Here is a 112710-nt window from a genome sequence, read left to right as displayed (position 1 = left end):
TGCTTTGCAACCATAGAGCATTATGTGTTAAGGGAAAACACATTGCATTTTATTAGGCAATAATGTAGGTTACTCCATGTGGGTAAGGTGGACCTCTAGTGGCTATGCGAAGGGATATGGTTTACTAATATCTCTAACCTATTAATACATAGGCTCAGCAGCACTGTGATTGATATGGCAATCATGCATTGACCAGTAGATCTGCATGAGCCCAGCATGCTACCCAGATCACTCTGGTCCTTTTCCTGGCAGCAAACAGAATGAGAAACAACACCATCCACATACACACACACACACACACACACACACACACACACACACACACACACACACACACACACACACACACACACACACACACACACACACACACACACACACACACACACACACACACACATACGCAAGCATGCATGCACGCACGCACAAACACACATGCACACACTACCATTCACTTATGTCCACTCGTGCACAGTGACACACTTCATTCATCCCGGTGGCAGAGAGATGGTGTGAATGCTTTGTTGTCACTCTGAGAATACACCCCAGTTTTATGTCCTCAGGAAGTGTGGCAGTATGTCAGGAAACATGCGAATGAGGCCCGGTCTCCAGGAACACTGGCCCCCTCTATTTGGACACCTATAGGAGATAACTGTTCATGTGAATCCTCCTTGAGACGGCCGTATAGTCATTCCAAACCCAGCCGGGCTGCTACAAGTCATAGCCACAATAACCACATTAGAATCATTAGTATACTGTATGTTTGGGTTTTGTGAGTTAGAAGAATTTCATTCAGCTGAGACCTGTTCATACCATCCAGGACCATGTAACTGGAAATGGATCACGCATCCTCAATGATAATACATGTTATCTGTGTGGACCTGACCTGTGCTGTGTGGTCAGTGCATGTAGGTGGGAGTGAGGCTCTCAGTATAGTCAGGGTACTGCTCATTGTTCATATTTGGGGTTTTCATAATGTAGAGACAGGGTTAGGTTTTATAGAACCCTTTTTGCTTCCAGGTATAACTCTTTTGGGTTCCATGTAGAAACCGCTGTGTAGGGTTCTTCAAAGGGTCCTCCAATGGGGACAGCCGAATAACCCTTTAAGATTCTAGATAGCACCTTTTTGTCTAAGAGTGTAGAGTCTCAGGTTAGCGTGCTGTAGTATGATGCAATATGTCATATTATTTTGGTAAATGTGTCTGCTCTTTCTGCCATTTTCTTCCCATTCTGCCTCCCCCTTTTCCTGCTCCTCCGCCCTCTTCTCCTCCACCGTTCCCCCCAAAATAAGAGCAGGGTCCCTGGAGTCCATTCTGGTTCCATGGCTACCACGTGTCAGTGGGCTTTGAAGAACTCTAATGTTTCTCTAGGCTGAGAATGCTCTGCTGTCTCTTTTCCTCTCTCTCGCCTGGTTCTTCAGTGAGAAACCCAGAGGTTAGATAAATATGAGGCTGGGCGTGAGGAGGTGCAGCTCGGGTTTCTGTCACGCTGGGCTGCTTTGAAACACATTTGTCCAGGGCTGCATCCGGCATGATGCTGGGGTTGGAGGAGCGTGGAGGGAATCACAACAGAGGTGCTGTAGTACGCTGCTACTGTAGGCTGGCTGGGAGGGTTGATGGATAGAGAGAGACACAGGGGGCCACTGACCCGCTAGGACACAAATAAGCGACAAGTAGATTCTGTGTTACTGCACCAGTGATTTTAGGTTAGATTACATCTTGATATGGAGTACATGTGTATAAAATTGCATTGTAGTTTTCAATCATCCATTTTATAGTATGATACTTACACAAAGGCAATAATATGTACTTTCAACAGATAATTAACAAAAACATCTTACTGAAATCCACTGCATATCACCTTCACCAGGCAGGAGACCTACAGGGAAGGAACTCCCGTGATATGTGTTACAGAGATTCCTGCCAAGACCAATAGGCAGTAATGACTGAGGTCTAAATGTAGTTTCTCTCATCCTGCAGGAGCTCCAATGTGGGTTCATTTACAATATGCTGACCCTAACAACAATGAGATTCATTCCCCTTTTAGCTTCAGCATTACTTTGACCACACTTGATCGATTGCTAGGACTTTGCATGACCTGGAAGTGGTAATCTTCTCAAGCCAATGCATATGAGCTATTTCTAAGCAATAGAAATACATCAAGTTTTGGACATTGCAAAGTAGATATATGTCAAATTAAATGAAAATGTGTTTATCCCGACAGTGCGGGCATTACCAGTGAAAGAATACTGCTTCATTTGTCAAGTAGAGGGCACTGTTGGCATAGTAATTCAAACAAATTTACAATGGATGTTTTGGCTGAATGAACAAAGGACAATTTAAAAACCACAATGTACATCTTTTGGCTTGACACATTACATTTTTTTATTGCTTCTATTCAAGTGATCAACCCATGATCAATTCATCTAATATAGTTTGTTGCTGCAATACTGTAAAAGGGCCTACACAAGACTGCACACATTTCATCTTTTTGTGTAAAAGGCAGCATACACCTTAAGTTAATGAAGTGAATCTGTTCTCAAACAACAGCCTTTCTATGTAACTTATTCTGATAACACTTTACATTGCAGGATAGTGGCTATTACATGGTAATAAACAGGAAACCAGTTGAAATTGGCCCAAGAATCAGAATGAAAAATGTACAAGATAAGGGGTGTGCCACAAACATTTCCACATATTTTCATTCTTTAGTATGGTGGTGGTGTGTGGGGTGGAATGTCTGCCCATGCTGCATAAAATATGAAAGATGACTGCTGCAAGCTGCGCTCTGAAATAATGCATGACAGACTCCAGCCTAGACAGGCAGCAGCTAGTGTGTAATGTCACGTCGATATTGGTAGATTATTTAGCTGTGAACTGCATGCAGTCAGAGACAATGGGTTTCTGGAGGTGGTAACACAACAAAACATGGGTTTGTCCGCTAGAACAACAGTTAGCTAATACAGATGTATTTATTTTTCATTTGCTCAATACCATTTTCAGATTAGTTGAAAATATAAGTGTGCTGACGGAAGTGTGAATGGTTTAGGTTGGATCCTGTTTGTTCCCATACAGCAGGGTTTGCTCTGCAGATTGCCTGGCTACCTAACATACAATACATACAGCCCCTCCAGTCATGAGTTAGAGGCAGGCTGGCGGTGGGTCTATAGTCTGATCCAGCTAGTGGATAGTGCTGATTGTGCTGGTTCCTGGCTGTGAGTGGGTGCTGCAGGGAGCCTGACAAGATATATGGAGGGAGTCTGCTCTGCACTCCTCCACTCCTGGGGAAAGGCCTCCACTATCTGATTAGCATTCAGCTAGTACCCAGACTGCATCAAGAAACTCTGCTGCTCCACACACCACACCATACTCCCTCCCTTACACCTCTCTCTCACTCTCTCTCTCTCAGCCCACTCTCTCTGTCTTGCTCCCTCTCTCTCTTGTTCTCTCTTGTTCTCTCTTGCACTTCCACTCTCTTGTGCTCTCTCTCTCTCTCTCTCTCTCTCTCTCTCTCTCTCTCTCTCTCTCTCTCTCTCTCTCTCTCTCTCTGCATCATTCTGCTGGACTGGGAGGACCCTCCAATACAAAGGGAATGCCGTGCAGGGGTCCTCCAGTCTCCAGGATGAAGGTAAACAAAATTCCATCTTCCTTGTTTTTACAACTTGGCTGAACTCAGAGATTATTGTAGGGGTTTTTAAAAAGCAAATCTATACTTGTTGGTCTCACTGGGTGTACACTAAGTTCTGCATGCTGATTTTACTGAGGATCCTCATCACTAACTGCTGTGGGAATATCAGTGTACTTATATGGGAAACATGCTACAGCATAATACAGTGTCTTTGAAGATTTCCCTCTTGTCCTGTTAGTCTATTAGCATTACTGAATGACTTAACACTGACTCCCCAGAAAGATAATGTGATAAATTGATAGGTGAACAGGTGTTTATATACATATGTTGATGTATTGTTGTTTTTTAACGAAAAGGAGACTTTATGATACATAAAGACAGTGCTGTTACAGTTGATCATGAGATGAGCAATGCCCTACTTAGATCGTCCTAAGGTGGGGCAGCACCTGTAGCTTATTGCAACTTTTGATTTGTTATTATTCTCTGTTGTATTCTAATTCTATTTTTGAACCGTCCTTTTTTTTCAGTCTTGCAAAGCTCTCCATCTAGTTGTGGTGTTGATTGTGCTCTGATGCAGTAGGGTTGGGGTTGCAGTATTTCAGCATTTCATGAATCTTGATTTATATTTTTTTATTTTTTTATTCACATTATAACATTACCATCTCATGATTGTGGAAATACTTAGATTAAAATAGTGTGAAGTTTCTTTGTCACTTTCTCTAAACATTTCCAGGTGTCTGAAAATAATATTTATTGAAAGAAGTGTTGTAGCCTTGAGATTATAATGACGTTTGTGATTAGAGCCTTCATTTCCTCAGCGCATCCACCTTTTCCCATTTATTCAAAGGAAAATTAATGAAGCATATCCATTTTTCAGAAGGAAATATTCCATCCACAGCCCACTATTCTGACAAAGGGTGTGAACATGGATTGATGATACCCACTTGGATATACAAAACTAATACAAATATACAATTAATTTGTTCCCAAGACAGTTGTTTTTCTAGAGTTAATTAGGAAAGCTGTCTATTGAGTTCCAGCCCGCCCTCCCTCCCTGTTCTCTGCAGACGTTGGCCCAGGTGTAACTATGATGCCATTACCCATGGTCTAGGTCAGTCAGTACAAGGTAATTCATCAGAGTAATGAGGGTTGAAGGCTAAGACGGGGACACAGAAGGCACTGACACTACAGGGGAGCTAACACGACTCATAGATACGCAGCACATCATTATCATAGCTTTCATTACTCACACACGCCCCATAACATCACCAGGGATATGGCCTTATATAATTATAGGGATTACCAATCAAAGACAGGGCAAGAGCTGCAGGCACTGGTGGTGCAGCCTTACATCCCATTAGTGATGAAGAGTTATGCTCTCAGGATGCCTAGCGCAGTGAATACGCCAAGTGTACAAAACATGCTCTTTCCATGACATGGACTGACCAGGTGAATCGAGGTAAAAAGCTATGATCCCTTATTGTTGTCACTTGTTAAATACACTTCAATCAATGTAGATGAAGGGGAGGAGACAAGTTATAGAAGGATTTTTAAGACTTCAGACAACTGAGACATGGATTGTGTATGTGTGCTATTCTGAGGGTGAATGGGCAAGACAAAATATGTAGGTGCCTTTGAACGGGGTATGTTAGTAGGTGCCTTTGAACGGAGTATGTTAGTAGGTGCCTTTGAACGGAGTATGTTAGTAGGTGCCTTTGAACGGGGTATGTTAGTAGGTGCCTTTGAACGGAGTATGTTAGTAGGTGCCTTTGAACGGAGTATGTTAGTAGGTGCCTTTGAACGGGGTATGTTAGTAGGTGCCTTTGAACGGAGTATGTTAGTAGGTGCCTTTGAACGGAGTATGTTAGTAGGTGCCTTTGAACGGGGTATGTTAGTAGGTGCCTTTGAACGGAGTATGTTAGTAGGTGCCTTTGAACGGAGTATGTTAGTAGGTGCCTTTGAACGGAGTATGTTAGTAGGTGCCTTTGAACGGAGTATGTTAGTAGGTGCCTTTGAACGGAGTATGTTAGTAGGTGCCTTTGAACGGAGTATGTTAGTAGGTGCCTTTGAACGGAGTATGTTAGTAGGTGCCTTTGAACGGAGTATGTTAGTAGGTGCCTTTGAACGGGGTATGTTAGTAGGTGCCTTTGAACGAACGGAGTATGTTAGTAGGTGCCTTTGAACGGAGTATGTTAGTAGGTGCCTTTGAACGGAGTATGTTAGTAGGTGCCTTTGAACGGAGTATGTTAGTAGGTGCCTTTGAACGGAGTATGTTAGTAGGTGCCTTTGAACGGAGTATGTTAGTAGGTGCCTTTGACCGGTGTATGTTAGTAGGTGCCTTTGAACGGAGTATGTTAGTAGGTGCCTTTGAACGGAGTATGTTAGTAGGTGCCTTTGAACGGAGTATGTTAGTAGGTGCCTTTGAACGGAGTATGTTAGTAGGTGCCTTTGAACGGGGTATGTTAGTAGGTGCCTTTGAACAGAGTATGTTAGTAGGTGCCTTTGAACGGAGTATGTTAGTAGGTGCCTTTGAACGGAGTATGTTAGTAGGTGCCTTTGAACGGGGTATGTTAGTAGGTGCCTTTGAACGGAGTATTTAGATATTTTTTTACATTGAACCTTTATTTAACTAGGCAAGTCAGTTCAGAACAAATTCTTATTTACAATGACGTCCTACCAGGGAAAAGTGGGTTAACTGCCTGCCTTGTTTAGCGGCAGAACGATAGATTTGAACTTGTCAGCTCGGGGATTCGATGCAGCAACCTTTCGGTTACTGGCCCAACACTCTAACCACTAGACACCCTGGGTTTGGTAGCAGGTGTCAAGAACTGGAGCACTGCTGGGTTTTTAACGCTAAACAGTTTCCCGTGTGTATCAAGAAGGGTCCACCATCCAAAGGACATCCAGCCAACTTGATACAACTTTGGGAAGCATTGGAGTCAACATGGGTCAGCATCCCTGTGGAACGCTTTCGATACCTTGTAGAGTCCATGTCCTGACGAATTGAGGCTGTTCTGAAGGCAAAAGGGCGTAGGGGAGTGCAATTCAATATTAGGAAGGGGTTCAAATGAAATCAAATGTTATTGGTCACGTACACATGGTTAGCAGAAGTTAATGTGAGTGTAGCGAAATGCTTGTGCTTCTAGTTCCGACAGTGCAGCAATATCTAACAAGTAATCTAACAATTGCACAACAACTACCTAATACACACAAATCTAAGTAAAGGAATGGAATAAGAATATATACATAAAAATATATGGATGAGCAATGACCGAGCAGCATGATGCAATAGATGGTATAAAATACAGTATATACATATGGGATGTGTAATGCAAGATATGTAAACGTTAATAAAGTGACTAGTGATCCATTTATTAAAGTGGCCAATGATTTCAGGTCTGTATGTAGGCAGCAGGTGCTCTGTGTTAGTGGTGGCTGTTTAACAGTCTGATGGCCTTGAGAGAGAAGCTGTTTTTCAGTCTCTCGGTCCCAGCTTTGATGCTTTGTTCCTAATGTTTGGTATGCTCAATGTATATCAGAGTAATGCTATAACTAGATCCTAGTGGCATGGGCACGATTCAAAATAGGTTTTTGACGTGGTTTTGATATGACATATGACATAATATGTATTAGGAAGAGCTGCCATTGTACTATATCAAAGATGACTTATACATTACTTAAACATGTAGTGGTTGAAGGAAAATGACTGCGGGTGTCCCTTACTGTGTAGCCATTGCAGTGAATGCAGTGGGTGATGTCATACATTTGCCTGCCACAGTGCCTTTCAACTGTGTAAAGAGCAGGAGAATAGACACTCCGCCCCCACACCTCGACACCTGGCTTCCATCATGGATGCCAGACAGGTAGCTGGGTTGTTCCACCAATTCGGTGCCTTTTGAGATGTGTAACTTGGTGGGGGTAAAACTTTTGGCTTCACCTAATTTTAACATTCAGTCACAAAGAGCACGTTTAACATAATAAAAAACAAGCTTTCCCATCTCAAGAGGTTAAATAAACAAGTGATTATAGTAAGTGCCTATTAAGTGCCAAATAAAGTAACAGGGTTGATCATAACAATCGTAAAAATATTTTTAAAGGAATATTTTCACCATATTAAAATGAGAGTTCAGTTATCGTAACAGGGTTGACCTTAAGGATCTGCCACTGTTTTGAAAATTTCACCTAAAATTATATACCCAAATCTAACTGCCTGTAGATCAGGACAAGGATATGCATATTCCTGATACCATTTGAAAGGAAACACTTTGAAGTTTGTGAAAATGTGAAATGAATGTAGGAGAATATAACACATTTGATCTGGTAGAAGATAATACAAAGAAAACAGCATGCATTTTTTGTACTTTGTACCACAAAGTATTATTCCAGCCTGGGTGCAATTTAGATGTTGACCAGTGTATGTGCAATGTTTTAGACTGATCCAATGAACCATTGCATATCTGTTCAAAATATTGTATCAAGACTGCCCAAATATGCCTAATTAGTTTATTTGAGTCATATATTATGTTAGCTTAACCGTCCCGTGGGTGGGGGACCGATCCTGTAGAGGTTAAAATTAGTTTTTATTTTAACCTTTTTTACCTTTACGTGAATGAGAGACAGTAAATTAATCACTAATCACATGAAATAAATAATAATCTTCAGAAATTACTTTGTCAAAGCTACAACATAAGTGGAGCTTTACAATGATGAGGAAAACTTTGAGAAATATTGGGGTTACATTTTCCAGGAAGTCACAATGGGTGCACGGGGGGAAATGTCAAAATGCTGAATCTTGGCTCTTTAGCAAGTCTTTATTCATCTAAAAAAATCTCCATGTGATTTATATTAAAGGGCACTTCATTGAATATAACAGGGTTTTAAAATGCATATTGGTGCACATTTTCAGCTTAAAATATTAAAGGGACGCAGAGGCACTCATTTCGTGGAATGACCCAGCTCTCTGTTATCCTTTGTTCTCCTTTAGGCTTTTTAAGCATCCCCCTCTATTCCCTGGGCTAGATCAAGGGGAGGCAGACACAAGCCCTGATAATTATTTTTGTGGTGTGCAGAGAGGGTTATGAACCAGGAAAATTATTCAAAGTTAGGTAAGGTAATTAATTGTGCTCTAACAGAGAAACACAGAAGCATAGTGTAGAATATGTAATCTAAATTGGCTGTACTGCGTTTGGTGGTCATCGTTTATTCGCGGATATTAATGAACTTGTGTTAATTAATGATAAATACTGTGGTGGGTGTTAATTATCCTGTGTTCAGGGGTTGATGCCAAATGAGCCTGTGTTGTCTGGTAACTGCCATCTGTTTGTAGGTAATTTTCATATGTTGGGAAGGAGGTACAGTGCCACTGTGTGAGTGTGTTCTACAGCCCACGGTAGTAAAGCATACATTATCCCTGTTTAGCGGCGGTTGATCCAGGAGAGATGACAGGCTCAGCAGAAAAATGGAGAGACACTCCTCTGGGTCCAGGCTGATTTATGAGAGAGAAAGGGAGGGAAAGAGAGAGCCAGAGGGCCCATCCATCCTATTCTTCCAGGGGGCTCCCTTACAGTGCACAACCAGTCACTGATAGAGGGAGCTGAGAGGTACCATCACTCAAGCAATGCAGCATTTTCTCATCTGCATATAAACACATGGGGAAATTCACTCCCTGTTCTATGGCAGAAAGTCCTGAGGTGGTGGGTAGAGCAATCCCTATAAGGTTTAAAGACCCTCTGAACTCCCCGATTCCACGTGTTTTTCTGCAGCTCATTAAGAAAAACAATATTTGCATCATGGTTCGATGTGGATGTGTTATGTTCAATATATCTTACACAGGCAGTTATTGTTGTTTGTCCCCCTTGAGCCACGGTAGCAACATCTCGCCCTCAAAATAGTCCGAACGAATCAAGTTCATTAATGAAGATACATCAAGAAATCTGTAATGGAGAGGTCTTAGTTGCGCAATTTTAGATTTAGGTAAGGTGTTTGTTTTTTCTCCAGTATTTCGCAAGTAAAACAATGTGCTGTGAAAACGAGTAATTCACTGCAGACAGTTGTGTGTCAGCTGCTGCCGCGCAGGACTGATTTCTGAGAACACGTCTACAACTTCATCAGCAAGCTGTCAAAATATGACGAATAAATCAGAAGCTATACACTGTTTTAACAGTAACAAAAAATACCTGGCTTGGTAAGCTCCATCTCTGTGTTTGACAACGTAGCTAGCAGGCAGGCCATGTGAGCTAAATCAGTTTTTTAAGTCACTGGCAAGTGCTAAAGTACTTCAGTGTTTTTACAACCATATTGTACTTGTGTGTGTCTGTCTGGCAGTATTTCATGTTAATCATATCACAAAGCAGGTTGTAGTGGGACACAAGATGCTCGCCAATGGGTTTTGAATTTTGGAATATTGACAAGTGGCAGTTGGGGTACAAGTGTGCATTGTCAAAAATTGTATTTTGCCCAAAACAGTGGCAGACTGGTGTGATCCCTATCAAACACATAATCAAGTGGCCACTCCATAAAGGGCTTAGGGGCCAAGTGTTCTTTCAACATAACATTGGCAACGTGTTGTCTTACGTAAACAAGTACGAGGCGCTGCGGAATGTGGGCTGGTCTGTCTCACTGTCTGTAGGTTCTGCCGTACGATTGGAATAGAACACAATCAGTGCAGCTGTTTCTCACATAGGTGTTAACATTCCATGTTAGTGGGCCTGATGGTAACCAAAACCCAACCCTCAAATGTCCAATACCTTTAGGAACAGCTTCCACAAATCCCGCAAATATCAATTTAGGAAGATACTGACTTTATGGCCCAAATTTGTCTATTTACACATTGTAGTCCATTTTTACACTAGAATAAATGTTTCTGACTATCGATGAAACATATGCCGTTTTCAACCAGAGAATTCGCTTTTTTAGTTCAGCTGCCCTTTAATGAAATGCAGCCGCACTGATATAATCAAAGTGGTTATGCATACAAAGGAGGTTGGATGGCCACTGGAGAAATATAAACCAGCCAGGGCTTATGATTTGAACTCAACAAAATCACATCACAGACAATAATAAAACGCAGCTTTATTCCACGAGCCTAGTGGAACCCCTAGCTCTATCTACTTCAGAGAGCCTCCTCCCTGAACCTCAAACACACACACGGGGTCAGTTGGAATCAAAGCTTATCGATCCTGTGTCGACGGTTACAACAACTGGACGCTTCAGTTATGCATGCCGATGTCACCAAACCTTCGCAGTGCAAGGATTCTAATGGTGTGTGTAGTTCATTTAAGTCTTAAACAGACAGATATGAATGGGATTGGTGAGTGGAGGAGGATAAGTGGTACCATGGTAATGGTCAGTGATGATGAAGACAGATAGTCTATGACCTATATTTAGTTGATGATGGTTCTTCTGCCTGACTGACTATCTGTGGGAGTAATCCTCTTTTGAGCAGAATTATATGGCACGGGGATTAGGTATCTCCCCCCCTGTTCTGTGTGGGTCATCTACTCTCCAAAATGTTCTAGCAGACAGCAGCAGGACAGACCAACTGGTCCTCTCCAGGGGTGGGCCCTCCTGCCTGGCCACAAGGAGGGGCTTAGGGGAAATCACCCACGTCACAGCTGTGCAGTTAGGGCAGAACTCCATTTTAGGACTATAGCAGAAATCCTACTACACCATTTGAGAAGCATATACATATTTCATCGTAAACAGTTATTATACAGGGGTTGTATGCTGATTGAAAAAGAGCGCCACCTACTGGCGGTGGACTCCAATAGAGGTGCCGGTTTAGATACAGTTGAAGTCGGAAGTTTACATACACTTAGGTTGAAGTCATTAAAACTAGTTTTTCAACCACTCCACAAATTTCTCGTTAACCAACTATAGTTTTGGCAAGTCCATTAAGACATCTACTTTGTGCATGACACAAGTAATTCTTCCAACAATTGTTTACAGAAAAATTATTTCACTTATAAATTCACTGTATCACAATTCCAGTGGGTCAGAAGTTTACATACACTAAGTTGACTGTGCCTTTAAACAACTTGGAAAATTCCAGAAAATGATGTCATGGCATTAGAATCTTCTGATAGGCTAATTGCCATCACTTGAGTCCGTTGGAGGTGTACCTGTGGATGTATTTCAAGGCCTACCTTCAAACTCAGTGCCTCTTTGCTTGACATCATGGGAAAATCAAAAGAAATCAACCAAGACCTCAGAAAACAAATTGTAGACATCCACGTGTCTGATTCATCCTAGGGAGAAATGTATAAACGCCTGAAGGTACCACATTCATCTGTACAAACAATAGTATGCAAGTATAAACACCATGGGTGTCAAGAACCTTGCCGAAGATGGTGCCTCTTCCTGTTCGGGCGGTGCTCAGCGGTCGTCGTCGCCGGCCTATTAGCTACCATCGATTCCCTTTCCGTTTGTTTTGGGTTATTGGGTAATTGGGTACACCTGTTTTGTATTAGGGTTTGTTTGTAGGGTATTTAAGGGCACTAGGCCCGCTGGGTATTTGTGCGGGCTTGTTTGTGTTACTCTGTGTTTGATGGTGTGAGTTATTCGTATATTTATTCTCCGGACTATTTTGTCCTGTTGTTTGGACTGGCAACTTATATATGCCCTGTGTGTTGGTGTGGCTGTTTTGTTGCGCTGGGGAATCAATTTGAAAGAAAGACTGAACCCTGCTCTCTGCGCCTGATTCCACCCACCACTCCTAGTTGATCGTATCAATGGGACCACGCAGCCGTCATACCGCTCAGGAAGGAGACGCGTTCTGTCTCCTAGAGATGAATGTACTTTGGTGCAAAAAGTGCAAATCAATCCCAGAACAACAGCAAAGGACCTTGTGAAGATGCTGGAGGAAACAGGTACTAAAGTATCTATATCCACAGTAAAACGAGTCCTATATCGACATAACCTGAAAGGCCACTCAGCAAGGAAGAAGCCACTGCTCCAAAACCACCATAAAAAAGCCAGTCTACTGCACATGGGGACAAAGATCGGACTTTTTGAATAAATGTCCTTTAGCGTAATGAAACAAAAATATAACTGTTTGGCCATAATGACCATTGTTATGTTTGGAGGGAAAAGGGGGAGGCTTGCAAGCCGAAGAACACCATCCCAACTGTGGAGCACGGGGTGCCAGCATCATGTTGTGGGGGTGCTTTGCTGCAGGACGGACTGGTGCACTTCACAAAATAGATGGGATAGAAGGAAATGTACGTGGATATATTGAAGCAACATCTCAAGACATCAGTCAGGAAGTTAAAACTTTGTCGTAAATGGGTCTTCCAAATGGACAATGACCCCAAGCATACTTCAAAAGTTGTGGCAAAATGGCTTAAGTACAACAAAGCCCTGACCTCAATCCTATAGAAAATTTGTGGGCAGAACTGAAAAAGCATGTGCGGGCAAGGAGGCCTACAAACCTGACTCAGTTACACCAGCTCTGTCAGGAGGAATGGGCCAAAATTCACCCAAATATTGTGGGAGCTTGTGGAAGGCTACCTGAAACGTTTGACCCAAGTTAAACAACTTAAAGGCAATGCTACCAAATACTAATTGAGTGTAAACTTCTGACACACTGGGAATGTGATGAAAGAAAAAAAAGCTGAAATTAATCCTTCTCTCTGCTTCTGACATTTCACATTCTTAAAATAAAGTGGTGATCCTAACTGACCTAAGACAGGAAACTTTTACTAGGATTAAATGTCAGGAATTGTGAAAATCTGAGTTTAAATGTATTTGGCTAAGGTGTATGTATGTAAAAATTCCAGCAATGGCATAGTAATGGGCTAGCAGACAATAGTAATGGCTATAATAGCGTTAGCGGTGCGAGTATGTTAATACTATTGGCTGGTAATAAATATACAGTAATACACAGAGCCTAGGAGGCTAAACTGCTAGAGTAGTAATGCAGGCCAACAAGCCACATAGCACAAATGATAGCATACTGTAGTAAGGGATAGAATAGCATAGGCAGTATAAACCAGGATGCAATTAGTGACTAGCACAGTATACAATACATACAGGGGGAGCTAGCATGCTATAAACTAGCAGGCCAAGAGCTAGTAGGCCAAAGGCTGTAGGTTAGCATCAGGGCAAGTTAGGATCAGTTTTGGCGGCTATAAAGGTTAGGATGCAAACATGCTAACAAGCGGCCATGATGGATGTGGCTATGACCATATCAGGAAGTGACCGGGCCATGATGATGTCACTGGTCGGCCATTTTAGGTGAGGATGTAGAATGACATGACTGGCAGCCATCATGGTTCATAGAAAGCAATGGGCTGAGATTTTCCCTAATGGCTGAAAATAAAGGTACACAGACCTATGCTAAAGGGAAAACTGTGAAGTATGTAACATGAGATTACAGAAGGAGGCAATCCTGTCATATACACATTTTAAGGAAGCATACAGTATATAAGTATATAAGCATACTAACAAAACAATAGAAGGAACAATGCCACCATTGTTCCTGTACCCAAAGCCGCAAAGGTTGACTATTGCCCCGTAGAACTTACTTCTGTCATCATGAAGTGCTTTGAGAGACAAGTCAAGGATCATATCACCTCCACCTTACCTGTCACCCTAGATCCACTTCAATTTTCTTACCGCCCCAATAGGTCCACAGACGATGTAATCACCATCACACTGCACACCTATGTAAGAATATCTATGTAAGAATGCTGTTCATTGACTACAGCTCAGCATTCAGTACCATAGTACCCTTCAAGCTCATCATTAAACTTGAGACCATGGGCCTCTATAACTATATCTATTGTTTTTATTTTTTGTTGTTGTTGTGTGATTTGGACTAATCCCCTCTACCACACAGAACCCCACTAATCTACTGACGGAACGCAAGAGGTGGCTAACAACAGACCTCCATCCTATGCTAGCTTGCTACCGATGTCCTGGCTAGCTGTCTAAATCGCCGTGACCCCCAAACCAACCACTCCACTAGTGTTTATTGGCTTATTTCACTGTAGAGCCTCTAGTCCTGCTCACTATACCTTATCCAATTTATTAGTTCCACCACCCACACATGCAATGACATCTCCTGGTTTCAATGATGTTTCTAGAGACAATATCTCTCTCTTCATCACTGAATACCTAGGTTTACCTCCACTGTATTCACATCCTACCATACCTTTGTCTGTACATTATACCTTGATGCTATTTTATTGCCCCCAGAAACCTCCTTTTCCTCTCTGTTCCAGACGTTCTAGACGACCAATTCTTATTGCTTTTAGCCGTACCCTTATTCTTCTCCTCCTATGTTCCTCTGGCGATGTAGAGGTGAATCCAGGCCCTGCAGTGCCTAGCTCCACTCCTATTCCCCAGGCGCTCTCTTTTGATGACTTCTGTAACCGTAATAGCCTTGGTTTCATGCATGTTAACATTAGAAGCCTCCTCCCTAAGTTTGTTCTATTCACTGCTTTAGCACACTCTGCCAACCCGGATGTTCTAGCTGTGTCTGAATCCTGGCTTAGGAAGACCACCAAAAATTCTGAAATTTTAATTCCAAATGACAACATTTTCAGACAAGATAGAACTGCCAAAGGGGGCGGTGTTGCAATCTACTGCAAAGATAGCCTGCAGAGTTCTGTCCTACTATCCAGGTCTGTACCCAAACAATTTGAACTTCTACTTTTAAAAATCCACCTCTCTAAAAACAAGTCTCTCACCGTTGCCGCCTGCTATAGACCACCCTCTGCCCCCAGCTGTGCTCTGGACACCATATGTGAACTGATTTCCCTCCATCTATCTTCAGAGCTCGTGCTGCTCGGCGACCTAAACTGGAACATGCTTAACACCCCAGCTATCCTACAATCAAAACTTGATGCCCTCAATCTCACACAAATGATCAATGAACCTACCAGGTATCATCCTAACCAACTTCCCCTCTAAATACACCTCTGCTGTCTTCAACCAAGATCTCAGCGATCACTACCTCATTGCCTGCATCCGTAATGGGTCAGCGGTCAAACGACCTCCACTCATCACTGTAAAACGCTCCCTGAAACACTTCAGCGAGCAGGCCTTTCTAATCGACCTGGCCGGGGTATCCTGGAAGGATATTGATCTCATCCCGTCAGTAGAGGATGCCTGAATATTTTTTTTAAATGCCTTCCTAACCATCTTAAATAAACATGCCCCATTCAAGAAATTTAGAACCAGGAACAGATATAGCCCTTGGTTCTCCCCAGACCTGACTGCCCTTAACCAACACAAAAACATCCTATGGCGTTATGCATTAGCATCGAACAGCCCCCGTGATATGCAGCTGTTCAGGGAAGCTAGAAACCGTTATACACAGGCAGTTAGAAAAGCCAAGGCTAGCTTTTTCAAGCAGAAATTTGCTTCCTGCAACACTAACTCAAAAAAGTTCTGGGACACTGTAAAGTACATGGAGAATAAGAACACCTCCTCCCAGCTGTCCACTGCACCGAAGATAGGAAACACTGTCACCACTGATAAATCCACCATAATTGAGAATTTCAATAAGCATTTTTCTACTGCTGGCCATGCTTTCCACCTGGCTACTCCTACCCCGGTCAACAGCACTGCACCCCCAACAGCAACTCGCCCAAGCCTTCCCCATTTCTCCTTCTCCCAAATCCATTCAGCTGATGTTCTGAAAGAGCTGAAAAATCTGGACCCCTACAAATCAGCCGGGCTAGACAATCTGGACCCTTTCTTTCTAAAATGATCTGCCGAAATTGTTGTCACCCCTATTACTAGCCTGTTCAACCTCTCTTTCGTGTCGTCTGAGATTTCCAAAGATTGGAAAGCAGCTGCGGTCATCCCCCTCTTCAAAGGGGGGGACACTCTTGACCCAAACTGCTACAGACCTATATATCTATCCTACCATGCCTTTCTAAGGTCTTCGAAAGCCAAGTCAACAAACAGATTACCAACCATTTCGAATCTCACCATACCTTCTCTGCTATGCAATCTGGTTTCAGAGCTGGTCATGGGTGCACCTCAGCCACGCTCAAGGTCATAAACGATATCTTAACCGCCATCGATAAGAAACATTACTGTGCAGCCGTATTCATTGATCTGGCCAAGGCTTTCGACTCTGTCAACCACCACATCCTCATCGGCAGACTCGACAGCCTTGGTTTCTCAAATGATTGCCTCGCCTGGTTCACCAACTACTTCTCCGATAGAGTTCAGTGTGTCAAATCGGAGGGTCTGCTGTCCGGACCTCTGGCAGTCTCTATGGGGGTGCCACAGGGTTCAATTCTTGGACCGACTCTCTTCTCTGTATACATCAATGAGGTCGCTCTTGCTGCTGGTGAGTCCCTGATCCACCTCTACGCAGACGACACCATTCTGTATACTTCCGGCCCTTCTTTGGACACTGTGTTAACAACCCTCCAGGCCAGCTTCAATGCCATACAACTCTCCTTCCGTGGCCTTCAATTGCTCTTAAATACAAGTAAAACTAAATGCATGCTCTTCAACCGATCGCTACCTGCACCTACCCGCCTGTCCAACATCACTACTCTGGACGGCTCTGACTTAGAATACGTGGACAACTACAAATACTTAGGTGTCTGGTTAGACTGTAAACTCTCCTTCCAGACCCATATCAAACATCTCCAATCCAAAGTTAAATCTAGAATTGGCTTCCTATTTCGCAACAAAGCATCCTTCACTCATGCTGCCAAACATACCCTTGTAAAACTGACCATCCTACCAATCCTCGACTTTGGCGATGTCATTTACAAAATAGCCTCCAATACCCTACTCAACAAATTGGATGCAGTCTATCACAGTGCAATCCGTTTTTCACCAAAGCCCCATATACTACCCACCATTGCGACCTGTACGCTCTCGTTGGCTGGCCCTCGCTTCATACTCGTCGCCAAACCCACTGGCTCCATGTCATCTACAAGACCCTGCTAGGTAAAGTCCCCCCTTATCTCAGCTCGCTGGTCACCATAGCATCTCCCACCTGTAGCACACGTTCCAGCAGGTATATCTCTCTAGTCACCCCCAAAACCAATTCTTTCTTTGGCCGCCTCTCCTTCCAGTTCTCTGCTGCCAATGACTGGAACGAACTACAAAAATCTCTGAAACTGGAAACACTTATCTCCCTCACTAGCTTTAAGCACCAACTGTCAGAGCATCTTACAGATTACTGCACCTGTACATAGCCACCTATAATTTAGCCCAAACAACTACCTCTTTCCCAACTGTATTTAATTTATTTATTTATTTTGCTCCTTTGCACACCATTATTTTTATTTCTACTTTGCACATTCTTCCATTGCAAAACTACCATTCCAGTGTTTTACTTGCTATATTGTATTTACTTTGCCACCATGGCCTTTTTTGCCTTTACCTCCCTTCTCACCTAATTTGCTCACATTGTATATAGACTTGTTTATACTGTATTATTGACTATATGTTTGTTTTACTCCATGTGTAACTCTGTGTCGCTCTATCTGTCGAACTGCTTTGCTTTATCTTGGCCAGGTCGCAATTGTAAATGAGAACTTGTTCTCAACTTGCCTACCTGGTTAAATAAAGGTGAAATATTTTTTTCTTTTTTAAAACCCCACTCTGAGCAATTGGGTCCTGGACTTCCTGACAGGCCATCCCCAGGTGGGGAAGATAGGTAACGACCTCTCCACTTCACTGATCCTCAACACTGGGGCCCCACAAGGGTGCGTGCTCAGCCCCCTCCTGTTCTCCCTGTTCACCCATGACTGCGTGGCCATGCATGCCTCCAACTCAATCATCAAGTTTGCAGACGACACAACAGTAGTAGGCTTGATTACCAACAACGACGAGACAGCCTACAGGGAGGAGGTGAGTGTGGTGTCAGGAAAATAACCTCTCACTTAACGTCAACAAAACAAAGAAGATGATCGTGGACTTCAGGAAACAGCAGAGGGAGCACCCCCTTATCCACATCGACAGGACAGCAGTGGGGAACATGGAACTTTTTAAGTTCCTCTGTGTACACATCACGGACAAACTGAAATAGTCCACCCACACAGACAGTGTGGTGAAGAAGGCACAGCAGAGCCTCTTCAACCTCAGGAGGCTGAAGAAATGTGGCTTGTCACCTAAAACCGTCGCAAACTTTTACAGATGCACAATTGAGGGCATCCTGTCGGGCTGTATCGCCGCCTGGTATGGCAACTGCACCGCCCACAACCGCAAGGCTCTCCAGAGGGTGGTGCGGTCTGCACAACGCATCACCGGGGGAAAACTACCTGCCCTCCAGGAAACCTACAGCATCCGATGTCACAGGAAGGCCAAAAAGATCATCAAGAACGACAACCACCCAGGCCACTGCCTGTTCACCCCGCTACCATCCAGAAGGCGAGGTCAGCACAGGTGCATCGAAGCTGGGACCGAGAGACTGAAAAACAGATTATATCTCAAGGCCATCAGAATCTTAGCCTATGTCGCTCTGTCATCGCTCATCCATATATTTATATTTATATATTCTTATTCCATTCCTTTACTTAGATTTGTGTGTATTAGGTATCTGTTGTGCAATTGTTAGATATTACTTGTTCGATATTGCTGCACTGTCGGAACTAGAAGCACAAGCATTTCACTACACTCGCAATAACATCTGCTAACCATGTGTATATGACCACTAAAATTTGATTTGATAACATGTATACGGATCAAATGCACACTAACCCCTAAAACAGTCCACTTACATGTTCAGTGACGCACTAACACACAGTTGGGGAAGTCCGGGGAAGGCTGGTCTATTCAGGAAAAGTCCAGTAATGAGTTGTAATGAAGGACAGGACTTTACAGAATCTTCTCAACCTACCCTCTTGGAAACAACTAAAGGACAAGTAGGAATGGTGGTCCCCTAGCAGGTAGAGCCTGTGATTGGCTGGCCCTGGTCAGCTGACTGAGTTCCCTGGCAAAATAGTGCCTAACACATGGGGTGAAGTGCCCTATGCCACTAAACAATAGAGTCTGATGAGGCGGGGGATGGTAGCCAACCTCAGCAATAAAAGGCAACAAAGTTTGTGTCTTTCCAAATCAAATCAAATCAAAATGTATTGGTCACATATACATGGTTAGCAGAAGTTAATGCGAGCGTAGCGAAATGCTTCTGCTTCTAGTTCAGACAGTGCAGTAATAACAACAAGTAATCTAATCTAGGCTACGCTGGGGCGGCAGCGTAGCCTAGTGGTTAGAGCGTTGGACCGGAAGGTTGTGAGTTCAAACCCCCGAGCTGACAAGGTACAAATCTGTCGTTCTGCCCCTGAACAGGCAGTTAACCCACTGTTCCCAGGCTGTCATTGAAAATAAGAATATGTTCTTGCCAGGTAAAATTAAATTTAAAAAATACCACAACAACTGTCATGGGCCTGAGTGTTAAGGAGAGGGTTTTGTTGAATAAGAATATGTTCTTAACTGACTTGCCTGGTTAAATAAAGGTAAAATTAAATTTAAATTTAAAAAATACCACAACAACTACCTTTAAAGGGATGGAATAAGAATATGTACATATAAATATATGGGCCTGAGGCCAGAGAGAGGGTTAAGGAGAGAGGGTTTTGTTGAATTATTGATGCGCAATCTGAGGATAGTCTGAGGACAGGAAGTACCAGAAGTTTCTGCGCTGAGAGAGAATGTCATTCTATTAATTTGATAATTTCGGCAAATGTTCAGTTGAATGTTACTGGCAATAGGAAACAGATAGGTAGCACTGACATACTGGCCAGTTTATCTCAACACTACAGCCATTTCCTCCTAAAATTATTCATATTGAACAAGTAATCTAAATTTGCTGGACAACTTGGCATTCTGACTGACCATCTCATGAAAACCATATCATTAAGTCAACTTTTTTAACCTTGGAAGACAACCATCTTAGTTTTCAGTATAGTGCCTCTGGCAGAGGAAACAACAGCCACAGCATCTGTCTATGAAAGTCCAAGTCTATCTAATTCTGACAGCAAACTTTTATCCCGTTATAATAGCAGGTTATTTATCACTCAACAATTCCACCCAAGGAACTCTCATCAATTAAGATGAACGAGGATTATGACAGGGTTGCTTCAATTACCTGTCATTTTATCATACAAACAGCTAAAAGATTAGAGTGTTTTTAGGTGCTATTGTGAAACATTCAAGGTACAGTGGAGTGTGGAAGCCTACAGTTGTATTTGACAGTACACTGCCTGTTGCATCCTCCTGTGTGTAAAATCACTCCATCTTTGAGAGGAAACTGGAACAACACAGACAGTCTGCAGTAAATCACCTGTCCTGTGTGACACTACAGAGCCCCTGCTCCTGAAAACCCATCTCAAAGTGTCAAAAGACCTCTGAGATGCCTCTCCTCCCGCTGTCTATTGTAGAAGTACAGCAGCAACATCCACTTCCACTTTGACCTAAATCAACGCATCTGTCATAGAGGCGGGTTACCCACCCACCACCCACCACCCACCACCCACCCTTCTTCCCCACAAGTCCCCCATCTGCCAGCCTCTATCCTTCCTCCCCATCTCTGCTCTCGCCTCATTTTCACTCTCACTCCATCACGCACACACAAACACGCAGATCAGCGCAGCGGTGTGTCTCTTCCTCCTGCCGGGGGGGTGGAGCTTGTTGTTGCAGAGAGGCTGGGTGGACGCTACCATACTATTGTGAATGTGATGGGGTGGGCGTTATCAGGAATAGGGAGCTCCTCCTTTGATGAGTGGGGCGGATAACAGGCACAGACCCTAATCTGTTCCTGAGCCGTATACTGGAGCTAGAGGAAGGCATCCTCTGTGTTACTTAACTACCGTAGGCCCCGGTCCTGGGTTTGACCCCTTTCATGGGTTGCTTTGGTCTTTATCAAAAGGAGGAATAACTGTTTTGATGCCAACTCTGGTAAGATAACAGATTTCTACATTCTAATCTCTTGATTTTAAAATAGATTCTGACAAAAAAATAATTCATGGTGTTTTCATCCATTAAAAAGGCTGAAGATGCTATCTCAAAGAGCCCTGGGCGTTTCAGAAAACTTTTTATATCTCAAAGCAGAAATCATCACAGGGGTGTTTTTGAGAAACCTTAAAAGAGAAGCTAATGCAGTAAACAGTGTACATAAATGTAAAACCCGTCTTCAAAATGAATGAGGAGGACCATGCATTTTTAACACGCGAGCATGAAACTCCAATTTCATCAAGATAGATTACGGGTGACATTACACAATCAATAGATACAGTTCAGATGCACTTTGCCCTGAAATGTATTGATGCATCAATGTAGCATTGCCGATGAAAATGTATTTGATACCATTGTAAGGGTAGGAAATCATGACCAGAATAGCAAGGATGCGAAAACAAAGTCTAAAGGGAGATACATCCATTGACCTTTTCTTGTACTGTAATTTCACAAAGATACTCATGAAAGATGGATCGCCATAGATTCCAGCACGATTCATTTTCACGGTAGTGTGCATTGAAAATAGCTATGGATGAGAGCATTTCGAACCAGGAGTTTGTTAATGTGTTCTATGCTACTTGGATCACAGAAGTGATTTGATGCTGCGTCTAAATGGGTGTAGGTTTGGCTGCTCTACTTAGCTGGGCTGTACTGAGAGAGTGTGTGTGAGAGAGTGTGTGTGAGGGGGCAGGGTTCTTGCTGCACTGGAAAGGAACATGTGGTACTTATCCATAATAAATGTCTTGCCTACGCAAGCCAAAAGCCAAGCGTGGCGGTGTGTTACCATCTTTAGATCCCACAGCCAGAACCGGCCTGTTAGCACGTCATCCCCCTCCTAACGAGACAACAGCCAGAGATCCCACTTCCATTCTACCTTATCCTGCTGTCATGAGGAGAGTGTTGACAGATGGGAGTGGAATGGGACACCCATCATAAGGACTCTCCATGCCAGGTCACAGAGGCCAGTGGGCCCAGAGTGGTCCTTAGGTAATTCAGTCAGGTTTTTGTCTCTATTCCACATGAATCTTGATCACGATCAGACAGAAGAGGTTATGTGGGTAACAGCTACATGAAATCCTCCAGACCAACTTTTAGATGTTGACAGGGTCACTTAGATTATTATATTTTTAGGATGGTTGTGTGCTTTGAGATAGGGCTTATATGGTTTGTACCAATACAGTACATAGTCTGGCCAGGGAAATGTGTGTTTGATCAAAATAGACAGGTTGATTGGAGACTCCATATTGTGCAATAGGACAAATCATCAATGCTTTGCTGCTACAAGTTCTGTAGTTAACTTAGATGCCCAAGGGAAATCACACAATCCAAGGGCTACTTTCACTCGGACGATTTCTCCACTATTGGTCGATATAGGGACAATATGTAGATTCTAAAAAGTGAAAATACCAGGACTATGGTAAAACCAGGTATGAATACTTCATGCATAAAGTAAAAACCACAAACAAATAGAACTAAATAGATCAATATGAAATATTCATAGAGGTAATTTCAGGTCAATCTATTGTGTTCATAAACAAATAGCTGAATTAAAAGCCAAATACTTACACAATGCTTTTTGAATGTACCAGGGGCATTATGTGGTTAGTTCAATATACTTGGGGTTGAGAGCCAGGACCAGTAGTTTGTTTTTAAAGTGGGCCCTCCCACAGTAAGTGTCTGATAGAGGGAGTAAAGTGACTGATATGTTATGCTAATGCTTGTACACATACAAAATCACTTCCTGCAATCAACACAGAAGAGTCATATCCATTCATATCCATTCATATCCATTCATATCCATTCATATCCATTCATATCCATTTTCAATGAAAAGTGGACAACTAAAAAAAGCAACACTAATGATGCTATACATTAGAGCTCTATCCTCTAAATCATCAAAACATTTCAAAATGGTTGAAACTGTACTCGCATGCTAATTGCTTAAGAGTCTATTGATGCTATTTAGTTGTACAGCCGAGAGGTTTGGCGGCTGAAAATACTCTTGTACAGACTGTCCCTAAGTATGAATCTTTAATATGCTGCACTTTAAAGCATCTCTCTCTCTCTCTCTCTCTCTCTCTCTCTCTCTCTCTCTCTCTCTCTCTCTCTCTCTCTCTCTCTCTCTCTCTCTCTCTCTCTCTCTCTCTCTCTCTCTCCCCTGCTCTGGCACTCTCCCACGTTTTCTCTTCCTTTTCATGCCCCTTTCTCTCTCCGTAGTCTCATCGAACACCTCAAAGGTGTGTTTTGACACTTTGTAGTTACATTTTATCTGTTGACACCATTCCTAATGTTTCTCATAATTTAAATACATTTTCACAATTACAACAAAATGGTCTTCCAGAACAATACCGGCAATAAAAAAGAACATAAAAATGTGCTTCCCGAGACTCGTCTCAGAGAAAGTGGCTCTTGCTGTAGGATGGATGGTTACAGGAGGCAGTAAATAGAATGCCAGTGTTTTAATAGGTAACCATGAGTTACAGAAGCACAGCGGCACTTCTCCTAACGACACGGTAGATCTCCCACTTCATCGTAAACCCACGGCTCGGCTGGCATCACTGAACCTCTTCCAGCAGACCCTCTGCTCTCGCCTCCGCTCTCCCTCCCCGGGTCACAAAGGCTGTTCAGACCCATGCCATCATATTTCTCATAACATAATGTCTCGCAGCTCAGGCTTCCCAAATGATTAGTTGGATTTTAATCGTCGACAATTTGAATGTTAGCTGCCAAGGCATATTGGTCATAGGAGACATGTCCTCTGTGTGCCTGAACATGCACATAGTGATTTGTCTCTCCCTACAGCCGCTGCTGTGGGACAACATATTAATAATCATGACGACTTAGGCTATTATCTCAGATTGTAATAATACTATAGTAATAATAATTCTTATCATTTGACTTATTCCACATTTTGTTGTGTTACAGCCTGCATTCAAATTAGATATTTCTGTATTTCATTTGTAAAAAAAAAATGGGTTATTGTGTGGAGATGGGTGAGGGAAAAAACTATTTCATCTATTTTGAATTGAGGCTGTAACCCAACAAAATGTGCAATATCAAATAAAAGTACAAATAAAAACCACACAGGAACTATGAAGAAGAAACACGATAATGCAAGTATATACAGGTCAGTGCCACTACCTTGTTCAATGTGCAGGGGTACTGGAGTGGTTGTATATACAGGTCAGTGCCACTACCTTGTTCAATGTGCAGGAGTACTGGAGTGGTTGTATATACAGGTCAGTGCCACTACCTTGTTCAATGTGCAGGGGTACTGGAGTGGTTGTATATACAGGTCAGTGCCACTACCTTGTTCAATGTGCAGGGGTACTGGAGTGGTTGAGGTGGGTTTATACATAAAAGGTGACTGGTTGGCTACATTGTTTACATGTACTGTATGTCTTGTCTCCTGTGCTGAAGCATTGTTCACACAGCAATGTCATTGGGAGACTTGTTGAATGAGACTGATGAGACTGCCCGGAAATGAACAGTGGTTTCAATGAGCAACAGGATATGAGATCCATCCAGTAAATTCCAGTTTTTCCGTAAAACGGTGCTCATAGCAATTTCTCTTCCTTCTGGTACTGTGTTTTACGTCTTATAAGTGTTTTATAACTAGGGGCCAGAGAGGGAATCGATAACAAAACATTCTTGAAGCTAATGTGTGATCTGCTTTATGTGCCTTGAAGCAAAGCTGTACACACTGCAGGGCCAAGTGCTAGATGTTGGCCTCCCCCTCTCCGTTTAATGGACCTCTCATTTTTATTTATCCCTCTCCATTTGCCAGCAAACTGCCATCCCTCAGTCTGGCCCCTGACTGGCACGACAGGCCTTTAAAGAGATGCTATATTCTCCTACCTACAGATGTAGGATCTTAATTTGAACCAGTTTTCTACAGCAGGAAAATAATCCTGCAGCAATAAGGATAATGTGAATTATTTTGTAGATTATAGTTAATGGACGTTTTCATAGGGGTTGATACATTTTACATCAGGGAAAATCAAGTCTGACATTTTTTAAGTGAAACCTTGAATAGACTACAAGTTTCCATTTCCTGTTGTGCAGGAACATTTACATAACTAAACAAATGAAGAACCTAAATCTGTAGGGATGGCTTGGTTTATACACTATACAAAAATATGTGGACACCACCGCACTTTTGGTCGTGTAGCGTATCTTGGATATTTACTATACCACCTAAACAGTGACAGGGTAGCCTAGTGGTTAGAGTGTTGGGCTAGTAACCGGAAGGTTGCAAGTTCAAATCCCCGAGCTGACAAGGTACAAATCTGTCATTCTGCCCCTGAACAGGCAGTTAACCCACTGTTCCCAGGCCGTCATTGAAAATAAGAATTTGTTCTGAACTTACTTGCCTAGTTAAATAAAAGGTCAAATAAACATCTTTAAGGGGGATGTATAAGAATGTGTCTGTATCTCACTTGTATGTGAGATGTTGATGAAATACAAGTAACTGCTAAAATAAGGGAAACACCAACATAAAGGGTTTTAAAATGCACCACAAGCCAGAACAGCTTCAATGCACATTGGCAGAGAAGATTCTACAAGTGTCTGCAACTCTATTGGAGGGATGTGACACCATTCATACATGAGAAATTCCTTCATTTGGTGTTTTGTTGATGGTAGTGGAAAACACTGTTTTAGGATGCGCTCTAGAATCTCCCAGAAGTGTTCATTTGGGTTGAGATTTAGTGACTGAGACACAGACATTTTTTACATTTACATTTACATTTAAGTCATTTAGCAGACGCTCTTATCCAGAGCGACTTACCCGCTATGTTCCTTTCAGACGCCTCTTTCAAAGTCAGAGATCTCTTCTCTTTTTATTTAACTCGGCAAAATCATTTAAGAACAAATTCTGGGCCTCCCGGGTGGCGCAGTGGTCCAAGGCTGCTGTGCCACCAGAGACTCTGGGTTCGAGCCCAGGCTCTGTCGCAGCTGGCCGCGACCGGGAGGCCCATGGGGTGGCGTACAATTGTCCCAGCGTCGTCCGGATTCGTGAGGGTTTGGCCCGGCAGGGATTTCCTTGTCTCATTGTGCACTTGTGACTCCTGTGGTGGGCCGGGTGCAGTGCACGCTAACCAAGGTTCCCAGGTGCACGGTGTTTCCTCCAACACATTGGTGTGGCTGGCTTCGGGGTTGGAGGCTCGCTGTGTTAAGAAGCAGTGCGGCTTGGTTGGGTTGTTTTTCTGAGGACGCATGACTTTTGACCTTCGTCTCTCCCGAGCCCGTATGGGAGTTGTAGCGATGAGACAAGATAGTAGCTACTAATAATTGGATACTATGAAATTAGGGAGAAAAAGGGTGTAAAATTCCTGGGTGCGAACCCAGAGTCTCTGGTGGCACAGCTAGTGCTGCGATGCAGTGCCCTAGACCACTGCACCACCTGGGAGGCCCTTTGAATTCTGAGTATTAGTCATTGCCTATATTCGCAAAAAGTGCACAATGATGTAACTACACTGAAAAGCACGTATTCTGTCACGTTCATGAGGAGAGACAGACCAAGGCGCAGTGGATGTAGAGTTCCACATATTTATTATAAAGTGAAACAATAACTCAATAACCTAACAACGAAACGTGACTACGTGGTGCACATGCACAAAACACAAAATAATATCCCACAAACACAGGAGGGATAAATGCTACCTAAATATGATCCCAATTAGAGACAACGATTACCAGTTGCCTCTGATTGGGAATCATACAAATCACCAACATAGAAAAATAAACTAGAACACCACATAGAAATAATAAACTAGAATACCCCCAGTCACGCCCTGACCTACTACACCATAGCGAAAAAAAGGGCTCTCTATGGTTAGGGCATGACATAATCTTCCCTTTATAATTAGAATTACTTGAGCATCAGATCTCAATCTGATACACCAGATGTTTGATTCAGCCCTCATTAAGACCAAAATAAAGAGATACGTATCGCTAATGGAGAGCACAGTGAGACCCCAATTAGTGAGAAGAGGGGATGAGAAGAGATGACAAGACAGCCAGTTACACACTCTGGCGTGAAGAGAACTCTTTCAACTTGTGCAAAATTACAAGACATCATTAACTGTTGAGCGAGACATTTCAAATGAACTTCAGAAGCATTAAAGTACTGCATCTCTTCGAACCAAACAAACGTCATAGTCATAATAGTTGAGTATGTGTAGTGTCCTCAGTATTTTCTATGGTCTAGTAATAGATAGAGTCAAAGTCATAGATATAGATATATATGGCTTGAGAAAGAGTGCTTACCAAATGTGAGAAGCACAGGTTGGCGTTATGTAACACCCAGCTGGGAATGACATCATCAGAGAGAGAGAGAGTGAGAACCACGGCAGGACGGGCGGGGCAGTGACCTGAAACCCCCAGGATCATGGGAGAAGTGCTGCCCTCTGACCAGAGCAAGAGGGATGTTCATATGAGACATTGTTTCGATGAGATAAGTTACGAATGGCCTCTTATGTCACCTTTCAGGGAAAGATTTCACATTTCCCAGGTTACATTTCTACTGTGTTATCCTCCTTTCCAGACAACTAATGCCTAAATTAGATCCAGTCAAGAAGCAGAGATGTCAACATGGTCTCATAAAACCGGAGAAAGGAGAAAGGCAAACCAAGGAAATGGAGGAGGGTTTCTTCATTCAGCCAGACATTAATTTCCTTCTCAAACACATCAATAAAAGCCAGGTCTCCTCCTGCTATCCTTCCATCCTGACTTTATCAGTGCTGTGTCCTGCATGCCACAGCGAGGGTCGTACTATAACAGGGCAAGGGAGGATGGAGTACTGATTTTAAAAAAATATTTGGCCCTTTTTCTCTGCCGCTGAAAAAGTAATCTAAAGCTTTTTGAGCAGCTCTGGACGGAATGCAATTTCTGCAGTCTTAAGCAGGATTAAATTGTGGCTTGCATCTGTCGATCTCAATGGCTGATTTCTCTCTCTCTCTCTTTCACACACACTCGCTCTCCCTCTCTGCATTAGTGTAAGGGTGTGGCCCTTCCCTGTGGAGAGAGAGAGAGACAGAGAGAGAGATGGAGAGGTGCTATTGACCAGCCTGAACACAGATCAGATCAGACGGGGGGCTGGCTGAGGTTTAATCTCAGTGCAAGGGGATTACAGATTGTTCATTGTGTATGAACACTGCACAGCACGTACTGCATGTCATTTAGTTCCGGCCAACCTCTGATCTCATTGCTCAACATGTATTCCATCAAGCAATGCCAATAATCACCATGACTCACAGCCTCTCATGTCTTCTTGGTTTGATTGAATAGGGGTCTGTTGGGCCTGTCAATTAGCAACTAAACTCTCAAATTAACTTTTTGAAGCTCGTTACAATTGAGAATTGTACAAACTGAGAATTCTATCATGAAATGTGATGCCTTTCTCCCTGTTCATGAATATGTCATGTATGACATTAGGCTTTCCACGGGTTATGTTAGCTGCCTAAACTTTTCCTCGAATAACAGCTTGGCATGTCAAGGTCAGACAGAAGGGTTGTTACAGAGGTTGCTATTATTACAGGTTCAGCAATTACGTAAGTGTACCGCAGGCCTGACGCAGCACCCAGGTGCACTTCGCCGTACTCTAGCTCCCTAATGGTTCTCCTGTGTCCTTCTACCTGATTACCTGCATTATAGCCGTCTCTGTTCCTTTGATCACTGGAGTAGTCATGATGTACTACCGTCTCAGAAATAACCACCTCATCACCATACACTCCTTAGAAACACAGAACCAGCTATATTAAGGGAGACGATAAGAAGCGAGGCACTGAAAATGAACCACTGGCCGGATGTGCAGATCCAGGCGAAACCCGAAAGAAACCTGACTCAAATCAAATCAAATCAAATTGTATTTGTCACATACACATGGTTAGCAGGTGTTAATGCGAGTGTAGCGAAATGCTTGTGCTTCTAGTTCCGACAATGCAGTGATAACCAACAAGTAATCTAACTAACAATTCCAAAACTACTGTCTTATACACAGTGTAAGGGGATAAAGAATATGTACATAAGGATATATGAATGAGTGATGGTACAGGGCAGCATACAGTAGATGGTATCGAGTACAGTATATACATATGAGATGAGTATGTAGACAAAGTAAACAAAGTGGCATAGTTAAAGTGGCTAGTGATACATGTATTACATAAGGATGCAGTCGATGATATAGAGTACAGTATATACGTATGCATATGAGATGAATAATGTAGGGTAAGTAACATTATATAAGTTAGCATTGTTTAAAGTGGCTAGTGATATATTTACATCATTTCCCATCAATTCCCATTATTAAAGTGGCTGGAGTTGGGTCAGTGTCAATGACAATGTGTTGGCAGCAGCCACTCAATGTTAGTGGTGGCTGTTTAACAGTCTGATGGCCTTGAGATAGAAGCTGTTTTTCAGTCTCTCGGTCCCAGCTTTGATGCACCTGTACTGACCTCGCCTTCTGGATGATAGTGGGGTGAACAGGCAGTGGCTCGGGTGGTTGATGTCCTTGATGATCTTTATGGCCTTCCTGTAACATCGGGTGGTGTAGGTGTCCTGGAGGGCAGGTAGTTTGCCCCCGGTGATGCGTTGTGCAGACCTCGCTACCCTCTGGAGAGCCTTACGGTTGAGGGCAGAGCAGTTGCCGTACCAGGCGGTGATACAGCCTGCCAGGATGCTCTCTATTGTGCATCTGTAGAAGTTTGTGAGTGCTTTTGGTGACAAGCCGAATTTCTTCAGCCTCCTGAGGTTGAAGAGGCGCTGCTGCGCCTTCTTCACGATGCTGTCAGTGTGAGTGGACCAATTCAGTTTGTCTGTGATGTGTATGCCGAGGAACTTCAAACTTGCTACCCTCTCCACTACTGTTCCATCGATGTGGATAGGGGGGTGTTCCCTCTGCTGTTTCCTGAAGTCCACAATCATCTCCTTAGTTTTGTTGACGTTGAGTGTGAGGTTATTTTCCTGACACCACACTCCGAGGGCCCTCACCTCCTCCCTGTAGGCCGTCTCGTCGTTGTTGGTAATCAAGCCTACCACTGTTGTGTCGTCCGCAAACTTGATGATTGAGTTGGAGGCGTGCGTGGCCACGCAGTCGTGGGTGAACAGGGAGTACAGGAGAGGGCTCAGAACGCACCCTTGTGGGGCCCCCGTGTTGAGGATCAGAGGGGAGGAGATGTTGTTGCCTACCCTCACCACCTGGGGGCGGCCCGTCAGGAAGTCCAGTACCCAGTTGCACAGGGCGGGGTCGAGACCCAGGGTCTGGAGCTTGATGACGAGCTTGGAGGGTACTATGGTGTTGAATGCCGAGCTGTAGTCGATGAACAGCATTCTCACATAGGTATTCCTCTTGTCCAGGTGGGTTAGGGCAGTGTGCAGTGTGGTTGAGATTGCATCGTCTGTGGACCTATTTGGGCGGTAAGCAAATTGGAGTGGGTCTAGGGTGTCAGGTAGGGTGGAGGTGATATGGTCCTTGACTAGTCTCTCAAAGCACTTCATGATGACGGAAGTGAGTGCTATGGGGGCGGTAGTCGTTTAGCTCAGTTACCTTAGCTTTCTTGGGAACAGGAACAATGGTGGCCCTCTTGAAGCATGTGGGAACAGCAGACTGGTATAGGGATTGATTGACTATGTCCATAAACACACCGGCCAGCTGGTCTGCGCATGCTCTGAGGGCGCGGCTGGGGATGCCGTCTGGGCCTGCAGCCTTGCGAGGGTTAACACGTTTAAATGTCTTACTCACCTCGGCTGCAGTGAAGGAGAGACCGCATGTTTTCGTTGCAGGCCGTGTCAGTGGCACTGTATTGTCCTCAAAGCGGGCAAAAAAGTGATTTAGTCTGCCTGGGAGCAAGACATCCTGGTCCGTGACTGGGCTGGGTTTCTTCTTGTAGTCCGTGATTGACTGTAGACCCTGCCACATGCCTCTTGTGTCTGAGCCGTTGAATTGAGATTCTACTTTGTCTCTGTACTGACGCTTAGCTTGTTTAATAGCCTTGCGGAGGGAATAGCTGCACTGTTTGTATTCAGTCATGTTACCAGACACCTTGCCCTGATTAAAAGCAGTGGTTCGCGCTTTCATTTTCACGCGAATGCTGCCATCAATCCACGGTTTCTGGTTAGGGAATGTTTTTATCGTTGCTATGGGAACGACATTTTCAACGCATGTTCTAATGAACTCGCACACCGAATCAGCGTATTCGTCAATATTTTTATCTGACGCAATACGAAACATGTCCCAGTCCACGTGATGGAAGCAGTCTTGGAGTGTGGAGTCAGCTTGGTTGGACCAGCGTTGGACAGACCTCAGCGTGGGAGCCTCTTGTTTAAGGCAGGGATCAACAAAATGGAGTCGTGGTCAGCTTTTCCGAAAGGGGGGCGGGGCAGGGCCTTATATGCGTCGCGGAAGTTAGAGTAACAATGATCCAAGGTTTTACCACCCCTGGTTGCGCAATCGATATGCTGATAAAATTTAGGGAGTCTTGTTTTCAGATTAGCTTTGTTAAAATCCCCAGCTACAATGAATGCAGCCTCCAGATAGATGGTTTCCAGTTTGCAAAGAGTTAAATAAAGTTCGTTCAGAGCCATCGATGTGTCTGCTTGGGGGGGGATATATACGGCTGTGATTATAATCGAAGAGAATTCTCTTGGTAGATAATGCGGTCTACATTTGATTGTGAGGAATTCTAAATCAGGTGAACAGAAGGATTTGAGTTCCTGTATGTTTCTTTCATCACACCATGTCTCTTTAGTCATGAGGCATACGCCCCCGCCACTCTTCTTACCAGAAAGATGTTTGTTTCTGTCGGCGCGATGCGTGGAGAAACCCGTTGGCTGCACCGCCCCGGATAGCGTCTTCCCAGTGAGCCATGTTTCCGTGAAGCAGAGAACGTTACAGTCTCTGATGTCCCTCTGGAATGCTACCCTTGCTCGGATTTCATCAACCTTGTTGTCAAGAGACTGGACATTGGCAAGAAGAATGCTAGGGAGTGGTGCACGATGTGCCCGTGTCCGGAGTCTGACCAGAAGACCGCTACGTTTCCCTCTTTTACGAAGTCGTTTTTTTTTGGGGTCGCTGCATGGAATCAATTCCGTTGACCTGTTTGTAAGGCAGAACACAGGATCCGCGTCACGGAAAACATATTCTTGGTCGTACTGATGGTGAGTTGACGCTGATCTTATATTCAGTAGTTCTTCTCGACTGTATGTAATGAAACCTAAGATGACCTGGGGTACTAATGTAAGAAATAACACGTAAAAAAAAACAAAAAACTGCATAGTTTCCTAGGAACGCGAAGCGAGGCGGCCATCTCTGTCGGCGCCGGAAGTATTCCTGCAAAACCACCTGCAGTCTCCCTCAGATGTAGCCTACGCGGGCGGATGCCAAGGGAGTGACGGTCCATAGCCTCGGTACGTTGGTATGAAGAAGGCATGTAGAGAAAGGTTAAAAACCTAATGGTTACAGATGCATCTGATGCAGACTGAAATCACAACATCATCTCATTACGTGATTGATTGAGGGCAGAACACATCTTTCCTTTTGTCAAGACGCCAGCTGATCAAAATCTCTGCCCAGGCGTAGCATGGTGACTCATCAAGCATGGCTGATAACGATGTTATAGAGCCCAAACAAAATGGAGCTTTTGCCGCAGAGACTATTGGCATCGCCATTGTTACTCAGAGATCTGAAGATCAGGTTGTGACTCGTGCCCAGAATGCCATCCTCAGGATATCTCCACCTGGTGTTGTCATGATACGCCACACACTGTGCCAGGAAACAGAGGCTGTGCCCACCAATGAGGATACACAGGAGGGGGGGGGGGCTGGCATACACTCACAGACAACAGACAGGAAACAAATGGTGTTGCAAGGCAAGCATCAATGTGATGGTAATCGGGTCCAGTTCAGTTCGATCAAATTGCCTTCACAACAATGTCTGGTGGAGAAATACTGTAGGAGGCTATATGAGTCTACCCCGTCTGTTTGCTTATTCCGGGTTCGTCAATTGTGGTAAATCTATGCCGATATGTGTTAAATATTGAGATTTTACCGAAAAGGAGAAGTAATACATATTTAGTCTGTAGCCTTGAGAGTGTCTGCCTCTCTCACTCTGTTGAATTACTCTGTCAGAAGACACCACAATACATAATAAACCTCATATTTCACGCTCGAATTCTCCTGATGAGCATAGAGCTCATGAAGCTGAAATGAAAATACATTTAGCTGGATATTCCCCTATGATTTAAGCGAGCGCCTTATTCTCTTCTCCGCTGTCTACACATGCACACACACACACATGAACACGCGCCCACACACACACACACACCTTTCCCGAGTTGCTGTTAATGAGGCAGAACCAGACTTCCAATCCCACTGTACACAGTAATCAGCATCAAGGTCCTCAGTAATGGCCCTTTATTTTCCACCATGCTCTCCTTCACTATAGAAAGGCCTTTTCCTTCTGTTCCTGGAAGGAGGCCTAATATGCGTGACACGATGTCTGTGTAAAGAAACTTCTCGTGTCATGCTCTCCTCCAAATAATGAGCTTTGGATGTTTTGAAAGCAAATGGTAGCGAGATCAGTTTGAAAAACATCCGTTCAACTAAATAGCACAGGACTGGGTGGGCTCACTGCTCCTCATCACATCTTTCTTGCAATTTATTGCTGTGGACCATGAAAGATTCAAAAAGCTATGTATTACTATCATCCACTCTCCAACAACAAGGAAGAAAAGACAGATAGGGTTGAGTAGGAATGGTTTCAGAGGAAAGGAAGAACACATTGTTACAATGTCGCTAACAATTCCGACTGTGGAAGCCTGAATCCTGATATCCACTGGTGACCTGGGAGGAGAAACTGCAGACCACACAACTGAAATGTTCAGTGAACTATAACACAAAGTGTACCATGATATACTTTCTTTTTTTTTAATAGTGTCTATATACCTAAAAACAATCTCCATTCCGGGTCAATCACAGGACAGTAATGAATAATACACCACTGTGTTTTGATCATTACTGTGGTTACTATTCTGCCTTATGTAAATGTATACAATGTTGCTGCTTCAAACATAAAGCCTATTTGAGTAGCACATCTCTATGCTACCTGCAAAATGTTCTACCTCGTTCAAGGAACGATTAGATTCCCATGGACAGCCTCCTGTGTCAAATTTCCTTTGTTACATTATGACACTGTTGTGTCCTCTCCTGGTGCTGCTAGTGGAACCCCTCCAGGGCTGTGTCCTCTCTTGGTGCTGCTAGTGGAACCCCTCCAGGGCTGTCCTCTCCTGGTGCTGCTAGTGGAACCCCTCCAGGGCTGTATCCTCTCATTACATTACATTACATTTAAGTCATTTAGCAGACGCTCTTATCCAGAGCGACTTACAAATTGGTGCATTCACCTTATGACATCCAGTAGAACAGTCACTTTACAATAGTGCATCTAAGTCTTAAAGGGGGGGGGGTGAGAAGGATTACTTATCCTATCCTAGGTATTCCTTAAAGAGGTGGGGTTTCAGGTGTCTCCGGAAGGTGGTGATTGACTCCGCTGTCCTGGCGTCGTGAGGGAGTTTGTTCCATCATTGGGGGGCCAGAGCAGCGAACAGTTTTGACTGGGCTGAGCGGGAACTGTACTTCCTCAGTGGTAGGGAGGCGAGCAGGCCAGAGGTGGATGAACGCAGTGCCCTTGTTTGGGTGTAGGGCCTGATCAGAGCCTGGAGGTACTGAGGTGCCGTTCCCCTCACAGCTCCGTAGGCAAGCACCATGGTCTTGTAGCGGATGCGAACTTCAACTGGAAGCCAGTGGAGAGCGGAGGAGCGGGGTGACGTGAGAGAACTTGGGAAGGTTGAACACCAGACGGGCTGCGGCGTTCTGGATGAGTTGTAGGGGTTTAATGGCACAGGCAGGGAGCCCAGCCAACAGCGAGTTGCAGTAATCCAGACGGGAGATGACAAGTGCCTGGATTAGGACCTGCGCCGCTTCCTGTGTGAGGCAGGGTCGTACTCTGCGGATGTTGTAGAGCATGAACCTACAGGAACGGGCCACCGCCTTGATGTTAGTTGAGAACGACAGGGTGTTGTCCAGGATCACGCCAAGGTTCTTAGCGCTCTGGGAGGAGGACACAATGGAGTTGTCAACCGTGATGGCGAGATCATGGAACGGGCAGTCCTTCCCGGGAGGAAGAGCAGCTCCGTCTTGCCGAGGTTCAGCTTGAGGTGGTGATCCGTCATCCACACTGATATGTCTGCCAGACATGCAGAGATGCGATTCGCCACCTGGTCATCAGAAGGGGGAAAGGAGAAGATTAATTGTGTGTCGTCTGCATAGCAATGATAGGAGAGACCATGTGAGGTTATGACAGAGCCAAGTGACTTGGTGTATAGCGAGAATAGGAGAGGGCCTAGAACAGAGCCCTGGGGACACCAGTGGTGAGAGCGCGTGGTGAGAGACAGATGCTCGCCACGCCACCTGGTAGGAGCGACCTGTCAGGTAGGACGCAATCCAAGCGTGGGCCGCGCCGGAGATGCCCAACTCGGAGAGGGTGGAGAGGAGGATCTGATGGTTCACAGTATCGAAGGCAGCCGATAGGTCTAGAAGGATGAGAGCAGAGGAGAGAGAGTTAGCTTTAGCAGTGCGGAGCGCCTCCGTGATACAGAGAAGAGCAGTCTCAGTTGAATGACTAATCTTGAAACCTGACTGATTTGGATCAAGAAGGTCATTCAGAGAGAGATAGCGGGAGAGCTGGCCAAGGACGGCACGTTCAAGAGTTTTGGAGAGAAAAGAAAGAAGGGATACTGGTCTGTAGTTGTTGACATCGGAGGGATCGAGTGTAGGTTTTTTCAGAAGGGGTGCAACTCTCGCTCTCTTGAAGACGGAAGGGACGTAGCCAGCGGTCAGGGATGAGTTGATGAGCGAGGTGAGGTAAGGGAGAAGGTCTCCGGAAATGGTCTGGAGAAGAGAGGAGGGGATAGGGTCAAGCGGGCAGGTTGTTGGGCGGCCGGCCGTCACAAGACGCGAGATTTCATCTGAGAGAGAGGGGAGAAAGAGGTCAGAGCACAGGGTAGGGCAGTGTGAGCAGAACCAGCGGTGCCGTTTGACTTAGCAAACGAGGATCGGATGTCGTCGACCTTCTTTTCAAAATGGTTGACGAAGTCATCTGCAGAGAGGGAGGAGGGGGGGGGGGGAGGAGGATTCAGGAGGGAGGAGAAGGTGGCAAAGAGCTCCCTAGGGTTAGAGGCAGATGCTTGGAATTTAGAGTGGTAGAAAATGGCTTTAGCAGCAGAGGCAGAGGAGGAAAATGTAGAGAGGAGAGAGTGAAAGGATGCCAGGTCCGCAGGGAGGCGAGTTTTCCTCCATTTCCGCTCGGCTGCCCGGAGCCCTGTTCTGTGAGCTCGCAATGAGTCGTCGAGCCACGGGGCGGGAGGGGAGGACCGAGCCGGCCTGGAGGATAGGGGACATAGAGAGTCAAAGGATGCAGAAAGGGAGGAGAGGAGGGTTGAGGAGGCAGAATCAGGAGATAGGTTGGAGAAGGTTTGCGCAGAGGGAAGAGATGATAGGATGGAAGAGGAGAGAGTAGCGGGGGAGAGAGAGCGAAGGTTGGGACGGCGCGATACCATCCGAGTAGGGGCAGTGTGGGAGGTGTTGGATGAGAGCGAGAGGGAAAAGGATACAAGGTAGTGGTCGGAGACTTGGAGGGGAGTTGCAATGAGGTTAGTGGAAGAACAGCATCTAGTAAAGATGGGGTTGAGCGTATTGCCTGCCTTGTGAGTAGGGGGGGGGGAGGTGAGAGGGTGAGGTCAAAAGAGGAGAGGAGTGGAAAGAAGGAGGCAGAGAGGAATGAGTCAAAGGTAGACGTGGGGAGGTTAAAGTCGCCCAGCACTGTGAGAGGTGAGCCGTCCTCAGGAAAGGAGCTTATCAAGGTATCAAGCTCATTGATGAACTCTCCGAGGGAACCTGGAGGGCGATAAATGATAAGGATGTTAAGCTTGAAAGGGCTGGTAACTGTGACAGCATGGAATTCAAAGGAGGCGATAGACAGATGGGTAAGGGGAGAAAGAGAGAATGACCACTTGGGAGAGATGAGGATCCCGGTGCCACCACCCCGCTGACCAGAAGCTCTCGGGGTGTGCGAGAACACGTGGGCGGACGAAGAGAGAGCAGTAGGAGTAGCAGTGTTGTCTGTGGTGATCCATGTTTCCGTCAGTGCCAAGAAGTCGAGGGACTGGAGGGAGGCATAGGCTGAGATGAACTCTGCCTTGTTGGCCGCAGATCGGCAGTTCCAGAGGCTACCGGAGACCTGGAACTCCACGTGGGTCGTGCGCGCTGGGACCACCAGATTAGGGTGGCCGCGGCCACGCGGTGTGGAGCGTTTGTATGGTCTGTGCAGAGAGGAGAGAACAGGGATAGACAGACACATAGTTGACAGGCTACAGAAGAGGCTACGCTAATGCAAAGGAGATTGGAATGACAAGTGGACTACACGTCTCGAATATTCAGAAAGTTAAGCTTACGTAGCAAGAATCTTATTGACTAAAATGATTAAAATGATACAGTACTGCTGAAGTAGGCTAGCTGGCAGTGGCTGCGTTGTTGACACTACACTAATCAAGTCGTTCCGTTGAGTGTAATAGTTTCTGCAGTGCTGCTATTCGGGGGCTAGCTGGCTAGCTAGCAGTGTTGTTTACGTTACGTTGCGTTAAAAGAACGACAATAGCTGGCTAGCTAACCTAGAAAATCGCTCTAGACTACACAATTATCTTTGAAACAAAGACGGCTATGTAGCTAGCTGTGTAGCTAGCTACGATCAAACAAATCAAACCGTTGTACTGTAATGAAATGAAATGAAAATGTGATACTACCTGTGAATGCGACCGGGTTGTTGAGTCCTATTCGGTAGACGTTGGCTAGCTGTCGGCTAGTCGGCTCTCCTGGTGCTGCTAGTGGAACCCCTCCAGGGCTGTATCCTCTCCTGGTGCTGCTAGTGGAAAACCTCCAGGGCTGTGTCCTTCCTGGTGCTGCTAGTGGAACCCCTCCAGGGCTGTATCCTCTCCTGGTGCTGCTAGTGGAACCCCTCCAGGGCTGTATCCTCTCCTGGTGCTGCTAGTGGAACCCCTCCAGGGCTGTATCCTCTCCTGGTGCTGCTAGTGGAACCCCTCCAGGGCTGTGTCCTCTCCTGGTGCTGCTAGTGGAACCCCTCCAGGGCTGTGTCCTCTCCTGGTGCTGCTAGTGGAACCCCTCCAGGGCTGTATCCTCTCCTGGTGCTGCTAGTGGAACCCCTCCAGGGCTGTGTCCTCTCCTGGTGCTGCTAGTGGAACCCCTCCAGGGCTGTATCCTCTCCTGGTGCTGCTAGTGGAACCCCTCCAGGGCTGTATCCTCTCCTGGTGCTGCTAGTGGAACCCCTCCAGGGCTGTGTCCTCTCCTGGTGCTGCTAGTGGAACCCCTCCAGGGCTGTGTCCTCTCCTGGTGCTGCTAGTGGAACCCCTCCAGGGCTGTATCCTCTCCTGGTGCTGCTAGTGGAACCCCTCCAGGGCTGTGTCCTCTCCTGGTGCTGCTAGTGGAACCCCTCCAGGGCTGTATCCTCTCCTGGTGCTGCTAGTGGAACCCCTCCAGGGCTGTATCCTCTCCTGGTGCTGCTAGTGGAACCCCTCCGGGGCTGTGTCCTCTCCTGGTGCTGCTAGTGGAACCCCTCCAGGGCTGTATCCTCTCCTGGTGCTGCTAGTGGAACCCCTCCAGGGCTGTATCCTCTCCTGGTGCTGCTAGTGGAACCCCTCCAGGGCTGTATCCTCTCCTGGTGCTGCTAGTGGAACCCCTCCAGGGCTGTATCCTCTCCTGGTGCTGCTAGTGGAACCCCTCCAGGGCTGTATCCTCTCCTGGTGCTGCTAGTGGAACCCCTCCAGGGCTGTATCCTCTCCTGGTGCTGCTAGTGGAACCCCTCCAGGGCTGTGTCCTCTCCTGGTGCTGCTAGTGGAACCCCTCCAGGGCTGTGTCCTCTCCTGGTGCTGCTAGTGGAACCACTCCAGGGCTGTCCTCTCCTGGTGCTGCTAGTGGAACCCCTCCAAGGCTGTATCCTCTCCTGGTGCTGCTAGTGGAACCCCTCCAGGGCTGTATCCTCTCAAGTGCTGCTAGTGGAACCCCTCCAGGGCTGTGTTCTCTCCTGGTGCTGCTAGTGGAAAACCTCCAGGGCTGTGTCCTCTCCTGGTGCTTCTAGTGGAACCCCTCCAGGGCTGTATCCTCTCCTGGTGTTTCAGAGTCCCTTCCTTTTATCACAGCATCACTCTAATATTAGAACAAAGAATAATTCATTAAGATTTAATGTAGTTATGTGGTAAGATTCCTGTAAGCCTGAAATGTAAGTTATCTTTGCATGGTGCTCCCTATTGAATCTAAATCAAAAATAAACATTCAACTGAAAACAAGAAAGGGCCAATACCTAGAGTACTGGACCCTCCACAACTTTCTCACATATATATACAGTGGGGCAAAAAGTATTTAGTCAGCCACCAATTGTGCAAGTTCTCCCACTTAAAAAGATGAGAGAGGCCTGTAATTTTCATCATAGGTACACTTCAACTATGACAGACAAAATGAGAGAGAAAAAATCCAGAAAATCACATTGTAGGATTTTTAATGAATTTATTTGCAAATTATGGTGGAAAATAAGTATTTGGTCACCTACAAACAAGCAAGATTTCTGGCTCTCACAGACCTGTAACTTCTTCTTTAAGAGGCTCCTCTGTCCTCCACTCGTTACCTGTAGTAATGGCACCTGTTTGAACTTGTTATCAGTATAAAAGACACCTGTCCACAACCTCAAACAGTCACACTCCAAACTCCACTATGGCCAAGACCAAAGAGCTGTCAAAGGACACCAGAAACAAAATTGTAGACCTGCACCAGGCTGGGAAGACTGAATCTGCAATAGGTAAGCAGCTTGGTTTGAAGAAATCAACATACAAGAACACTGATAATCTCCCTCGATCTGGGGCTCCACGCAAGATCTCACCCCGTGGGGTCAAAATGATCACAAGAACGGTGAGCAAAAATCCCAGAATCACACGGGGGGACCTAGTGAATGACCAGCAGAGAGCTGGGACCAACGTAACAAAGCCTACCATCAGTAACACACTACGCCGCCAGGGACTCAAATCCTGCAGTGCCAGACGTGTCCCCCTGCTTAAGCCAGTACATGTCCAGGCCCGTCGGAAGTTTGCTAGAGAGCATTTGGATGATCCAGAAGAAAAGGGACCAGGACGACTGACGACTGTAAAGGAAAGAATGAATGGGGCCATGTATCGTGAGATTTTGAGTGAAAACCTCCTTCCATCAGCAAGGGCATTGAAGATGAAACGTGGCTGGGTCTTTCAGCATGACAATGATCCCAAACACACCGCCCAGGCAACGAAGGAATGGCTTCGTAAGAAGCATTTCAAGGTCCTGGAGTGGCCTAGCCAGTCTCCAGATCTCAACCCCATAGAAAATCTTCGGAGGGAGTTGAAAGTCCGTGTTGCCCAGCAACAGCCCCAAAACATCACAGCTCTAGAGGAGATCTGCATGGAGGAATGGGACAAAATACCAGCAACAGTGTGTGAAAACCTTGTGAAGACTTACAGAAAAAGTTTGACCTCTGTCATTGCCAACAAAGGGTATATAACTAAGTATTGAGATAAACTTTTGTTATTGACCAAATACTTATTTTCCACCATAATTTGCAAATAAATTCATTAAAAATCCTACAATGTGATTTTCTGGATTTTTTCCCCTCATTTTGTCTGTCATAGTTGAAGTGTACCTGTGATGAAAATTACAGTCCTCTCTCATCTTTTTAAGTGGGAGAACTTGCACAATTGGTAGCTGACTAAATACTTTTTTGCCCCACTGTATATATATATTTTTTAAATGTAACCTTTATTTAACCAGGCAAGTCAGCTGAGAACAAAATCTTTTTTTACAATGATGGCCTACCAGGGAACAGTGGGAACAGTGGAACAGTGGGTTAACTGCCTTGTTCAGGGGCAGAATGACAGATTTTTACCTTGTCAGCTCAGGGATTTGATCCAGCAACCTTTTGCTTACTGGTCCAATACTATAACCACGAGTGAAAAGCCTGATCAAATTCCTTTTATGCCTTTTGTTGTCATGCCCTGATCTGTTTCACCTGTCCTTGTGATTGTCTCCACCCCCTCCAGGTGTCGCTGATTTTCCCCAGTGTATTTATCCCGGTGTTTCCTGTCTCTCTGTGCCAGTTCATCTTGTATGTTTAGTCAAGTCAACCAGCGTGTTTTTCCCCCGTACTCCTTTTCTATTCTCTTTTTATAGTCCTCTCGGTTTTGACCCTTGCCTGTTTCTGGACTCTGTACCCACCTTCCTGACCATTCTGCCTGCCTTGACCCTGAGCCTGTCTGCCACTCTATACCTCCTGGACTCTGATTTGGTTTTCACCTTTTGCCTGTCCACGACTATTCTCTTGCCTCCTCCTTTTGGATTATTAAACATTGTAAGACTCCAACCATCTGCCTCCTGTGCCTGCAGCTGGGTCTCGCCTTGTGCCTTGTTATTTGTATGTTAAACATGCCATGCATTTGTAAAAACTTAAAGTTTTGGCTGTACTATGCTGCAAAACACAGCCTGCAGTCTTTGTACAGTAGTGAATTCCACCATTTACACCTCGTTGTACTGGTGAATTGGAAAACAGAGCATAGGTTAATACTTCCTTCTCTCTCTCTGTCTCACTCTGTTCTGTCTCAGTAAGGAACTCGTTGTGTCTCTGGGTTCTCAGAGTACAGGGTATCAGGTGGAGTTGGTAAACATGCTGAAAGTGATTCCCTCCCTGAGCCAAGTCTATATGGACGCTATCTGTGACCTTCACTTGTCTTAGTCAACATATAAAAAGTGGCACTGGAGCAGGTTCAGCAGATTTCAGGCATGGTCATGGCTTTCAGGAGGGGACAAAAGTGCTGCATTTTCACACTTTATGAAGGCAAATAGATGATAATGTCAGGGTTATTGAAATGCAGCTCTTAAGGTCTGCAGAGTTGCTGGTTTTCAGTTCTACCTGATAGACATACTGTACAGTACAGTATCATCCAATGGTAAGATATATTGTATTTAGCAGACACTTGACTTGCATCCGTTTTACATATGGGTGGCCCCAGGAATCGTACCCACAACCCTGGCAGTGCAAGCACCATGCTATACCAACTGGGCCATGCAGGACCGCTGTATCTGTCCATTAAGAACCTTGCGGGACAGGAGAAAAACCAGCATAGCTGCTGAACTGCAAGGCCTGTATCATATGCTTTTAATAGTCTTGCCTCTTCAATATGAAAGAAAAAATATTCACAGTCTTCTTCCCCTGACCCCCTATTCTATTCACTCAGGGTGATTGTGTCACACAAGACAACCTTCCAGTCTGTCACAGGTATTGCTTTGCTCTGTTGGAATGAAGCCTGTTCTCATTCAAATTACCATGAATTTCATCTTTGTAGTGAAAAGGCCCTTGGTAAGAGCTGTGTGTAGAACAGAAGTACTGTACTTGGCGAGGGAAGGCGGTATGCGTGGAGGAGTCTTGGGAAGACGTATGGCTGAAGGCAGGCAGGCTGGGTGTGAATGAGATTGGGAGGCGTTAATGAGATCCCGGAGGACAGAGATCCTGGAGAGTTACACACACACAAGCACACACTAGCACCTGGCTTGGCTGCATACCTCCTGGGTCTCCGTGTTTGTTTAATGAATCCAAGAACATGCTAATGTCCCTCACAGTGTCTCTCTTTACACCATGATTCAAATTAGAATGTTAATTCAAGTTTAGTCCCTCGTATACAGATGTAGAATCTTAATTTGATCACTCTTTTGTTGCTGAGAATTTTCCCGCACAACAGGAAATGCAAACTTGTAGTGTATTCAAGGTTTTAAAAGGTTTCTGAAGTTAGTCATTTCCACTTTAAAATGTCAGACTTGATTTGCCCTAACAAAAAATGTATCAATTATAACCCACATATAGTTCACATTGCCTGTTGCTACAAGATTATTTTCCTGCTGTAAAAAACGGTCTCAAATTAAGATCCTACATTGGTGTGATCATTGGTGTGATCATGTCCAACAGAATGTAGGCTATTACATCCTCAAAGGTTGGCTGATATAGAATATTTAGAGGAATAAGGAATAACTAAACATTGGGATTATTCTCAGTGAGACATGTGATTTCTAATAGATTAACGATTAAACTATGATACCCATGTAACTCCACTTCCTCGACAGCAGCCACAGTGTTTTTACCGCTGCAGGACAACATGAGTGGAGAGAAGGAAGCATTGCTGGAAGAAATCGAACAGAGTTTACTGGTTGTGGGGGTGTAGTTGAGGCATCCAGAGAGCCAGTAGAGACTAGTGACAGCCAGCCAGCATTAACCCGGGCGAGACAAATCTCATTTGCAGCATTACCAGGCTCTTTGTTGTGTGAGAGGGCCGAAGAAAAGGCTTACTTGTGAATGTGACAGCGTGGCTTCCCTCCTTTACCACGCTCAGGCTGTAGAGATGTAAAGAGAACTGTTATAGGGTGGATTAGTGGGGGAGATTTGTTTGACTGGTTATGTCATTATCAGAGTTGTCAAAGACGTGAAACGGCTTCATCTGAAATGGAACAATAGAAAAAAGACAAAATAAAAATTAAATAACTACCCTTCAAATTGTATTTGTTTGCTCGGGAAAAGAGTTGATACAGAATGACCTAGATGTGATCTATAGGTTTAGAGGTTTAAACTAGAATCTAGATTTCAATCTGCACAAATTAACTACAAGTAGTGCAGAATTTATTTGGCAAGTGATTCGTATCCAAGAAATAAGAAAAATATGTTTTTTACGCTCAATAATTACACAATTATACGTCTCATTGGGTATGGTGTGTGTTAATATTGATGTCTACTATATTCCATTTGTGTTGTAGTGTGAGCTGAATCTGAGAGGGTATGACATTATACATCAAGGCTATGGCCTGAGGTAGCATATTACTACAGACATGTTTAGGTAGCAGTAGGAATTCTCTAAGGAACCTATTAAAATGGATAATTTCAAGGAATTCATTTATCATGCCAGTGAACCTCCGGTGACATTTTCATGCAATCGGAAACTGCATCCAGCTGTTTCAGTATTGAGTGCATTAGAACTGGGAAAAGTCCCTACAGTAGATAGAGGCAGTAGATCCCAAATGATCTACAGTATGTCTAGTTTCAGCCCCTAGTCAAATCTATACAAAATGGATGAAACATTCCCAAGTGTTCTGAGTAAATCAACAGAGTATTGATTTTGTTATCAATCATAAGAAATATGAATAGCATAACTGAATAAACTTTCTCTTTCAGGTTCAGCATGAGGCCTTGTGAAGAACTGAACAGGCAAAAAACACTATTGTTCCAATACAGGTCCTGCTAAAAAGAGTAGTTGAACAACAACCTCCTCAGAACAGGAACAAGAAACATCTACAGCATAGCACCTGGAATACAAGAACACACACGGAGCAAAGCACCAGAACAAGGTGTTCAGGAGTATGCCAGTCTAGTCCAGAATCATCTGAAGGATTTCACTGCAACAGTGCTGACTTGGCTGTAGTGTCTCAGCGGCATCATGGCAGACCCTTACCAGAACAATGTGTACCACCAAGGAGGAGGTGACCCCTACGGCACCTATGGAGAGGGAGGAGACCAGGGGGGCTACGGTTACCAGGGCGAGTCCTACCCTCAGGAGGAGGACGCAGCCAGCGATGCCACGGAGGGCCATGATGACGAGGACCAGATGTACGAGGGGGAGTACCAGGGGATCCCCCACCCTGACGAGGTGAAGGCGGCCCAGAGGGCAGCAAGGGCCAAGGCCAGGCAGGCTCAGGCAGGGGCCACGGAGCTGGAGGAGCTGGCTGAGCAGTATGAGGACATCATGGAGGACTGTGGGCATGGACGGTTCCAGTGGACCCTGTTTATAGTGCTGGGTCTGGCCCTCATGGCTGATGGGGTGGAGTGCTTTGTGGTGGGGTTCGTGCTGCCCAGCGCGGAGAAGGACATGTGCTTATCCAATGGAGAGAAAGGCATGCTAGGTGAGTCATGGCTAAATGCCATTATTTGTTAGAAGACATAGTAACAGGTTTACAATGTCTGGGTCAACAGATTCCAGCCAATAGCAGCCTGGCAATCAATACTAGCCAGGAGGTACTTAAGTACTCCCTAAATTAGAAATGCTCTCAAATTAGCTAATGGCACAGTCGATTTCAAGATTAATCTGTTTGCTTGTCATGCACTACTGGACGTCAATATATTCCTGCTTAGTGAAGCAGGTGGGAAATTTATGATCCGTATCCCCACAGCAAATAACACATTATTTTTGGCAACCGGAACGGGTCTGCGGCACGCCACCAATCACACTGATTGAGACCATGCAGCATTTTGCAGGTCCATGTCTGAGGGAAATGGGTCCTCTTTCCATTCCACTTTAACAACAGCAGCTAGCTTAATAAGCACGTCAGACGAGTTCGCAACATTTCTGAACGGTTCTTCTCAGAGACTGACGTAGAATATTTGAACACATAAATGGGCATTCAAATGTTCAAGGTTTTCTACTCAAATGCTTGATAAATGTCCGCCTATCTAAAAGAAATGGCCTATCTAAGATAAGACGGAGATAAATCAAACTAGACATGGGAAAACAAGGTTGAGAATAGGACGTCTTTGAAGAGTGGGACACATTGTTCTAGTGCAGTGGTGAATTAGTAATTCAGAGTTAACAATGCGAGACAAGTCCTTCACTTTGAAGCCTGTGGGTGGAAGCTGTCCAAGGAGACAAATGTCTGGGATGAGAGGGCAGTTTCCTTTCTCCCTCCCTCCAGCCAGCAGCCTCCTCCCAGCGGCCACAAGCAGGCTGTACTGAAAGTACTGAGTCAGCAGGTAGCTGAGGAGAGGAGATCGATAGCTACTCTACTGACCTTGCGTCTAGGATACGTACTGTTCGCCTGCTGCTTCACTTTCCTTCGGCTAACTTATGCTGCAGTGATCACAATCACCTTTTATTCACTGCATTCTGCAGCCCTCACATCTCAGACTGACTGACATGCCCAAAGTAACGGCACTTCGGGTATAAATAATGTTTTGAATTGAATTAAATTGAATAGGTATGGGGGTGTCAGGGTACTTTTAGGTACTCGGAGGCAACAGGGTATGCTTGATCACAGTGGAACATCTCATGCAGCATCTCCTTTCAAAATGAATAAGTTAGCAGACATTCTGCTTTAGTGTGGCATGAATGCTGCTCTTTACAGTAATCTCATCTACATATTTTAGTCCAAATTTACAGAATGCACTCTGGTTTTTCCTCAAGGGTTGATATTTTCACTCCTTAACTATAAGCAATCAGCTTCAATGGGACTGAAATATGAGCTGCCTCTAATCCACACTTTCACTGTGATCACCACAGCATACATTCTGACTCAATGGGTGGAAGCTGTCCAATCAGAAGGCAGAGTGGCAGCAGTGTCACTATACTTCGGGGAGAGGAGGGTGGGGGATTGGTCGTCTTCTCCTTATCCGGTGATGGGCGGGCCTTCGCGCTCACACCAGTCATCACCCACACCCCCCATGGCAGTGCCATCTGCACTGCCATCGTGGCCCAGAGCGTGATACCAGGCTTTGGCGCTAGGCACATTGATACATTTAGTTATTTTGGGAAGATTCCTCCCCAGTGATAGATGGGTATGGTTGATAGGCTACGTGTAAGCTGAGGGAAGCTTTAGGCGTACATATACAGTACAGTGCATAGAAAAGTGTCAAAGAAAAGTACTGGAAGGGTCACATACATTATAGGTACTTATCTGGGGCTTAAATAGTCTTTATCTGAAAATACTGTACCTGCTTGCTGAGGCACAAACACAGCCAACTACAGGATACTATCAAATGTCAGCATTTACTTGAACTAAAATAAAATTATACTTGTTGCAGGCTTTCATTATATGCTAAAAATACTTGTTCCAGCCAAGCTTTGCAAGATGGTCAAAGGTACACATTAAACAGTATGTTCTAAAAAGAGACACCCCACTGAGAAGTAAAAACACAAAAAAAATCATTATGAGATCTAAATAGCATACCTGTTACCATTGTTAAGGCTTTACAAAAGACCACTCAAGGCTGTTAAATTTGACCAAAAACACTTAGTCTGTTGTTACCTTAGAAACAGGGTTTTACCTCTCTGACCTAGCCCTGAAGAGAGTAAGAATGCAGAGTACAAAACATGGGTATAAAACATGTACAATTATTCCAATAAATGTTTGTGTTTGTCTTTGAGTGTGTCCAATTAAACATGTTTTTTATTACACAGATTATTTCACTAATGAGAGATTTCTCAATACTGTCCATAGGACAGTGTCCTGCATTTTGGCCAGGGTAGGCCATCATCTCTCAGGAGTTGGACAAGCCTGCCCCACGGTGGACAACATCAAAGTGTCACCAATGCCCAGCTATCACGATGTGCTGGGGCTACTGGGGCTCGCTCTTTTAGTAGTTGAGCAATTGAAGAACAACTTTGTATATATATATATTTGTATGTTTCCTAAAATACAACGCTGCGATCCATAACAAAACAACCAGAATGTAGGGTCACAAACAGAATGTATGGTCACAACCAGAATGTATGGTCACAACCAGATTGTATGGTCACAACCAGACTGTATGGTCACAACCAGACTGTATGGTCACAAACAGAATGTATGGTCACAACCAGACTGTATGGTCACAACCAGACTGTATGGTCACAACCAGACTGTATGGTCACAAACAGAATGTATGGTCACAACCAGACTGTATGGTCACAACCAGAATGTATGGTCACAACCAGAATGTATGGTCACACCAGACTGTATGGTCACAACCAGACTGTATGGTCACAACCAGAATGTATGGTCACAACCAGACTGTATGGTCACAACCAGAATGTATGGTCACAACCAGAATGTATGGTCACAACCAGACTGTATGGTCACAAACAGAATGTATGGTCACAACCAGAATGTATGGTCACAACCAGAATGTATGGTCACAAACAGACTGTATGGTCACAACCAGACTGTATGGTCACAAACAGAATGTATGGTCACAACCAGACTGTATGGTCACAACCAGACTGTATGGTCACAACCAGAATGTATGGTCACAACCAGAATGTATGGTCACAAACAGACTGTATGGTCACAACCAGACTGTATGGTCACAACCAGACGGTATGGTCACAAACAGAATGTATGGTCACAACCAGACTGTATGGTCACAACCAGAATGTATGGTCACAAACAGACTGTATGGTCACAACCAGACTGTATGGTCACAAACAGAATGTATGGTCACAACCAGACTGTATGGTCACAACCAGACTGTATGGTCACAACCAGAATGTATGGTCACAACCAGAATGTATGGTCACAAACAGACTGTATGGTCACAACCAGACTGTATGGTCACAACCAGACGGTATGGTCACAAACAGAATGTATGGTCACAACCAGACTGTATGGTCACAACCAGACTGTATGGTCACAACCAGAATGTATGGTCATAACCAGACTGTATGGTCACAACCAGAATGTATGGTCACACCAGACTGTATGGTCACAACCAGACTGTATGGTCACAACCAGAATGAATGTATGGTCACAACCAGACTGTATGGTCACAACCATAATGTATGGTCACAACCAGACTGTATGGTCACAACCAGACTGTATGGTCATCTCAACAGTGTGTTGAGTGGAATCTGCCTTCCACTTTATTCACAGAGTTCATATCACTAGACATGTCTGCTAGTGAACTGTAGCTGTGCTGGCCTCTGACTGTGTCTTGCCTCTCTCTCTCTCCTGCAGGTTTGATAGTGTTCCTGGGCATGATGGTTGGGGCGTTCATCTGGGGTGGAATGGCAGACAAACTGGGCCGCCGGAAGTGTCTGATCTGGGCCCTCACCGTCAACTGTGTCTTCGCCTTCCTCTCCTCCTTTGCCCAGGGATACGGCTTCTTCCTCTTCTTTAGGCTCTTCTCTGGCATCGGGTAAGAAAGACCCCCGTCTTTAGAGAAAGTGGAAACAAGGGATGAATTGCTACTCAAAGGTATTTGGGTTGTAACTAGGGTTGGGGCTTAACCTGAACATGATCCTCTCCACCTGATAAAATGTTGACAATGTTACGTATGTGTCGCACGACGCGATGCTTACACATCACGACGCGATGCTTACACAGCTTCTAAAGAACTACAACAAACAAGAAATAGTTACTGCAGGACAACACATTCAGAGCCTTCCTCCTCCTACAACAATGCAGCACTGTGCTGTCTCAGAATAGCGTTGTTCCACAGGGATGTAAGCCTATGCATACTGACTCCAGAATCAGGTCAAAGCTACAGTACACAAAAACATTGTGTTGTGTAAAAAGAAAAGCTCAGCTGCAAGAGCATGGTGTATTAGTTCCGTGTGTATCCATGTATGTTTGGATATTTGGGGAAGCTCAAACTACTGACAAAAATCTGCAAAAAAATAGTATTCTCCTTTATGTCTCCTGCTCCAAAAATATATTTCAGTACCAGTAATTTACTCTCTAGGTTTGCATTGAAATACATCTCAGTGCAGTCCACAATGTGATTTCCCTGTGTTTTATATATATTTCCAAACTATGAGGATGGAATAATTCTGTGAAATTGTGACAATTATGATAATGCCCTTTTAGTGTAAGAGCTGTTTAAAAAGACCGCCTGAAATTTCTGCCTGTTTTGGTGGGATGGAGTTCTGGCCTGTCTAGTGACAGGCAGTAAATTACTTAACAGACCAATAAGAAAGAGAGTTCCAAACCTCTCTGCCAATAAAAGCTTTTTCAGTTGTCCCCTCCCACTCAGACCACTCCCAGACAGTCCTAGCAAAATTCTTGCTTGAGAAATTGCTATTTGCTAAGAAGCCATTTTTCTTTCTTTTTGACCATTTTAATTGAAAACAATCACAGTAAGGTAATTCATTGTTACCCCAAAAAACGGCTGCGTTGGACCTTGAAATAAAGATAATACTTGCAAGATTACACATCTGTTGTGTAGTCTACAATCTTGTTGAGTTCCTATACTAATCCTGTGTTTCTCCCTTCAGCATCGGAGGCTCTGTCCCCATAGTCTACTCCTACTTCTCAGAGTTCCTGCAGATGGATAAGAGAGGGGAACACCTGAGCTGGCTGTGTATGTTCTGGATGGTGGGGGGCATCTACGCCTCCTTCACTGCCTGGGGCATCATCCCTCGCTACGGTATAGTACACACTAAGCACTCAACAGGAAACTCTTACTATGACCTGGGATCAATATTATCTCGCTGACCTAAGCAAGTTTAGCTACAGTGGTCCGTGTCCAGCATGTTGTGTAAATGTAATCAAATGATATAGCATATGTATTGAGTTCATTAACTGGCTGATATTAGTCTGTAAACGCACAGTAAAATATATTTCAGTACCAGTAATTTACTCTCTAGGTTTGCATTGAAATACATCTCAGTGCAGTCCACAATGTGATTTTCCTATAATACTGTGAAATAATACTGTGAAAGTGTGAAAATGATCATAATGCCCTTTTAGTATATCTTACTGTGATTGTTTTCTAGACACATTGAGAGATTTGGTTGTGTTGTGTTCCAGGCTCTTGAGTCTAGACGTAGAGAATGAATAAGGATTATGTTGTGGCTGTGTTGTGTTCCAGGCTGGGGCTTCAGCATGGGGACAGAGTTCCAGTTCCACGGCTGGAGGGTGTTTGTGCTGGTCTGTGCCCTGCCTGCCATCACTTCCCTGGTGGGGCTCATGTTCATGCCTGAGAGCCCCAGGTTCCTCCTGGAAGTAAGATCTGTTTTCTCCAATTAAAAGATTGTTCACAGATGAACAGTTCAGGAACGTTATACTCTGGGTTTAACATATTGTGTCAATCCTTTTTTCCCCGTTCATAAATCAACACCGATTTTGTTCAATAAAACAAAACTGATCGATAAAAAGAGTGAGGACTACTATCCTGAGGTTTCACTCAGAGTATGTGGTGTCTTTGTTAGAATGCCAAACATGACGAGGCCTGGATGATCTTGAAGAATGTCCATGACACCAACTGGAGGGCTAAGGGCCAGCCTGAAAAGGTCTTCCAGGTGAGTGGCGACACGACAACAGTGTGACAATAAATAACACGCTCTTGAAGGGCTGATTTGCCGTTTCTCAGCATCACAGAATATCATGAAACCTAACTAGAGGAGTGACCATCATTTCATTCCCGTCAGGTGACCCACATCAAGGCTCCTAAGACCAATGAGGATGAGTTCATTGAGATCCAGAGTGCCACAGGGACGGCTATACAGCGATGGGCCGTTCGAACCCTCACTCTGTGCAAACTGGTAGGCCCCAAAATGTCCTGAAAACAAACGTGTTACCTAATGAGACCAACATTAACAGTAACAGGCTATTAGTAGGTGACGTGTCACTATGCCATGTTTTCATTGCAGATGCTGAGGAACGTTGCTTCTCTCTTGGGACCTGAGCTGAGACTGAGTACGCTGTTCATGGCCATCATCTGGTTCACCATGGCCTTCAGGTAAATATATGTACAATATATGTGATGCCAAAGAGGTAAGAGTGTATATATAGTGTGTGCAGCTGATTGTAAATATATCAAGACTGCATCACAAATGGCACCCAATCAGGATGCAAAAATACTGTATGTGTATTCTAACGTTGGTTGTCAATGTTCCTTTTTACATTGGTCCAATAACTCTTGTTACCATTGTGTTTCAGTTACTATGGACTGGGTGTGTGGTTCCCTGACATGATCAAATACCTGCAGCAAGAGGAGTATGAGTCCAAAGTCAAGGTGTTCCATAGAGAGAGAGTTGAACGCTTCCACTTCAACTTCTCCCTGGAGAATCAGATCCACAGAGAGGGAGAATACATCAATGACAAGTATGGCACCTCTATCGCCCCCTTCTGGGCCTTCTCATTACTACACCTAAGTACCACGTGTAGTAATATTACAGTCATTTCATTATCATGTCTCTTTAATATGACAGTGTAACATTTCATTCTATGTAAGTATGGTGCCCAGGGGCGCAACTTTGGTTTTAGAAGTGGGGTGGACATAATTATAATAATACATATTTTTAAATGATCCAGTCAGATAAACACTCCAAACATCCTACCTGACCGCTAGGAGGTGTCCGCATGGTCCTAAAGCACACAAATGCCTCCATTTGTATCACATTCAAATTATAAAACTGGGGGAGGGGGACAGGACAACAAACAAGCATTTCTGAATGTGGGGCCCCATCCCCAGTGAAAGTTGCGCTCCTGATGGAGTGTATAATTTCTTTCAAAATTCGACAGACAATTTTGAAGAGGGATAGTGCTGTCTGCCATTCTAGCATGTAACCATTAGTTAGCTGTGTGCCACTTGGTCAAAAAGTCAGGAATCATGCTTTTGTGTTCCATCCCTTTAGGTTCATCAACATAGAGATGAAGTCTGTAAAGTTTGAGGATTCACTGTTTGAAGATTGTTATTTTGAGGACATCAAGTCCACTGAAACAATGTTTGAGAACTGCACCATCAGATCCACCGTCTTCTATAACACAGGTGGGAGCCACTGGAGGTGTTACAGTAGGCCAACCAATGCATCACATTGTTAACAAGTTTAACCCTTTGGAAAGTTTCCAAAAGCAAAAAAGGTTAAACGGAGATTGAACTTTTGCAATAATCAAGTCCTGCTCAATATGAATGAAACATTGTGACCATACAGTGTCTAATGCATGCCAGCATCATCAATTACTATTGCTATGTTTCACTGTAAAACGACAGTACATATTGACCAATGGACTAAGAATTGCAAAGCCATGCATGTTGCTCCGTGTATACTATTTCTGTATTATCAATGCCTTTGTCACATTTCCTCCAGACCTGTACGAGGAGAAGTTCATAGACTGTAAGCTGGAGAACACCACGTTCCTCCACAACAAGAGGGGCTGTCACCTGGACATCGACGAGGAGAACGACGTGCTTATCTACCTGGTCAGCTTCCTAGGGTCCCTGGCTGTTCTCCCCGGCAACATCATATCAGCTCTGTTCATGGAGAAGATAGGCAGGGTCAAAATCATAGGTGAGTAGGTCTGCATTGGACAAAGTACAATGGTAAAAGCTTCCTTTCGTTTGAGCTGTATTAGCTCTTACAATGGACAGGTAGGACAAGTGCAGATACTGTGTAGAGCAGCAGCTCAGCTATTGCTCCCCTGAGATTCTGCTCTGCAATTGTCAGATGAGAAAGGTGTTATGAAGTTATATCTATGGGTGTGAGCCTTGTAATATGATCAAGGAACATTGAAGTGTGAATGAATCGTACCGCACACCTCACGGCTACATCACCCTCTGCACACGACGTGCCACTGAGCTAAGTGACATTCTACCGTGAGCCTGCTCTGCTCCTCTCTCTGCAGGCCTCTCCATGCTAATCTCAGCTGGGTGCACCTTCTTCCTGTTCCTAAGCTTCAGTCAGGCGGCCATCATAGCCTGGCAGTGTCTGTTCTGTGGGGTCAGCGTGGCAGCATGGAACGGCATCGAGGTCATCACAGTGGAACTCTACCCAGCCTCCAAAAGGTACCATACAGCAATTTCTTAGATTAGGCCTATTGGATATATAGCTAGATTATTCTATATCGTATGATTGATTTTTATACTCTTAGAACTACGTATGTCAACCCATTATCAGAAAGTTATAAAGTTAGTTTCCTGTGGTTACTTAACCTGTGTCCCTGATCTCCTCCCACAGAGCCACAGCGTTTGGGGTGTTGAATGCCCTGTGTAAACTGGCTGCTATCCTGGGTAGCTCCATCTTTGCCTCCTTTGTGGGGGTCACCAAAGTCGTCCCCATTCTCCTCTCCTGCGCTGCTCTGGTGTGCGGAGGCCTGGTTGCCCTCAAGCTACCTGAGACCCGGGAGAAGATCCTCCAGTGAGGTGGTCATACTGGCCAAAAGGTCAAAGGTGCCAGGAGCAACCTTTACAGGTGGAGTTACTCTGAGAGACACACAGGCATTAAGCAAGATTGGCTGTGACCAACAGGAATTGAAAGGAGTTTTTTTCAGCAACATATTGAGAACCTTTAATAACATGCTAACTAACAGTGTGCTTCATTGTCTGTTCTGTCTCACCAGTTATGATGTGTTTGGAGTGAAATTCTTTCAAATCTACTCCGTATATATAAATTATTCTTGAGACCAAATTGACATTTTCTCTAATTCAATTGCTTATTTATCAGTCTATGAATCCTAATTTGCCCTACTAATGTATGATACTGTACATCTGAGACCAGATGAAACATCTGAACATGTATAAACCTCGACGGCGTCTTCGGTAACCAGAAACAGATTTCTGGTCGTGGAAATCTTTCCCCAGTGCCATTTTGAATTCACATACTGTTGTTTTGTTCTGCCAGAATTACGTTGTTTTTTAAATCTTGGCCCTGCCTCAATGAATAGCTCTCAACTCATACCCTCTACTTTCTCGCCAAAATGTAAACTCTGTAGACTGTAGCACTCCCTCCCTGTTCTTGTCTTGTGTTACAATCAACCTACGGTATGGAGTGGGAGAACAGCAAATATCCTTCACCACATCTGTACTGTATTTTTGAATTTCTAACTTTAGTTGAGTGTTAAGAAGTTATAGTCCATCAGTAGGTCGCCACAAGAGAAACAACATAGAACTGCAATTTACTGCAGTATTTGACCGTTCCATTCTGTTATTTTCCTGATGAATATGCCCTTGGATACCACGATAAATCGATTTATTTTGTCGATTTTTGTGGTCCAACGTCACAATTGAATCTAACTAGCAACTTCATTTCGCAAACTGTTTGGTCCATGAGTGTGTTTATGTGTTTGCTTGTAAATGTTATCAGTTTCAGCCTCCACGTTACTGCACATGATGCTCTTGGCTGTGCTTTATTTGTGTTGTCTATGCGACGACATCTTTAGTTTTCTGTTTAAGTGGTACCACATAGAAATATGAAGGAAAATGTATTTTACAATATGTGGGGGAAATGCTCTTATTGTATGGGGGATTCACTGAAGCACACCGTGCTGTTACTGATAACTGTCGACTGAGTTGCATGTGGGTGTGTGGGTGTTATCTACCTACCAGGTAATGTTTCTGTCTTTTTCATGTGTTGTTCAAAAAGCAAATCGTCTGAATGATGTTTGCTGTCTGTGTCAATATAAATAACTGATGGGATTGTAGCCTGTACCGGCTTGAAATAACAATCACTTTAGCTAGTTTAAGCATTCATAAGCTGTTTCTTGTCAAGTATTGAGGAGCCAATTGCATTTCTTTTCCAATACAAAACAATACTTTTGCCAATTATTTCTGTCATACTAACAATCAAACAGTTACATGCTTTGCTGTTGAAACACTATTTTACATTTGACTATCGTTATTGTATCTACACTATATTCACACAATAACGTAAGACATTTTTAAATAGAGAAAGTTACAAAGCAAGAATGAAGGTGATATTGAATTATCCTTCTTCAACGTGTAGCTTTGGTTTCCTTTAGCTAGTCTATCGAGCACTTGTTCCATCCTCCGGAGGTAGACACAATCACATTATTGCCGATACATGATGTAGTAATTAATACTTGTTATACCTCTCTTGAAAACATACACGGAGCTGTTATCAACTGAGCTGCAGGAAGTTATCCGCCTTACCTGAATGCAACGGTTCTACCGAACCTACCAAGAATGTCATGGTGTGTTTTCAATAAAAACCTGGTTTCTTTCTCAAGCACATGTTTGAACTGCATCACTGCGGTTATCAAGGCATCGGCTTATGAATACAGTTCTTGGGCGGTTTGTTTTTCTGAGTTAGTTTGTGTGTCCGTCATTGTAAAACAGAAAAAGCCATGCGTTGTTCTTTGATTTTTTTCTATTTTGATCTCAAAATATTGTCTGTCACGGTAAAAGACATTCATTTCACATACATGGTTCGTTTTGTGACTGTAACAAAAAATAAAAAACAATCTATCAGTGTACTGTGAGCGATGTCTGGTTTCTACTTGGCATCAGCGATGTAATATGCTCGGTGGTAGACAGACCTGGTTGGTTCAGGTTTCTCCAGTGATATGAAAGGTGTAAAACACGAGCATGAGGAACAACACAACTCTCATAACGCATTCATTCTGAGTTGGAAACATGCTCTCTTTACGCTTGGTTGAGATGTTTCGAGTCAGACATAGAACCCATTCAGGGCTTCCCGTCATTTCACCTGTTTTGAGTGGGGGGACATTGGAGGCGTGGGGGGAGGGTCCTCAACAGAGAGCATTGAAGGGGGGTAGATTTGTGGGTGGTGATGTTTACTCTACCAGAGGTGTGAAACAACTCACTTCCCCAGGGACAACATCAGGACACTGGGTCCAATACAAGAGTAAAAATGGGAGCTGTGGATATTTATAGGTAGGGCAGGACAGAATACTAACAGTGAATCAATCATATTCCTTGGTTTGCATATTGTATGAGGAATTGTAAACAATTATACAGGACATAATAGAGGTTCACTGCTATACAAATATGAATCTGGTGAAAATCCATCACAGCTCTTCTCTAAAACCACAAACTGGGTTCTAAAGGCAAAAACTAGACTCACTGCTTTAAACAACTGTGGAGTGCTGAGTGTGCGCCCCTGGGAAGGCTTGGGCCATGTCAGGCAGGCTGAAGGTTCTGGTTGCGTGGGGGGTGGACAGGACAGGTGCCAGCTCTGTCTCTAGCTGTAACTCTGAGGTGCCAAAGGCCACCACAGGCCCACTGGCCTCACCCCCGCAGTCCCACTGGCCCCTCTCACCCGGACCAGGGTGAGCCTAGGGTCACTCAGGGCCAGGGCAGCTGGGTTGGTGATGGATGCCAACCGTTGTACAATGTGTACAATAATGGAACACTGCAATACAGATACACTACTGGCTCCACATAGAAATGTGACTGAGAATGATTGGCAAGCATGTTCAAGTATCCGGTAGCTCAACTCTCAAATGAAATGAACACATTTTCTTTTGTGGTTTGAATGTTTAGTCACATAAGGAAATGCAAAGTTGTGTGTACAGCACAGTGATCTGGGTCATTTTTTCTCTCACACAATGTCCAGATCTAGACATTCTATTCACAGCTACATACTTGATCTATTTGTGGTCCAATTTGTAAGTCGCTCTGGATAAGAGCGTCTGCTAAATGACTTAAATGTAAATGTAAATGTATCTATCTACAGAGGGAAATTCAGTGATCTTGACCTGTTCACCAAGGGTCGAGATGGGTCATGTAATTCCGAATCCTGCACTGTTTCCCATGGAGATGTTCACGAGTTAACAAAACCAGGCTTCAGGATAAACATAAACGTGTGAGGAAAACCCCCACGGACCTCCCCCAGTCTCAGTCCCAGTGCATCAGGTGGGCAATGCATCCATTGCTCATGGTGCTACTAGCAGTTGCATAACTATCAATAACATTCTCTTTGGCTCATATTTGAATTAATGTCAACGTATAGGAGTGTGTATTGGTGTGGGAGGGGTACAGATGTCTCATTCAGTGTGAATGTACATATCTACTATGGCAGCCTAAAACCACAACATGACAGGTCAACCGGTCACAGAGTACACCGTTGGTCAGTTTAGGTTCAGAGAAGAGTCAGGAGTGACTCTCTCACAGCCAAGGCGTCACTTGGCACCTCTAATGAGCTCAGCTAAAGACACAACCACTGTGTGAATCTGTAATGGAAAGTCACGCCACACGTGTAACTGGGACTAAAGAGATAATCAAACATAATTAAGACCTTTCATAGTGGGCTGTGATGACCAAAATGTACACATAATGCCATGCCCAGGGAATGGTATGCTGTAACTGACTTACATTGTTAAAAATTATATTACGCAGCAGTCTTTCAAATTTTCCCTATGTTATATCAATGATTAATGATCAAGTGATGGATTGATTGACAATTGTTATAAATATTCAATAATATTTCATTTAACGTGTAATAATGGCTCTATATGCATAAACATTTGTTTCAGTCATTGTCATTGGAGCAATTATTTCCCGCCTCATGAAAAATTAAGGCAGTCAATGAATCTGAAAATTCAGCCTCTGAACTACTATGGTCTAAATGAATAACTTGTGAACAGTGGCCTTTTTCAAATCATTGGCTGATGTAACTCATGAGGGAAATGATTACAAAACCAGATGATTTGAGACCACAATGGCAAAAACATTATGAGAGCAAAAATGTTTATTGTTTTGGTCAGGGGTCAAATTTGACACGTCTCTCTCTGAGCAGCAGTAGATGTATGATTTCCCAGCAGAGGACTGCATGGTGGAGCCTCTCTCTGTCCAGTAGGGCTGAGCTCTGGGAAGCTCTGAGAAGCTCTGGGAAGCCATGTTGATGGCCTGAGAGGGCCTGCAGAGGTGTCACTTCACACCTCCGACTCCTGCATAAAACCAGGGCTCTCCTCTTCACCAGCCCACAGGCCAAGCTCTTCAGTTCAGTCCTACCGCTCAACACGCAGGACAGGACACAGACAGACAGCATGGATATGTCTGCCCCTCTTCTCAGCAACTATGGTGTTGGTGTTCAGTACCACTGGAGTTATCCCAGTTCGGACTCTGAGTTTTATAACGTCTCTTCTCCAGAGACCTGCATCCTCTCCCCTTCTGCCTACATGGACTTCTCATCCTCCTGCCTGCCTCAGGGGACCGCCACAGAACCTCACAGGTCCACACACTCTGGAGGAGCCAAGGCGTCCGCTTCCCCATCCTCCAGCGACGAGGGAGGACCCTCCGGAGGGAGGATTAGAAAGAACCGCTCCAAGAACCCCAGCAAGCAGAGACAGAGTGCCAGCGAGAAGGAGAAGCTGAGGATGAGAGACCTGACCAAAGCCCTCAACCACCTCAGGACCTACCTGCCCCCGTCTGTGGCTCCGGCTGGACAGACTCTGACCAAGATCGAGACGCTGCGCCTCACCATCGGCTACATCTCCCACCTGTCAGCCCAGCTAGAGCTCAGCAAGGAGGCTGTGTGTCAGAGGAAGGAGCTGAACCTCACCGTGTCAGGACACCACGTATCGCCTCAACAAGATTCTGTGGGCCTGTGCCAGTTCAACACCTCCTCCTCAGGGTACTGCTGGGGTGAGGAAGCAGAGGTGGGGAGACGTGCAGGGCAGGAACAGATCCTCCACACAGCAACGCCCACGTACCCGCTCCACAACACTGGGATGGAGAGGCACCCACTCAGCAGTGAGATGGATACGTGTGCTTACGACAACAGCTTCAACTCCAGTATGGATTCGCTGTTGGAATCGCCAGAGTATGCAGAGGCTGCACAGTCATGTCAGGTATGTACAGATTCAATGTACAGTATTTAGATGTTCAAATATTTTTCCATTTATATGGTCAATGACAAGTTTTATTGCTGTTAATTTTGTTTACTAACAATAATTGGTATCACTCATTGCAATTTTTCAGTTTGATGGTTTTAAGGAAATTAGAAATTCTGTTTGAACCAGTAAACAAAATCATTTTTTTCTCCTTCAGATATACAGAAAAGATGTCCACTATCAGAACATTCCTCAAGACTTCTGGATGTAACAGAAGTCCTCATCAAGAGAATCTACTGTCCAGTCATAGACGTTTACTTTGATCTACAGAGTATTTATATGTTAATATAACTCGTTTATATTATTTCCAAATTCTAGATTTTATACAACGTTCATTGTAAATACAAAACTTTTTTTAAGTGTATTATAAAATATTAACTAATAACTAACTAATGTGTCTTTGGCTATTCCTGTATTTAAAAGTAAGGGTTTTGTAAGTAAATTAGCAAGTTTGTAAGTAAAGATGCATTTTAAGTTGTAAGTAACAGTATTGAAATATTAATGGAATATTCTGTACTTTTAAGAGAATCTACTGTCCAGTCATAGACATTTCAATCTACAGAGTATTTATTTGTTAATATAGCTAGTTTATTACTTTCAAATTCTAGATTTTATACAACAATCATTGTAAATACAGAACGTATTCTAAAATGTATAATAAAATATTAACTAATAACTAACTACTGTGTCTTTGTCTATTCCTGTATTTGATTCTTAAGGGTTTTGTAAGTAAAGTAGTACTTTTGTAAGTAAATAAGCATTTTAAAATGTAAGTAACAGTATGTAAATATTAATGGAATATTTTGTACTTTTTCTGTCTAGACGGTTTTACTTCCTCCATAAAAGTCAGCCCACACCACCAGACATTTACAGAGGCATATGACACGGAGTGCATTTTGTGATTATGGAACACAGCATGGGAGATTTGCCAGCATTATAACTGCTTTGATAGAAATAAACTCAAACAGTCCGGCTGCCAGCTAACATAACCACAGCACCAATTGAATGAAAGCGAGCGCTCTGTAGGTCAAAAACGTCATTTTCAAAACAATATTTTAAATGCATGAGTAGCCTATACCTTCCATATCAGTACAGACACTGAGGAAAGAATAACATAATCAAGAATGACTATGAAACACAGGATCAAATTAAGATCCTACATCTGTACATACCAAAGCTTCAATCGTTGGTCTATTGTATGCTTCCACGCATTCTCCTTAACTTCAGAACACTGTTTATCTTTCACAGAGAAGCTATAAGTCAGGACCCACACTCCCCTCTGACATTAGCATTCTAATGACCCCTCTTATCCTAGACCAGATAAAGAGCTTAGCACTCCCATGCGAATACAAGGATGAGAGAGTACTGGTTAGAGCCCTGGTGGGCACAGTAAACAACAAGCTATTTTTGCCCTGGATCATAAATCAGATGCATGGAGGATAATTAATGAACTCCTTCACTTATCTCAAATCTTTAACTTTGACTGAAACCATGGATGCTGGTAACCTGTTGGTAGAAATGACTATATTGTAGCGATAAACAGGTAGATCAAGCTTGGATCAAGTGCCATGCCGTGGTCAGTATGCCACGATGTGGCAGAGTCTGGAAGTGCTGCCATTCCACATACGTGTCACAATATCAGCTATGTATCGGCAATGTATCAGTATCAACTATGTATCAGCTATGTAAAAGTATCAACTATGTATCAACTATGTATCATCTATGATTCAGCTTTGTAACAGTATCAACTATGTATCAACTACGTATCAACTATGTAACAGTATCAACTATGTATCAACTATGCAACAGTATCAACTATGTAAGAGTATCAACTATGTAAGAGTATCAACTATGTATCAACTATGTAAGAGTATCAACTATGTAAGAGTATCAACTATGTAAGAGTATCAACTATGTATCAAATATGTAACAGTATCAACTATGTATCAACTATGTAACAGTATCAACTATGTATCAACTATGTAAGAGTATCAACTATGTAAGACTATCAACTATGTATCAACTATGTATCAACTATGTAACAGTATCAACTATGTATCAACTATGTAAGAGTATCAACTATGTAAGACTATCAACTATGTATCAACTATGTATTAACTATGTAACAGTATCAACTATGTATCAACTATGTAACAGTATCAACTATGTATCAACTATCTATCAACAATCTAACAGTATCACCTATGTAACAGTATCAACAATGTATCAACTATGTATCAACTATCTAACAGCATCAACTATGTATAAACTGTGTATCAACTATGTATGAACTATGTAACAGTATCAACTATGTAACAGTATTACCTATGTATCAACTATGTAACAACTAGCTAACCACATCAACTATGTAACAACTATGTAACAACTATGTAACAGTATCAACAATGTAACAACTAGGTAACAGCATCAACTATGTAACAACTAGGTAACAGTATCAACTATGTATCAACAATGTAACAGTATCAACTATGTATCAACTACGTAACAGCATCAGCTATATATCAACTATGTATCAACTATGTAACAGTATCAACTATGTAACAGTATCAACTATGTAACAGTATCAATTATGTATCAACTATGTAACAGTATCAACTATGTAACAGTATCAACTATGTATCAACTATGTAACAGTATAAACTATGTATCAACTATGTAATAGAATCAACTATGTATCAACTATGTAACAGCATCAACTATGTATCAACTATGTAACAGTATCAACTATGTATCAGCTATGTATCAACTATGTATCAACAATCTAACAGTATCAACTATGTAACAGTAACAACTATGTAACAGAATCAACTATGTATCAACTATGTAACAGCATCAACTACATATCAACTATGTAACAGTATCAACTATGTAACAGTATCAACCATGTATCAACTATGCAACAATATTACCTATGTATCAACTACAGTGCCTTGCGAAAGTATTCGGCCCCCTTGAACTTTGCGACCTTTTGCCACATTTCAGGCTTCAAACATAAAGATATAAAACTGCATTTTTTTGTGAAGAATCAACAACAAGTGGGACACAATCATGAAGTGGAACGACATTTATTGGATATTTCAAACTTTTTTAACTAATCAAAAACTGAAAAATTGGGCGTGCAAAATTATTCAGCCCCTTTACTTTCAGTGCAGCAAACTCTCTCCAGAAGTTCAGTGAGGATCTCTGAATGATCCAATGTTGACCTAAATCACTAATGATGATAAATACAATCCACCTGTGTGTAATCAAGTCTCCGTATAAATGCACCTGCACTGTGATAGTCTCAGAGGTCCGTTAAAAGCGCAGAGAGCATCATGAAGAACAAGGATCACACCAGGCAGGTCCGAGATACTGTTGTGAAGAAGTTTAAAGCCGGATTTGGATACAAAAAGATTTCCCAAGCTTTAAACATCCCAAGGAGCACTGTGCAAGCGATAATATTGAAATGGAAGGAGTATCAGACCACTGCAAATCTACCAAGACCTGGCCGTCCCTCTAAACTTTCAGCTCATACAAGGAGAAGACTGATCATAGATGCAGCCAAGAGGCCCATGATCACTCTGGATGAACTGCAGAGATCTACAGCTGAGGTGGGAGACTCTGTCCATAGGACAACAATCAGTCGTATATTGCACAAATCTGGCCTTTATGGAAGAGTGGCAAGAAGAAAGCCATTTCTTTAAAGATATCCATAAAAGTGTTGTTTAAAGTTTGCCACAAGCCACCTGGGAGACACACCAAACATGTGGAAGAAGGTGCTCTGGTCAGATGAAACCAAAATTGAACTTTTTGGCAACAATGCAAAACGTTATGTTTGGCGTAAAAGCAACACAGCTCATCACCCTGAACACACCATCCCCACTGTCAAACATGGTGGTGGCAGCATCATGGTTTGGGCCTGCTTTTCTTCAGCAGGGACAGGGAAGATGGTTAAAATTGATGGGAAGATGGATGGAGCCAAATACAGGACCATTCTGGAAGAAAACATGATGGAGTCTGCAAAAGACCTGAGACTGGGATGGAGATTTGTCTTCCAACAAGACAATGATCCAAAACATAAAGCAAAATCTACAATGGAATGGTTCAAAAATAAACATATCCAGGTGTTAGAATGGCCAAGTCAAAGTCCAGACCTGAATCCAATCGAGAATCTGTGGAAAGAACTGAAAACTGCTGTTCACAAATGCTCTCCATCCAACCTCACTGAGCTCGAGCTGTTTTGCAAGGAGGAATGGGAAAAAATTTCAGTCTCTCGATGTGCAAAACTGATAGAGACATACCCCAAGCGACTTACAGCTGTAATCGCAGCAAAAGGCGGCGCTACAAAGTATTAACTTAAGGGGGCTGAATTATTTTGCACGCCCAATTTTTCAGTTTTTGATTTGTTAAAAAAGTTGTAACAGTATTAACCATGTATCAACTATGCAACAATATCACCTATGTATCAACTATGTATCAACTATCTATCATCTTTGTATCAGCGTTGTAACATTATCAACTGTGTATCAACTATGTAACAGTATCAACTATGTATCAGCGTTGTAACAGTATCAACTATGTATCAACTATGTAACAGTATCAACTATTTAACAGCATCAACTATGTATCAACTACGTATCAACTATGTATCAGTACCAACTATGTATCAGCTATGGAACAGTATAAACTATGCATCATCTATGTAACAGTATCAACTATGTTTCAACTATGTAACAGTATCCACTATGTATCAACTATGTAACAGCATCAACTATGTATCAACTATGTATCATCTATGTAACAGTACCAACTATGTATCAACTATGTATCAACTATGTAACAGTACCAACTATGTATCAGCTATGGAACAGTATAAACTATGCATCATCTATGTAACAGTATCAACTATGTTTCAACTATGTAACAGTATCAACTATGTATCAACTATGTAACAGCATCAACTATGTATCAACTATGTAACAGTACCAACTATGTATCAGCTATGGAACAGTATAAACTATGCATCATCTATGTAACAGTATCAACTATGTTTCAACTATTTAACAGTATCAACGATGTATCAACTATGTAACAGTATCAACTATGTAACAGTATCAACTATGTAACAGTATCAATTATGTATCAACCATGTATCAACTGTGTATCAACTATGTAACAGTATAAACTATCTATCATCTATGTATCAGCATTGTAACATTATCAACTACCATAATTGCTGGTCTATAAGCCGCTACTTTTTTCCCACGCTTTGAACCTCGCGGTTTATACAATGACGCGGCTCATTTATGGATTTTTCCCGCTTTCACAAGATTCATGCCGCCAAAAAACTGAGCACCGTCACATAATGTGACGTAAATCGAGCGCGCTCAAACTTCCCATCATTCTGATTACGGTAGTAATTTTGTCACCCTCATCATGGCAAAGACACTGAGAAATGCATATGATGCAGCTTTCAAATTGAAGGCGATCGATCTGGCTGTTGGAAAAGGAAATAGAGCTGTTGCATGGGAGCTTGGCCTTAATCAATGATAAGACGTTGGAAACAGCAGCTGGGGGAACTGACTCAGTGCAAAAAGACAACAAAAGCTTTCAGAGGGAAGAAAAGCAGATGGCCCGAACTAGAAAATGAGCCTGAAGACTGGGTCAACACACAGAGAGCAGACGGCCGAGGTGTTTCAACTGTGCAGATCCGACTGAAAGCCAAAACAATCGCCACCGCAATGAAGTATAAGGATTTTAGAGGTGGACCATCGTGGTGTCTAAGATTTATGAGACGTACAGGCCTGTCCATCAGGGTACGGACGAGTCTGTGTCAGCAGCTCCCTCCCGACTACGAGGAAAAAGTTTCAAACTTCCGCAAATTCACTGATGCAAAGATAGAGGAGCATTCCATTGGCCCGCACGACATCATAAATATGAATGAGGTTCCTCTGACGTTTGACCTGCCTCTCACTCGGACTGTCAACAGGAAAGGCGAATCATCCGTCACGCTGAAAACAACTGGGCATGAAAAAACACACTTCACCTGTGTTCTGAGCTGCACGGCATCGGGAAAAAAGCTTCCACCGATGTTGATTTTTAAACGCATGACGATGCCAAAAGAAACATTCCAGAGAGGAATTGTTATGAAAGTCAAAAAGAAAGGATGGATGACGGAAGGCCTAATGCATGAATGGCATACGGAGTGTTACGGCAAGCGACCGGGAGGATTCTTTCACAAGAACAAGGCTTTGCTCGTGTTGGACAGCATGAGGGCCCACATAACAGATTCTGTGAAAGAAGCCATCAAGAGGACAAACTCAATTCCAGCTGTGATTCCTGGGGGCACAACAAAGTATTTGCAGCCACTGCATATCAGTGTAAATCGTGCATTTAAGGTGGCACTCCGTGTTTAGTGGGAGTCTTGGATGACAAGTGGCGAGAAATCCTTCACTAAAACGGGCCGCATGCGAAGAGCCACTTATGGTCAAGTCTGCCAGTGGGTCCTGACAGCGTGGAGCATTGTCAAAAATCCACTATCATCAACGGGTTTCGAAAGGCTGGACTGCTGCGTGTTGAAGGGGCAGCATGAGCTCAGCGGGGTATTTGCCTCCGGATGAAAGTGATGAGAGCAACAATGAAAACGATCCAACATCGGATGAAGCAATTCTGAGGCTATTCAACTCCGAAACCGAAGGAGATGACTTCAGTGGTTTCAGTGCACAGGAGGAGGAAGATAGTGACCAATGACTTTACTGGTAGGCTACTGTTTAATTTTTGTTACAAGCCGTGTTTCGTTAAAGCCTATTTATTTTTGTTACAAGCCGTATTTCGTTAAAGCCTATTTATTTTTGTTACAAGCCGTGTTTTGTTTAAAGCCTGTGTAAAGTTAATTTGTTTCAATGTACCGGTAGGCACCTGCGGCTTATAGACATGTGCGGCGTATTTATGTACAAAATACTTCTTTTTTTTAAAAATCAGTTGGTGCGGTTTATATTCAGGTGTGCTTAATAGTCCAGCAATTACGGTATGTATCAACTGTGTAACAGTATCAACTACGTATCAACTATGTATCAGCGTTGTAACAGTATCAACTATGTATCAACTATGTAACAGTATCAACTATGTATCAACTATGTAACAGTATCACCTATGTATCAACTATGTATCAACTATGTATCAACTACGTAACAGTATCAACTATGTATCAACTATGTATCAACTATGTAACAGTATCAACTATGTTTCAACTATGTAACAGTATCAACTATGCATCAACTATGTATCAACTATGTATCAACTATGTATCAACTACGTAACAGTATCAACTATGTATCAACTATGTATCAACTATGTAACAGTATCAACTATGTTTCAACTATGTAACAGTATCAACTATGCATCAACTATGTTTCAACTATGTAACAGGATCAACTATGTATCAACTATGTATCAACTATGTATCAACTATGTAAGAGTATCAACTATTTAACAGCATCAACTATGTATCAACTATGTAACAGTATCAACTATGTATCAACTAAGTAACAGCATCAACTATGTATCAACTATGTAACAGTATCAACTATGTAACAGTATCAACTACTATCATTGGGTTTACTTGATAGCTACCTACACAAATAGCTAGCTAGAACAAAGTGTTAAATTCATTAAAAAGATTAAAAGCAATACAACTATGTATCAACTATATATCAACTATGTAACAGCATCAACTATATATCAACCATGTAACAGCATCAACTATGTAACAACTATGTAACAGTATCAACTATTTAACAGCATCAACTATGTATCAACTGTGTATCAACTATGTAACAGTACGCACACATGATTGTAAGTCGCTTTGGATAAAAGCGTCTGCTAAATGGCATATATTATTATTATTATTAGTACCAACTATGTATCAACTATGTAACAGTATCAACTATGTATCAGCTATGGAAAAGTATCAACTATGTATCAACTATGTAACAGTATCAACTATGTATCAACTATGTAACACTATCAATTATGTATCAACTATGTAACAGTATCAACTATGTAATGGTATCAACTATGTGTCAACCATGTATCGCCTATGTATTAACTATGCAACTGTATCAACTATGTAACAGTATCAACTGTGTATTAACTATGTAACAGCATCAACTATGTAACAGTATCAACTATGTATCAACCATGTATCAACTATGTATCAACTATGTAACAAGTGTCAACTATGTATCAACCATGTATCAACTATGTATCAACTATGTAACAGCATCAACTATGTATCAACCATGTATCAACTATGTATCAACTATGTAACAAGTGTCAACTATGTAACAGTATCAACTATGTATCAACTATGCAACAGTATCAACTATGTGTCAACTATGTATCAACTATGTATCAACTATGTAACAGTGTCAACTATGTTACAGTATCAACTATGTATCAACTATGTAACAGTATCAACTATGTATCAACTATGCAACAGTATCAACTATGTATCAACCATGTATCAACTATGTAACAGTGTCAACTATGTTACAGTATCAACTATGTATCAACTATGTATCAACTATGTATCAACTATGCACCAGTATCAACTATGTATCAACCATGTATCAACTATGTATCAACTATGTAACAGTGTCAACTATGTTACAGTATCAACTATGTATCAACTATGCAACAGTATCAACTATGTGTCAACTATGTAACAGCATCAACTATCTATCAACTATGTATCTGTTTTGTAACAGCATCAACTATGTATCAACTGTGTAACAGAATCAACTATTTGTCTACTATGTATCAACTATGTAACAGTATCAACTACAGTTGATGCCGGAAGTTTACATACACCTTAGCCAACTACATTTAAACTCAGTTTTTCAAAATTGCTGACATTTAAACCTAGTAAGAATTCCCTGTCTTAGGTCAGTTAGGATCACCACTTTATTTTAACAATGTGAAATGTCAGAATAATAGATAACTTAGGTCAAAAGTTTGGTGTAACTGAGTCAGAGTTGGTGTAACTGAGTCAGGTTTGTAGGCCTTCTTGCTCGCACATGCTTTTTCAGTTCTGCCCACAATTTTCTATAGGATAGGGCCATAGGATTGAGGCTTTAACTTCCTGACTGATGTCTTGAGATGTTTCAATATATCCACATTATTTTCCTTCCTCATTATGCATCTATTTTGTGAAGTGCACCAGCCCCTCCTCCAGCAAAGCACCCCCACAACATGATGCTGCCACCCCCGTGTTTCACTGTTGGGATGGTGTTCTTTGGCTTCCAAGCCTCCCCCTTTTTCTTCCAAACATAATGAAGGTCATTATGGCCAAACAGTTATATTTTTGCGTCATCAGATCAGAGGACATTTCTCCAATAAGTAAGATCTTTGTCCCCATGTGCAGTTACAAACCGTAGTCTGGCTTTTTTATTGGGGTTTTGGAGCAGTGGCTTCTTCCTTGCTGAGCAGCCTTTCAGGTTAAGTCGATATAGGACTCTGTGGATATAGATACTTTTGTACCTGTTTCCTCCAGCATCTTCACAAGGTCCTTTGCTGTTGTTCCGGGATTGATTTGCACTTTTAGCACCAAAGTGCATTAATCTCTAGGAGACAGAATGCGTCTCTTTCCTGAGCAGTATGACGGCTGCGTGGTCCCATGGTGTTTATACTTGCGTACTATTGTTTGTACAGATGAACGTGGTACCTTCAGGCGTTTGGAAATTGCTCCCAGGGATGAACCAGACTTGTGGAGGTCTACAATTTGTTTTCTGAGGTCTTGGCTGATTTCTTTTGATTTCCCCATGACGTCAAGCAAAGAGGCACTGAGTGTGAAGGTAGGCCTTGAAATACATCCACAGGTACACCTCCAATTGACTCAAATGACGGCAATTAGCCTATCAGAAGCTTCTAAAGCCATGACATATTTTTCTGGAATTTTCCAAGCTGTTTAAAGGCACAGTCAACGTATTGTATGTAAACTTCTGATCCCCTGGAATTGTGATACAGTGAATTATAAGTTAAATAATTTGTCTGTAAACAATTATTGGAAAAATTACTTGCCAAAACTATAGTTTGTTAACAAGACATTTGTGGAGTGGTTGAAAAACAAGTTTTAATGACTCCAACCTAAGTGTATGTAAACTTCCAACTTTAACTGTATGTAACAGTATCAACTATGTAACAGCTTTGTAACAGTATCAACTATGTATCAACTTTGTATCACCTATGTATCAACTATGTATCACCTATGTAACAGTATAAATTATGTATCAACTCTGTATCAACTATGTATCAACTATGTAACAGTATCAACTATGTATAAACTATGTATCAACTATTTATCAACTATGTAACAATATCAATTATGTATCAACTATGTAACAGTATAAACTATGTATCAACTATGCATCAACTATGTATCAACAATGTATCAACTATGTATCAACTATTGATCAACTATGTGTCAACTATGTAACAGTATCACCTATGTATCAACTATGTAACAGCATCAACTATGTAACAGTATCAACTATGTAACAGTATCAACTATGTAACAGTATCAACTATGTAACAGCATCAACTATGTAACAGTATCAACTATGTAACAGCATCAACTATGTAACAGCATCGACTATGTAACAGTATCAACTATGTAACAGCTAGGTATCAACAGCTATGTTTCAGTATCAACTTCTGAGTAGTGCAGCGGTCTAAGGCACTACATGCAAGAGGCATTCCTACATTCCCTGTTTCGGTTCCAGGCTGTATCATATCCAGCCATGATTGGGAGTCCCTTCAGGTGGTACAGCTATGTGTCTGCCATGCATTAGATATTTAGCCATAATCTATGCATCAGCTATGTATCAATGATGTATCAAGCCGCAGAGAGACAAACTGATCCTCAGGTCAATAGAGACACCGCTTTGGCACCTCTCAGTCTGGAGAGAGAGTATGATCCCTTATCTTAACAACCCTAATGTGAGAGAGGATGAGCTAGGATATGCATATCACTGGAGAGGTGAGGTGTTGGATATCTGAGGAATTAAAATGAAGCGCCTGTTTCATCAGCTTGCCAAGGGCATTTGATGTGTTAATAGAAAGCTTAAACCAGCCAAACACACCAACAAAGGAAAATAATTAGACTTATGTTGTTTACCTGAAATATACAATTCACCATGCAAGCTGGGAATAAAACTAGTTCACGTTGATTTGCTAATCAACCTAAGATCATAAAGATGGCAAGATTTTCTTATGCTTATCCCTTATTCTGGTTAAAGGGACCATCATCACATGTTAGAAATCTCCTGTAGAGTTGAGAAGTATATACAACAACAAAAAAGAAAACATACAAAAATAATATTTCATAATTCAAAATTGATAATACAAAAAGTTATGAGTGTTAGAAAATGTAACACCGACAAAACACTACTACGATACAAAGTCATGGCAAAGAACTATGTCTCATATTTTGGCTTCACTAACCTCGATGAACTAGCCAGTAGCTAAACACTCATAATATTACATTTGCAACACATTCAGAAGGGTCAGATTTAGAGGTTAGGCTGAGGTTATGAGAGGAGACGGGAATGCTACCTTCTGACCTGTTCTTCAGTGCATCTGTCAGTTCTGTCAGTGCCACAGAGGTGAGACACATCTCACTCACCATGCTTCCTTTAAAAAAATAGAAGGAAATCAGTCAGTGGAGAGTCAACTACTCTAGTAGTTTTAATTCTACCCATTCTCCAATGTGGGCATTATATTTGTACTCACCATTGGTTGTGTTGCTGTGAGACACGCTATGTGTGTGTGTGTGTGTGTGTGTGTGTGTGTGTGTGTGTGTGTGTGTGTGTGTGTGTGTGTGTGTGTGTGTGTGTGTGTGTGTGTGTGTGTGTGTGTGTGTGTGTGTGTGTGTGTGTGTGTATGTGTGTGTGTGTTTGTGTGTATTCTGGCCATGTTTTAGGTCTCATCAACAGAGCTCTACACCTATGAGGGAAGGGGTTAAATGTGACTCTCTTCTGTGGGAACATTCTCTTATGACCGGTTCCACAACCACTGCAATCCACACTCCCGGGGTGGGAAAGGTAGAGGTGCCAAATAGCACCTCAGGCCCAGAAACACAGCTAAGACCACAAAAACACAATGTTATTTCTGTGCACAGGGGTTATGAATATGGAAAAGGAGTTAGAGGTTGTTAATGATCAAATTACTCTTTCCAAAAGTTGTCATTAGAGCCCAGTTTCAAGTTTTGTATACAGACAATTACTATAGACTAGTTTTCACCCACATGTGTGATATCGCATTGAGACATCCCCAGACAAGTATTTATTTTTGCATCCAGTGACTAATTCAATTGCTGCATAGAAAGTCACCCATCACCTTGATCTTGGCAGAGCCAATCTCTTCAGAACAAGACTCGCTATAAATTGTGATACAACATTGGCAAATAATAGTCAAAACAGCTATATTCCCTCTGTTTCCCAAGGCAGTGTAGGAGTTGTCTGCTTGTTTAAACAGAGGAGAGGTGTGACCTTCACACATTACAGCTGGCACACTTCTTTTACCAGTGAGGTCTGCTGAGATCCATGGGACTATTGGTCATTGAGAATAACAAGATTCTGCTGAAGGCCGGCAATGTGTTATGTAGATATAGGATAGTATTTGAGTTTTTAGTTATTTGCATAATCTGCATTCCAAAACACAAATATAATAATTATAACTGTTTTTAACAGTCCCCACCCACTGGGCACAGACGTCAGTTCAACGTCTAGTTTTGATTTACATGTGGTGACGTTGTCAAATAATTTCACTGTGAAAAAAAAAATCCAACCAGTTTTCCACATTGATTCAGCGTCATCACATTGCATTTTTTATGGTGTGGAAACAACCTTGATTCAACCAGTTGTTGTCCTCTGTCCATATTAATTCATCAATACATCTGTCCATATTAAATAATCAATACATTCCTATCCGATACTGCCCAATTTAGTGAATTGTTAAAAACAATAATCTCCCCCACCATGAATTCTTGAACTTGATGCATATTTCATTCTAATCTGCCTGCCACCTAACACCTGGCTCTAGGATGGTGTTTCCCAGGAACTCCGTAATTCTAGTGTGATCTGTACTTGGGCACTTTGAAGTCCAGGCACCCTGATGGTGCCATATCACACCTGCCTGTAGGATAAATTGGGGAGCAGCTCTGGGGTCCTCCAGTACTCCTCACAGCCTCTCCAAGGACAGACAAACTGAAGATATTCATAGCTCAGAAAACATCGCAGTAATGGAGTCCGTTGATTTCGCTAAACTCTTGTTTCTCCAGGCTGGAGAGCATCTGATGGACAGTGATGGCTTTCTGAAGCCGAGCTGTCCCAGCTCCGACCCTGGTTATTACAGTGCCTGTAGTAGCCTGTCACCTGCCTCCTCCATTGACTCCTTCTGCCTCTCTCCCCCTTGTTTACAGTGGGGAGGTGGTCAGGAGAAGGAAGATTCCGACGCTTCCAGCTGCATCATCCATGTTGCCAAAAGAAAGAGGATAGAAAAACTCCCAGCTCAGGAGAAGAGGTCTAGGTCCAAGTTCCCTGGGAAGAAGCGGGAGAGCGCCAGCGAGAGGGAGAAGCTGAGGATGAGAGACCTGACAAAAGCCCTCAACCACCTCAGGACCTACCTGCCCCCCTCTGTGGCTCCGGCTGGACAGACTCTGACCAAGATCGAGACCCTGCGCCTCACCATCAGGTACATCTCCCACCTGTCAGCCCAGCTAGAGCTCAGCGAGAAGGAGCCATGCCTGAAAAGAGAGATGGAAACCACACCACGCCAGTATATTCCACAATGCCCTCAGGGAAGCTCCATGTCTGGACAATGGTATCAGGAGAGACTACAGGGGAACATCCAGAGCAATGATCAATACTGTCTGCCACTGGTCACATCATGTACCAACAACACAGAACCACAACCAAACTACCTGACATCAGCGGTCTCCTATCAGGACATGATCTTATATCCGGTAAATATGCCTCTATATCACCTCTATAATATTGTCTGTAATCTTCTAATTCATATTATCCAAAAGCAAACCATTGCGTCTGTTGAGAAACAGCAATTTATAAAGCAGATAGTTTATATCCCATGTCCTCTTTGAATTCTACATTTGATCTGAAACTAATAGGAATGTACTCTCTTCTACAGATGCACAACCAGGTGTTACAAAGTGACATCAAGTCATTTGATATGGCCTACTACCAATAATGAGTGAAGAGGTGAAAACACCTGAAGATACAGTGCCTAGATCAGAGACATTATGGACAAAATGTTTTTACCTAAATATCTATTTATAAACTGTGATATTGACAATTGTTGGTTGTTTCAATGAAAGTGATAATATGTATGCAGCTATTTATGAGATTATATTTTTCTAAATCTAATTTATGCGTGTCTTGGATCATATTTTTTTATAAAAACAGACAATAATATTGCTTTGTGTATTTTATTAATTGAATAATTAAACAAACTCGAACATGTTTTGACCTTCAGTAAACCTAATTACAATTTATGAAATATATCCATTGACTGATGAATATAAGGAATACTTCAAATGTGGCTGGCTACCTTAGTGAGATTAGTAAACAGGCCTACAAAATTGTTTGTTTCAACTTTATAAACGAGTGATATCCTTTAACCTTGATGCAAATGCTTGATGATGAGGATAAAACATCTGATAGTTAACTCTAACACATTAGGCCACTAATCCCGTGCAAGGACTAACCTAAAGTAGGCTAATTCTGCACAAATATTATGCAATTTGTAATCGTATAGTATCCCTGAATCGTCCTGCATCGCTAAACAACCTTCGCGCTCAGCTCACCTCAGCCTCGCCCAATCTTTATTTTTTTAAACAAACATTACTATAGCCATATATTCGATGAAAATGCTTTTTTCTCAAAAGATCGTTTTATTTAGGACATATATGATTTTCATTGCAAACCAGAGATGAGATTTTTGCCAGCTGGGCTCCCGTGTGGCGCAGCGGTCTAAGGCACGCCATCTCAGTGCAAGAGTAGCTGGTTCGAACCCAAGCTGCATCACATCCGGCCGTGATTGGGAGTCCGATAGGGAGGCACACGATTGGCCCAACGTCGTCCGGGTTTGGCCGTCATCGTAAATAACAATGTGTTCTTAATTAAATGACTTGCCTAGTTATTTAAAGGGTAAAAAAAGAAATAATCAGCAGACATGCTGAGGGATGCTTTAAAAAAAAAAAAATACAGTAGGCCATATTCCTATTGTATCCGACAAAAAAAAGGCGCCCGGTAAGATGAAAATAAACTTGAGTTAACTATTGACAAAGATATTTACGAAAATATATACAGGTAAATCGGAGCAGATCTGCATATTAGGCTACAGCAGGTCGCATATTGTAACCTAACCTAACGTAGCGGTCGCAAAAGAAACGCCTGACCCTAGTTTTTGGTTTTCAACGGAAAAGGAACCTAGGTTGAATTAGCTGAATCCATGAACAACGAATACATCCCGTTGTTGGAAACGATTTGTGACTGCGTTTCTTTCTCACGCGTTGAAGGCGAAACGAAGCTGACGTTTCACTGGACGTACAGGCGGTTGGAGAGGAAACGGTATAAACATCCCATGACAAACTTTTTTACATTTTTATTTTTAACCTTTATTTAACTAGGCAAGTCAGTTAAGAACAAATTCTTATTTACAATCACGGCCTACCCTGGCGACGCTGGGCCAATTGTGCGCCGCCTTATGGCACTCCACATCACGGCCGGATGTGATACAGCCTAACATCAATAGCTATACGAAATATATACAAGTGTCTAGTCATAGTACAAAAGTCAAATTTGCTATATTATTTTATCACTCCCCTCACAACCTTTTTAGTATGTAAAATGTTAGAAGGCCTAACTAATAACTTTGTGTATTGGATGGTAGATCAAACACATATTCAATCTTCCTTACACAGGGGTGTTAATTGAACCATCATGGGGCTTGTAAGGGTTTCAGAGGATTTTCAGGGGCTGGAAGTTGAGCTAATTGACAATAAAGCTTCATTTCTTCCTGGCCTGAGTAAACAAATGAGACCTATAAGCCCAGCAAAAGCCCTCTTTTCTTATTCATTCAGTACAGACAGCACCATGTTTACTCAAACGAGTAGCTTTTTCTGGGTGAAATATCTTCATTTCAGATTCCACAAGACTGATCTACAGTAGCCTACATTAGTCCAATATCAAGATGGCAGTCATGAGGTATGTTTTTCTGTGCACAGCCATGATATACTGTAAATTGCTTGTAGAGTAAACCTTAAAGGGGTGGGTGGTCAGACTAGGCAGGTAAAGCTTAAATCTCTGCATGTGCTGTGGGTGAGTCAAGGTGACAGCTAGTCCCCCTGCTATCCATGTGTCCTGATTCCCAGACAGTCAGTGGCAGAATGTCACACTCTGCATCTGTCCCTTTCCCATCTACTTGCTCTTGCCAACACTTTGAAGGCCATTAACATGACAGCTTGACAACCGTTTTGTAATGGACAGGTTTATTGTTTTTCAACAAAATAGCATATAATCAAAATTATTTCTCTGAAACTGTAACATAATAGAAGTTCATAGACACTCATAACATTGTGCTCTGGAAAATTGATATGGTATATTGACTAAATGTTATCACCAGGAAGTTAATGACCTTACCCCAACATTTCTGATTTAAAACCCGGTGCAGTCTAAAACATGATTTTCCTGTGTTTTATATTTCCACACTTTGAGGTTGGAATAATTCTGGGAAATTGTGAAAATTAAGATAATGTTCTATTAGTGTAAGAGCTGTTTGAAAAGATTGCTTAAAATTTCAGCCTGTTTTGGTGGGAGGCGGTAAATTAGTTAATCGAGCAATAAGAGAGTTCCAAACCTCTCTGCCAACAGCTATTTTTCAGTATTCCCATCACCACTCCAAGCACTCCGTCAGTCCTAGCAAAATTCTTGCTTGGGAAATTGCTCTTTGCTAAGAAGCTATTTTTATTTTTTACCATTTTAATTTAAAACAATCACAGCAATGTACTTAATTGTGACCCAGAAATGATTTGTTATTTAGATTTTAAAAAACTACTGCATTAGATGTTTAACATACAATTAAAACCCAGCAAATAATCTAAGCACTTTGTCTGCCATAGTAAAATAACATATTTAAACCTGTTGGACAACCAAAGAATTGAGGAGTTTAGGCAATCTCACTCAAGAACCAGTCCCACACTTTCTTCTTGTTCTCATCCACCCATTTGATATTGGCTTTAGTTCTCTCAATGGACTGCTCCAAAGCCAAGGTCCCTGAGCCAAAACCAATATTAGAGTTGTCCTCCTTGAATTTCTGGAGCTGACATCATGAAAAACAAAGTTACATTTTAGTCTTAGTAACTATTCCCCAGGTCATTGGTGTGAATGAGAATGTGTTCTATATTTGACTAAATACAAATATAGTCAGTACAATTCTTAATAAAGTAAGCTATTTATTAACAGTACAGCAAAAGAAAGTACTGTACACCCAGTCATTGAAACACTTCAATTAAAACATTACCTGCTCAAGTTCAGCTTTAGTTGAGAATCTCATTGTCACACCACTTATAAGATTGGCAAATGAGAAGGATCCAACACCATACCTAGGAATTATGACAATTACAAGTTAATAATGTCCATACACAAACCAAATATACACTGAGTGTACAAAATATTAAGAACACCTGCTCTTTCCATGACTAGGTTTTCACCTCGTCAGTCTATGATCCCTTATTGATGTCACTTGTTAAATCCACTTTAATCAGTGTAGATGAAGGGGAGGAGACAAGTTATAGAAGGATTTTTAAGACTTCAGACAACTGAGACATGGATTGTGTATGTGTGCCATTCAGAGGGTGAATGGGCAAGACAAAATATGTAAGTGCCTTTGAACGGGGTATGGTAGTAGGTGCCAGGCGCACCGGTTTGTGTCAAGAACTGCAACACTGCTGGGGTTTTCACGCTCAACAGTTTCGTGTGTGTATCAAGAATGGTCCACTACCCAAAGGGCATCCAGCCAACTTGACACAACTGGGACGCATATGAAGTCAACATGGGCCAGCATCCCTGTGGAACGCTTTGTACACCTTGTAGAGTCCATACCCAGTCGAACTGAGGCTGTTCTGAGGGCAACAGAGGGTGCAACTCTCTGGTGTTCCTAATGTTTTGTACACTCACTGTATTTGATTTACTGATATAAGTGCCTTTTGGGGGTACAACTTACTGTGTGAACATGTACTCCCAGTTCTGTGTCACAAAGTCCCAAGCCAATGTTTGGCCTTGAACATTACTGGAGATGTACACGATGACAGACGTTGCATCCTGCTTACGGATTTTGTCTGAATCCAAAGTGTATCTCAAGTACCTGAATTGAGTCCATAGAGTGTTGATACGTTTAGACAGATTGTTATAATTGACTGTATTTGTCAATATGAAGACAATGGAAAGCGAAAACAGTTCAATATGATACAGTGCATTCGGAAAGTATTCAGACCCCTTGACTTTTTCCACATTTTGTTACGTTACAGCCTTATTCTAAAATATATAAAATAAATACAATTCCTCAGCAATCTACACACAATAGCCCATAATGATAAATCGAAAACATTATTATTACTATTATTTTTTACAACTTGATTGGAGTCCACCTGTGGTAAATTCAATTGATTGGACATGATTTGGAAAGGCACACACATCTGTCTATATAACATCTCACAGTTCACAGTGCATGTCAGAGCAAAAACCAAACCATGAGGTCTAACGAATTGTCCGTAGAGCTCTGAGACAGGATTGTGTCGAGGCACAGATCTGGGGAAGGGTACCTAAACATTTCTTCAGTATTGAAGGACCCTAACAACACAGTGGCCTCCATCATGCTTAGATGGAAGAAGTTTGGAACCACCAAGACTCGTCCTAGAGCTGACCACTCGGCAAAACTGAGCAATCGGGGGAGAAGGACCTTCGTCAGGGAGGGTTTTTTCAGCGGCAGGGACTGGGAGACTGGTCAGGATCGAGGCAAAGATGAACGGAGCAAAGTACAGAGAGATCCACGATGAAAACCTACTCTAGAGCGCTCAGGACCTCAGACTGGGGCGAAGGTTCACCTTTCAACAGAACAACGACCCTAAGCACACAGCCAAGCCAGTACAAGAGTAGCTTTGGGATAAGTCTCTGAATGTCCTTGAGTGGCCCAGCCAGAGCACAGACTTGAACCCGAGCGAACATCTCTGGAGAGACCTGAAAATAGCTGTGCAGTGAAGCTCCCCATCCAACCTGACAGAGCTTGAGAGGATCTGCAGAGAAGAATGGGAGAAACTCCCCAAATACAAGTGTGCCAAACTTGTAGCATCATACCCAAGAAGACTCGAGAGTGTAATCGCTGCCAAAAGTGCTTCAAAAAAGTACTGAGTAAAGCTTCTGAATACTTATGTAAATGTGATGTTTTTATTTGGAATACATTGGCAAACATTCCTAAAAAAACAATTTTGGCTTTGCAATTGTAGGGTATTGTGTGTTGATTGATGAGGGGAAATAAACATTTAATCCATTTTAGAATAAGGCTGTAACGTAACAAAATGTTGAAAGAATCAAGTGGTCTGAATACTTTCCGAATGTACCGTATGTCTAACAGTACCCTCACAAAATAACCAGATGTAACCTACTTATTCAGAAGTTCATGGTCCTTAGTACATGCCAGAGATGACATCAGTTTGTCTGCATCGCTAGCAATAGTGGCAGTCTTGAACATGTTCCAACCAAAATCCCACTCTGCAGCCCCGCCTGCTGCAATGGCACTGCAGTACACTGTCGTCCTCAAATTAGGATGTATCCTGATATCAAATGTTTTACATTGTTGTTACAGGGTAGTATTCTTTGTTGTTGAAAACCACGCAAAAAAATCCAGATATACGGTAGTATAGGCTAAATTGATACCAGACACTTCCTATAGTTTATAAATCAATAGATAACCAATATGAACTCACAGATTGTTGTCAGGGTCAGCCTTCCATTGACGGTACCAGCTTTTAGTCAGATTCTGACACTCAACCAGTCCACTGCTACAGGCCATCCTAATGGCATTCACCTGGTTGTACCTGGAAGTGAAAGGTATTCATTGTTGTTATTATAAAGCCTTATACTGCTTTCAGACCACATCAAATACACCATATCAATGCTCTGGATCATTCCACTCACTGCTCATTATGGCCATCAGGAACTTTACTCCAGTCTGCAGTAATGGTCTTGAAGTGTTGAAAAAGGGGTGTCACCAGATTCCTCACATAATGCTATGACAAGGACAGAGAATAAGATTCTGCGTATGTATTAAAGTAAGATCAGTATATCTATATCAGTTTCAAAATATCTCATGTGTAATTGTTACAAATTAAATGACATTCTACCTGCATAGTCCCATAGACCTCAGTGCGATCAAACATGAGGTAAAAATAATCCAAGTTGTTCAGAGCCGACTCCCACGGTATATATTCAATTTCTTTGGAGAGGTATTTTGTCGTTTTCAGAGCTAATGTTGTGGGAATTAACTTTGCCCTGTGTAGAGAAATAAGGTTTAGAAATACAATCACCAAAATATGATGCACACAACACTTTGTAACATTGTAGTGGTTCAAAAACGTCGAAACCCCAACCTTGCTAGATTAAAAGCATCATCCACAAGTTGTGCTCTGTTGATAACTGGTATGACCTGCAAGAAAAACAAAAATCTGACTCTTATCAATGTTGTATTGAAGCAAAATAACAGTAATACCCTTCGAACATGTGATGAGTCAGATTGTCCTTTTACCTGGTGATTAGTGCTCAGTTGGAAGAGGAGACGTTCCCAGTTGCCAAGGTCATAGTTAACCCTGTAGTATCCAGTCACATTGATGTTTGCTAGTACCCAGTGACCACTTGTCAATTTATTGTTTAGGGCTGAGGGGGGAAATGAATTCATGACAGTGAAGCTACGGAGAGTAGATCAAATCTGCATGTTATTTCATAGGACTATTTTATGTGTTCATATTCGTCAACAGTTTTCTACAGACGGCACCAGTTAAAAGGTTCTGTATTCGTACCCTCTTTCTCAAGCAGCCATATCTCTTTCTGAACCACTCCTGCTTCCATCCATTTGATTGGTACTATCCACTCGTACCTAGGCACCAAAATGAACTGGGCTTTTTTATTATATATAATCTTAATCATATGTAATACATGAAAATGCTATGACCATTCATTACATATACAGTGCTTTCGGAAAGTATTCAAACCCCTTGAGTTTCCATTTTAGGTTACAGCCTTATTCTGAAATTGATTAAATGTTTTTTTCCCCCTCATCAATATATCATAATGACGAAGCAAAAATTAAATATCATATTCACCAAAGTATTCAGACCCTTTACTCAGTACTTTGTTGAAGTACCTTTGGCAGCAATCACAGCCTCAAGTCTTCTTGGGTATGACGCTACCAGCTTGGCACACCTGTATTTGGGGAGATTCTCCCATTCTTCTGCCCAGATCCTATAAAGCTCTGTGAGGTTGGATGGGGAGCGTTGCTGCACAGCTATTTTCAGGTCTCCCCAAAGATGTCCGATCGGGTTCAAGTCTGAGCTATGGCTGGGCCACGCAAGAACATTCAGAGACTTGTCCTGAAGCCACTCCTGCGTTGTCTTGGCTGTGTGCTTAGGGTCGTCCTGTTGGAAGGTGAACCTTCGCCCCGGTCTGAGGTCCTGAGCGCTCTGGAGCAGGTTTTCATCAAGAATCTCTTTACTTTAATCCCAAGAGTCTTGGTAGTTCCAAACTTCTTCCATTTAAGAATGATAGATGCCACTGTGTTCTTGGGGACCTTCAATGCTGCAGAAATGTTTTGGTTATTTTCCCCAGATCTGTGCCTCGACACAATCCTGTCTCGTAGCTCTACGGAAAATTCCTTCGCCCTCATGGCTTGGTTTTTGCTCTGACATGCACTGTCAACTATGAGACCTTATATAGACAAGTGTATACCTTTCCAAATAATGTCTAATCAATTGAATTTACCACAGGTGGGCTCTAATCAATTTGTAGAAACAGCTCAAGGATGATCAATGGAAACAGGATGCACCTGAGCTCAATTTTGAGTCTCATAGCAAAGGGTCTGAATATTTATGTCAATAAGTTATTTTTTTTTTTAGTGGTCTATACATTTAACCAACATTTCTAAAAACCTGTTTTCACTTTGTCATTATGGGGTATTGTGTGTAGATTTCTGAGGAAATTGTTTTATTTAATCCATTTTAGAATAAGGCTGTAACATAACAAAATATGGAACAAGTCAAGTGGTCTGAATACTTTCAGAAGGCACTGTATATCTCTCCAGACCAGTCAGACGTACTTGAAGTCAGATGGTGGTACACTCCCCACAGAATCAGGGTCCAGTAAGAAGTGCTTCTGGGTGATCAGTCCAGTGGCTGTGTTTATGGTGACCACTGGGAAGCCCATCTGAAGGACCCAGCGGTTCATGATGTCATGCACTGTACCAGGAAGTTCCATGTCACTGGCATCTACTGCCTAGAGAGGGAGACACACAGGAGAATGATTAGAGATAGTATTATGTTCCCTGTACCATAGGAGGGAAGCATTTTCATAATTCAGAAGTCCACATTCTCATTGACATGACTGTAAATAGAATGTGAGCCCGGTCAGTATCATTTGCTGCTGTAAAGGCACACATAATATCCAGGCTGTATCACATCTGGCCGTGACTGGGAGTCCCATAGGGTGGTGCACAATTGGCCCAGCGTCGTCCGGGTTTGGCCAGGGTAGGCCATCATTGTAAATAAGAATGTGTTCTTAACTGACTTGCCAAGTTAAATAAAGGTTAAATAAATACATTTTCTCCACATTCTGGCGGACTGTGTAGTACTGCCACAGATGAATCATTAATTCCAACAGTACAAAGTAACTAGCTGAAAATAGGACTAGCCAATGCACGCTATTGATTGTTTCTAAGAGACTTACTCGTTGTAGATGATCCCAAAGGTCTGTCCCCACTGTGTTGTCGTAGGCAAAGTGATTCAGGTAGCTCTAGAGGATAAATATGTATTCTGCACTTAGAACAATTAATCATAGGCAATATATTCTACAGTTAATAATGAGAAATTCACTTTCAAGGGGTCTACTCACTTGTTTTCCTCTCACACACTATGCAAACAGCATTCCTTAATGCTTAACATAACTATGATAAATGTGTATCATATCAAGAGAAGATCCTGGGCTGTAGCAGTGCCTTGGGACGGTAAGAAATACATACACTTAGTCCTTGGACGAAGACTGGTTCAGTTAGAAAATCTGACAGCATTCTCAACACTGATGCCCCCTGTAGAGAGAGTACAAAATGGCTGAAAACTAAAATGCTTTCAAAACATAAATAATTAAACAGAAATTGAAGAGTATAGGATGTAGAATACTATCATTCACAACACTACATGAACACATTTACTTTTATTTATTTATTTTTATTAAACTTTTTTTAAGTATTCACACCCCTTTAATTTTTCCACAGTTGCAGCCTGAATTTTTGTATTTTTTTTTGTGACTGGCAAAAGTCAGATGGTGGTACACTCCCCACATATTCAGAGTCCAGTAGGAAGTGCTTGTGTGTGTGTGTGTGTGTGTGTGTTTATGGTGACCACTGGGAAGCCCATCTGAAGGACCCAGTGGTTCATGATGTCATGCACAGTACCAGGAAGTTCCATGCCACTGGCATCTACTGCATAATTCCACAATGTCAAAGTGGAATTATGTTTTCAGAATTTTTTCAATTTAATTAAAAATGAAAAGCTGAAATGTCATGAGTAAATAATTATTCAACCCCTTTGTCATGGTAAGCCTAAATAAGTTCAGGAGTAAACATTTGCTTAACAAGTCACATAATAATTTGCATAGACTCACTCTGTGTGTGGTAATAGTGTTTAACCTGATTTTTGAATGACTACCTCATTTCTGTACCCCACACGCAAATACTGTGCATTCAGAAAGTATTCAGACGCCTTGACTTTTTCCAAATTTTGTTACATTACAGCCTTATTCTAAAATGGATAAAACAAAATGTTTTCTCGTCAATCTACACACAAAGGACATAGCAAAAACAGGTTTTAGAAATGTATTAAAAATAGAAAACTGAAATGTCACATTTACATAAGTATTCAGACCCTTTACTCAGTACTTTGTTGAAGAACCTTTGGCAGTGATTACAGCCTCAAGTCTTCTTTGGTATGATGCTACAAGCTTGGCACACCTGTATTTGGGGGAGTTTCTCGCATTCTCCTCTGCAGATCCTCTCAAGCTCTGTCAGGTTGGATGGGGAGCGTTGCTGCACTGCTATTTTCAGGTCACTCCAGAGATGTTCGATCGGGTTCAAGTCCGGGCTCTGGCTGTGCCACTCAAGGACATTCAGAGACTTGTCCCGAAGCCACTCCTGCATTGTCTTGCTGTGTGCTTAGGGTCGTTGTCCTGTTGAAAGGTGAACCTTCGCCCCAGTCTGAGGTCCTGAGCGCTCGGGAGCACGTTTTCAATAAGGATCGCTCAACTTTGCTCCGTTCATCTTTCCCTTGATCCTGACAAGTCTCCCAGTCCCTGCCTCTGAAAAACATCCCCACAACATGATGCTGCCACCACAATGCTTCACCGTAGGGATGGTGCCAGATTTCCTCCAGACGTGACGCTTGGCATTCAGGCCAAGGAGTTCAGTCTTAGTTTCATCAGACCAGAGAATCTTGTTTCGCATGGCCTGAGAATCCTTTAGGTGCCTTTTGGCAAATTCCAAGGGGGCTGTCGTGCCTTTTACTCAGGAGTGGCTTCCGTATGGCCACTCTACCATAACAGCCTGATTGGTGGAGTATTGCAGAGATGGTTGTCCTTCTGGAAGGTTCTCCCATCTTCACAGAGGAGCTTCTACCCCGAATGCTCAGTTTGGCCAGGCGGCCATCTCTAGGAAGTGTCTTGGTGGTTCCAATCTTCCATTTAAGAATGATGGAGGCCACTGTGTTCTTGGGGATCTTAAATACTGCAGACATTTTTTGATACCTTTCCCCAGATCTGTGCCTCGACACAATCCTATCTCGGAGTTCTACGGACACTTCCTTTGACCTCATGGCTTGGTATTTTCTCTGACAACTGTGGGACCTTATATAGACATGTTTACTTTTCCAAATCATGTCCAATCAATTGAATTTACCCCAGGTGGACTCCAATCAAATTCTAGAAACATCTCAACAATGATCAATGGAAACAGGATGCACCTGAGCTCAATTTTGAGTCTCATATCAACGGGTCTGAATACTTATGTAAATAAGGTATATCTGTTTTTTTATAAATTTGCAAACATTCTAAAAACCTGTTTTCGCTTAGTCATTATGGGGTATTGTGTGTAGATTGATCAGGATAAAAAAATATATATTTTAGAATAAAGCTGTAACGTAACAATGTGGAAAAAGGGAAGGGGTCTGAATACTTTCCGAATGCACCGTATCTGTAAGGTCCCTCAGTTGAGCAGTGAATTTCAAACACAGGTTCAACCACAAAGACCATGGAGGTTTTCCAATACCTTGCAAAGAAGGGCACCTATTGGTAGATGGGTAAAAAAAAGCAGACATTGAATATTCCTTTGAACTTGGTGAAGTTATTAATTACACTTTGGATGGTGTATCAATACACCCAGTCACTACAAAGATACAGGTGTCCTTCCTAACTCAGTTGGCCAATGGTGACGTTAAAACAGTTTCAGAGTTTAATGACTGTGATAGGAGAAAACTTAGGATGGATCAATAACATTGTAGTTACTCCCCAATACTAACCTAAATAATAGAGTGAAAAGAGGAAAGCCTGTACAGAATACAAACATTCCAAAACATGCCACCTGTTTGCAACAAGGCACAAAAGTAATACTACAAAAAATGTGGCAAGGCATTTAAGTTTTTGTCCTGAATACAACGTGCTATTTTGGGGGGAAATCCAATAAAACACATTACTGACTACCACTCTTCATATTTTCAAGTATACTGGTGGCTGCATCATGCTATGGGTATGCTTGTAATCGTTAATGACTGAGGAGTTTTTCAGGATGAAAAAGAAATGAAATGGAGCTAAACACAGGCAAAATCCTAGATGAAAACCTGGTTTCGTCTGCTTTCCACCAGATACTGGAGATGAATAAACATTTAATCAGGACAATAATCTAAAACACAAGGCCAAATCTACACTGGAGTTGCTTACCAAGAAGACAGGGAATGTTCCAGTTACAGTTTTGACTTAAATCTACTTGAAAATCTATGGAAAGATGGTTGTCTAGCAATTTCCAACAACCAATTTTACAGGGCTTGAAGACATTTGGAAAGAATAATGTGCAAATGTTGCACAATCCAGGTGTGTAAACTCTTAGAGACTAAACAAGAAAGACTCACAGCTGTAATCTCTGATTTTCACTTTGTCATTATGGGGAATTGTGTGTAGATGGGTGAGATTTTTTAAATGTAATTCATTTTGAATTCAGGCTCTAACACAAAATGTGGATTAAGTAAAGTGGTATGAACACTTTTCTGACGGCACTGTACATTGTCTTATGTTTACCTTGCTGTAAGAGATGACATCAAACTGTTCACTGATTTGCTCAGGCTTCTGGATGTCATCGTCTTTGGAGGACAGGGGGTGAGAGGAAGCCAAGGCATCCACTGCAAACACCCTGTGCACCTCATCAAGAACTATGAGATCTTTCTGTGGAGGAGAAAGATAGGGCTGTAGTATGCTGTACATGTTGTGACTTTGTGACTGCTTGTACACAGAAAGTTAGATTACTAATCACATCTGGCACCACTATCACCTTTTTATCAAATGCTAACGGGAGGGGATGGATGTGTGTCTTGTCTTTAATGGGAAACCTTACCACGTTCCAAGTGGATTCAGCATAATCCGCCCCAAGATATGACACGTAGGATGCAAAGCCCTCATTCAGCCAGACTTCATTCCACCATCTCAGGGTCACTAGATTTCCAAACCACTGACGAAAAGAAAGACCATGACAGATAAAAAATTAAATGAATGTTTGAATTCGTCTTTTTAAGAACGAGCAATGATAGTCTGATTCCCTGGACTGTATCCTACCATGTGTGCAAGTTCATGTGCAATGATGGTGGCTGTTCTCTCCTTGTTTCCATTGGAGGATGTTAAAGGATCGTAAAGCAGATTTGTTTCCCTGTAGGTAACTAGTCCCCAATTCTCCATGGCCCCAAAATAGAAGTCAGGAAGGGCAATCTGGTCTATACAGGAATGTTTGAAAATAAATTCAAAAATTGTTTTATTTTCCAAAACAAATCATGATGATATCATTTGCAAATCACGTGGTCAATTTAAAATCTTACCTGATTTGGAGAGAGGGTAGGTGGTATTGTAATACACCTCAAAAAAGGACAGGATTGGTCCTGTTAGATTGAGCGCATATTCTCCATGTCCTTCACTGATGGATTTTCTACGAGCCCAGATCCGAATCTGCGCGGACAGGCCAGGAGATTTATTCCAATCACAACTCTTACTGATGTAAACACTTACAGTACACTTTGTACTGTAAACACCCACCCAACATGGACAAGAACCATCACTGGTTAGATTACGGTTGAGAAAGTACACAATACATCCACATGCTCAGCAAGAGCGTACCTTGTATGATTGTTGTTACTGCAGTTGAAATTATGCAAACATTGAGTTGATTTCATTACCAGAATATCTCCCTCCCAAGCGCTGATAAATGAATAGTCACAGACAATCAGGGCCAGTAGGTAGGTTGACATGATCTTGGTTGGCTCAAATCTGGTCTGTGTGACAGCCTCTGTGTATACGGTGGCGTTAACTGTTTCTAAAGAAGATCAGGAACAGATTGTCAGGACATTATGATCCCTTGAAAGAAGGGCTGTCAAATGGTTTCAGTATAAACAGTAACATAATATATTATTTAGTTTAAAGGTGCAATATGAAGAAATCACTCCGCCATTTCCTGGTTGCTAAAATTTTAATAGTTTGCCTAATTTCAGTTTATGTGACGAACAAGCAATGCATAGTGTAGAGAATCATTGTACCATCTAAACTGCTGTGAAATATATTTTTATTAACCAAAAATATTAGATTTTCAGCTGATTGAAGCTGGTGTATAAAACCGAAAGCAAAAGACGCAAAAATGAAATTTAAGATTGGGAAGCATAGAAACTGCACGCATAGAACATATCTACAGCTTTTTAGACCTGCTTTCATAACTTATATTTCTATGTGAATTTGGTCAGGTTGCCCAAAAAGCTACATTTTGCAGCTTTAAATAGTTGTGATTCCTGGAAACTAGGGCTATGTTTGGATGGATATAACCGTTTCAACTAACCTCGCTCCTTGCCGTTTGACAGGGCCACAGTCCCACGGGGATGGAGGAGTGTGATGTGGAAGACTGCTTTCCTCGCAGGCTCATCAAAACAAGGGAAAGTTTTCCTGGTGTGAGTAGGGTGCATCTGAGAGGTAGCTACAACCCTGTGAAGGACAAGCATAGTTTGATTATTACTGAGTCTGCGTGGAAAAATCAAGAGTATAAGGTGTACCACCATTGAGGTTACACCATTTAGACATACATTCATATTGAATACAAGATTCATGATATGCATAATATTACGTAGCTGAGTATCTGTGTATTGTTGTACAAAGGTTGGTAAACAAACAGCGTCTGGGACATTTTAAAGGGAAGACTAATCACTCACTCCTCTAAAGCTACTTCCTGTTTCACTGTGGGAGAAAAACTTCAGGTTCCTGTTTTTCAGTGGAAACCCACCTCTTGATTTGTACATATTTACGATACACAATTTTGCTGAATGTAAATGATTAGATATGACTGAGTTTATTTAACCTATTAGAGTTTTCAATGCAGTATGACACTGAGTACTGATATGTTTTGTGAGAAATGGAAGAAAATATTAAACATTTAAGTCATGTAGCAGATGCTCTTATCCAGAGTGACTTACAGGAGGGGGGGGGGTTACTAAGCTATATGGAATTGTTTTAAGAAGGTCATATCAAGGATCATTTAGCTCTTTGATTATGAATGTTAAGACCCCTTGAAGTATCAATTTATTTATGGCCTTACTGCTATTAGCCCATAGAAACACATTGAATAACAGATAACAGTCCCAAAAAATATCAAAAGGAAATTTGTTCTGAAGTGTCTCCTATATCTGAGAGACATAAGTTAGATCAGGAAACATTTGTTTGTTTTTTACATGTATTTAACCCCATATGTTTGGCATTAAACAGTCTCAATATATACAGTACCTTCGGAAAGTACTCAGACTCTTTGACTTTTTCCAGCCTTACTTCAAATAATAATAATAATTTAATAATAAAACAAATACTCAGCAATCTAAACACAATACCCCATAATGATAAAGTGAAAACTGTTTTTTACAACTGTTAACAAATGTTTTAAAAATAAAAACAGATAAACCTTATTTACATAAGTATTCAGACCCTTTGCTATGAGACTCGAAATTGAGCTCAGGTGCATCTGGTTTCCATTGATCATCCATGAGATGTTTCTTCAACTTGATTGGACATGATTTGGAAAGGCACACACCTGTCTATACAAGGTCCCACTGTTGACAGTTCACGTCAGAGCAAAAACCAAGCCATGAGGTCAAAGGAATTGTCCGTAGAGCTCCAAAACAGGATTGTGTCGAGGCACATATCTGGAGAAGGGTACCAAAAAATGTTTGCTGCATTGAATTCCCCAGGAACACAGGGGCCTCCATCATTCTTAAATGGAAGAAGTTTAGAACCACCAAGACTCGTCCTAGAGCTGACAGCCTGGCCAAATTGAGCAATCGGGGGAGAAGGACCTTGGTCAGGGAGGTGACCAAGAACCTAATGGTCACTCTGACAGAGCTCTAGAGTTCTGCTGTGGAGATGGTTGTCCTTCTGGAAGGTTCTCCCATCTCCACAGCACTCCACCAATCAGGCCTTTATGGTAGACTGGCAAGGCGGAAGCCACTCCTCAGTAAAAGGCCCACTTGGAGTTTGCCAAAAGTGACCTTAAGACTCTCAGACCATGAGAAACAAGATTCTCTGGTCTGATGAAACCAAGATGAAATTATTTGGTCTGAATGTCAAGCGTCACATATTAAAGTACTATTCTGAACATTACTGATATACTGAGTGGCAAGTCAAGATATCTGCTGGTTTTATTGTTTGGTCAACAACACCACCTGGCACCATCCCTACAGTGAAGCATGTTTTTTTTAATACTTTCGCCCAAAAAATATAAAAACCTGTTTTTGCTTTGTCTTTGTGTCACGCCCTGGCCATAAAGAGGCTTTTTATTCTCTTTTGGTTAGGCCAGGGTGTGACGAGGGTGGGCGTTCTATGTTATTTTTTTCTATGTTTTTGTATTTCTTTCTTTTTGGCCGGGTATGGTTCTCAATCAGGGACAGCTTTCTGTCGTTGTCTCTGATTGAGAACCATACTTAGGTAGCTCTTGCCCACATGGGTTTTGTGGGTAGTTATTTTCTGTTTAGTGTGTTTTGCACCTGACGGAGCTGTTTCGGTTGTTTATTTTGTTCCTTGTTGTATTTAGTGTTCAGTTTATTAAAATAATGATGAACACTTACCACGCTGCATCTTGGTCCTCACCTTCTTCCACCAACGGCTATTACATTATGGGGTATTGTGTGTAGATTGATAAGGGGGAAAACTATTTCATCAATTTTAGAATAAGGCTTTGATGCAACAAAATGTGGAAAAAGTCTAGGGGTCTGAATACTTTTCGAAGGCACTGTACTTCCATTCATTTTTTCAGACTTTCAGATGAGTCTTGTGAGGCCTGTGGGCAACCTAGTGCAAAACAACTGACATTTCACCTTTGCACAGAGGGGTCATATTAATGTGTAGCCCAAACGGTTTGGACGCTACAGACAGAAGTTGTTGTACCAACTCCTGATACTTTTGGAGGTCGTAGAGCAAAACAGAGAACACCATCGTGTTCAAGAGAGTCTCGGCTTTCCATAAATGGGTAATAACAGTTTGTAGGCCAAACCAGATGCTACAGACAATTTTGTGAGAAGACTGATTTCCGGGATGTCTCATGGTCTGACAAGCATCGTTCTAACTCTGTCACCTTTTACCGCATATTTTGTATTTTATTTTACCTGTATTTAACTAGGCAAGTCAGTTAAGAACAAATTCTTATTTACAATGACGGCCTAGGAACAGTGAGTTAACTGCCTTGTTCAGGGGCAGGATGACAGATTTTTACTTGTCAGCTCGGGATTCAATTTAGCAACCTTTTGGTTACTAGTCCAACGCTCTAACCACTAGGCTACCTGCTGCCCTAATGCAGAAGATGCAGAAGTGCGACATAGACGGATGCGGTCGATTGAGACAAAAATGCAAAAATATCTTGAGCTTAAACGGACAGATTTTTATGTTGATTGTTGTATTATGCTAATAACATTTCCGTGCAGCCGCAGACATCAACCTTAGGGGTTTAAGTGTCTTGCTCAAGAGCACATCGGCATACATTTCATCTAGTTGGGATTAGAAACCAGTGACCTTTCGGTTACTGGCCCAAACTCTTAACCACTAGGTTACCTGCTGCTATTATCATAATGAAGGTTCAATTGACTCACTTTTTAACTCCATCTTCTTCATATTCACTCCTATAGAAACCTGCTAGGTCATCAGCCAGCTCCCCAACAAACACTGTGTCCAGCTGGTAGGATTCTCCAACAGCTAACTTGCCATTCAGTTCCAATACCAGGAACTGAGTTGTTGGCTGTAGCCAGGATTTCTTTATGGTTGGTGCGGGTGTGCTACCGAGAGCAGACAGTTTAGCCAGATGGTCATCACCCCACTTGGTGTAGTTCAGCTTGTTGGAGTGTATGAGGATCAGGTCCGTCTCCTTCACACATTGGAAGACCACATAGGATTTCCCTGTGAAGATGTAGAGGCCTTGTGCGTTGACGGTGAGTCGGGGCCACAGGGTTAGGTTGTAGTGGTCAGGCTTCAGGGTGTCTGGGAGACGGTACTTGTCCCATGGGGCGACGATCTCTACGCTATCTGTCAGTGCAATAGCCCACAATGTAACGATGGTCGCCACAGAGAGGACTCCCAGCACAATGCAGAGAATAAAGAACTTGCTGATTTTGCAGGATTTCTCCATGTCCTAGAGGAGTCTCAGCACGCACTAAGTGAGAGGGCTGAGCTGATATCAGTGCTTCCCTTCAAAATTAATGGATGATCTATTTAGTAGTAGCTTTTGTGGGTGGGGAGTTGCTGACAACTTGAAGAAGATGATAAGAGAGAAAAATGGGCAGTAATAACTTTTTATTGTGTTGTTCCATAAGCAACTGGCATTTTTACACATTCATCGATCACCATTCCAGGGATGACCAGGGTTGGGTAGGTTATTTTCTAAATGTAATCTGTTACAGTTACTAGTTACCTGGACAAAATTGTAACCAGCAACGCAACCTTTGGATTACTAAAACTCATGTAATCTAATTACATTCAGTTACTTTTAGATTACTTTCCTTTTAAGAGGCATGAGAAGATAAAAATGTAGGTTACCAATTGAATGACATCTATTGCAGGATAAATCGATGTCAAAGTTTACATAGCTGGCCATATATGAATGTTAAATTGTACCTGATGGGTTGGTTATGTAGGCTTCTTCTAACCCATAGCTTTCTACTACATTAAATGATATCTTTACATTCATATGTATAATTTTTAAGTCCAAAAATGGATGTAGCAACTACAGATTGCAGTCTATCAAAAGTCTATCAAAAGTGTGTGAGTTTGAGCATGTGTCCATTAGGCCTATGGATGTATGTTTTTATGAGCATGAATTAGATTGAGTAACAAAAGCCCTACATTTATTCCAAAGGCTGGGATCCGCACTATGCAGCTGTTGCAAGAGCTCATTTTTTTGCTGTCCACTGGTTTCAAAACCAATGATTGATAGGCAGCTTAAGTTTCTTGAATTCAACCATTATTGGGTTCAAATACACATTTAGATTTGTGAACAGCCATCCACAACAATCACAATCCAGGCGCAAATAGCTAAATCAGAGAGTAGCAGTATGATTTATATCAATGCTCTATGTACAGTACCATTCAAAAGATTGCACACGCTAATTCATTCAAGGGTTTTTCTTAATTTTTACTATTTTCTACATTGTAGAATAATAGTGAAGATACGAAATTATGAAATTACACATGGAATTATGTAGTAACCAAAAAAGTGTTAACCAATTTAAAATATATTTTATATTTGAGATTCTTCAAAGTAGCCCTTTGCCTTGATCACAGCTTTGCACACTCTTGGCATTCTCTCAACCAGCATCATGAGGTATTCACCTGGAATGCATTTAAATTAACAGGTGTGCCTTGTTAATTTGTGGAATTTCTTTCCTTCTTAATACATTTGAGCCAATCAGTTGTGTTGTGACAAGGTAGGGGTGGTATACAGAAGATAGCCCTATTTGGTAAAAGACCAAGTCCATATTATGGCAAGAACAGATCAAATAAGCAAAGAAAAACAACAGTCCATCATTACTTTAAGACATGAAGGTCAGTCAATCCGGAAAATTTGAAGAACTTTGAAAGTTTCTTCAATTGCAGTCGGAAAAACCATCAAACGCTATGATGAAACTGACTCTCATGAGGACTGCCACAGGAATGGATGACCCAGAGTTACCTCTGCTGCACAGGATACGTTCATTAGAGTAACCAGAAACCACTACTAAAAGGACACCAATAAGAAAAAGAGACTTGGTGGAAATTAGTCCAAATGTGAGATTTTTGGTTATTTGGTGGCTACTTTGAATAATCTCAGATATAAAATATTTTTGAAATTGGTTAACACTTTTTTGGTTACCACATGATTCCATATGTGTCATTTCATATTTTTGATGTCTTCACTATTATTCTACAATGTAAAATAAAGAGAAACCCTTGAATGAGTAGGTGTGTCCAAACTTTTAACTGGTAATGTAGATATCAATAGTAAGTGATATCTGTATCGCCGTAGACTACACCACTGCTGTCATCATTACCTCCAAGCGCTTATTCAAGTTGGTTAATCTTTGGATGCCGACAGCAGTCGCACCATTGGAAGAAATGTTTGGACTGTAGCCTAAAAAGCATATTCATGCTCTTTTTCCGTGATCCATCAAACACATTTGGTGTGTCATCATAGTGGTCTCTGATTTGTGGTCAGATTCGCTCAGTTGGAACAAACTAAAACTTGCTCCTTTTTTCAATGATGATTTGAATGTCATTGAGAAAACAGAGAAGTGTCAAAGATTTTTTTCCACAAACATCCTTTCTGAATTTAAAAGTAATCCTCGACGTAATCATCTAGTTTTTCAAAAGTATCTATAATCTGATTACAATATTTTCTGTTGGAAACGTAACAGATTGCAGTTACTGTTTTTTGTAATCCCTTACATGTTACTCCCCAACCCTGGGTATGACAGACATATTGTCACGGATCCCTCGGGAACTGTGTCATTACGCACACCTGGTCCCAATTTCCCTGATTGTATAAATGTTCCCTTTGGTTCACCATTGGGCTGTTGATTAGTGTTCCAATGTCCGTTGGTTGTGTGAGTACCTGGGCCTTGTTGTTTTGACTTTCATGCTGCTTGTATTGTGCAGATGATTACGGGTCTTGTCCCGCACGCCGTAATTTGGAACATTTAAAAAAATAACACACAAAAAAAATATTACGCATTCCTGCGCCGGTCTCTCGATCCTTCATACCAGCGTGACACATACAATAGTTTTGTAGGAAAAGTGCAAAATACTTCTAGGCCCATTGAATTTGACTTTTTTTTTACACTTTCTGTTACTATTTCTGTAATTACAGTGTAACAAGTATTGTAAACACTCTACTTAGGTTAGAGCTAAGGTTAGGGTTTAGAGTTTTTGCTGTGAGTACAGTGTTGTAATGAGTAATTACAATACGTGTTACACTGTACTTAGATGCACTTGACACCATATCTACTGTAATCAAATGTTTGTCCAGTGACTATTTCAGAATGTCCTCTGATTATCATAGAATGATGTATTACCTTGTTATAAGGAGAACCGTTTATTTCCAGTAATGTAAAAGCCCAAAAGAAGCAAAATTACATAAAAGATGCAGTGTAAAACAAGTGTATTATTTCCACAACAATAAACCAGTGTTTTATAACAAATCAGCATTGTAGATAGTTACTGTCTTCAAATATCTACAAATACTGACTTAAGCAAAATATACTATGATAAAAAATAAACTTCCCCAAAAAGGTATTCAGGATGCAAGCATGTATCAAAATGTCTTTAGTCTTTGTTAGAAAAAGCACATTTCAATTCATACATAGTATTTCTGATTAAACGGCAGGATAGCTGTAGAATCAAAATGGTCCTTTAACCGTTAAAGAGACATAAAACTCTCGTAAAAACCGGGAACATAGCTTTTGGATAGGTGTTTGTTTCTCCATGTGACCCTTATTCTTTAGGAACCTCTGTTGTAAACCATGTGTGCACTGAGTCCTTGTTCTCCGCCACCCATTTGATGTTAGCTGTTGTCCTCTCAATGGACTGTGAAACTGCCAAGGTACCTGAGCCAAAGCCAACCTCAGAGTTGTCCGCCTGGAATTGCTTAAGCTGTGACAGCGAAGAGAAACATGAACTTATATTGTGAAGAAACCTCAATATTCAGGGTCCACATAGTATTCCAATACAAACATGTTGAGCAGTACGTGCTGAAAAATCCCCTAAACTTTTATTTTACCTGTTTGAGCTCAAATTCTGTTGAGAACCTCTTGGTCACACCATTGATGAGATTGGAGAAGGAGAAAGATCCACCACCGTACCTATGACAGAATAAGAAGTAAGGCTAAAGAACAGCATCTCGTGAAGAGTTAGATCATATATCAGTGTGACAAATAATTACTTTGTAAATGAAACAATCAAAACAATATGTGTTTAAAAGCTCAAACTCACTGAGTAAAGATGTAATTCCATCGGTCTCTCATAAAGTCCCAGGCCAGAGACTGGCCCACCACGTTACTTGCAATGTAAACAATGGTAGAGGTAGCATCCTGCTTGCGAATTTGGTTTGCGTCCAGGGTGTATTCCAGGTACCTAAATGTGGCATGGAGGTACAAAGACAATATGAGGCATTGAAGCACCTCATATTCATGTCAGACACACAAGGCTCTTTCAAGCTTTGTTTTAATAGGTCTCCTTTTGATGCCAGGCAGAGAATCAATGCTTTGCTGCTCTGACACTTACAAGAGGGCAAACAACAGATTGCAATTTCAGGTTAACATTACTATATTTAGTCTGGCCTGGATAAACTTGAACTCACTTGTTGAGTAGCCAGGGCTGCTTGGTACAGGCCAGGGCAGATCGAAGCTTGTCTGCCTCAATAGCGATGGTGGCAGCCTTGAACTGATCCCAACCAAATTCCCACTCCGCAGCCCCCCCTGCAGCAATAGCACTGCAGTACACTGTCGTCCTCAAGTTGGGGTGTATCCTGATAGGATATAAAATATATAAATATTTCAGCATCTATCATTCTGTGTGGTACTCAACATTTTGATATTTACTGTTACAGGTGTAGGATCTTACTTTGTAATGAAGAAAAAACAAATTATAATTAAAACATTTAATAATTTACACTTAAAACACTAAATGCTTCTGACATTTGTAATTTCCATTTTGACATTTCAGGTGTCATTTTCCCTTAGGAAAAATGTATCAACCCCTACAAAAATTGTAATATACATAATAATTTACATTTCCTTTTGCTGCAGGATTATTTTCCTACTGTAGAAAACTGGCTCAGATTAAGATCCTACATCTGTAAGGGTATTCAGAAATGAATCTGAATTGCATTCAAATCCTACTGAACTCACGGATTGTTTGCAGAGTCTTTCATCCACTGACTGTACCAGCCTTTAGTCAGAGTCTGGCACTCTTCCATACCAGTGCTGCAGGCCACCCTGATGGCATTCACCTGGTTGTACCTGAGGGTGGAAAAATACAAGTAAAGGGAGAGTAGAGTAAGGGGATTGTCTTGGCCTTCAAATAGTGATATTGTGAAAAGGATACTTTTGTTTGGACATGGCTGGGTAAAAGCAAAAATTATATTATAATCAAGAAATGTAAGGCTATTGATCTACTCACTGGTCCATATGTCCAGTGGGTACTTCTGTCCAGTTTCCAGTGATATTCCCAAAGTGCTTAAAAAGTGGTTCTATTTGATATTTTAGGTAAGTCTAAAAGATCAAAACAAACATGAGAAAAAGTATCATTTCCAATACTATTTTGTTTAGTATACAGCCCATAATATTATTTGTAACATGCTTTTTATTTTTTAGCATTGCTTTTCTAGATAATAAACCAACCTGCATATCCCCATAGATTTCACTCCGATCAAACATGAGGTAGAAAAAGTCCAAGTTGTCAAGAGCTGACTCCCACGGCATATATTCCCTTTCACTTCTGAGATACTTCGTTGTTCGCAACGCTAATGTTGTGTTGATATATTTTGCCCTTGACAGAGAAAATATACAAATGAATTGAGAATCCTTCTAGGCCTACTATTATGAACCAAATGCCAAGTATTACTATTTAAATCACGCATAGAGTCAACTATGTACTCACCTTGCAAGGTTAAAAGCATCATCCACCAATTGAGCTCTGTTGATAACTGGAATAGACTATGCAAAAACATTACCATCAACATTAGCATTTCTGTTTCTGTATTTTGTGTAATTTGACGTTTATTTGGAGAATCGGTTGTTTTCATCCATGTCTGACCTCGTGATGGCTGCTCAGTACACCGAGGAGACGTTCCCAGTTGTTGTTATCATAGTTAACTCTATAGTATCCAGAGACGTTAAGGTTGGCCAGTATCCAGTTGTTCCCAGTGACTATCATTTCAGGCTTATTAGCTTAATATTTAGGGACAAAAGCAACATGTCAGTTTCCAAATCATCATATATCTAAATAATGCTCTTTGATAAGATTCTCTTGGCTGTACTTTAATCCCTAGCTTTTGCTCATCTCCATCTGTGAACTGTTAATTACGTTAAATATACCACAATACATTTGACAGGTTCCCACATCGTCAGTGGTTGTAATGCATACCAGTTCTGTCCTCTAGCCATGTCTGTTGCTGTACAACTCCTGTGTTCATCCACCTGATTGGTACTATCCACTCATAACTGGGGAAAGACATTATCATTAAGTTATTGCGCGCTATACAGTTTTTTAAATTAGTATTAAGGTTGTTATGAATGATACTGAGACACTCATAAAGGTGTCATGACTGGTTCAGAAAGGTTTTATGTATACCCTCCTATAGTAAAGTGTTAGCATTTGTTTAATCCTCAACTTAGTTTGCAATTATTTGTCATTTACATTCCGACTTACTTGAAGTCAGATGGTGGTACACTCCCTGCAGTGGAAGGGTCCAGAAGGAAGTGCTGCTGGTTGATCAGTCCAGTGGTTGTGTTTATGGTGACCACTGGGAAGCCCATCTGAAGGACCCAGCGGTTCATGATGCTGTGCACAGTTTGGCCTGTGGGAAGTGACGTGCCAGTGGAATTTACTGCCTAGAGACGGGAAGGGAAGAAACGTTAAGGTTAAAACAAATATATACAGTACCAGTCAAAAGTGTGGACACACCAACTCAATCCAAGGTTTTTCTTTATTGTTACTATGTTCTATATTGTAGAATAATAGTGAAGACATCGAAATAACACATGGAATCATGTGTTATTTCAAAAAAGTGAACACCAAAAAAGTGTTAACCAATTTAAAATATAATATTTTTGAGATTCAAAGTAGCCACTCTTTGTCTTGATGACAGCTTTGTACAAACTTTGCATTCTTTCAACCAGCTTCATGAGGTAGTCACCTGGAATGAATTTCAATTAACAAGTGTGCCTTGTTAAAAGTTAATTTGTGGAATTTCTTTCCTTAATGCATTTGAGCCAATCAGTTGTGTTGTGACAAGGTAGGGGTGGTATACAGAAGATGACCCTATTTGGTAAAAGACGACAGTCCATCATTACTTTAAGACATGAAGGTCAGTCAATCCGGAAAATTTCAAGAACTTAAAGTTTCTTTAAGTGCAGTCGCAAAAACCATCAAGGACTATGATGAAACTGACTTATGATGTTCGCCACAGGAAAGGAAGGCCCAGAGTTACCTCTGCTGCAGAGGATAAGTTCATTAGAGTTAATTGCACCTCCCAGATTGCAGCCCAAATAAATGCTTCACAGAGTTCAAGTAACAGACGCATCTCAACATCAACTGTTCAGAGGAGACTGTGTGAATCAAGCCTTCATGGTCGAATTGCTGCAAAGAAACCACTACTAAACCAAATAGAAGATATTTGCTTGGGCCAAGAAACACGAGCAATGGACATTAGACCAGTGTGATGGTGTGGGGGTGCATTACTGGTGACACTGTCAGTGATTTATTTAGAATTCATGGCGCACTTAACCAGCATGGCTACCACAGCATTCTGCAGCGATACACCATCCCATCTGGTTTGCGCTCAGTTTGACTATCATTTGTTTTTCAACAGGACGATGACCCAACACACCTCCAGGCTGTGTAAGGGCTATTTGACCAAGAAGGAGAGTGATGGAGTGCTGCATCAGATGACCTGGAATGATCAGATGATCATTCCAGGTGAAGCTTGTTGAGAGAATGCCAAGAGTGTGCCAAGCTGTCATCAAGGCGAAGGGTGGCTACTTTGAAGAATTTAAAATATACTTTTGATTTGTTTAACACTTTTTGTTTTACTACATGATTCCATATGTGTTATTTCATATTTTTGATGTCTTCACTATTATTCTACAATGTAGAAAATAGTAAAAATAAAGAAAAACCCTTGAATGAGTAGGTGTGTCCAAACTTTTGACTGGTACTGTGTGTGTGTGGTATGTATGTGTGTATATATACTGTTTCAGCGTTTGATTATGTAATAATAGAGAGAACTTCCCATTTGGAGGTGATCCCAGAGGTCAGTATACACTGTGTTACCATAGGCGAACTTGTTCAAGTATGTCTGGGAGAATAGGGGAAAGAATATACAGAAAGGTTATTCAGCAACACAATAAACATACATAATTGCTTTGGACTTATAGATGCATTTTACTATATCTACCCTGTACTTACTCTTCTCTTATGACAGCCAGAGACAACCATTTTTGTTCTACCACCTGCAGTACAGTGTTACTCAGGATTATATTAATAATATGATAATATACTGTACATACACTGAGTCCTGTGGAGAAGACCTCTTCAGACAGGAAATCCGAGAGCATTCTCAACACTGATGCTCCCTGTGGACGCCACAAAATTCAAATGACGATACATAATATAGCTACAACTAAAACAAATGTATATCAATCAAGGATAGATATTTAATGTCTGCAACACAATTAGTCACATTTTATGATTTTATTTAAGTTGACATGTTATTTGTTCTTCAAAGATCATGGCAGAGAAAACACTTACCTTGCTGTAAGAGATGGCATCAAACAGTTCACTGATTTGCTCAGGCTTCTGGATGTCCTCCTCTCTGGAGGACAGGGGGTGAGATGAGGCAAGAGCATCTACTGCAAACACCCTGTGCACATCACCCAGAACTATCAGGTCTTTCTGTGGAGGGAAAGGACATGATTATACACTGAGTAAATGAGGGGAAACCTCTCCAGTCCACTCCATGTGGACAAGTGATATGCATCGTCTTCATAATTTGTTCAGCCAAGGAAAATAATATCAATGACAGAAAGCTGACCATATGAAGATCTGAGAAGTTGAAATAGTTGAAACACTTACAATGTTCCAGTCAGGCTCTGCTTCATTTGCCCCAAGATATTCTACGTAAGACGCAAAGCCCTCATTTAGCCACAGGTCATTCCACCACCTCAGTGTCACAAGGTTTCCAAACCACTGAACAGAGGAGATTCATGATACTTACAAAACCATTCAAAATAGAACAGGTTGACTTCAATCCAAAGTAATCAGCTAACACAAGACATTAACATAATATACAGTAGGTTATGAATTGCTAAAACATACAGTAACTGCATTTACTCATAAATGTCTCAAGTTAGCCAAAATACATGACCCAGTTAATCGTTTTATGAAAACACAAGGAGGTACAGTATATTGTATGTACAATACTGTATGTAGTTCTCATACCATGTGGGCCAGTTCATGAGCAATAATGGTGGCGATCCTTTCTTTGTTTGAATTGGAGGACATCTTAGGGTCGTACAAGAGGGCTGTTTCTCTGTATGTAATGAGTCCCCAGTTCTCCATTGCTCCAGCATTGAAGTCAGGCAAAGCAATCTGGTCTGGAAGAAAGAATCGGCAAACAAAAAGGATGACAGTTTCTCAGCCATATACGGTACTATAGAGCTACAATAACTCCATGAATAAAGACTTAACAGGTGCCACGCCACATAAGAGTTCATTGACAGCATACGGCTTCCCATAAAGAAGTGTCTGAAACCTATAAAGAAATCTAGCATCTAAAACCTTATAAAGATGTAAGAAATTAAACTTTTATAAAACCCTTACCTGACTTTGGCAGAGGGTAGGTGGAATTGTAATATTTTTCGAAGAATTTCAGGATGGGTCCTGTTTTGTTGAGGGCGTACTCGCCTTGTCCATCAGCGATAGCTTTTTTGCGGGCATAGATCCGGATCTGAAAACAATTTAGCAGCATTGCACTTCATACTGTACATCACAAACACAGCTATATCTACATAGACTTTATGACACTTGAACATTGAGCTTTTTCTTTGAATGTGACAAATGGAAAAGTGGGACTGAACAGTTATTCTAAAGAATAGGTCAAATACATTACCAGAACATTGTCATTTGTGCTGTTAATATAGTCGTAGTCACTGACAATAAATGCCAACAAGTATGTTGACATTTTTTTTGTTTCGTCAAAAGATGTCCTCCAAACACTCACAGGCCCCTCGGGCCCCACCTCATCGACTGCAACAGGAGCTGAGCAAGAATTAGGAAAAGAGAAGAGCGGACAATAAGATGTTTTGATAAGAATCATAATGCAGCATTTCTGAATTATGACCAAAGCCTTCTTTAAACATTCACAGTACTGACCATGCTCCATGCCGTTGGACAGGGCCACTGTCATCGGGGGATGGAGGAGTGTGATGTGGAAGATGGCTTTCATTGCAGGCTCATCAAAACAGGGGAAGGCTTTCCTGGCATCTGTGGGCTGCATTTGAGTTGTCGCAACAACTCTGAGACAAACAGTACAATGGTTCAGAATTGTTTTGTCAAATGTAGGTGTAATCTATCAAGTCAATCTACATCAGCATTACAGTTTAAGCTTCATTACAACTTACTTTTCTTCTCCTTCCTCCGTATATACACTCCTATAAAACCCTCCCAAGTCATCAGCCAGCTCCCCAACAAACACTGTGTCCAGCTGGTAGGATTCTCCAACAGCTAACTTGCCATTCAGTTCCAATACCAGGAACTGAGTTGTTGGCTGTAGCCAGGATTTCTTTATGGTTGGTGCGGGTGTGCTACCGAGAGCAGACAGTTTAGCCAGATGGTCATCATCCCACTTGGTGTAGTTCAGCTTGTTGGAGTGTATGAGGATCAGGTCCGTCTCCTTCACACATTGGAAGACCACATAGGATTTCCCTGTGAAGATGTAGAGGCCTTGTGCGTTGACGGTGAGTCGGGGCCACAGGGTTAGGTTGTAGTGGTCAGGCTTCAGGGTGTCTGGGAGACGGTACTTGTCCCATGGTTCATTTGAGGGTGCAGTTGTGGGTATGACAGGTGTGGTGATCTGTGGCTTGACAGTTGACCCTCCAGGTGTGGTGACCGGTGGCTTGATAGTGGAACCTCCATTAGTCGGACTGACAGCCTCGTTTTTGGCTACCTCTTGAGAATAAACGACTGCCAACGCAATGATGGTGGCCACTGCCCCTGCACCAAACACAATGCCCACCACCCCAACAAACTTACTGATATAGAAGCCTCCCCCCATGTCCAACTGGCGTAAAACTACACAGCAAAAGAGATGATGTGGTGTCTGTGCAGTTTTTTATATAGCGGTACACCAGTGGACTCTCCTCCCACCAGGACTAATGGCTAAACCATTAACAGGACATAGCTCTGGTGGGCAGAGACACACAGTTACTTCTAGGGGTCACAGATCTAGGTTCATTTGTTTTATTTAACCAGGATTGTCCTCTTAGTAACAATTGCCACTGCTTGACAGGAGGTCTTAAAAAATGGCAGAGAAAGAGAATTGAAGGCAAATTTTGAGACGGAACACTATTCATGTAATAGCAACTCCATTTAATACGGTCTAACAAAATATTACACATTGTAAATAAACCACTTAATCCAATTCCTCATACGTAGAAATGCAGTCTTTTAGATGTTGAAAGCACGTTGTTGTGGGTATTAGATTTCTTTAGACATGCTTGGTGGTAGTTTCATTGCACAATCAAGCTACATTACCTCACCAGGTAAAGTCTTTACCACAGCTTCAGTAGAACTACATTTGATTGGTATGAAGCCAGAATACATAATAAAACTGTTAAAGAATAACTTATTTGTTACATGCACAAGTATTATCTTGGATTGTTAGTGATAGAATTATCCTCACGTGGAAGGCCTCCGACAAATGTCATAACAGCTCTTGTTCGTCAAGTTATCACATAATCATTACAGAACGTCATATGCAGTGAGTTGATTAGATGAAGAGCGGAAAGGCTTAACCAAGTCTCAGACCTAGAGGAGACTAGCTACTACTAGTGATGTGTGTGTTTAATTTGTTCAACTTGTTCAACTGTGCAATCAAGGCTCATAAGCACTATACAGGCCTTTGTTTTCTCTTAAGATAGAAGTATTAGAATAAATTAATCACCATGTAATCAAACCAGCTCAAGGACAATCTGTACAACACATCTTTATGATGCATTCTATGGCACCTGATTTCACAATAGTTTCAGATATTAAAGCCAGGTTATTCCAGTTGAGTCCATAAAACCTCACCTTGGGTATCGTTTAATATCTACCTTGGGTGTTACACATCTCAGCATTCATTTGATAAAGGGAATTTCAAAATGCAAAGAGATCAAATTTTCCAAGAAACTACGTTTAGACAGGAATCCCAATTCTGACCAATCAGATCAGCTCTGAAAAAGAGCTGATGTGATCTGATGCCCAGACCAGCTGGCTGCTGTGTATACGGACATATTCAATCAATCCTTATCCCAGTCTGCTGTCCCCACATGCTTCAAGAGGGCCACCATTGTTCCTGTTCCCAAGAAAGCTAAGGTAACTGAGCTAAACGACTACCGCCCCGTAGTACTCACTTCCGTCATCATGAAGTGCTTTGCGAGACTAGTCAAGGACCATATCACATCCACTCTACCTGACACCCTAGACCCACTCCAATTTTCTTACCGCCCCAATAGGTCCACAGACGACGCAATTGCAACCACACTGCACACTGCTCTAACCCATCTGGACAAGAGGAACACCTATGTGAGAATGCTGTTCATCGACTACAGCTCAGCATTTAACACCATAGTACCCTCCAAACTCGTCATCAAGCTCGAGACCCTGGGTCTCGACCCCGCCCTGTGCAACTGGGTACTAGACTTCCTAACGGGCCGCCCCCAGGTGGTGAGAGTAGGTAACAACATCTCCACCCCGCTGATCCTCAACACTGGGGCTCCACAAGGGTGCGTTCTGAGCCCTCTCCTGTACTCCCTGTTCACCCACGACTGTGTGGCCATGCACACCTCCAACTCAATCATCAAGTTTGCGGACGACAGTACAGTGGTAGGCTTGATTACCAACAACGACGAGACGGCCTACAGGAAGGAGGTGAGGTCCCTCGGAGTGTGGTGTCAGGAAAATAACCTCACACTCAATTTCAACAAAACAAAGGAGATGATCGTGGACTTCAGGAAACAGCAGAGGGAGCACATCAACGGGACAGTAGTGGAGAGGGTAGTAAGTTTTAAGTTCCTCGGCGTACACATCACGGACGAACTGAAATAGTCCACCCACACAGACAGCGTTGTGAAGATGGCGCAGCAGCGCCTCTTCAACCTCAGGAGGCTGAAGAAATTTGGCTTGTCACCAAAAGCACTCACAAACTTTTACAGATGCACAATCGAGAGCATCCTGTCGGGCTGTATCACCGCCTGGTACGGCAACTGCTCCGCCCACAACCGTAAGGCTCTCCAGAGGGTAGTGAGGTCTGCAAAACGCATCACCGGAGGCAAACTACCTGCCCTCCAGGACACCTACACCACCCGATGTCACAGGAAGGCCATAAAGATCATTAAGGACAACAACCACCCGAGCCACTGCCTGTTCACCCCGCTATCATCCAGAAGGCACGGGTATCGACCAGTGCCATGTGAGTTTCTGTGTAACTCTGAAGGTACGTTGTGTACCCGTCACAGTTTAATATGAACCCCTTTTAACGCCACCCAACACAGGATTTAATGTTCGAGCACACAACCAACACAGAAGACCAGGACAGGTAAGTATGCTCAAGGTAAGTTTTATTTTAAATTCGTGGGCATAACATGGATCAGACCCCGTTACCCCACCTCCCACAGCAGACTGTATGATTTCCCTGACTTTTTCGACACAGAGCTTCCCCTCGGGTAGGTTACCCTCCCCCTTAATCCCTCAGGTAAGTATCAGGCATGTGAAAGTGACCCTGCAACACACAGAATTATTCTGATACAGCACTGCAACAATATGTTAAAAAGCACTACAAATCTCACTCACACTGAATTATTCTGATATGGCACAGCAACAATAGTTATTCGAAGGGAAGGCAATGCAAACAATAATGTGAAAGGCACTACAATTGCACTCTAGTGCTGCACACAATATGGGACCAACCCTTGGCCGTGCTCTACTCCGCCAACCCCTCTAAAGGACCCTCTACTGCTAATGGACAAAACAGGCAGGGAGAAAGCCAGCAACATATAAAGAGGCTGGGGATAGGTTATTGATGTCTTTTCTTTCTTTTTTTTTACCCCAATTTCATAGTATCCAATTGGTAGTAGTTACAGTCTTGTCTCATTGCTGCAACTCCCTTTCGGACTTAGGAGAGGCGAAGGTCGAGAGCCATGAGTCCTCAGAAACACAACCCAACCAAGCCACACTGCTTCTTGACACAATGCACATCCAACCTGGAAGTGAAGTCAGCCGCACCAATCTGTCGGAGGAAACACCGTACACCAGGCAACCTGGTCAGCGTGCACTGTGCCCTGCCCGCCACAGGAGTCGCTAGTGCGCGACGAGACAAGGATATCCCTGCCGGCCAAACCCTCCCTAACCCGGACGACGCTGGGCCAATTGTGCGCCGCCACATGGGCCTCCCGGTCGCGGCCAGCTGCGACAGAGCCTGGGCTCGAACCCAGAGTCTCTGGTGGCGCAGGAGCCTTGGACCACTGCGCCACCCGGGTTATTGTTTTCTAGGGCCCAGCAAGAACCATATCCCCACAAAAATAAAATACATGTCTTTGTCTGGAGACTTTTATCTCCCTCACCAACTTTAAACATCTACTATCTGAGCAGCTAACCGATCGCTGCAGCTGTACATAGTCCATCGGTAAATAGCCCACCCAATTTACCTACCTCATCCCCATACTGTTTTTATTTATTTACTTTTCTGCTCTTTTGCACACCAGTATCTCTACCTGCACATGACCATTTGATCATTTCACTCCAGTGTTAATCTACTAAATTGTAATTATTTGCCTACCTCCTCATGCCTTTTGCACACAATGTATATAGACTCCTTTTTTCTTTTTCTACTGTGTTATTGACTTGTTTATTGTTTACTCCATGTGTAACTCTGTGTTGTTGTCTGTTCACACTGCTATGCTTTATCTTGGCCAGGTCGCAGTTGTAAATGAGAACTTGTTCTCAACTAGCCTACCTGGTTAAATAAAGGTGAAATAAATAAATAAAAATATCCAGATCTGTACAGTTCCCTGTCCTGGAATGTGCCCTGACTGAGACTCTGCTCGGTGACGTCACCGATAGCCCTTCGGTGCTGAACGGGTGGGAGACAGACGCCAGGGAAACCTGCCGACATTAGTGGCTTTCAGTGGCATGGCAAAATGGCAGAGAGAGAGAGTAGTGTAAGGGGAACACAGGAAGAATCACGTCCCTTACTTGGCGGAGCTAAAGCTACTAGATGTGCATTGTACCAATGCACCTCTCGGTCCTCTGCTCTCGGATCACCACTCGGCTCCGCAGCCCCAGTTCGTCGTCAGCCCGGCCGCCCACTTCTTCACTCAAATTCGTCAGTAAGACTTCTCATCCTGCAGACAATGGTCCAGTGCAATCACAGCAAACACCCAAGATCGGGGCTTTTGAAGGAAATGACAGCCAATCCCCAGCTACCTGTATGATAAGCTAACTCCCTGAAGGTGTGTCTGATCACACCAGTTCCGCCACCCACTTATCCACTGATCTACCAATCCATCTCGTGACATATCTTAGACATTTTTTACATACCAGGGAACAACACTGTACGATAACCATACTCTTATTTTTGAGAGTATTTGGATATATGTTCTTGGTAAAACAAAATATATATATATTTATATATATATAAATAACATCTGGAGGCACTGGCAAGCCATTAAGGCACACGAGACCAAGTTTAAATCCCGAGAAAATGTATGAACACTTGGGGCTTGATTCTATCATATCTGCGCTAACAGACACCTCTATAGCGGTTGTTTCGGAGGTAGAACTGCATTAGAGCAGACAAATCTACAAGTGTCTCCCGACATTATACCTGAAGCGGAAAATGCCATTAGCTGCACATAGCTGCATTAAGAGAAATCCAATGCAGACTGGTTTAAAAGTTGTAACACTGTAATGTGATATGTAATCTACACCTCGATAAGACTGATAGAAATCCACATTATTTTCTTAAATGATTTTCAACCGTATTGTAGTGGTAACCTACATGGTAACACTTCCTTGTAAGTGGTCCTTATTACATGTGTAATTACACTGTAACAAGAATTGTAGTTAACTGTAACAACTCATAGTTACAATGCAATAAGATGTACCTGGTAGTAATTCGGTGTAACAACAAATTCTTGTTACCACGCTTGTTACGAATGGGCAAATTTCCACTAAATTCACCAACATATTGTTTTGTTTCTTCTCAGCTGCATCCAATTCATTAACAACTGTGACAAAGGTTGGGATCCCTTGTGAATCTGCTGGGTGTCTGAGAGATTATAGCCTATGCTCAGTAGGCTCTAAAGACTTACCCATGAATGTGCCCTCTTCAAAATACATCTCCAGTCAACCTTGTTAGCACTTGCCCCCAAAATAAAGTGTACCATCTGGGTTAACATGGTAAAGCTTACAAAAACAGATCTATTTAATACGAGTGTCATCCCAGATGTAGAAGAAGACACTATTGTAAAGCATAGTACATGTAATGTTTGCCTAAGTACAATGTAATTACTAGGTGTTACACAGGATTTAGCTGGTTAAAGTGAAGTGTATCTTCAGGGGTACTTACTTGTTTCAATCTTCGGAAGTGCAATACAAGTGGGTGAATAAATACACTAGTACACCAGAGTACATGTAATATCTGCATAAGTACCATGTAATTACTAGGTGTTACACTTCATTTTAACTAGCAAATCCTTTGTATCTTCAGGGGTACTTAGTTGTAATTATACCAGTGGTAGTAGGTGCATGGCCTTATTTCTATTACAGCATATTGGATGACTGTCATTCATATTCCATTTACCCAGCTCAATGTAACATCGATAGGTTAAGGATACTACTGTATATGATACTCTAAATTTCCCTATACCCATCAGGAAGTTGCTACAACCTAGCCTATGAATGAAAGTTTACAACATACGCTAGGTGGACAGGTAGAGAGAAATTTGAGTAATCAAGGTGACAGACGTTGACACATTCAATGCGCCTTGCGCACTCTTGTCTGCATCTATCTGATCTAGGGTGTCATACCGTTACAAATGAGCTTCTATTGGACAACTTCAGAGATGTTTATCCCTGTTTCGTTCCATTTGCTTTCATTTAATGAACGTTTTTCAACAGAAATCGGTGGAATGAATACACCCCTGATCACACGCAAACATAGTTAACTTTCATAGCAGCCGCATACAGACAGCATGATCCATTTAATCATTGTATAATTTTTTCTCAACAGCAAATATCCCAAGCCAAACCTTCATAGTTTCATCGTGAGAACCATGAGCCTCCTAGGTTTTGTATTGAAGTCAATGTACCCAGAGGAGGACGGAAGCTAGCTGTCCTCCCGGCTACACCATGGTGCTACCTACCCTACAGAGTGCTGTTGAGGCCATCATTGCAAAACAGTGTGTTTTTAATAAATGATTTGGTGACGTAAATATATTTTATATACTTTTATCTAAAAATAATAACTTTTTAATGTTTCTGGAATTCTCTGGGGAGGATTATCCTCCCATTCCTCCCCTGAGGAGCCTCCACTGAATTATAGTGTACCTACAAAGTATGTTTGTCATGTTCTGACCTTAGTTCTTTTGTTATGTCTTTGTTTGAGTATGGTCAGGCCGTGGGTTGGGTGGGTTGTCTATGTTAGTTTTTCTCTGATTTGCTATTTCTGTGTTTGGCCTGGTATGGTTCTCAATCAGAGGCAGCTGTCAATCGTTGTCCATGATTGAGAACCATATTTAGGGAGCCTGTTTTCTATTGTGTTTCGTGGGTGATTGTTTTCTGTTGTGTGTCTGCACCAGCCAGAACTGTTCTCTGTCATTTCTCTTTGGTATTTTTGTTATTTCCGTGTTAATTTTACTAAATATGGACACATACCACACTGCACCTTGGTCCTCACCTTCTTCCACCAACAACGGGTGTTACAATGTTACCCATTCTAACAATCTAATCGTTAGCTTCTGAGAGTGCCATGCAGGTGATAATGAACACACTACTACACCACAGAGGACATGTAATATCTGCATGAGTACAATGTCATTACTAGGTGCTACACAGAATATAGCCATTTCTATATTCCTTAAATGAAAATACCTACAAACAATAGCTGAGCTTCTTCTTCAGTCAGCTTTATTGCTACATGTAAAAATACTTTACATTTCTTATTAAATAAATAAGATTTTTATTGTTCGATTAATAATTTGATGAATTAAACAAAACATAAAAATAACTATTCTAGTGGTGACTCAAGTCTGCAGCCTATAGAATGGTGAGTAACCTAATAGCTCATTTAGAAAAACGAGATTGTCTTTTTCTCGCTTTTTAACATTACAGAAAACATGGAAATCGACAACTCTGTCTCTGTCTTCATCTGTTTAATTCTGGTAAGCATTTTCCCGTCCTAGAGTCTGAGACCTTGTAGAAATATGTGGTAGAGAAGAAGAATGTATGACAATTTAGCATTAGACAGTACATTACCCTATACTAATATGCTTTCTATAGTTTAGGCCTATATTTAGCTAGGCCTAGCAAGCTAACAAGCTAGTTATTGTGTTATCCAGCTAGCTAGCTAGATTTTTATAACTAACTCAAATCTGTTAGGGAATGCCTACTCTGTAAAGTGCGGGTGGGCGATAACTCAGTTGGCCCTTGCACTCCTTGTAAATAATGCCATTTTTTAAAACTTTGACAAAGAGGAAACAAAACGCAGTCCACTTTGTTTGTTACAGATTCTAGTTTGAGAACATAACAATATTGAGATCAAATGTGTAATATTCCACTGTTGTGGTTAATCGTTATTGTGGCGAGCTTATTGTGTTTGGCCTGGTATGGTCCGCCTCTTAGCCCGCCTCCGTGGCCTCTTTAGAGCGGCGACCCTTGCCGCCGACCTCGGACTGGGGACCCTAGCCACGGGTCCCGAATCGATGGGAGACTCCGGCAGCACCGGACGGGTGGGAGACTCCGGCAGCACCGGACGGGCGGGAGACTCCGGCAGCACCGGAGAAAAGGGCGATTCCGGCAGCTCTTGGCTGACGGGCGGCTCCGGCAGCTCTTGGCTGACGGGCGGCTCCGGCAGCTCATGGCTGACGGACGGCTCCGGCAGCTCCTGGCTGACAGGCGGCTCCTGGCTGACGGGCGGCTCCTGGCTGACGGGCGGCTTCGGCAGCTCAGGACAGACGGGAGACTCCGGCAGCTCAGGACAGACGGGAGGCTCCGGCAACTCAGGACAGACGGGAGGCTCCGGCAGCTCAGGACAGACGGGAGGCTCCGGCAGCTCAGGACAGACGGGAGGCTCCGGCAGCTCAGGACAGACGGGGGAGGCTCCGGCAGCTCAGGACAGACGTGAGGCTCCGGCAGCTCAGGACAGACGGGAGGCTCCGGCAGCTCAGGACAGACGGGAGGCTCCGGCAGCTCAGGACAGACGGGAAACTCCGGCAGCTCAGCCTGCCCAACCCTACCTGGCTGAATGCTCCCCGTAGCCAGGCCAGTGCGGCGAGGTGGAATAGCCCGCACTGGGCTGTGCTGGCGAACCGGGGACACCATGCGTAGGGCTGGTGCCATGTACCCCGGCCCGAGGAGACGCGCTTGAGACCAGATGCGCTGAGCCGGCTTCATGGCACCTGGCTCGATGCCCACTCTAGCCCGGCCGATACGAGGCGCTGCTATGTACCGCACCGGGGACACCGTGCGCCTCACGGCATAACACAGTGCCTGCCCGGTCCACCTCTCTCCACGGTAAGCACGGGGAGTTGGCTCAGGTCTCCTACCTGACTGACCACCTCTCTATTTACTCCCATGTTGTAACCTCCTCCAGATAGCGCTGCTCCTTACCACGCTGCTTGGTCCTATGGTGGTGGGTGATTCTGTAACGGTCGTCGTATGAAGGAGAAGAGGACCAAGGTGCAGCGTGGTTTGTGTCCATATTTATTCAAATGAACACGGAAATAACAAAAATAACAAAGAGAAACAACCAAAAACAGTTCTGGCTGGTGCAGACACAACAGAAAAAAATCACCCACGAAACACAATGGAAAACAGGCTCCCTAAATATGGTTCTCAATCAGGGACCATGATTGATAGCTGCCTCTGACTGAGAACCATACCAGATCAAACACAGAAATAGCAAATCGTAGAAAAGCTAACATAGACAACCCACCCAACTCACACCCTGACCATACTAAAACAAAGACATAACAAAAGAACTAAGGTCAGAACGTGACAAATGCCAATATTTGTCTATGTAGATTACATGGCTGTGTGCTCGATTGTACACACCTGCCAGCAACGGTTGTGGCTGAAATAGCCAAACTTTTGTAAATACCCGTACTTTTGTATATATTGTGTAGGTGAGACCAGCTAGCTGGCTAGTTAGCTAGCTGGCTAGTTAGCTAGCAGCGACCAGCGACCATAGCTTAGCTATTTACCAGCTTTAGGTTAGATAACTTATCTAGCTAGCGTGCTAGCTAATCTAATAAAGAAACTACAGAAAGTCTATTCTGTAGAATGTGCTATGGTAACTAGCTAACTTGCCAGC

General features: G+C 42.5%; 5 protein-coding genes and 1 long non-coding RNA gene across 12 annotated transcripts; 3 read left to right on the top strand and 3 right to left on the bottom strand.

The window, feature by feature from the left end:
- Nucleotides 1-3480: 3480 nt before the first annotated feature.
- Nucleotides 3481-56640, top strand: sv2bb (synaptic vesicle glycoprotein 2Bb). Of its 3 annotated transcripts, none has more exons than XM_035790816.2 (13): nucleotides 3481-3627; nucleotides 44912-45636; nucleotides 49438-49618; nucleotides 50697-50848; nucleotides 51293-51426; nucleotides 51633-51722; nucleotides 51852-51965; nucleotides 52074-52162; nucleotides 52363-52527; nucleotides 53061-53194; nucleotides 53514-53714; nucleotides 54049-54208; nucleotides 54381-56640. In XM_035790816.2, the coding sequence occupies exons 2-13, from the start codon at nucleotides 45174-45176 to the stop codon at nucleotides 54562-54564; spliced, it is 2067 nt and encodes a 688-aa protein (XP_035646709.1). In that variant the 5' UTR covers nucleotides 3481-3627; nucleotides 44912-45173; the 3' UTR covers nucleotides 54565-56640. The 3 variants fall into 3 exon arrangements, with proteins under 3 accessions (XP_035646709.1, XP_035646708.1, XP_052321602.1); XM_035790815.2 differs by lacking the exon at nucleotides 3481-3627 and adding an exon at nucleotides 21238-21504; XM_052465642.1 differs by lacking the exons at nucleotides 3481-3627; nucleotides 44912-45636; nucleotides 49438-49618 and adding an exon at nucleotides 50458-50563.
- On the bottom strand, nucleotides 49488-54090 carry LOC118396555 (uncharacterized). Of its 4 annotated transcripts, XR_008066373.1 has the most exons (5): nucleotides 53955-54084; nucleotides 53786-53857; nucleotides 53516-53677; nucleotides 52406-52483; nucleotides 49488-49635 (listed from the first exon to the last, which is right to left on the bottom strand). It is a non-coding gene; the product is annotated as an uncharacterized LOC118396555 (long non-coding RNA). The 4 variants fall into 4 exon arrangements; XR_004828219.2 differs by lacking the exon at nucleotides 53786-53857 and having other exon boundaries at nucleotides 53955-54090; XR_004828218.2 differs by lacking the exon at nucleotides 53786-53857 and having other exon boundaries at nucleotides 53588-53677; nucleotides 53955-54090.
- Nucleotides 56641-57298: 658 nt separating the features above from the next.
- Nucleotides 57299-60226, top strand: LOC118396235 (mesoderm posterior protein 1-like). Its single transcript, XM_035790330.1, has 4 exons — nucleotides 57299-57450; nucleotides 59085-59767; nucleotides 59822-59973; nucleotides 60173-60226. Exons 1-4 carry the CDS (start codon nucleotides 57299-57301, stop codon nucleotides 60224-60226), a joined length of 1041 nt encoding a protein of 346 aa, XP_035646223.1.
- Nucleotides 60227-65539: 5313 nt separating this feature from the next.
- LOC118396120 (mesoderm posterior protein 1-like) lies at nucleotides 65540-74419 on the top strand. Of its 2 annotated transcripts, XM_052467064.1 has the most exons (3): nucleotides 65540-66773; nucleotides 73496-74038; nucleotides 74221-74419. In XM_052467064.1, the coding sequence occupies exons 1-3, from the start codon at nucleotides 66762-66764 to the stop codon at nucleotides 74278-74280; spliced, it is 615 nt and encodes a 204-aa protein (XP_052323024.1). In that variant the 5' UTR covers nucleotides 65540-66761; the 3' UTR covers nucleotides 74281-74419. The 2 variants fall into 2 exon arrangements, with proteins under 2 accessions (XP_052323024.1, XP_035646136.1); XM_035790243.2 differs by lacking the exon at nucleotides 65540-66773 and having other exon boundaries at nucleotides 70936-74038.
- Nucleotides 74420-76571: 2152 nt separating this feature from the next.
- LOC118396233 (aminopeptidase N) lies at nucleotides 76572-92335 on the bottom strand. Its single transcript, XM_035790329.2, has 20 exons — nucleotides 91766-92335; nucleotides 88483-88625; nucleotides 87833-87969; nucleotides 87479-87605; nucleotides 87222-87376; nucleotides 87004-87117; nucleotides 86691-86834; nucleotides 83374-83439; nucleotides 83082-83147; nucleotides 82456-82631; nucleotides 81164-81240; nucleotides 80893-81020; nucleotides 80738-80793; nucleotides 80492-80639; nucleotides 80286-80377; nucleotides 80075-80185; nucleotides 79754-79921; nucleotides 78316-78456; nucleotides 77614-77695; nucleotides 76572-77412 (listed from the first exon to the last, which is right to left on the bottom strand). Exons 1-20 carry the CDS (start codon nucleotides 92296-92298, stop codon nucleotides 77260-77262), a joined length of 2817 nt encoding a protein of 938 aa, XP_035646222.2. The 5' UTR covers nucleotides 92299-92335; the 3' UTR covers nucleotides 76572-77259.
- Nucleotides 92336-95216: 2881 nt separating this feature from the next.
- On the bottom strand, nucleotides 95217-103223 carry anpepb.1 (alanyl (membrane) aminopeptidase b, tandem duplicate 1). Its single transcript, XM_052465641.1, has 20 exons — nucleotides 102542-103223; nucleotides 102294-102436; nucleotides 102031-102179; nucleotides 101742-101868; nucleotides 101361-101515; nucleotides 100995-101108; nucleotides 100671-100814; nucleotides 100430-100495; nucleotides 100149-100218; nucleotides 98571-98748; nucleotides 98286-98362; nucleotides 97956-98089; nucleotides 97800-97855; nucleotides 97541-97688; nucleotides 97320-97411; nucleotides 97049-97159; nucleotides 96499-96666; nucleotides 96132-96272; nucleotides 95920-96001; nucleotides 95217-95792 (listed from the first exon to the last, which is right to left on the bottom strand). The coding sequence occupies exons 1-20, from the start codon at nucleotides 103192-103194 to the stop codon at nucleotides 95634-95636; spliced, it is 2967 nt and encodes a 988-aa protein (XP_052321601.1). The 5' UTR covers nucleotides 103195-103223; the 3' UTR covers nucleotides 95217-95633.
- Nucleotides 103224-112710: the final 9487 nt, after the last annotated feature.

The sequence above is a fragment of the Oncorhynchus keta genome, chromosome 17 (assembly GCF_023373465.1).
Source record: "Oncorhynchus keta strain PuntledgeMale-10-30-2019 chromosome 17, Oket_V2, whole genome shotgun sequence".
Classification (NCBI taxonomy): Eukaryota; Metazoa; Chordata; class Actinopteri; order Salmoniformes; family Salmonidae; genus Oncorhynchus; species Oncorhynchus keta.
Note: the sequence above shows the minus strand (reverse complement) of the source record. Positions and strands in the feature narration are given on the sequence as shown.

Coding starts and splice junctions, on each gene's coding strand:
- sv2bb (XM_035790816.2), top strand. CDS start 45,174: ATGGCAGACCCTTACCAGAACAATGTGTACCACCAAGGAGGAGGTGAC. Junction 52,163..52,362: donor TGGTTCACCATGGCCTTCAG/GTAAATATATGT, acceptor ATTGTGTTTCAG/TTACTATGGACTGGGTGTGT. Junction 54,209..54,380: donor CTCTACCCAGCCTCCAAAAG/GTACCATACAGC, acceptor CTCCTCCCACAG/AGCCACAGCGTTTGGGGTGT.
- LOC118396235 (XM_035790330.1), top strand. CDS start 57,299: ATGTCAGGCAGGCTGAAGGTTCTGGTTGCGTGGGGGGTGGACAGGACA. Junction 59,768..59,821: donor CTCCTCAGGGTACTGCTGGG/GTGAGGAAGCAG, acceptor TCCTCCACACAG/CAACGCCCACGTACCCGCTC. Junction 59,974..60,172: donor AGGCTGCACAGTCATGTCAG/GTATGTACAGAT, acceptor TTTCTCCTTCAG/ATATACAGAAAAGATGTCCA.
- LOC118396120 (XM_035790243.2), top strand. CDS start 73,316: ATGGAGTCCGTTGATTTCGCTAAACTCTTGTTTCTCCAGGCTGGAGAG. Junction 74,039..74,220: donor AGGACATGATCTTATATCCG/GTAAATATGCCT, acceptor TCTCTTCTACAG/ATGCACAACCAGGTGTTACA.
- LOC118396233 (XM_035790329.2), bottom strand. CDS start 92,298: ATGGAGAAATCCTGCAAAATCAGCAAGTTCTTTATTCTCTGCATTGTG. Junction 87,118..87,221: donor CACATGAACTTGCACACATG/GTAGGATACAGT, acceptor TCTTTTCGTCAG/TGGTTTGGAAATCTAGTGAC. Junction 80,186..80,285: donor CCTGATGGCCATAATGAGCA/GTGAGTGGAATG, acceptor TTTCACTTCCAG/GTACAACCAGGTGAATGCCA.
- anpepb.1 (XM_052465641.1), bottom strand. CDS start 103,194: ATGGGGGGAGGCTTCTATATCAGTAAGTTTGTTGGGGTGGTGGGCATT. Junction 97,856..97,955: donor TACTGAGCAGCCATCACGAG/GTCAGACATGGA, acceptor GTTTTTGCATAG/TCTATTCCAGTTATCAACAG. Junction 96,667..97,048: donor AAAGACTCTGCAAACAATCC/GTGAGTTCAGTA, acceptor ATATCCTATCAG/GATACACCCCAACTTGAGGA.